The sequence below is a fragment of the Haematobia irritans genome, chromosome 5 (genome assembly GCF_050003625.1).
Source record: "Haematobia irritans isolate KBUSLIRL chromosome 5, ASM5000362v1, whole genome shotgun sequence".
Taxonomy (NCBI): Eukaryota; Metazoa; Arthropoda; class Insecta; order Diptera; family Muscidae; genus Haematobia; species Haematobia irritans.
This window is the reverse complement of record NC_134401.1, coordinates 160,980,628-161,124,806: the sequence shown is the minus strand read 5'-3', so window position 1 is coordinate 161,124,806 and position 144,179 is coordinate 160,980,628. Positions and strand designations below refer to the sequence as shown.

At 32.2% G+C, this 144,179-nt stretch overlaps 1 protein-coding gene across 6 annotated transcripts; it reads right to left on the bottom strand.

The window, feature by feature from the left end:
* Positions 1–23,476: 23,476 nt before the first annotated feature.
* LOC142237937 (uncharacterized) lies at positions 23,477–142,180 on the bottom strand. Of its 6 annotated transcripts, none has more exons than XM_075309410.1 (16): positions 142,097–142,180; positions 114,637–115,954; positions 102,726–103,072; positions 97,635–98,216; positions 90,992–91,129; positions 83,794–83,931; positions 83,501–83,629; positions 83,206–83,380; positions 79,027–79,142; positions 78,457–78,565; positions 68,892–68,983; positions 61,741–61,961; positions 61,554–61,653; positions 61,247–61,389; positions 35,389–35,625; positions 23,477–30,688 (listed from the first exon to the last, which is right to left on the bottom strand). In XM_075309410.1, the coding sequence occupies exons 2-16, from the start codon at positions 115,710–115,712 to the stop codon at positions 30,605–30,607; spliced, it is 3,687 nt and encodes a 1,228-aa protein (XP_075165525.1). In that variant the 5' UTR covers positions 115,713–115,954; positions 142,097–142,180; the 3' UTR covers positions 23,477–30,604. The 6 variants fall into 6 exon arrangements, with proteins under 6 accessions (XP_075165525.1, XP_075165524.1, XP_075165529.1 ...); XM_075309409.1 differs by having other exon boundaries at positions 142,059–142,170; XM_075309414.1 differs by having other exon boundaries at positions 142,083–142,168.
* Between the last annotated feature and the right edge of the window lie 1,999 nt (positions 142,181–144,179).

The window sequence follows — 144,179 nt, the reverse complement described above, 5'->3', positions numbered from 1 at the left end:
AAAAACTTCGAGATATATTCAACAACATAAATGATCCATAGCTTCAATAGTAGTATAGTTTACTGTAATTCCTGTATATTAGGGTAGCTCTATAGATATGTAGTTTTAATCACACACCAAAAAGTTTATTGCATCCCCTCACAGTAACGCATTAATGAGACTTTCAATGTTTCTCTTTGTGATTTCGCACGGAGTGTACACACAAAAAATATTTTTTTTTGTGTTCGATTACGAAATTAATTGATCTAATTAATTTTTAATTGAAATGTCCTCACTCACAGAAATGATAGTATCAATTAAAAAATTAATTGAAATTCTATTAAAAATTAATTGATACTATTAATTTTTGTGATTAATTTTTGTTGCAATTAAAAAATTCGTTGAATCAATTAAATTTTGAATTAAGTATTTTTTTTGAAACTCAGTTAAGACATTAATTAAAAAAAATTAGGTCGGAAACCTTTGTTGTTAGTACCTTTCTCATTTAATATCATAATTTATTATGGTTTTAAATTCTGTAATAAATAAATAAATAATAAAAAATGTTCGTAATTTTTTTTCTGTGTAGCACGCTTTCTTTATCAATAAGCAACACTCAATTCCAGACAGTATTCCAGCAAAAAAACGAGCATCCATAAAGTTCGTTTCCCTAATTTGCGATGCAAACTTGGAAGTTGTGCAAACTTGGATCATCTCCAATGAGTTTTACATGGACTTGTCATAGGACGGAATCCTTTGCATTGCTTTAGAAGTTATCCCTTGGATGCTCATTTGAATGAAGCAACTTTAAAAACGAAGAAAAAACTTCCACCAATTGCACTTTTTATTTGTATACCCTGCGCCACACTGTGGAACAGGGTATTATAAGTTAGTGCATATGTTTGAAACACCCAGAAGTAGACGAGATAGACATATGGTGTCTTTGGCAATATTGTTCAGGGTCGACCCCTGAGTCGATCTAGCCATGTCCGTCCGTCTGTCTGTGAACACATTTTAACACTGAAAAAAAACATGCCCGTTTCCAAAGATTTTGTCTTTACTTTAAAAAATTTGGTATTGATTCCGAGCCAAAGAAGCGGGTTGGGTTTTGTGTACTTGCTTCTAGGAAGCAAATTTTAATATTTCGCTTTTTCAGCTTTTTCTTCATAAGCTATCAAAGTCCTTTAAAACGAGTTAACAACAACTTTATTTTCCAAATTAAGACTCGACTTCCGGTAGAAATTATGCTATTTTGCAAGTAAAAAACTTCTTTAAAATAAAGCATTGAAAAACATGTCCTATATTTGAACAATTTTTTGCTTTGTAGTCAAGATGCAAAAAGACAACAAATTTAAAGACAATTTCATTAAATTTAAAGAATTTTTCTGAATTATTAAAGTCAAGATGGTCTTAGTCCAAACATTTTTTCTTTCATGTTATGATACCCATTTTTAAGTGAAATCGCTTAATTATAAGGACAATACGATTTCATTGAAAAGTTTGTCGACTTTTGGACAAGGAAAAAAACTTTATATTAGAGAAATGCGTCTTCTATGCTAAGAAAAATTTGCCTTCGTATTTTAAAGACATAAAATCTTTGACCTCACGACAATTTTTTTTTTCAGTGTATAATCAAATTCTAGGTCGCAATTTAAGTCCAATTTGGCACAAGCATGTATTTTGGGTCAGAGTAGAGCCCTATCGAAATCGGTTTTAGATATAGCTCCCATATATATCTTTCACCCAATCAGATTCAAATATAGCTCCCATATACACAGAAAAAAAATTTCGTAGTTAAACTAATGCTAAATTTAACTTATTTTTATTGGAAAAAAACGTATTTGCTGGTAGTTGAATTTTATTATTTTATCGAAATTTTCCACAGCTTAATGAAATCTTACTTTTTTTAAGTATGTCTCAAAAATTTTATGAACTAAACGTGAGTATAAAGTTCAATGGCCGTACACATAACTTCAATATGAACTAAAGCAAAATAAAGTTTCGTACGATTCCCAAAAATAGTAGAATGAACTACTGCATGGTTAAAATGGTCATGATTTGGTGCCAATGATTTTCTTCTTTACTTTTAGTTAATTGTTTCTTCTATGAGATGATATAATTTCGTGAACTGCAGTTAAAAGGTACAACAGGGCATTAAAATTTCCTGGTTTTAACAACGCCTTGTGGAAATCTCAAAATGTGGAGTAAAATTTAGTTCAATTTTCGTGCGAAGTAGTTCATTCTTTCTATAAAACAGTTCACTTTTTTTTCGGTGTATATCTTTCGTCCGATATGCACTTATAAGGTCCCAGAAGCCAGAGTTTTGCCCTAATTTGCTTTAAATTTTGCACAGGGAGTAGAATTAATATTGTAGCTATGCATGCCAAATTTGGTTGAAATCGGTTCAGATTTAGATATAACTCCCATATATATCTTTCGCCCGATATGCACTTATATGGTCCCAGAAGCCAGAGTTTTGCCATAATTTACTTTAAATTTTGCACAGGAAGTAGAATTAATATTGTAGCTATGTGTGCCAAATTTGGTTGAAATCGGTTCAGATTTATATATAGTTCCCATATATCTTTCCTCCGATTTTCAGTCATATGACATCAGAGGTCAAAGTTGTAATCCGATATAGGTGAAATTTTGCACAGGGAATAGAAATACCAAATTTGGTTGAAATCGGTTCATATGTAGATATAGCTCCCATATATGTTTTTCTCCGCTTCTAAGTCGAAAACGTGTAAAAATAACTTTAATTTTCCTATACTTGTAATACATAGCTATTGACCGATAAATCATAAATACACTTTTGCAAAGTTGCCTAAAAATTGCTTAAGATTTAAATGTTTTCCATATTTTTTTACTAACATTGTGTTCCACCCCAGGGGATTAGACTGAAATTTAAAGTCTACAGTTTTTTTTGAAGTCTAACAAATTTTGTCCAAGTCGAGTCAGATTTAAATGCATGTATATGGGGAACAGCAATCTTTATATATATTTAGCATCCAACACATTTGACGGATTTGATATAGCGAAAATGTGGATCTACAAAGTGGTGCAGGGTATAATATAGTCTGCACCGCCCGACTTTAGATTTTCCTTAATTGTTTATTTTTATTTTTATTCCATTATTAACTAATTTTTCAATTTGAAAATTTGTATGTGATATGATCGTAATATGAATCCAAGGCATAACATTGTAAGTACTCCTTTAGATGTTCTTTTTATAATGAATAAAAAATTAAAAATCGCACCTGCAGTTCATTTCTTTATAAAATATTTTTCTAAACAATATATATTGTTTTATTAAACATTATTTCTATTTTGATATTTGCGGCACATATTTTTGTATAAATAAATTTCTTCCATTTAAACTCAAAAGATTGATTTTTTGTAACTTGCAAAGAACTTCCATGGGAGCGATACACAAAACAGTTTCAATTCCCCGCGGAGGTAAGATTTTCAATTGTATGTTCATTGTTTTTATACCCACCACGATAGAATAGAATGTCAGTCTGGCTGTTTGTCTGTCTGTTGTTATCACGCTACAGCCTTCAATAATGAAGCAGTCGTGCTGAAATTTTACACAAGCTCGTCTTTTGTCTGCAGGCAGGTCAAGTTCGAAGATGGACTAAATCGGTCTAGGTTTTGATATAGTCCCCATATAAACCGACCTCCCGATTTGGCGTCTTGGGCTTATCCAATTTGCTTTAAATTTGAAATCTAGATGTATTTTATGATCATAAGGAGGTAGGCCAAAATGGTGAGTATCGGCCCATGTTTTGGTATAGCCCACATATAGACCCGATTTTACTTCTGGGCTTCTACAATCCGCAATTTTTATTCAATTTACTTGAAATTGGAAATCTAAATATATTTTCGAACCATAAAGAGCTGTGCCAAAAATGGGGAGCACCGGTATATGGTTTGGTATGATCCCCATATGAAACGACCTCCCGATTAGAAGTCTTGGGCTTATAGAAACTGTAGATTTTATCCAATTTGGCTGAAATTGGAAATCTAGAGGTATTTTCGGACAATAAAGAGGTATGCCTAAAATAGTGAGTATCGGCCCATGTTTTGGTATAGCCCACATATAGACCGATCTCCCGATTTTACTTCTGGGCATCTAGAATCCGCAATTTTTATTCAATTTACCTGAAATTGGAAATCTAGAGGTATTTTCGGGCCATAAAGAGGTGTGCCGAAAACGGTGAGTATCGGTCCATATTTTAGTAGAGCCCCCATAAAAACGATTTCATGATTTAACTCCTTGGGTTTCTAGAAACAGTAGTTTTTATCTGATTCGCCTGAAATTGTAAATATTCTGGTATTTTAGGCTCACAAAAACGTGTATCGGATTAAGTTTTGATCGGCCCAGGCGCACTGATCATGAAAAATGCTTGAAACTCAATGTAAAATTTCCTGATTTTACTTCTCGTTAAAGATTTCACTAAAACTCAAACAAAAATGGTTCTTATAAATCCAGAATCTGATATAATCTTCATAGGTAAAATCTTTACATTTATCTTCGGGAAGTGTACTGGTTGCAGTGCTCTTCTTGATCTGTCCTCAAACCCCTCTGAAATGTCAAAGGAACCCCTAATATTTAATTCATGGTGGTGGCTATTTAAGATTCGGCCCGGTCGAACAGCTGTATATGCTTGTTTTTTTTTTTTGCTTTTTATTGATTTTCTATTCTTTTTTGCGATATTTAAATGTTCAAAATTTAAATTTTCACAAAAGGCCAATGGAGTATTTTCTAAGAAGTTTTTAAAAGAATTGGAAGAAATTTGTTTAGGATCATGGGATACGCTTAAAAATAAATGTTTTTGGTATCAACTTCCATTTTTTCCTGGCTATAAAATCTACCAAAATTCTTTAAATCATTTACAGTTCATATATGTTCTCATTTCTATTCGATTCACCTTAATGTTGGCAATATTTTTACATAATGAAGGATAACTGATGTATCTCGTAATATATGTAAGTACAAAAGAACTCATCTTTTGTTTTTCTTAGTCCTTTTTACTTCTATGGAATTTGATGTTATTGAATTCTCCATTGAAATTCATTGCTATTCTTCTACTCTGAACATGTAATCGAAAAAGGATGAGCTTTCTCAAACAGTTTTTCATCTCTTCTTTTTTTGTCTTATTTAAGTTTCTCAGTGTTTACAAAGCGTGTTCTTTTGTTCTAAATTGAATACACCTTACGAAGAGTGTGTGCGGATGGGTAGGGAATGTTTCCTGATTTACATTTGTATATGGGATAGAAAAAGTTTGAAGTATCAGAGATATTTGTGACACAGACATCTATAATTGAGAGGCTGCTACACTAGTAGTTAAGGTAAGACCTCTGGAATACATTCTTAAGGAAATTTAAATATCTCTTAATAGCATCTTAAGTTAGCCAAATTGTGAAAAAGCCAAAAACTTATCCTTTTTGAATCGTATAAAAATGCTTAATATCACCCTTATAAATATGGACATTAATTTTTAAAAATTATATAAAAAATATGCATATTTATTAATGAGAATTTTCACAGATGTGGAATATATTTTAATATATTGTCAGAGTCCGTAATTGTGCCTATAACAAATTATCTCAAAAATTCGTAATAGCATTCATTCTACGCCTTAATTAGTTTTGATAATCAAGCAGCAGAGCACTGCGGCTCAATTATCTCATAATAAATTAAAATAAAATATAATTTACATGACATTGAATATTCAGTAAAGCTCATGGCAAAAAAGAATGGTTTTGGATTTTTTTTGTTTTTGTTTTTTTAAAGCTCGTTCTCAACAAAAAGCAAAACGACTTATCAAATATAGTGCCGCAAAGGAAAAGAATGAGGATGTGGAAAACCGAATCCACTAAATTTTGAAAAATATTTTAATCTCTCCATAACACCCTAAACAATTAGCAATGGTACATAGAAACCAGTATATACGGCCTTAGGATCGGCTGGGCCGAATCTTAAATACCCATCACCATACAAAATAAAATAGGTTCGTTTGAAAACTCTTTGTCGTAGCGGCCCAGCAAAAAAAAAATGGAAGTTCTTCTCAAGGCACTTCCCAAAATGCCCTCCTAAAGATGTTCTTTATTTTAACTGCACAGGAAGTTCATTTGAGTCAATTTTTTATAACTCGCTTTTTTCATATTTTTAATGGGAAATTTATTTTTTTTTTTGTTTTTTTTTTTTGTTTCTACTATGTTAAAAACAGATTAAGAATTAATAAAATGGTACAAATTTTTAAAATTTTACCGGAAAAATGATAAATCTTTTCTTGAAAAATTGCGAATTTTTGAAAATATTTGATGACACATGTTCCAGAAAAGCATTATAATGCATTAAAAAATCATAAAAAAAATTTTTCAAAAATATTTATTTATTAATTCACATCCAAAACACTAAATTCGCTTCACGCCTTAAGAAGTGATGCAAATTCAGTGCAGCGGCTATTGAAATGATGGACATGACAAGCCCATGCTAAATTCATCGCTTTTGCGTCAATTTGGCACCACTTCCGGATCCAAAAAGAAAATTTTCACTACTCTTTTGGTGACGCTTTTTTGCTGGAAAGGTTATATTAAAATATATATAGAACTTCAGGTGAATTTTTCCAACAGATCGACCTATACTAAAACATGGACCGATTCACAATATATTCACCACACTTATTTATAGACTTAAAATATCCCTAGATTTTGAATTTCATATAAATCGGATAAAAAATTGCAATGTCTAGACGTTGAAGACTTTAATTCGGGAATATATTACACGGGGAAGATAGGTTAGGTTAGGTATAGTGGCAGGGGATATTTCAGACTCACTTAGACTATGCAGTCCATTGAGATACCACAGTGGTGTACTTCTCTCTTATCAGTGAGTGCAGCCCGATTCTATGTTAAGCCCCCCATATAGACCGATCTCCTGATTTTATTTCTTGGACTTATAGAATCCGTAGTTTTTATCGAATTTGCCTGAAATTGGAAATCTAAAGGTATTTTAGAACCACAAAGAGGTGTGCGAAAAATGATGAGTACCGGTCCATGTTTTGGTATAGCTCCCATATAGACCGATCTCCCGATTTGAGGTCTTGGGCTTATAGAAGCCGTAGTTTTTATCCAATATGCCTGCAATTGGAAATCTAGAGGTATTTTAGGACTACAAAGAGGTGTGATAAAAATGGTGAGTATCGGTCCATGTTTTGGTATAGCCCCCATATAGACCGATCCCACGATTTAATTTCTTGGGCTCCTAGAATCCGTAGATTTTATCAAATTTTCCTGAAATTGGAAATCTAAAAGTATTTTAGGACCACAAAGAGGTGTGTCAAAAATGGTGAGTATCGGTCCATGTTTTCGTATAGCCACTATATAGAGCGATCTCCCGATTTTGATTCTTGGGCTTCTAGAATCCGTAGTTGTTATCCTATTTGCCTGAAATTGGAAACCTAGAGGTGTTGTAGGATCCTAAAGAGGTGTGCCAAAAATAGTGAGTATCGGTCCTTGTTTTGGTGTAGTCCCCATAAAGACTGATCTCCTGATCTTACTTCTTGGACTTATAGAAACCGTAGTTTTTTATCGAATTTGCCTGAAATTGGAAATCTAAAGGTATTTTGGAACCACAAAGAGGTGTGCAAAAAATGGTGAGTATCGGTCCATGTTTTGGTATAGCCCTCATATAAACCGATCTCCCGATTTAATTTCTTGGGCTTCTAGAATCCGTAGTTTTTATCGAATTTGCCTGAAATTGGAAATCTAAAGGTATTTTAGAACCATAACGAGGTGTGACAAAAATGGTGAGTATCGGTCCATTTCTTAGTATAGCCCCCATATAGACCGATCTCCCGATTTTACTTCTTGGGCTTCTAGAATCCGTAGTTGTTACCAATTTACCAGAAATTGGAAATCTAAAGGTATTTTAGGACCATAAAGAGGTGTGATAAAAATGGATCATAACGAGGTGTGCCAAAAATAGCGAGCATCGGTCCATGTATTGGTATGGTCCTCATATAGACCGATCCCCTGATTTTACTTCTTGGACTTATAGAATCCGTAGTTTTTATCGAATTTGCCTGAAATTGGAAATCTAAAGGTATTTTAGAATCACAAAGAGGTGCGCCAAAAATGATGAGTACTGGTCCATGTTTTGGTATAGCTCCCATATAGACCGATCTCCCGATTTGAAGTCTTGGGCTTATGGAAACCGTATTTTTTTTTATCAAATATGCCTGAAATTGGAAAAGAAAGAAGTGTGATAAAAATGGTGAGTATCGGTCCATGTTATCGTATAGCCCCTATATAGACCGATCTCCCGATTTTATTTCTTGGGCTTATGGAAACCGTAGTTTTTATCCAATTTGCCTGAAATTGGAAATCTAGAGGTATTTTAGGACCATAAAAATATGCTTAAAATGATGAGTATAGGTCCATGTTTTGATATAGCCCCCATATAGGCCGATCTCCAGATTTTACTTCTTGAGCTTATAGAAACTGTGATTTTCATCCAATTTGGGTGAAATTGGAAATCTAGAGGTATTGTAGGGCCACAAATACGTGTGCCGAAAATGACGTGTAGTTAATATAGTCCCCATATCGACCCACCCGATTTTACCTTTTGAGCTTGTAGAAACCTTAGTTGTTGTTCAGTTCGCCTGAAATTTAAAATCTGGAGGTTTTCAGGACTACAAATAGGTGTGCAAAAAACGATTTTATTATTTGGGATTCTAGAAACCGTAGTTTTTTTTTTGCAATTTGCTTGAAATTGTAAATCTAGGAGTATTTTAGGACTATAAAGATGTGTGCCGAAAACGGTGAGTCCACCGTTCCATATTTTAGTATAGCTCCCATAAGACCGATCTTCCGATTTAACCCCTTGGGTTTCTAGAAGCCGTAGTTTTTATCCGATTTGCCTGAAATTATAAATATACTAGTATCTTAGACTCACAAAATCGTGTATCGGATTTAGTTCTTTTCGGTACATTTGGTAAGACCGATTTCACTTTACTATAGAAGGCACACTGATCATGAAAATTTCTACTACTCGTAATCATTTAAATAAAGGGGGTGAAAATCTACAGATCTTATATTGAAAATCAAGGCGTTATTTCATCATTTTCTTGCACACTTACAAGAGATGTAAATGGTCCTTATAAATCCAGAATCTGATATAGTCTTCATCTTTCAAAATCTTTACATTTATCTTCGGAATGTGTACTGATTAAACTGCTTTGCTTGGGAGAATATATGTCATCAAATCCCCCTGACATGTTCAAAGGAAACTATAATATTTGATTCATGGTGGTGGGTATTTAAAATTCGGCCCAGCCAAACTTACTGATGTATATACTTGTTTTTAATAAAAATAATTTAAATTTAACATCATAATAAATTAAATTGAACAGTTCTACACATCATAGATAATAATGTATTTAAAATAAAAACAATAATACGAAATTAATTTAAACTAAAAATAATTTAATTTAAATTCCTACCTTCTTTTGCCTTCGAATAATACAACTCCCATTTAAATAACATATATTTACCAAGTTTTTTTTTTGTATTTAAATGTTTTATATTGAATCTGCATATAAAACTAACATTTAATTACACACAAAACAAAATAATAACATTTTAATACTACAATAAAACAGCACTCTTTGGATATGTCATAATGGTCAAATACTATATAACAAATTTGCCCGTTTGAATTTTGATTTTGGTTTATGTGGATTTGTCATAATGGTCAAATACTATATAACAAATTTGCCCGTTTCAATTTTGATGTTGGTTTATGTGGTTTTCTGGCGCTCATGGGTTTTTGATGTCATTACGGTAAAAATGATCAAACCAAATTACCATCGCATTGAATCCTACCCATCTATTATGTTTAAAATGATTTTAAATATTTTATAATGCATATATAATAATGCCTATAATTATGTACACTAATTAAATATCGTATAAAATAAAAGCAAACTAGTAGAGCAAGGATAAGGATTACAAGGGAATTTTGAGATTATAGATAAACCGCAAACGGATATAAGGTCAGCGAAAATAAATACAATGTCATCGAAAACAAACTATGGAAAATAAAGGAAACCAATGTTTGTGTTTATAGGTGTTTGTGTGAGAGAGTTTAATTTTTTCTCTCTCTCTCCCTATCGCTCTCTCTATTGATATTGCAAAGAGATTACAACAATCCCTATTGCATGACTATGAGCTTGTAGCAAATTTCTATAATATTTATACTAATTAATATTGTAACATATAATAATTGCTTTTGTTTTCTAAATTTATAATACAAAACTGATGTTTTTATACCCACCACCATAGAATGGTGACGGGGGTTTAATAAGTTTGTCATTCCGTTTGTAATCGAAATATCGATTTCCGACTATATAAAGACGATATAACCATCTCCGTCTGTCTGTTGTAATCACGCTACAGCCTTCAATAATGTCGCTATCGTCCCGAAATTTGGCACAGATTCGACTTTTGTTTGCAGGCAGGTCAAGTTCGATGATGGGCTATATCGGTCCAAGTTTTGACATAGTCCCCATATAAACCGACCTCCCGATTAGGGTCTTGGGCTTATAAAAACTGTAGTTTCTATCCAATTTGCCTGAAATTGGAAATCTAGAGGTATTTTAGAACCATAAAAAAGTGTACCGAAAATGGTGCCTATCGGCCCATTGTAGGAAAATAAAGAGATGTGCCGAAAATGGTGAGTATCGGTCCATGTTTTGATATAGCCCCCATATAGACCGATCTCCCGATTTTATTTTTTGTGCTTCTAGAATCCGTACTTTTAATCCAATTTACCTGAAATTTGAAATTTGAAATCTAGAGGTATTTTAGAACCCTAAAGACGTGTGCCGAAAATGGTGAGTATCGGTCCATGTTTTGATATAGCCCCCATATAGACCGATCTCCCGATTTTAGTTCTTGGGCTTCTAGAATCCGTAGTTTTAATCCAATTTACCTGAAATTTAAAATATAGAGGTACTTTAGGACCCTAAAGTCGTGTGCTGAAAATGGTGAGTATTGGTCCATGTTTTGATATAGCCCCCATATAGACCGATATCACGATTTTACTTCATGGGTTTCGAGAACCCGTAGTTTTAATCCAATATACCTGAAATTTGAAATCTAGAGATACTTTAGGACCCTAAAGACGTGTGCCGAAAATGGTGAGTATTGGTCCATGTTTTGATATAGCCCCCATATAGACCGATATCCCGATTTTACTTCATGGGTTTCGAGAATCCGTAGTTTTAATCCAATATACCTGAAATTTAAAATCTAGAGATACTCTAGGACCCTAAAGACGTGTGCCGAAAATGTTGAATATCGGTCCATGTTTTGATATAGCCCCCATATAGACCGATCTCCCGATTTTACTTCTTGGGCTCCTAGAATCCGTAGTTTTAATCCAATATACCTGAAATTTGAAATCTAGAGGTACTCTAGGACCCTAAAGACGTGTGCCGAAAATGTTGAATATCGGTCCATGTTTTGATATAGCCCCAATATAGACCGATATCCCGATTTTACTTCTTGGGCTTGTAGAATCCGTAGTTTTAATCCAATATACCTGAAATTTGAAATCTAGAGGTACTCTAGGACCCTAAAGACGTGTGCCGAAAATGTTGAATATCGGTCCATGTTTTGATATAGCCCCCATATAGACCGATCTCCCGATTTTACTTCTTGGGCTCCTAGAATCCGTAGTTTTAATCCAATATACCTGAAATTTGAAATCTAGAGGTACTCTAGGACCCTAAAGACGTGTGCCGAAAATGTTGAATATCGGTCCATGTTTTGATATAGCCCCAATATAGACCGATCTCCCGATTTTACTTCTTGGGCTTGTAGAATCCGTAGTTTTAATCCAATATACCTGAAATTTGAAATCTAGGGGTACTCTAGGACCCTAAAAACGTGTGCCGAAAATGGTGAGTATCGGTCTATGTTTTGATATAGCCCCCATATAGACCGATCTCCCGATTTTACTTCTTGGGCTTCTAGAATCCGTAGTTTTTATCCAATTTGCCTGAAATTGGAAATGTAGAGGTATTCTAGGGAAATAAAGAGATGTGCCAAAAATGGTGATTATCGGTCCATGTTTTGATATAGTCCCCATATAGAACGATCTTCCGATTTTACTTCTTGGGCTTCTAGAATCCGTAGTTTTTATCCAATTTGCCTGAAATTGGAAATGTAGAGTTATTCTAGGAAAATAAAGAAATGCGCCGAAAATTGTGATTATCGGACCATATTTCGATATAGCACCCATATAGACCGATCTCCAGATTTACTTAGTTTTTATCCAATTTGCCTGAAATTGGAAATCTAGAGGTATTCTAGGAAAATAAAGAGGTGTGCCGAATATATTGAGTATCGGTACAGTTTTTGATATAGCCCCCTTATAAACCGGCCCTCCGATTTGGGGTCTAGATTCTAGAACTACAATTAAATGTGCTGAATACTTTGTGTATCCTTCCATGTTTTGGTATAGGTATATAGGATAGGATATATATGTATATATCCTACGGTTTCTAGAAATTGTAGTTTTTATCCGATTTGCCACAAATTGAAAATATACTGGCATTTTAGACCCAAGACAAAGTGAATATGATTCAGTTTTGTCGGTCCATTTCGTAAGGCCTCCATATAGACTTATTGAGGGTATAGAAGACGCACTGATCATGAAAATTGCTAGAAACTAAATGCAAAATTTCCAGAGTTTTCTTCTCGTAATCATTTAAATAATTGGGATGAAAATCTACAGATTTTAAATATCAAATCAAGGAGTTATTTCATCATTTTCTTGCACACTTACAAGAGATCGTTATGATTCCTCGAAAATTCAAACAAAAAATGGTTCTTATAAATTCAGAATCTGATCAAGTCTTCATAGGTAAAATCTTTACATTTATTTGTGGGAAGCATACTGGTTGAACTGATCTGCTTGGGAAAATATCTGTCATCAAATCCCCCTGACATTTTCAAAGGAATCTATTATATTTAATTCATGGTGGTGGGTATTTAAGATTCGGCCAGGCCGAACTTACTACTGTATATATGTTACTTGTTGTTTGTTGTTTTGTTCCTAGGTATAATGCAATAAATATTACACTTTCATTGTAATGAATTTTATTCGAAAAAATTGTTTTTAACTAAATTAGTTTTGTTATCAAAAATAATATGCCACAAATATTTTCATTTCGAATTTTGATGTTGTTTCATGCGGCTTTGGCGCGTCCCGTGAGTTTGGCATCATTACGGTAATAACGATAAAACCAAATTACCATCAAAAAGCAGCGCATAGAATCCTAGCCATTTATTACGCTTAAAATGATTTTAGATATTTTATATTGTATATAATAATGTGTATAATTATATACACTAATTAAATATAGAATAAAATGAAAAATGCCAAAGCCGGGATGGAGATTACAAAGGATTTGCGATGCTATAGACAATGGAAACCGTAATAAGGTTCTCGGATATAACTGTGGGGAAGAAAATGTTTATTGGTACAAGTGTGATATGTTTATTGGTATAAGTGTGAGAGATTTTCATTTTTGCCCCTTTCCCTTCTCTCACTCTCACTCTCAATCTATAGCTAGCAGTATTGCCAGTTTGGTGCTTTTAGGACCAAATTTAGTGCTTTTCGATTTCTAAAAAGCATCAAATTGCCTTTTTGGTGCCTTTTCAAAAAAAAAACACCAACTTGGTGCTTTTGGTGCTTTTTTATTTTGAACAGTATTAAGTTTAATTGATACAAAAATTTTGATTAGACTTTCAAGAGCCGAAGAAACTCAAATTTATTGCCAAATATAGAATTTGATTGTTATGAAGTTGGTATTGATTATTTTTTAATTAATATTGTTATTTAGGAAAGTCGAGCGATGAGTGTCGAATTTTTGAATTTGGTAAAGATGTCATTAAAAACGTTTGTATTAAATTCACAATATTTCACAATATTAATATTTTGAAAGTTGAAAAACATCACTGATCAAAATGAATTGGACGAAAACATTAAAACTGATCAAAGTGTATACTTGAATAGCGGTTCATAATGGTGAGTACTAAGTTCGAGTTTTGCCGCTAAAGTGAAAACTATATCAGTAAAAAAGGCATAAAATTATGCATATTTGCTGCAAATTTTATTATAACTTGATGAGGAATGGCAAAAAGCAAAAAGAAGGTGGTATGTTAGAATTTATAATATATTTTTGGTGCTTTTTGGCCTTGGGGAGTTGGCAACACTGATAGCTAGTATTGTAATATCTCTGCTGTATGATTTTGAGCCTGTAACAAATTTCTACAATATGTACACAGATTAATATTGTATAAACATTATTTTTGTTTTTTAATTGTATAGGATTTTTATAATAATAAAATTCTGGTCTTGTTGCTTTTTTCTTAAGGCCAATGTGTCTAATTTATTATATTACATTTTCATTGTAATGAATTTGATTCAAAGAAAAATTTTAAGCCGATTAATTTTTGTTATACAAATTTCTAGGCAGGGATCCGGAGCGGAGCGGAGCGTGGAGCGGAGCGTGGAGCGGAGCGTGGAGCGGAGCGGAGCAAGCCCTTTTTTGCCGGAGCGGGAGCGGAGCGGGAGCTGCATTTCTAAAATCCGGAGCGGAGCGGTTTCCAAATGAAAAACCGCTCCGCTCCGAATAAAATATTACTTGAATGAAATGTGTAACTTTGAAATTACACTGTGTAGGTAATTTCAAATTTAGCTAGTACTTAGCGTAGTGTGAGTAAACGTTTAAAATGTACGATATGTATTTTTGTACGTACGTACATTGGGGAAAACACAACGTGTTTTTTAGTAATTGTTTTCAAAAACGGCAAATGTCAAAATATATATCTAGTATGTGTTGTAAAAGTAACAACAGTACTTTCGATCAATTTCATCCCGTATTACTACAAAGATGTTTGTAATGAACGTCAAATAAATGCAATTAAACGATCTTATTTTTATTTAATTTTTTAGTTTTCTACACTGAAAAAAATATTGTCGTGAAGTCAAAGATTCCATGTCCTTAGAATAAGAATGCAAATTTTGCTTAACATGGAAGACGCATTTCTCAAAATAAAGTTTTTTTTCTTGTCCAAAAGGCAATAAACTTTTGAATGAAGTTGTAATGTCCTTATAATTAAGTGATTTTACTTAAAAATGTGTATCATAACATGAAAGATACAATTTTTGAGGTAAGGTCAACGTGACTTTAATAATTAAGAAAAATTCTTTAAAATTAATAAAATTGTCTTTAAATTTGTTTCCTTTTTGCATCTTGCCTACAAAGCAAAAAATCGTTAAAAAATAAGACATGTTTTTAACACTTTATTTTAAAGACGCTTTTTACTTGAAACATAGCATAATTTCTACTGGAAGTCGAGTCTTAATATGGAAAAAAATAACTCGTTAACTCGTTTTTATAGGATTTTGATAACAACTGACGAAAAAAATGTAAAAAAAAATTAAAAATTAACATTTGCTTCCTAGAAGCAAGTACATAACCCCCAAATTTAAAAGAGAATTACGTCTTTAAAGTATCCTTACTTGTATTCTCCGCTTCTTTGGCTCGGAATTAATACCCAAACTGTTAAAGTAAAGACAAAATCTTTGGAACCGGGCATGCTTTTTTTCATTCACATTTGCTTTACTATTGTACTATATCCTAGCATTCTCTTATTTCTGATATTAGTTCTCGAAAATTTAATTAAAATTATGGATAGTTTCAATTTTGGTTGAAAAATGTGTGCATATACAATAAAGGGGAAAAAAGCGAAATTAGGAAACAATAGATCTGAGTAAGAATATTCGTAGGTATACCACGGACTGATGTCGATGGAGGTTGTTGCAAACATAAACATACACACACATTACAAATATAACAAAACCTCTTCTCTACGTCTGTTGCAAAACAAAAAAAAAACTTTCGGAGAGTAGTTACTTATACTCTGTGTATAGACTTTCAATTCCAATCAGCGTTGCCGTTTTGGTCCGATCGGACCAAAATTGGTCCAAAAGATTTCTAATTTTTAAATTTAGTCCGATGGTCAGACCAAACAGAATTTGGTCCATTTTGGTCCATTTTCATAAATTTGGTTTCTATCACATATTAAATAGTAGATGGTGCACCGCAAAGAATATTGTCGGGAGGCCAAATATTTCACATGCTTAAAATACGAATACGAATTTTGCTTAGAATAGAAGACGTATTTCTCTGAAAAAAAGTTTTTCCTTGTCTAAAAGTCTCTAAACTTTTCAATGAAGTCTGTTTGTCCTTATAGCTAAGTGATTCGACATAAAAATGTGTATCCTAACATGAATGCAAATTTCGTTTTAATGAAGTCAAAATGGATTTAATATTTCTGAAAAAATCTTCAAAATTAATAAAATATTTCAACACATTGTTTTAAAGTCATTGTACCCTAAACCACATAGTGGTTAGGGTATAATAAGTTTGATCTGTCAAAAAATGTGCCTACAAGAAATATTGATTTTAGACCCCATAAAATATATACCGATCGACTCAGAATCACCTCCTGAGTCGATCTAGCGCTTGGCGTCCGTCCGTCCATCCGTCCGTCTGTCCATGTATTTGTTGTTCACAGGATTTCGGTCGCAATTATTAACCGATTTTGATGAAATTTGGTACAGGGAGTTTTTTTGGGCACAAGGACGAACGTTATTGAATTTGGAAGAAATCGGATCAAATTTAGATATAGCTCCCATATATATGTATTGCCCGATTTCGACAAATGGGGTCACGTTGCACTTTTTTTACTAACCGATCGTCGTCAAATTTAGCACAAAATAATCTTCTGTATCACCCTTTATGTCTGAAAATTTCATCGAAATCGGTTCAGATTTAGATATAGGTCCCATATATATGTATCGCCCGATTTTGTCAAATTAGGTCATAAAACCCTTATTTATCAACCGATCTTACTCAAAGTTGGCGAAATGTAATCTTCTATAGCACTAACTATATGTGCAAAAAATCATCGAAATCGGTTCAGATTTAGCTATAGCTTCCATATATGTACCGCCCGATTTTTCTAAATAAAATAAAACTCAATTGAACAAATAATACAATGTTTGTACTATAATTTTCTCGAAGAGGAGCGGAGCGGAGCGTGGAGCGGAGCGGAGCGATTTTTTTTTTCTCGGAGCGGAGCGGTTTTTTTTCTCCGGAGCGGGAGCGGAGCGGAGCGAAAAAAAATGGACCGCTCCGGATCCCTGTTTCTAGGTATGATTTTTAAATGGATATGTGTATCAAAGTAATTATTTTTACCACACTGAAAAAAGTGAACTGTTTTATTGAATTACCTCATGCGAATATTAAACCAATTTTTATTTAATTTTTTTTTTGATAATGCATTGTTTACCCTTTCACTACCGATGTCCACTTAGAAGGACATTCGAAAAAGACAACAAATTCTATTTTCCCACATAGTTTCGATATATTTCTCGATCTTATTTTAAATAGAGGATTTAATTTAAATAAACTATAAATATTTTCCATATTGGTGAACACTAAAAAACATTTTTATAATGTTCTTTAACAATAAACGAAAACTACGAAAATTTGAGACAATTTTTCTACTGACTCTAGTAAATGGACATTCATACAAAAACTATAGCTAACACTACTTCGGGTTCTTTTTTGTATTTTTTCTCACACATTGAAAGATATTAAAGGCCAAATAGCGCCTATTTTCGTAAGGCCGTTTGGTCACAATTCAAGAATCAAGTTTTCAGAACAAGCTCATATAGCTCTTGAAGTAATTGAGGTAGTTTCTCAAAATTACAAGTTTTGTTCTACTTGCTGTTAGTACAAGTAGACACAGAAGAAAAATTAAAGTTTTTAACATTAGGTTTATTTAGAAAGGGTTAAAATAACGAGAGTTTACAGAGATTTTTGATTTTCTAACTTCCAATTACAAAAGTGGAACTAAAAGTATAGAAAAAATCATGACCATTTTAACCATACAATAGTTCATTCTTTCTATTTTTGGAAATCGTACGAAAATGGTATCCTGCTTTAGTTCACATTGAACTTATATGTGTACGATAAATGAACCTTATAATCTAAACCTAAATTTTATTCCATTTTTATACCCTCCACCATAGGATGGGGAGTATATTAACTTTGTCCTTCCGTTTGTAACACATCGAAATATTGCTCTAAGACCCCATAAAGTATATATATTCTGGGTCGTGGTAGAATTCTGAGTCGATCTAAGCATGTCCGTCCCTCCGTCCGTTTGTTGAAATCATGCTAACTTCCGAACGAAACGAGCTACCGACTTGAAGCTTGACACAAATAGTTGTTATTGATGTAGGTCGGTATTGGTATTGCAACAGGGCCATATCGGTTCACTGTTACGTATAGCCCCCATATAAATGGGCCCCAGATTTGGCTTGCGGAGCCTCTAAGAGGATCATATTTCATCCGATCTGGCTGAAATTTGGTACAAGGTGTTGGTATATGGTCTCGAACAACCACGCAAAAATTGGTTCACATCGGTTCATAATTATAAAGGGTGATTTGTTAAGAGCTTGATAACTTTTTTAAAAAAAAAAACGCATAAAATTTGCAAAATCTCATCGGTTCTTTATTTGAAACGTTAGATTGGTCCATGACATTTACTTTTTGAAGATAATTTCATTTAAATGTTGACCGCGGCTGCGTCTTAGGTGGTCCATTCGGAAAGTCCAATTTTGGGCAACTTTTTCGAGCATTTCGGCCGGAATAGCCCGAATTTCTTCGGAAATGTTGTCTTCCAAAGCTGGAATAGTTGCTGGCTTATTTCTGTAGACTTTAGACTTGACGTAGCCCCACAAAAAATAGTCTAAAGGCGTCAAATCGCATGATCTTGGTGGCCAACTTACCGGTCCATTTCTTGAGATGAATTGTTCTCCGAAGTTTTCCCTCAAAATGGCCATAGAATCGCGAGCTGTGTGGCATGTAGCGCCATCTTGTTGAAACCACATGTCAACCAAGTTCAGTTCTTCCATTTTTGGCAACAAAAAGTTTGTTAGCATCGAACGATAGCGATCGCCATTCACCGTAACGTTGCGTCCAACAGCATCTTTGAAAAAATACGGTCCAATGATTCCACCAGCGTACAAACCACACCAAACAGTGCATTTTTCGGGATGCATGGGCAGTTCTTGAACGGCTTCTGGTTGCTCTTCACTCCAAATGCGGCAATTTTGCTTATTTACGTAGCCATTCAACCAGAAATGAGCCTCATCGCTGAACAAAATTTGTCGATAAAAAAGCGGATTTTCTGCCACTGATTTTGGTAATAAAATTCAATGATTTGCAAGCGTTGCTCGTTAGTAAGTCTATTCATGATGAAATGTCAAAGCATACTGAGCATCTTTCTCTTTGACACCATGTCTGAAATCCCACGTGATCTGTCAAATACTAATGCATGAAAATCCTAACCTCAAAAGAATCACCCTTTATATAGCCCCAAATAAAAACCAATCCCCAGATTTGAATTGCGGAGCCTCTAAGAGAAGCTTATTTCATCCGATCTGGCTGAAGTTTGTTACATTGTGTTGGTATATAGTATTTAACAACCATGCAAAAATTGGTCCATATCGGTTCATAATTATACATAAGCCCTATATAAACCGATCACCAGATTTGGCTTGCGGAGCCTCCAATAGAAGCAAATTTCACCAGATCCGCTTGAAATTTGGTACGTGGTGTTAGTATATGGTCTCTAACAACCATGCCGGAATTGGTCCATATCGGTCCATAATTATATATACCTTTATAAAGGGTGGTTAAATTGTAAGGGCCGATGTTGAATGTGAACCACACCTAAACGCCAAGTTTTTTTCCGAATTTTATTTGACGTTTCTCTATTTCAGACTTACTCAATTTGAACCATGGAGAGATACACAATCCAACAACGTGTTAAGTTATCCAGACTTATTATGATGTGGATGATCAATTTTCGAAGAAAATCATCTTCAGTGATGAGGTACATTTTCACCTCAGTGGATTCGTCAATAAACAGAATTGCCGCATTTGGCCGAATGACAATCCAAGAGTGATTGTCGAAAAACCAATGCACCCATAAAGAGTGACTGTTTGGTGCGGTTTATGGGCTGGCGGCATCATTGGGCCGTATTTTTTCCAAAATGAGGCCGGTCCGGCAGTTATTGTGAATGGTGTTCGCTATCGTGAGATGATAACGAACTTTTTATGGCCCGAATTGGAAGATATGGATGTGGACGATATGTGGTTTCAGCAGAACGGTGCCACTTGCCACACAGCTAACGAAACAATGGCTCTTTTGCGCAACAAATTCAATGGCCGTGTTATCTCACGTAATGGCGATGTCAATTAGCCGCCAAGATCATGTGATTTGACACTGTTGGGCTTTTTTCTTTGGGGTTATTTGAAAGAAAAGGCGTACCTTGATAAGCCAGCAACAATTCAACAGCTAAAGGATGAGATAGTTCGGTACATTAACGACATAGAACCTCCATTATGCCTCAGCGTCATCGAAAATTTGGACCATCGGGTGGAGGTGTGCCACCGAGGTCGCGGCGCCCATTTGGCCAATATTTTGTTCCATACATAATTGAGTAATACTAATATATCGTAATAAAATAACATTACAATAATTTCCTAAATAGTTTGTGTTTTATTCAAAATCAACATCGGCTCTTAAAATTTTAACCACCCTTTATATACCGATCCCCATATTTGACCTCCGTAGCCTCTAGAAGGAGCAAAATCCATCCGATCCGGTTGAAACTTAGTACGTGGTGTTGATATATGGTCTCGAAGAATCATGCAAAAATTGGTCCATATCGGTTCATAATTATATATAGCCCCCATATAAACCGATTCCCATATTTGGCTTGCGGAGCCTCTAGGAGGAGCAAAATTCATCCGACCCGGTTGAAATTTGTTACATTTCGCTAGTGTGTGTCCGATAACAACCATGCCAAAATTGGTCCGTATCGATCTATAGTTATATATAGCCCCCAGGTAAACCGATCCCCAATCACTGAAAAATCACGATTGCCACTCGAGCCAAAAATAATCTACCAAAATTTGATTGCCATATAAAATGTTGTCAAAATTTTATATTTCTATAGAAAATTTTGTCAAAATTTTATATTTCTATAGAAAATTTTGTCAACATTTTATGTCTTTACGAAATTATGTCAAAATATAATTTCTATAGAAAATTTTGTCAGAATTTTATTTCGTTTTGTTTGTTATTGTTGGCTTCTCTTGAATCGTTATTGTTGTTTTTGATCTCAGCTTAAAGCCATGCATTGACTAAACTACAAGTGTAGCTTAACCAAAAGAGGAAAAGTATGCTTGTCAAATTTATTTGGGCAAAGCGCTACACGGATGAAAAAGACTGTTTTTCATATGTTTGGCTATAACCATTATATGTTTGGAACACAAATTTTTAAACACAATATTTTTGAGTGCAAGCATATAATGTTCATAAACTAGCATAACATGTTTGGGACATATATGTTAATATGTTAGAACATATTATGTTTGGGACATAAAATGTTTGTAAATATAATATGCTTGGATGCAAACATATATTAATTTAGAAATAGCCTATAAACATATATGTGTTTAGTAGCTTGGAGCGCTATTTAACAGGGAGCGATATTGAATTAAGTTGGTGGTTGTTGCTTGTTATTACAAAATTAACATTTTATTTTTCCTTGGGCAATTGATCAGCTACTTCTTTGATCCTTACAAACTGTGTGGTCCGTTGTTCGAATCCCCGTCCGGCAAAAGGTAAAATTAAAATAAAAAAAATCATACAATTGAATAATTTCTTCTACAATGTTTGTATTACAGAAAAAGGTGCTAAGAACTAAAAAATCTCGTGGAAGTGAGAAAGATGTGGGGGAATATACAATTGGGCAGAAACAAAATTTTGAGCATTCAGGTCGAAAACCTATGTTGTTAGCACCTATATTACCTGTTTATTTTCATAATTCGTTATGATTGTAAATATATAAATAAATAAATAAAATTTTGAGCACAATATTGTTTGGGAGAATTTTTTTTAAGCATATTATATTTTTGGGTGCAAAATGCTTCCAAACATATTATATGTTCACATAAAAACATATTGTTTTTTGCAAGACAACATTATTGAATTTGGATGCAAAAATACAAAATGTTTGGAACTTAGACTACCCAAACATATATTGTTTAGACCAATATGCTTTCAAACATATTATATATTGGAAGAGATCAAACATATAAATGTTTGGGCAATACCCAAAAATGTATATGCTTGAAGCAAAATATGTTTGGGAGTATATGTTACAGAAGCGATTTTTTATGAGCGTGTATAGACTGAAAGATGGTTGGATGTACAGCTGTTTCGGAATTAACACATTCCTCATCAGCCAAGAACTGAATATATAAGTATTAAATCGACCTTTCTTTTTTCTACTATATATCCCGAATGGACTAAATTACAATTTAGAAGATGATGTTAAGAAGTTTTAAGATGACTTGCCATCGGCCGCAACCCAAGTAATTTTATTGTGGATGGCCGTTTTTAGTAGAAGCTTCTACGCAATCCATGGTGGAGGGTACACAAGATTCGGCCTGGCCGAACTTACGGCCGTCTATACTTGTTTTGATTAAAAAAAGGAGAATTCGCTGAGATTTGTGTATATCTAAATACTTGTTGTAAAATTGCACCCTCTCATAGAAGAAAATAAAAACTAAAAGTACAAAAAAAAAAAATACATTTGGAATTAATTTAACTAAAGTTTTTTTTTTTTTTGGTGCAGCAAATTTTTAAATATCTTTTTTTGGCACAATTTCTGTCCAGGGTGGCATTTGTTTCCTAAAAAATAATAATGAATTTATATTAATGGATATGCTAACCTTCTATTGCCTTCCGAAAAATAATACAATTTCCATTTGAATATGATATTTTTCGTTTTGTAGGAATAATTTTTTTTCTTAATAGTTTTTTTTTGCACAATTTTCATCCAGGCTGATATTTTTTCATAAAATAAAATAAATCTAAATGATAATGAATTTAATTTAATTTAAATGCTTACCTTGTTGTACCTTTAACTACAAATAAATAATTTTTTGCAATAAAAATAAGTTCAATGTGGAATAAATTTAACTACCGAATGTTTTTACGGTGCAGCACATTTTTAAATATTTCTTTTTTTTTTTGTACAATTTCCGTCCAGGGTGATATGTATACCATAAAACAAAATAATAATGAATTTCTATGCTTTCTGAAAAAAATAATACAATTCCCATTTAAGTATCATATTTTTACACAATTCTTTTTGCACCAAACTTTTAAATATATATTTTTTTTGTTCACACAATAATAATGAATTTATTTAAATTTAAATGCTTACCTTATTTGGCCTTTGGAAAAATAATACAACTCCCATTTAAATATTATTATATTTTTACACATTTCTTTTTGCATATATATTTGCATTTATATGTATTATATTAAATTTCCGTATAAAACTGACATTTAATTACACATAAAACAAAATAATAACAATTTAATACAATAAAACAGCACTCTTTTGATTTGTCATATTGGTAAAATTTTATACAACAAATATGACCATTTCGAATTTTGATTTTGGTTTATGTGGCTTTTTGTTTGCTCCATGGATTTTTATATCATTACGATGATAATGATCAAACCAAACCAAGCCATCGAAAAACAACACATATAATTGTAGACATTTATTAGGCTTAATATGAGTTTAGATATTTTATAATGCATGTATATTATAATGCCTATAATTATGTACACTAATTAAATGTCGACTAAAAAATATACAAAAAATAAAGTTTCTATAACTTTATGGTGATTACAGGGGATTTTTGGGGCTATAGATAAACCGGAAACGGAAATAAGGTTCAATGCCATCGAATACAACTGTGGGGAATAAAGGAAACCAATGATTATGTTTATTGGTATGTGTGTGTGTGAGAGAGATTTGTGCTTTTGTGTCTCTATCTCTATAATTATTGTTGTAATCTCTCTATTGTATGATTATGAGCCTGTAGCAAATTTCTTTTTTAAATTTACACTAATTAATATTGTATAAAAATGTGTGTGAGTGTGTGTGTGTGTTTTTTTTTTAATTTATTGTATAAATAGGTTTTATTATTGTTGCTTTTTTTCCTACGTCTATTATTAAATTTAAATTTTCACTGTAATGAATTTTATTCAAAGAATAATTTTAAACCGATTTATTTTTGTTGTAAAAAATTTCCATTTGTGTATTTGATTTTGTATGCCTTTAGTTGTATTCTATCAATGTGACTATATGAATGTATATGTGTGTGTTTCAAGGTAATCTTTTTTGTAACATTACCAGCAAATTTTTAAAATATTTTTTTTTTCGTTTCAAATATTTTCTTGTTATCCGTCCAGTTTGATATTTGTTTCTTTTATTTATTTTACACGTGTTTTTGTTCTGTTTGATTTCGCAAAAAAAAATGTTAAAACTTTTTGCTCTTTTTTTGTTTGTTTATTTATCTGTATAAAAGTGTCATGTCATTCAACATGAGTTGTGACTAGAGCTTGTCTCAATGTTTTGTATGGAGAGGTGTGTATGTGTGAGATTATTTGAAAATCTTTTTTCTTTTTTTTTTTTGGAGGGGTTATTATAAAGTTGTATTTCAATCTGAGTGTATATTAGGGTGCCAGGAAAACATTATCTCATATTTGTAAATTATTCATAGACAATATAAGCATTGTTAATAAAATTTTATTTGAAAATAAATATAATACAATGCAACACAAAAATTCCAAACAAAAAAATGACTTATCCCAGCCGAAAGTACTCGATGAAAGGAGAAAATTAATATATGGATTTTGCTAGATTGCTTGTTTTTCATATGTTTGGGTGTAAAAATTATATGTTTGGAACTCAAATTTTTTAACACAATATTTTTGAGTGCAAGCATTTAATGTTCATAAACTAGCATAACATATTTGGGACATATATGTTAATATGTTAGAACATATTATGTTTGGGACATAAAATATTTGTAAATATAATATTCTTAGATGCAAACATATATTAATTTGGAAATAGCCTATAAACATATATGTGTTTAGAAAGAGAAACCTAGAGAGTATTCTGCAAGTAAAATAATGGAAGTAACAAATTGGCACCTTAAAAATATATCCACACAAAGAAAATTTCATTAAAATTTTTTACTACCAGTGTATGCCCTAAGGTGAAACATAATATGTTTGAACAATACAAACAATATTTTGCTTGGAGCAATCCTGGAAATATATATGCTCGAAGCAAATTGTATGTTGGGGTATATGTTACAGAAGCGATTTTTTTTGGGGGTGTCCCCGTCGCATTAGACTTGCTGACGTGAGAACGGCAAACGGTGTTGTAAGACGACCGTTGGTAAAATTGGTCATACTGACCGAATAGTTTTCGACAGTTCGTATAACAGGTTGGCTGATAAGTCCCCGGTCTGACACATAGATGGCGTCGCTAGTATTAAATGCATATTATTTTTATATAGTACCAACCTTCAAATGATTCGTGTCAAAATTTGACGTCTGTAAGTCAATTAGTTTGTGAGATAGAGCGTCTTTTGTGAAGCAACTTTTGTCATTGTGAAAAAAAAGGAATTTCGTGTTTTCATAAAATACTGTTTTCTGAAGGGAAAAATACGGTGGAAGCAAAAACTTGGCTTGATAATGAGTTTCCGGACTCTGCCCCAGGGAAATCAACAATAATTGATTGGTATACAAAATTCAAGCTTGGTGAAATGAGCACGGAGGACGGTGAACGCAGTGGACGCCCGAAAGAGGTGGTTACCGACGAAAACATAAAACAAGTATATACAGCAGTAAATTCGGCCGGGCCGAATTTTAAATACCCACCACCATGAATCAAATTTGATAGTTTACTTTGAAAACTCTTCGTCGTAGTGGGTACCATTTGCTACTCACATATTTGTGATCTTAAAATACCTCCAGAATTTCAAACAAATCGGCTAGAAAACATAGTCTCTACACGCCTAAGAAGTAAAAATCGAGAGATCAGTCTATATGGGGGTTATACCAAAAAATGGATCGATATACCTCAATTTCGGCACACTTATTTGTGGTCTAAAAATACCTCTAGATATCGAATTTCAGGCAAATCGGGTAATAAATACAGTTTATAGAAGCTCAAGAAATTCAGGCAAAGCGGATGGTAAATAAAGCTTCTAGAAGCCCAAGAAGCAAAATCGGGAGATCGGTCTATATGGGGGCTATACCACAAATTGACCGATGGGCACCATTTTCGGCACACCTTTTTATGGTCCCAAAAGAACTCTAGATTTTCAATTTCAGGAAAATCGGATAGAAAATATAGTTTCTAGAAGCCCAAGAAGCAAAATCGGGAGATCAGACCGATGAGCACCATTTTCGGCACACCTTTTTATGGTCCTCAAATATCTCTAGATTTCCAATTTCAGGCAAATTGGATAAAAACTACGGTTTTTATAGGCCCAAGACTCCAAATCGGGAGGTTGGTTTATATGGGGGCTATACCAAAACATGGACCGATACGGACCATTTTCGACACACCTCCTTATGGTCCTAAAATACCTCTAGATTTTCAATTTCAGACAAATCGGATAGAAAATACTGTTTCTAGACGCCTAAGAAGCAAAATCGGGAGATCGGTCTATATGGGGGCTATACTAAAACATGGACCGATACTGACCATTTTCGACACACCTCTTTATGGTCCCAAAATACCTCTGGATTTCCAATTTCAGTCAAATCTGATAAAAACTACGGATTTTATAGGCCCAAGACCCCAAATCGGGAGGTCGGTTTATATGGGGACTATATCTAAACTTGGACCGATATAGCCCATCTTCGAACTTGACCTGCCTGCAAACAAAAAACTAATCTGTGCCAAATTTGGGGACGATAGCGCCATTATTGAAGGCTGTAGCGTGATTACAACAGACAGACAGACAGACAGACAGACAGACAGACGGACAGACGGACATGCTTATATCGTCTTAGAATTTCTCCCTGATCAAGAATATATATACTTTATATAGTCGGAAATCGATATTTCGATGTGTTACAAACGGAATGACAAACTTATTATACCCCCGTCACCATTTTATGGTGGTGGGTATAAAAATCCACAAAATGATTTTGAATGACCGTAAAATGAAGTTGATCGAGATAGCAGAGGCCTTAAAGATATCAAAGGAACGTGTTGGTCATATCATTCATCAATATTTGGATATGCGGAAGCTCTGTGCAAAATGGGTGCCGCGCGAGCTCACATTTGACCAAAAACAACAACGTGTTGATGATTCTGAGCGGTGTTTGCAGCTGTTAACTCGTAATACACCCGAGTTTTTCCGTCGATATGTGGCAATGGATGAAACATGGCTCCATCACTACACTCCTGAGTCCAATCGACAGTCGTCTGAGTGGACAGCGACCGGTGAAACGTTTCCGAAGCGTGGAAAGACTCAAAAGTCCGCTAGCAAAGTAATGGCCTCTGTTTTTTTGTGGATGCGCATGGAATAATTTTTATCGATTATCTTGAGAAGGGAAAAACCATCAACAGTGACTATTATATGGCATTATTGGAGCGTTAGAAGGTCGAAATCGCGGCAAAACGGTCCCATATGAAGAAGAAAAAAGTGTTGTTCCACCAAGACAACGCACCGTGCCACAAGTCATTGAGAACGATGGCAAAAATTCATAAATTGGGCTTCGAATTGCTTCCCCACCCACAATATTCTCCAGATCTGGCCCCCAGCGACTTTCTCTTGCTCTCAGACCTCAAAAGGAAGCTCGCAGGGAAAAAATTTGGTTGCAATGAAGAGGTGATCACCGAAACTGAGGCCTATTTTGAAGCAAAACCGAAGGAGTACTACCAAAATGGTATCAACAAATTGGAAGGTCATTATAATCGTTGTATCGTTCTTGTAGGGAACGATGTTGAATAATAAAAACGAATTTTGACACAAAAATGTGTTTTTCTTTGTTAGACCGCGGACTTATCAGCCAACCTTAGTAAGCGTCATCTTTCTTTTCGCAGTACAATGGAAAATATGAGGGAAATTGTTAAGACTCTACCTGATTATGAGGATGACGTCCCGATGAGGAGAGAGAGAGTATTGAAGTTGATGTTGCACCGGTTCTTCGAGAGCCGTTACCAGCCATCGAGCAGGTCCCTGACGTCGGGATGACCCCGGTCGTCGCCACTTTACAAGAGGTAGTACCGACACCAACAGTTGTCCCTCCGTTGGGGGCTGATACGGCTCCAGCTGAAGTATCCGCAACTAAGGCAGCAGAATCGACGTCCTCCCTTACGGGGACTGCCAAAAGGAATTTTGACTCGATAAAAAGGGTTCACTCGAACATTTGTGTGCTGTGTAGGCGGAAACATAATCCACGATCGTGCCGCAGATTCTTGAATATGCGGTTGAAGCAAAGGCTGCGCACCGTAGTACTTCATCGGGTGTGCTCCAACTGTCCGGGCAAGTCTCATACGCGACTCGATAAAAAGGGTTCACTCGAACAATTGTGTGCTGTATAGGCGGAAACATAATCTACGGTCGTGCCGCAGATTCTTGAATATGCGGTTGGAGCAAAGGTTACGCACCGGGTGTGCTCCAACTGTCTGGGCAAGTCTCATATGCGAGCGACCTGCAAAGGTCGCGAAACGTGCCGCGAATGTGGAGATAGTCACCATACGCTGCTGCACTCATTCGACCAACAATAACGTCCTTCCGCTCCATCGTCCACATTGTCTAAGTTCGTCGGTTAATTCGTCCGCGTATTGTATCACGAATACAGCTCCATACCTTGTCCGTTGATGGTTCTGCAACCGACCGACACGCTTAGGTTAGGTTAGGTTAGATGGCAGACCGATGTATCAGGCTCACTTAGACTATTCAGTCCATTGTGATACCACATTGGTGAACTTCTCTCTTATCACTGAGTGCTGCCCGATTCCATGTTAAGCTCAATGACAAGGGACCTCCTTTTTATAGCCGAGTCCGAACGGCGTTCCACATTGCAGTGAAACCACTAAGAGAAGCTTTGAAACCCTCAGAAATGTCACCAGCATTACTGAGGTGGGATAATCCACCGCTGAAAAACTTTTTTGTGTTCTGTCGAAGCAGGAATCGAACCCACGACCTTGTGTATGCAAGGCGGGCATGGTAACCATTGCACCACGGTGGCTCCCTGTCCCGACGCGCTTGGTCCCACTATTGTCCTCTTGCTTGTCTTGTCCGATCGTCGAATTTCCGTCCGAGCTGTCCTCGACCCATGTGCGGGGTACAGTATGATATGCAGTAGTCTTGCCCAAAGCTTACGACTTGCTTCGGCAATGACAGCGCAGAATACCTTTTGTCCGCTGGTTGTTGTCTCCCGGCACAATGCAGAAAATAAATTGATTTTTTTCTGCCCAGGTAACGGATCTAACCCGTGTTGTCACCCCATCGGCGTCGGCTCCAGACTCCATACGGGAGCATTTTGAAAGTCTCCAGCTGGCCAATACAATGTTTTACCGTCATTAGGCCCGACGTATTAGGCAATGGTTGTTAAGCCTCAAATTTTTTTGAGTTCGGGATTCCGACTTAATATATTCAGTATTTTTGTTAACCGAGTCAACAACTTTGCTGAAGACTTCAAAACAAAAATTCACAGCAGTTTTCGGCCAATCGAAAACTATAAAGGCTCACAAAAAAACGAACGACAGCCATTCTAGCAAAATCCAGAAATTAATATTCTCCCCTCATAGAGTACCTTCGGATGGGGTAAGTATTTTTTTTTTTTTTTTTTTTTTGAGACAAAAAGTTGAATATTGCATCCATGTTCCGATATTTGAAATCTCAAATCGCCAAATTTTCTTTAGGCGATATTATCTTAATCCTAAAATCTATGGCCTCAACATTTGGCAATATAGTGCTTATAGCTTAAAAATGGAGTTAAGTCTAAGGGTATGGTCACACTGGGCAAATATTAAAAAAGAATTCGTCACCACAGTCAAACCAGCAACAATTTTTACCTCATATTGAATATATTGCATCACAATAGGAGTATTTTCCAAAAACGACACTCATATATTTCAAAAGTGCTCCAGGAAAAAAATTTGACACTCTTTTTGGGCAAATATTTGCCTACCCTAAACCATACCCTAAGTGTATGTCAATGTTTTCGTTATAAGAAAAATAAATACTGCCAATTTGCTATTCCGAATATCGGAACATGGTAAAAAATATTTATTATAAGCAGGATTAATAGGGAGTGTTTTACTCATTATAGGCAACTTTCTTTTATTTCCCATATTTTATACATATATTTCATTCCACCCTAATATACATTCATCTGAGAGTATATTTACACTGTGGTATATTTTAACTAAAGTTTGATATATAGCCATTATTCACATTCGTCCAATTGTGTTTTTTTTATTGTTGTTGTTACTGTTGCCTCAACTTTTTCTTGTTGTGCCATGGAGTTTGTAAGCGAGGATAATTTATGAAGGATCATTTCGTATAATTTCTTCATTGTATCGTATGGGATATGTTAGAGAGTTTCCTTTGTCCCATGAGTAAAGTTCCTATAATTTAAAGAAAAAAAAAGATATTAAGGAAAAAAATTTTAGTTAAGTTAAATGTTGGAGAAAAAATGAACGCATTACTTTAATAACAATAAAAAATTAATTTGTAATTTTAGAACTACATACTTCATTTTCTTGCTGTTCTTGACATGGATTTTTATGAGATTTTAAAAACTATTTAGTGTATATTGAAGCCTCTGAAACTTTCTCCCAAGATGGCTGCGATGATTTTATAAACAAGCGTAAATATTTTTGGGAAAATTTGTTTTTTTTTTTTTTTTTTTTTTAACGGAAACCTAAACTCTTATTTACTGGCATATAACTTTCCGTTTTTTACAAACTAACTTAAGCTCTGATATGACGATCGTTGCTTCCTTTCTAATGCCTTTCGGTACTAGGAATTTGGATATCGCCGTGGACATGGTTTGGGCATATTTCGCATCAGAGATGGGGAGACTTGACTGATAATTTTAATAAAAATTCACTTCGCAGAAAGACGTGAATTTGAAATAAAATTATCTATTTGCGTATATTTTTTACTGCTCAGTTACAGCTGATGATTCGAAAGACAGTGATTTGATTTGTTTCTCATAGTGATGAGATTGAATGAAATGGTACAAAATCTGACAGAGAAATGTACATTTAAAAAAGTATGAAAATCCAAAATCAAAAATATTTTTGAAGGCGATTAAATTTCAAATCGTTTTCTTTTATAAGAAATGTAAAAAAGAATTAAAACATATGCCTTGAGCAATTGAAATTCCGGGATTTTTTGTAAATATTGTGAAAGATACGGGACACTTCCGGGACAATCCAGGTGAATCCCGGCCTTCTGGCAAGCCTAATGTAGTGGTAGCCCGTTATGTCAGACTCACGTTAACTATTCAGTTCACTGTGATACCACAGTATTGAACTTTTCTCTTGATTCCTTTCAATGTTTAGCTCAATGATAAGGGACCTCCTTTTTTGGCCGACTCCACTTAGAGAAGCTTCGAAACACTCAGAAATATCAGCAGCATTACTGAGAGGGAATACCACCGCTGAAAAACTCTTTGGTGTTCGGTCGAAACTGGGATTGAACCCATGGCCCTGTGTATGCACGGACAGAGCCACCACGGTTACGTTACGTGGCAGTCCAATGTATCAACCTAACTTAGACTATTCAGTCCATTGTGATACCACAGTGGTGAACTTCTCCCCTTATCACTGAGTGCTGCCCGATTCCATATTTAAGCTCAATGATAAGGGTCCGCCTTTTTATAGCCGAGTCCGAATGGCATTCCACATTGCAGTGAAACCACGTAGAGAAGCTTTGAAACACTCAGCAATGTCCACCCCAGCATTACTGAGGTGGGATAATCCATCGGGGGAAAACTTTTTTGGTGTTCGGTCGAAGCAGGAATCGAACCCACAAGGCGGTGTTGAAACACCCATACAGTCGATGAGTCAAATCCAACAAAAGTTAATTGCTCACAAAGCACTTCCAAAGAAATGATCGTCGGTTTTTGGTTTTGGAAAAACTAGACATTTCGCAAATGATAGTCTGTAAATTTTAAGTGGTACACAACCATTTCTTTTGCAAGTTGTCTTCCAAGAAATTAGGAAAATCAAGGCAATTTTTCCAACTTTCGACTCTTTACAAATATGGAAGAGGGTACATTTCGACATTGTTGCTATTTTAGTAGATTTTCAAAAATAAAGAAGTCGAGTAATAACATAGACTCGATTACAAACAGCACACTTCGATTTTTGTATTCCTAAACATGATCGATCCTAAGTATGAAGAGCACTATATCCTACGCTATTAGATAGGGCTTCCAAATCGCACTGTATACAACATAGGTCATGTTGTGGAACAGGATTCATGACAATACGATGAACAGCTATAATATTTATCCTGCTCCTGGACTCCGAGCACAGAACATACCACCGTCTGGACTTGACATTTCTTTGAAGACCATCAGAGGCCATTTTACCTCAGCCCATGTTCTGTATTGACTAAAGAACGTAGCATTGTGTGGATTTAATTTATCTTGGCAGAAGAGAATCCATACCGCTTCGAGCATATTTCTACCGCGATTTTAAATAATAAATACTACATTTCATTTGGTGTAGATCGGATAAAATTTGTGGCTTTTGGATGTTCTAACACAATTAAATATGTTCTGGAATATAGAATAGAAATTCCTAGATCCCAAATTTTAGGCATAATACTGTAAAAATATACAATAACAAGTCAGTAAAGTAGAAAGTCGGGCGGGGCCGACTATATCATACCCTAAACCACCATTACAGAATTAGTAATCATAGGTCTGGGAGATAAACCGCAGTTGCATATTTAAGAAAATTAAGGGGTACATGTCTATGGGTGCTTTGTGTCAATCTGACTATAGCTCATAGTCAATGTTGCCAGGGAATATGTTCGGTTTACCCTACAAGGACAAAAAAAGTTCCCTACTTTCCCATACATTCCCATACAATTTTCCCTGCTATATTTTTCGTTAAATTTAAAAAATTTTACAAAACAAAAATGGTTCTAAGTACTTTATTATCTTAAAACATGAATATGGAACGTATATAACTTAGAATATAAATTTGTATTACCACCACGGTTGCCACACTTGGTAGAATTCTACCCAAATTAGTAACCTTTTTTGTTAAATCTCTATAAAAATAAAATTTTGGATAAAGTTTCTATAAACAAATTTTTTTGAGAAATTTTTCTATAGAAATAAAATTTTGACAATAAGTTCTATAGAAATAAAATTTTGAGAAAAAATTCCACAGAAATAACATTTTGAGAAAATTTTTTATAGAAATAATATTTTGAAAAAAATTTCTATAGAAATACAATTTTGACAAAATGTTCTATAGAAATAAAATGTTGACAACATTTTCTACAGGAATAAAGTTTACCACACATTATTAAAGATCAAGCCTTGCCGGCTTCTAATTTCCTCCTCTAGAGCCACCAAAATGTAAAAATTATTATAAATTGTGTTGAGTGAAAATGTCCTACATTGTGGCCCTATGTCCCTACAAGACGCTAAATATTAGAAAACCCCTACATATAGGGAATTTCCCCTACTTCTAGCAACACTGGCTGTGTTGATATTGCACCTACGGAGTTAGTATGCCACTAATATTGAGCCCATTATTAAAAAAAAAAAGAGAAAATCGTTAAATTAGTGTGGGTAATAAATACAAATTTGTAAAAATCGAGCAATATTCTTATGTAAGAGCTACAAGTACGTATAAGTACGATCGGCTAGTACATCAAAATTTGAAATTTGAGTAACATTGGTTAATAAATAAGAGTACTATGGCCAAATTTGGGAAAATCGAGCGATGCATATAAATGGAAGCTATATCTAAATATGAACCAATTTGCATAATATTTTGCGGGTTTGATTAATACCACAAAAGGTTACCTTGTGCAAGATTTCAGTAAGATCAGTTAAGAAATGAGGCCTGTATGGTCCCAAATTTGGGAAAATCGGGCTATACATATATATGGGAGCTATATCTAAATCTGAACCGATTTCGATGATTTTTTGCACATATAGTTAGTGCTATAGAAGACTACATTTAGCCAAATTTGGGTAAGATCGGTTAATAAATAAGGGTTTTATGGCCAAATTTAGAAAAATCGGGCGGTACATATATATGGGAGCTATAGCTAAATCTTAACCGATTTCGATTATTTTTTGCACATATAGTAAGTACTCTAGAAGATTATATTTAACCAACTTTGAGTAAGATCGGTTGATAAATAAAGGTTTTGTGGCCAAATTTGGGAAAATCGGGCGATATATATATATGAGAGCTATATCTAAATCTGAACCGATTTGGATGAAATTTGGCAGACTTGAAGGGCGATGGAAAAGATTACCTTTTGCCAAATTTGGTGACGATCCGTTTGAAAAAACGCGCAACGTGACCTCATTATGGGAGCTATATCTAAATTTGATCCGATTTCTTCCAAATTCAATAGCGTTCGTCCTTGTGCCAAAAAAAAACTCCCTGTACCAAATTTCATCAAAATCGGTAAATAATTGCGACCGGAATCCTGTGAATAACAAATACATGGACAGACGGACGGACGGACGGACACCAAGCGCTACATCGACTCAGGAGGTGATTCTGAGTCGATCGGTATATATTTTATGGGGTCTAAAATCAATATTTCTGGTAGGCACATTTTTTGGCCGATCAAACTTATTATACCCTGACCACTATGTGGTTTAGGGTATAAAAAGGACTTCACGAAATCAAATCATTCACTTTGTTTTGGTGAAAGTTTTTTTTTTTTGGTATTTATCTCTTAATTTCCCCAACAGCTAAGTTGAAAATATTCAGCGATATTTTTCATAGAACAATTTCTCTTCTCTCTCCGCTCACTCACTTTAGCAAATTGCCATTGCACTTTTACCAAATAAATCTTTCGCATTGACTTATCTGTCAGCGTAAACATTTGCTAACGCTATGCATTGAAAAGTAGAGCAAACTTTGAACCGATTGTGGCTTGAATATAGCAACAGCAAGTTTGAAATAAATCCCAACAAACCAAGAATCCAACGAAGAATATCGAGTCAGCTAAATCACACAGCATCTTAACATACTTTGAACAATAGCAAGGGGTGGGGGACGACTTACTTAGCCATAGTAGTAGACAAACAACTTTTGTTCATTGTACTTACCACAGTGTAGGGATTATAGCCCACAGTCTCAGTATTGCCAAATGGATTTGTGAAGGGCAAATTTACATTCAACAGCTTATTCTGGTATAGGTTAATGGCATAGCGTATCTGAGAATTCTTGGCCGTGCACGAGTCAATGGCATACAAATGGCCGCAAACGATGAACATTTCACCAAACTTACGATGATCCAGAGTGATGTTGAAGTTGTATTTAATTTCAAGAGTTACAGCATCCAACTGCAATAAATTCAATTGTACATCCCATTAGTTCTCAGGTTGGCATTTTGGCATAAGGAATTAAAAGTTGTATTTCAATGTACGGGGTAGGGTAGGAGGCGGAAATGAAATGTTACGGTGATGCAATAACGACAAACTTTTCGAAAGGATTAAAAGCTTACAAAAATTAGTTTTGAAAATATTTTTTTGTGGCTTTTTGAAAATAACCCCTTACTTGTACCAACCAAGGCAAGGAAATCATTTAATTTAATTTTTATTTAGATTTTTTTTGTATATTAATTTAAGTTGATATTCTACTAAAGACTGTCATCCACAATCAAATTCCTGCGGTGTTGGTTTTTTTATTAGTTTAATTTTTAATATTGTCTTCGAATGTTAGTCTATATGTTAAATAAAAAAAAAAAAAATAAAGTGAATAAAGTATAAATTCGGGTGGGACGACTATATTATACCATAAAACATCCCTACTGAATTAGTAAACATAAGAATTTGTGGGGTTACATTAAAATAGGTTTGAGAGATAAAGCGTATTTCCATATTTAATATTAAGGGACACATGTTTATGGGAGCTTCATCTCAATCTGAACAGAAATGCCTGATATTAGGACGTAACTCGATTTTACTCCTACAGTGTTAGTATGCCACAAATATTGAGTTCATTATAAAAAAAGGAAATAGCTCAATTAGTGCGGGAAACGTAGCCAAATTTGTGAAAATCGGACGATATAATTATGTAACAAGTATATACGGCCGTAAGTTCGGCCAGGCCGAATCTTATGTACCCTCCACTATGGATTGCGCAGAAACTTCTACGAAAGACTGTCGAAATACTTGGGTTGTGGTATCTTAAAACTTCTTAACATCGTTTTCTAAATTGTGAGTTAGTCCATACGTGGTATATATTAGACAAAAAAGGTATGTATAGTTAAGTCTACAAATAATTACGAATCGATATAGACTTTTTGCACGGTACGTAGAGAGCCAGAATTGAAATATGGGGGTCGCCGGGGTCGCTTATATGGGGGCTATATACAATTATGAACTTGATATGGACCAATTTTTGTGTGATTGGGGATCGATTTATCTGAGGGCTATATATAACAATAGACCGATATGGACCTAGTTAAACATAGTTGTTAACGGCCAAATACTAGCACAATGTACCAAATTTCATCTGACTCGGATGAAATTTGCTCCTCCAAGAGGCTCCAAAACGAAATCTCGGGATCGGTTTATATGGGGGCTATATATGATTATGTACTGATATGGACCACTTTTGGCATGGTTGTTAAATATCATATACGATCACCACGTACCAAATTTCAAGCAGATCGGATGAATTTTGCTTCTCCAAAAGGCACCGGAGGTCAAATCTGGGGATCGGTTTATATGGGAGCTATATATAATTATGGGCTGATAGCAACCAATTCCTGCATGGTTGTTGGATACCATATACTAACATCACGTACCAAATTTCAACCGAATGGCAAGAATTTTGCTCCTCCAAGGGGCTCTGGAGGTCAAATCTGGGGATCGGTTTATATGAGGCCATTATATATATAATTATGGACCGAATTCGACCAATTTTTGCGTGGGAGTTTGAGACCATATATTAACACAACGTACCAAATTTCAACTGAATCAGATGAGTTTTGGTCTTCCAAGAGGCTCCGGAGGTCAAATCTGGTGATCGGTTTATATGGGGGCTATATATAATTATGGACCGATATTGACCAATTTTTGCATGGTTGTTAGAGACCATATACTAACATCATGTAAAAAATTTCAGCCGGATCGGATGAAATTTGCTTCTCTTAGAGGCCTCGCGAACCAAATCCGGGGATCGGTTTATATGGGGGCTATATATAATTATGGACCGATATGGACCAATTTTTGCATGGTTGTTAGAGACCATATACAAACACCATGTACCAATTTTCAGCTGGATCCCATGAAATTTGCTTCTCTTAGAGGCCTCGCAAGCCAAATTGGGGGGTCCGTTTATATGGGGGTTATACGTAAAAGTGGACCGATATGACCCATTTGCAATACCATCCGACCTACATCAATAACAACTACTTGTGCCAAGTTTCAAGTCGATAGCTTGTTTCGTTCGGAAGTAAGCGTGATTTCAACAGACGGACGGACGGACGGACATGCTCAGATCGACTAAGAATTTCACCACGACCCAGAATATATATATTTTATGGGGTCTTAGAGCAATATTTCGATGTGTTACAAACGGAATGACAAAGTTATTATACCCCCCATCCTATGGTGGAGGGTATAAAAACTATATGTAATGACTGAGATAGGCTAGTACCTCTAATTTGAGTAGCATGGGTTATTGCAAATTTGTGAAAATCGGAAGATACATATATTTGGGGAGCTATGTCTAAAACTGAACCGATTTGGATAATATTATGCATGTTTAAGTGATACTATAGAAGATAAATTTATGACATTTTGAGAACGATCAGTTAATAAATAATATAAATGTTTTAATGCGTTAACTATGCATTAATTTGGGAAATTTTGAATGATATTTTGCAGGTTTGGTTGATACCACAGAAGGTTATGTTGTGCTAAATTTGAGTAAAAAGAGTGAATAAATGAGGACATTATGGTCCAAAAAAAGGTTATTAGGGTCAAATTATTGAAAATAGGTGGATACATATATATGGGAGATATATCTAAATCTGAATCGATGTTGACAAAATTTTATATAGAAATAAAGTTTTGACAAAATTTATTATAGACATGAAATTTTAAATCCATAAAAATTAAATTTTTAACAAAATTTTCTATAGAAATACAATTTTGACAAAATTTTCTACACAAATAAAATTTTGACAAAATTTTTAATAGAAATAAAATTTTTACATATATTCTATAGAAATAAAATTTTGACAACATTTTCTACAGAAATGAAATTTTGACAACATTTTCTATGGAAGAAATTTTAAAATTTCTCATAAAAATGAAATGTTGACAAAATTTTCAACAGAAATTAAATTTTAAGAAAATTTCCTATAAAAATGAAATTTTAAGAAAATTTCCTATAAAAATGAAACTTTAAGAAAATTTCCTATAAAAATGAAATTTCGACAAAATTTTCTATAGAAATTAAATTTTGACAAAATTTTATATAGAAATGAAATTTTGACAAAATTTCCTATAGAAATAAAATTTTGACAAAATTTCCTATGGAAATAAAATTTTAAGAAAATTTCCTATAGAAATAAAATTTTGACAAAATTTCCTACGGAAATGAAATTTTAAGAAAATTTCCTGTAGAAATGAAATTTTGGCAAAATTTTAATAAAATTTTGACAAAAATTTTAATAGAAATAAAATTTTGACAAAATTTTTATAAAGAAATAAAATTTAGACAAAATTTTCTATAGAAGTAAAGTTTTAACAAAATTTTCTACAGAAATTAAATTTTAAGAAATGAAAATTTCCTAGAAATGAAAATTTCCTAGAAATGAAAATTTCCTATAGAAACGAAATTTTGACAAAATTTCCTATGTAAGTAAATTTTCGAAAAATTTCCTATAGAAATTAAATTTTCACAAAATTACCTATAGAAATGGAGTTATGAAAAAATTCCATAGAGAAATTAAATTTGAGAAAATTTCCTAGAGAAATGAAATTTGGAGAAAATTTCAATAAATTTTGACAAACTTTCCTATAGAAGTGAAATTTTGAGAAAATTTTTTATAGAAATGAAATTTTAAGAAAATTTCCTACAGAAATTAAATGTTAAGAAAATTTCCTATAGAAATTTCCATAGAAATGAAATTTTGACAAAATTTCCTATAGAAATGAAATTTTGACAAAATTTCCCATAGAAATAAAATTTTGACAAAATTTCCCATAGAAATAAAATTTTGACAAATTTTCTATAGAAATGAAATTTTGACAAAATTTACTACAGGAATTAAATTTTAAGAAAATTTCCTATGGAAATGAAATTTTAAGAAAATTTCCTATGGAAATGAAATTTTAAGAAAATTTCCCATAAAAATTAAATTTTGACAAAATTTTCTATAGAAATAACATTTTGACAAAATTTTTAGCAGAAATAAAATGCTGACAAAATTTTCTGTAGAAATAAAATTTTGATAAAGTATTCTATAGAAGTAAAATTTTGACAAAATTTTCTACAGAAATGAAATTCTAAGAAAATTTCCTATAGAAATAAAAATTTTCTATAAAGATAATATTTTGACAAAACTTTCTATAGAAATAAAATTTTTACACATATTCTATAGAAATAAAATTTTGAGAAATTTTCCTACAGAAATGAAATTTTGAGAAAATTTCCTAGGGAAATACAATTTTGACAAAATTTCCTATGGAAATGAAATTTTAAGAAAATTTCCTATGGAAATGAAATTTTAAGAAAATTTCCTTTAGAAATGAAATTTTGGGAAAATTTTCTATAGAACTAAAATTTTGACAAAATTTTCTAAAGCAATAAAATTTAGACAAAATCTTCTATAGAAGTAAAATTTTACAAAATTTTCTACAGAAGTGAAATTTTAAGAAAATTTTCTATAGAAATTCAAATTTCCTATAGAAACGAAATTTTGACAAAATTGACTATGTAAATAAATTTTCACAAAATTTTCTATAGAAATGGAGTTATGAGAAAATTACATAGAGAAATTAAATTTTGAGAATATTTCCTAGAGAAGTTAAATTTTAAGAAAGTTCCCTATAGATATGAAATTTTGACAAAATTTTCTATGGAAATTAAATTTTGACAGTCTTTAATATAGAAGTGAAATTGTGAGAAAATTTCCCATAAAAATTAAATTTTAAAAAAATTTCCCATAAAAATTAAATTGTGATAAAATTTTCTATAGAAATAAAATTTTGACAAAATTTTCTATAGAAATAAAATTTTTAATAGAAATAAAATTTTGACAAAATTTTCTGAAGAAATAAAATTTTGATATAATATTCTATAGAAGTAAAATTTTGAGAAAATTTTCTACAGAAATGACATTAAAAATAAAATTTTTAAAAATTTTTTAAAAAAATAATATTTTGACAAAACTCTCTACAGAAATAAAATTTTGACAAAATTTTCTTTAGAAATTAAATTTTGAGAAATGTTCCTAGAGAAATAAAATTTTGAGAAAATTTCCTGTAGAATTGAAATTTTGACAAACTTTAATATAGAAGTGAAATTTTGAGAAAATTTCCCATAAAAATGAAATTTTGACAAAATTTTCTATAGAAATAAAATGTTGACAAAATTTTCTATAGAAATAAAATGTTGACAAAATATTTTATTGAAATAAAATTTTGACAAAATATTCTATGGAAATAAAATTTTGACAAAATTTTCTACAGAAATAAAATTTTGACAAAATTTTCTATAGAAATAAAATTTTGACAAAATTTTCCGTAGAAATAAGATTTTTATAAAGTATTCTATAGAAGTAAAATTTTGAAAAAATTTTCTACAGAAATGAAATTTTAGGAAAATTTCCTATAGAAATGAAATTTTGACAAACTTTAATATAGAAGTGAAATTTTGAGAAAATTTCCCATAAAAATGAAATTTTGAGAAAATTTCCCATAAAAATGAAATTTTAAGAAAATTTCCCATAAAAATGAAATTTTGACAAAATTTTCTATAGAAATAAAATTTTGACAAAATTTTCTATAGAAATAAAATTTTGACAAAATTTTCTATAGAAGTAAAATTTTAACAAAATTTTCTACAGAAGTGAAATTTTAAGAAAATTTTCTATAGAAATGAAAATTTCTTATAAAAACGAAATTTTAACAAAATTTCCTATGTAAATAAATTTTCACAAAATTTCCTATAGAAATGGAGTTATGAGAAAATTTCCTATAGATATGAAATTTTGACAAAATTTCCTATGGAAATTAAATTTTGACAAACTTTAATATAGAAGCGAAATTTTGAGAAAATTTCCCATAAAAAGGAAATTTTGATAAAATTTCCCATAAAAATGAAATTTTGATAACATTTTCTATAGAAATAAAATTTTGACAAAATTTTCTATAGAAATAAAATTTTGACAAAATTTTTAATAAAAATAAAATTTTGACAAAATTTTCTGTAGAAATAAAATTTTGACAAAATTTTCTACAGAAATGAAATTTAGAAATAAAATTTTTAAAAATTTTCTATAAAAATAATATTTTGACAAAACTTTCTACAGAAATAAAATTTTGACAAAATTTTCTACAGAAATGAAATTTTGAGAATTGTTCCTAGAGAAATAAAATTTTGAGAAAATTTCCTGTAGAATTGAAATTTTGACAAACTTTAATATAGGAGTGAAATTTTGAGAAAATTTCTTATAGAAATGAAATTTTAAGAAAATTTCCTAAAGAAATTAAATTTTAAGAAAATTTCCTATAGAAATGAAATTTTGACAAAATTTCCTATAGAAATGAAATTTTGACAAAATTTCCCATAGAAATGAAATTTTAAGAAAATTTCCTATGGAAATGAAATTTTAGAAAAAATTTCCCATCAAAATGAAATTTTGACAAAACTTTCTACAGAAATAAAATTTTGCCAAATTTTCTATAGAAATGAAATTTTGAGAAATGTTCCTAGAGAAATAAAATTTTGAGAAAATTTCCTGTAGAATTGAAATTTTGACAAACTTTAATATAGAAGTGAAATTTTGAGAAGATTTCCTATAGAAATTAAATTTTAAGAAAATTTCCTATGGAAATGAAATTTTGACAAAATTTCCTATAGAAATGGAATTTTTACAAAATTTCCCATAGAAATGAAATTTTAAGAAAATTTCCCATAAAAATGAAATTTTGACAAAATTTTCTATAGAAATAAAATTTTGACAAAATTTTTAATAGAAATAAAATTTTGACAAAATTTTTAATATAAATAAAATTTTGACAAAATTTTCTGTAGAAATTAAATTGTGATATAGTATTCTATAGAAGTAAAATTTTGACAAAATTTTCTACAGACATGAAATTTTAAGAAAATTTCTTATAGAAATAAAATTTTTAAAAATTTTCTATAAAAATAATATTTTGACAAAACTTTCCCTAAAAAAAAATAATTGACAAAATTTTCTATAGAAATGAAATTTTGAGAAAATTCCTAGAGATATGAAATTTTAAGAAAATTTCCTGTGGAATTGAAATATTTAGAGAATTTCCTTTAGAAAAAAATTGAGTAATTTTCATAAAGAAATTAAATTTTAACAAACTTTTCTATGGAAGTGAAATTTTGAGAAAATTTCTTATAGAAATGACATACGTTGGTTTTTGTTTGATAGGTTTGTGGTAAAATTTGTTCCGAATTTTGGTAGAATATTTTTGGCTCGAGTGGCAACCGTGAATGTGACCCTATTTGTCTAAATCTGGTGATACATAATGTGGGAGCTATTTCTAAACCGAATTGTCATTGTACCAAAACAACACCGTGTACCAAATTTCATCAAAATAACTTAATAAATGCGACCGGAATCCTGCGAACAACAAATAAATGGATGGACGGACACAAAGGGCTAGATCGACTCAGGAGGTGATTCTGAGTCGATCGGTATATCTTTTATGGGGTCTAAAATCAATATTTCTGGCAGGCACATTTGTTGGCAGATCAAACTTATTACACCCTGACTATGTGGTTTAGGGTATAAAAAAAGGTTTGCTAATGTAAGCCTCATTAGCTATTGATCTTGATAAAGGGGTATAAATAAAACCGATATGGACCAATTATCGCATAATAATTAGATCAAATTTCATTGTAACACCACGCATTAAATTTCAACCAGATCGGATGAAATTTGCTCCTAAAACGAGGCTCAAAAAATAAAACCTGAGGATGGTTTTTATGGGGGCTATACCTAATATATTGTCCATTTGAAATATCATCCGACCGACATCAATATCAACTAGTTTTATCAAGATCCAAGTCTATAGCTTGTTTCCTTCGGAAGTAAGAGAGATTCCAACAGACAGAAGGACGGACAGAGATCAACTTAATTTCACGAAGACCCATAATATATGTATACTTTATGGGGTCTGAGACCCATATTTCCAAATTTCATATCCAAATGGAATGACAAAGTTAATATACCACCTTCATATGGTGGAGGGTATAGAAATATAAATATCTCAAGCTCATATAGACATATAAATTTTAATGAACGTATCAAAACCCTTAAAGGAAAGATAAAATCTTTCGCACTAAGAAATATTTATTCCAGTGTATCTACTGTGAGTTAAGACGTCTAATCTTTGATCCTTGCAAATTGCAAATTCCCTCATTCCTCTATTTAGTCCTGATTGTGGATTATTTTACAAACAACGTGATCAGCTTTAAATAATGCTGACTTTCAATTTAATCCTCTCCAATGTGGCATTAAAGTAACGACACACGATCCAATAAACAGGGCATTTGTATTGGGGATGGGTGTGTAGGTTTGTGAGTGAGTGTGTGTGATATACATTTATTTGTATGTTGCTGTTTTATAATGACATTTGTTTGTCTCTATACAATGTTGCATAAGTGCACAAATATGCCATTTCATGGTAATGCAATTTGCTTAATTTTACACAACATAATGCACCAGCAGGTGTATTAGGGTGCTACGCGAATTAAGAATATACGATTGTGATATTTCTAAAATCACAATCAAGTCGGCTTTTTAGGTTCAAATGAAGGAGAGAAGTTCACCACTATGGTATCACAATGGACTGAATAGTCTAAGTGAGCCCGATTACTGCCACCTAACCTAATCTAACCTAACCTACACTCAAAAAAAGTTTACTTGGATCCAAAGATTTTGACCTTCCCTAAAGGATTCTTGTATTTATTCTGAGACAAAGATGCGGCTTATTTAAAATAAAGACATTTTTAGCTACCTATATTATTTTAAATCTACACGCAAAAAAATAATTCTGTCCTCCCAAACGAAATTTTAGACAAAGTTCGTTTCTCATTTGCTTTTCGCTGTAAGGAAGTGTATTTGGAAGAAAAGTATATACTTTTTGTGATAAACGTTTATTCTTTTCCAGGATATAAAAACAATTACAATTAAAAATCATAAAGACAAACTCAAAAAAAAAAAAACATTGTTTTCTTGCTAATTGCATTTTCCCTCACATCTTTCTCACATCTATGAGGTTTTTTAGTTCTTAACACCTTTTCCTGTAATACCAACAATGTAGAAGAAATTATACGATTTTATACATTTTTAATTTTTTTTTTACCTTTCGCCTGGACGGAGAATCGAACCGCGGACCATGCACTTTGTAAGCCAACACACTAACCACTGAGCTATGTACCTGTTATGGTCATCAATAGATAATTATCCATATAAGTTATATTTTTGTATAGCATAGCTTGCGGCGCCCACGAACCGAATAAACAAAGTTTATTTAACAGAAACAAACATTTAGTTTGGCACCGTGGAGCAGTGGTTGCAACGTCCGACTTGCATGCCAAGGGCCGTGGGTTCGATCCCTGCTTCGACCAAAGTTTTTTTTTTGCATATATTCCAGATATGTTCGGAAGATTTCGAAAAAATGTTCAATATTACATTGTATTATATTAAATTTTGAACTGTAAAATGTGTCTTATTAAAGACCAAAATTCAGAAAAAACAGTGTTGGATATAAACGAAATGGACTGTGTTGTTGTTTCAAAAATAACTTTTTTTATTGAAAAAATAAAAATTTTGTAACAAACGAATTTTTTTGGTGATAAAAGTTTAAATTTTTCGAAGCAATTCAAAAAACTCTAACAAAACAAAAACGTTTTCGGTACACGTTTTCCAAACGTTTTTTTTTTCTTTGCGTGTAGGATCAATAAAAATAAAATGAAGATAAACATTTTATTTATCGAATATTCATTCTCTTTTCGCGGCATATTCATAAAGCTATTCACGTACAAACAAGTGACACTTTAAAAATCCAAATTATAACGGATACATCAACGTACAAAATGTTATGAAAAATCTTAATTCCTAAAGAAACTTTAAACCCAAGGATGCTAAATCCTCAAAATAAGTCTTAGCCTATATTTGAAGCTCTTTTATCTTAAATTTAAAGATTTAATATTTCAGTTAATTTAAGGACGATTTATTTAAACAAAAAATGTGTTTTTTTACTTTAAGGAAAATTGGCCTTAGTTCAAAGATATACGACTTTAACGGAGGGACGAACATTTCCAAAATTTGTGTCCTAAATTTAATAAAAAAAAAACAAGTATATACGGCCAGGCCGAAGCTTATGTACCCTCCACCATGAATTGCGTAGAAACTTCTACTGAAGACTGTCATCCACAATCGAATTACTTGGGTTGCGGTAACTTTTGCCGATGACAAAGTATCTTAAAACTTCCTAAACTTAAAATGGCCGATTAAATACGTATATAATTAAGTTTGACAACATTTTTTATAGAAATAAACTTTTACCAAAATAAAATTTTGACAACATTTTCTATAGAAGTAAAATTTGGACAAAATTTTCTATAGAAATACGATTTTAACAAAATTTTCTATAGAAATAACATTTTGACAAAATTTTCTATAGAAATAGAATTTTGACAACATTCTCTATAGAATTAAAATTTTGACAACATTTTCTATAGGAATAAAATTTTGCTAGATTATTTTTGCTCGAGTGACAAGCATGATTATGAACCGATATGGACCAATTTTTGTGTGATTGGGCATCGGCTATATATAACTATAGACCGATATGGACCAATTTTGGCGTGGTTGTTAGAGACTATATACTAACACCACGTTGCACATTTGAACCAGATCGGATGAATTTTGCTCCTCAAAGAAGCTTCGGAGGCAAATCTGGGAATCGGTTTATATGGGGGCTAGGGAGCCACAGTGGTGCAATGGTTAGCATGCCCGCCTTGCATACACATGGCCGTGGGTTCGATTCCTGCTACGACCGAACACCAAAAGGCTTTTCAGCGGTGGATTATCCCACCTCTGTAATGTTGGTGACATTTCTGAGGGTTTCAAAGCTTCTCTAAGTGGTTTCACTGGAATGTGGAACGCCGTTCGGACTCGGCTATAAAAAGGAGGTCCCTTGTCATTGAGCTTAACATGGAATCGGGCAGCACTCAGTGATAAGAGAGAAGTTCACCACTGTGGTATCACAATGGACTGAATAGTCTAAGTGAGCCTGTTACATCGGGCTGCCACATAACCTAACCTAACCTAACACCACGTTGCAAATTTCAACCGGATCGGATGAATTTTGCTCCTCTTAGAGAATCCGCAAACCAAATCTGGGAATCGGATTATATGGGGGCTATATATAATTATGGACCAATTTTTGCATGGTTGTTAGATACCATATACTAACACCACGTACCAAATTTCAACCGGATCGGATGAATTTTGCTCCTCTAAGAGGCTCTGGAGTTCAAATCTGGGGATCGGTTTATATGGGGGCTATATATAATTATGGACCGATATGGACCAATTTTTGCATGGTTGTTAGAGACCATATACTCATACCATGTACCAAATTTCAGCCGTATCGGAAGACATTTGCCTCTCTTTGAGGCTCCGCAAGCCAAATTTGGGGATCAGTTTATATATGGGCTATATATAATTATGGACCGATGCGGACCAATTTTTGCATGGTTGTTAGAGACAATATACTAGTACCATGTACCAAATTTCAGCCGGATCGGATGAAATTTGCTTCTCTTAGAGCAATCGCAAGCCAAATTTGGGGATCCGTTTGTATGGGGGCTATACGTAAAAGTGGACCGATATGAACCAATTTTTGCATGATTGTTAGAGACCATATACTAACACCATGTACCAAATTTCAGCCGGATAGGATGAAATTTGCTTCTCTTAGAGCAATCGCAAGCCAAATTTGGGGGTCCGTTTGTATGGGGGCTATACGTAAAAGTGGACCGATATGAACCAATTTTTGCATGATTGTTAGAGACCATATACTAACACCATGTACCAAATTTCAGCCGGATAGGATGAAATTTGCTTCTTTTAGATCAATCGCAAGCCAAATTTGGGGGTCCGTTTATATGGGGGCTATACGTAAAAGTGGACCGATATGGACCAATTTTTGCACGGTTATTAGAGACCATATACTAACACCATGTACCAAATTTCATCCGGATCGGATAAAATTTTCTTCTCTTTTAGGCTCCGCAAGCCAAATCTGGGGATCGGTTTATATGGGGGCTATATATAATTATGGATCGATGTGGACCAATTTTTGCATACTTATTAGAGACCATAGACTAACACCATGTCCCAAATTTCAGCTGGATCGGGTGAAATTTGCTTCTCTTAGAGGCTCCGGAAGCCAAATCGGTGGATCGGTTTATGGGGGCTATATATAATTATAGACCGATATGGACCAATTTTTGCATGGTTGTTAGCGACCATATACCAACACCATGTACCAAATTTCAGCCGGATCGGATGAAATTTGCTTCTCTTTTAGGCTCCGCAAGCCAAATCTGAGGGTCCGTTTATATGGGGGCTATACGTAAAAGTGGACCGATATGACCCATTTGCAATACCATCCGACCTACATCAATAACAACTACTTGTGCCAAGTTTCAAGTCGATAGCTTGTTTCGTTCGGAAGTTAGCGTGATTTCAACAGACGGACGGACATGCTCAGATCGACTCAGAATTTCACCACGACCAACAATATATATACTTTATGTGGTCTTAGAGCAATATTTCGATGTGTTACAAACGGAATGACAAAGTTAATATACCCCCCCATGGAGGGTATAAAAATGTGTTTCTTTACTTTAAGGAAAATTGGCCTTAGTTCAAAGATATACGAATTTAACCAAGGGACACAAATTTCCAAAATCTGTGTCCTAAATTTAATAAAAAAAATTTAAAGCATTTAAATAAAATAAAAAAAAAAATTACGCATCCTAAAATTTAGGTTGCGTAATCGTTAATATTACGTAAATATTTTTTTCAGTGTAGGTCCAAATGATTGTGTGACTCATATGATTGTGATTTGGTTTGAATTGGCATTTTTTTAACCATCCGATGGGTGATTCATGGGCACCTTCCACATGGACTTTCATTCATGCCTAAACCTGCCTTTTATATGATTTCAAATAGGATGGTTTCTCACTTCCTCTACTAATTATAATAGGTAAGCATTAATTATTATCATGTCATTAATTATTATAAATAATATTTTATATTTTGTATTTTGTAAGAATTTTCCCATAAAATCTTTATACTTATGGGTAAAAAATGGGTACCTTATTTGAATTCCTCATTTAGGTTTCGATTTACGCACTCAATATTGATCTCAACTGAACTTTCCAACTATATAGCCCGCCCCCAATACTCCCTAATATATTTTCATATCCTTTTGCATTATATGACTTTCGGATTTAGAGAATAGGAATAATAACGTCTATGTCGTGGAAAATAATCGTAGCAACAACACAAAAGACTACAGGCGAACAGAAGGACTAACAACATTGACAACATGAAAATCAAATGTCATTCAGTTCCTTGGTCATAGTCTTTATCTCTGTGTTGCATCATAAAATGTCTCCTATGGTTGTTAATCTGTATGTGTGTGTGTGTAGGAGAAGACTCAATCTAGAGTGGATTTTCGTTAAAGTCAGCAATCTAAACAATTTTAAATACGTATACAAATGTCGTAGTTGTGCGCTCATCCAAATCTGATTAGAATGTGAATGCAATGGTGAATGAATGTCCTGAATACACGGACACTCCATTCAAATGTGCAACATAGACATTTGCCATAGCATAAACATTCAAATATGCCTGCCTAGAAATGAATATGAGAGTGTTGGTTTATATATGCATGCGTTTGTGTGTGTGTGTGTGATGGTTGCAACTTATGTGAGACAATATATACATGTGTCTGTCTATTGAGAGATTAATGTATGTAGTTTTTGCTACGATGGTTACTACAAAAGTTTTTGGCATCAAAACAATCAAATTTCCACAGAAAATTTATAACCAATTTTGTTTACCCTTCACCATAGGATGGGAGGTATATTGACTTTGTCATTCCGTGTGTAACACATCGAAGTATATACATTCTGGGTCGTGGTGAAATTCTGAGTTGATCTAAGAATGTCCGTCCGTCTGTTGGGTGGTATATTAACTTTGTCATTCCGTTGTAACACATCGAAACATCGAAGTATATATACTCTGGGTCGTGGTGAAATTCTGAGTTGATCTAAGAATGTCCGTCCGTCCGTCTGTTGAAATCACGCTAACTTCCGAACGAAACAAGCTATCGACTTGAAACTTGGCACAAGTAGTTGTTATTGATGTAGGTCTGATGATTGATGGAGTATTGAAATTGGGCCATATCGGACCACTTTTACGTATAGCTCCCATATAAACCGACGCTCAGATTTGGCTTGCGCAGCCTCTTGGAGGAGCAAAATTCATCCGATCCGGCTGAAAATTAGTACATGGTGTTGGTATATGGTCTCTCACAACCGTGCAAAAATTGATCCAAATCGGTCCATAATTATATATAGCCCCCATATAAACCGATCCCCAGATTTGGCTTGCGGAGCCTCTAAGAGAAGTAAATTTTATCCAATCCCGCTGAAATTTGGTATGTTACATGCTGGTATGTTACATGGTATATGGTCTTTAGCAACCATGCAAAAATTGGTCCACATCGGTCCATAATTATATATAGCCCCCATATAAACCGATCCCTCGATTTGGCTTGCGGAGCCTCTAAGAGAAGCAAATTTTATCCGATCCCGCTGAAATGTGGTATGTTACATGGTGCTAGTATATGGTCTTTAACAAACATGTAAAAATTGGTTCACATCGGTCCATAATTATATATAGCCCCCATATAAACCGATCCCCAGATTTGACCTCCGGAGCCCCTTGGAAGAGCAAAATTCACCCGATCCGGTTGAAATTTGGTACGTGGTGTTAGTATATGGTCTCTAACAACCATGCAAAAATTGGTCCACACCGGTCTTAATTATATATAACCCCCATTTAAACCGATTCCCAGATTTGACCTCCGGAGCTATTGGAGGAGCAAAATTTATCCGACCCGGTTGAAATTTGGTACGTGGTGAACTTTGGTATATTGCGCTAATATATGGCCGCTAACAACCATGCCAAAATTAGTCCATATCGGTCTATAGTTATAAATAGCCGATCCCCAAAAATAATCTACCAAAATTTTATTTCTATAGAAAATTTTGTCAAAAATTTTTTACTATAGAAAATTTTGTCAAAATTTTATTATTAAAGAAAATTTTGTCAAAATTATTACTATACCCAACAAAACTAATGATTACTGGTGGTACCTTCAACTTTTGTGGAAGTGGAAAATCTTACTCAGACTTCACATCATTGTTGTTATTGTTCCCATCAATCCCTGTAGATGCTTTCTTCGCCGTTTTGTGGATTGTTGAAACTTCGTTTGGCTTAATTTAAAATTGCTGCATTGTTGTAATTGGAATTCGGTTGTTGCTTTTCTTTTGGGTACAAAAACTAATAATTTAGCTCATATTTAAGTGGGAAGAATTCCCCAGTCCTTTTTATAGAAAATTTTGTCAAATCTTTATTACTATAGAAAATTTTGTCAAAATTTCATTTCTATAGAAATTTTTGTCAAAATTTTATTTTAATATAAATTTTTGTCAAATTTTGTTTTCTATAGAAATTTTTGTCAAATTTTGTTTTCCATAGAAAATTTTGTCAAACTGAATTATTTAGGTATTTAATCGGCCTTTTTTTTTTTGTTTAATATATACCCCGTATGGACTAACTTACAATTGAGAAGACGGTGTTAAGAAGTTTTAAGATACCTTGCCATCGGCAAGTGTTACCGCAACCCAAGTAATTCGATTGTGGATGACAGTCTTTAGTAGAAGTTTCTATGCAATCCATGGTGTAGGGTACATAAGATTCGAACTTACGGCCGTATATACTTTTTTTATAACTTTCGAAGTGGATTAACTCAATAATAGGGCATCGATTAACATAATTCACTTTTTGTCAATAAAGCTCCGTCAAGGACCAGTGATTATCGATTATGTGGTGAATTCAACCGACGTTGTACGCTAAAAAAAAGTTTACTTGGATCCAACGATTTTGACATTCCTTTAAGGATTCTTGTATTGATTTCGAGCCAAAGGATGCTGGTTCTTTAAAATAAGAAAAGTTTTTGCGATCTATCTGGCTTTAAATATTGGATCTATAAAATTAAAATTAGGATATAGATCTCATTTATCGTATTCTCATTCTATTCTTCCGGTATAGTAATAAAGCTATTCACGTACAACCAAATGCCACTTTAAAAATCCAAATTATGACGGATACTTCGAAGTAAAAAATATTTTCTTAATTCCAAAAAAAAAAAAAACTTCAAACCAAATACGGTAAATCTTCAAAATAAGTCTTAGCCTATATTTGAAGCGTTTTTATCTTAAATCTAAAGATTCAATATTTCAGTTCATTTAAGGACGATTTCTTTAAATCAAAAATGTGTTTATTTAATTTAATAAAAATTTTCATTAGTTCAAAGACATGCGACTTTAACGGAGGGACGCAAATTTACAAAATGTTTGTTTTAATTTAATGAAATAAATCTTTTAAGCAAAGCATTCTCAAATTTATGTTGCGCAATCTTTAACATCACGTAAATATTTTTTCAGTGTAGTTTACTTCCAGACGAATTTCGTGAAGGTCGTTCAAAATCAGTTGTTGTTGTTCCGGAAACCATCATCGTGAGATTGAGACAACCAACAATAGTGGGGAATATTGCATGAACATTTGATCCTCGAAAAAAATTTCTTCACGTTGAATTCCACACAATATGTCAATCGGCCAAAAAAAGGCTCGTGTCGAAAGAAATGCTCCAAAAATTCGATCGCTATGCTTCGACATCGTGACAGGTGATGAATGAAATATGAGCCCGAAAAAACAGCAGAAAAATATTTAGGTTTTCTAAATGAGCCAAATCCAATAAAAGTTCGTCGCCCATGAAGCATTTCCAAGAAAATGATCGTCCGTTGACGATTCTGTCAATCCTTTGTGGTACACAACCATTTGGTCTTCCAAGAAATCTTGAAAACCAACCTACGAAAACGGACCCCTCTTCACTACGATAATGCGAAATCGATACACCATCAGCTCAAACCATTGCAGTTTTCAACACCTGAAACATTGAATTGATGGGTCATATACCGTCTAGCCCTAACTTGGGAACGAATGATTCCGTTTTATTCCCTTACGAAAAAAAAAAAAAAACAAGTAAGGAAAGTCTAAAGTCGGGCGGGGCCGACTATATTATACCCTGCACCACTTTGTAGATCTAAATTTTCGATACCATATCACATCCGTCAAATGTGTTGGGGGCTATATATAAAGGTTTGTCCCAAATACAACTCGATCGATATCACTCGATCTGGACAGAATTTGATAGACTTCTACAACTCTATAGACTCAAAATTTAAGTCGGCTAATGCACTAGGGGGGAACACAATATTAGTGAAAAAATATGTGAAACATTTAAATCTGAAGAAATTTTAAGGAAACTTCGCAAAAGTTTATTTATGATTTATCGCTCGATATATATGTATTAGAAGTTTAGAAAAATTTGAGTCATTTTTAAAACTTTTGGACTAAGCAGTGGCGATTTTACAAGGAAAATTTTGGTATTTTGACCATTTTTGTCGAAATCAGAAAAATATATATATGGGAGATATATCTAAATCTGAACCGATTTCAACCAAATTTGGCACGCATAGCTACAATGCTAATTCTACTCCCTGTGCAAAATTTCAAATAAATCGGAGCAAAAAATTGGCCTCTGTGGTCATAAAGGGTGATACGGTCAAAATTTGGTCGATATAAACTTGCATATTTCTTTCAATTTTGCATTTAAAAAACCTTAACACCCCTCATTTTGAAAGTGTGTGTGTGTAGAATGTTGCTCCTATTTTGATTTTGGAATTCACTCTTCAGTTGTCAAAATGCCGTCCAAGCTAGAAGAGCAGCGTATCAAAATTTTGCTCGCGCATCGCGAAAATCCGAGCTGACAAAATCGCTAAAAGTTGCCAAATCAACCGTTACAAATGTAATTAAAGTGTTTGGGGAACGTTTGTCGACAGCCAGGAAGTCTGGATCGGGGGGAAATCGAAAACCGGATGCCGCTGAGACGACAAAGAGAGTTGCCGGTAGTTTCAAGCGAAACCCTAACCTCTCTCTCCGAGATGCCGTAAATAAGCTGGGTGTATCGTCTACAACCGTGCATCGAGCCAAAAAACGAGCTGGACTATCGACTTACAAGAAGGTAGTGGCTCCAAATCGCGATGATAAACAAAATACGACGGCCAAAACGACGATGCTGACGAAGTTTGACTGCGTGGTAATGGACGACGAAACCTACGTCAAAGCCGACTACAAGCAGCTTCCGGGACAGGAGTTTTATACGGCAAAAGGAAGGGGAAAGGTAGCAGATATTTTCAAGCACATAAAACTGTCAAAGTTCGCAAAGAAATATCTGGTTTGGCAAGCCATCTGTACCTGTGGCTTGAAAAGCAGCATTTTCATAGCTTCCGGGACTGTCAACCAAGAAATTTACGTGAAAGAGTGTTTGAATAAACGTCTGCTGCCTTTCCTGAAGAAACACGGTTGTTCCGTACTGTTTTGGCCGGATTTTGCATCTTGCCATTACGGTAAAAAGGCCATGGAGTGGTAGACCGCCAACAACGCGCAGGTGGTTCCCAAGGACAAGAATCCTCCCAACACGCCAGAGCTCCGCCCAATTGAGAAATACTGGGCTATTGTCAAGCGGAACCTAAAGAAGACCAAAAAAACTGCTAAGGACGAGCAGCAGTTCAAGGCAAACTGGCTTTCTGCGGCGAAGAAGGTGGACAAGGTGGCTGTACAAAATCTGATGGCAGGTGTCAAGCGTGAGGCCCGGCAATTCGGATTTGGAAAAGCGAAAGCCTAACAGAATATTTTTCCTGAATTTTATACTAATTGAACTTGAAAAAGAAATTTAATTTGATTTTTTAAATAAACGATCTCACCGATTTACACGCGTTTTCCCTTGACCAAATTTTGACCGTATCACCCTTTATGAGTGTAAATCGGTCGAAAGCTATATATGGGAGATATATCTAAATCTGAACCGATTTCAACCAAATTTGGCACGTATAGCTACAATGCTAATTCTACTCCCTGTGCAAAATTTCAACTAAATCGGAGCAAAAAATTGGCCTCCGTGGTCATATGAGTGTAAATCGGGCGAAAGCTATATATGGGAGATATATCTAAATCTGAACCGATTTCAACCAAATTTGGCACGTATAGCTACAATGCTAATTCTACTCCCTGTGCAAAATTTCAACTAAATCGGAGCAAAAAATTGGCCTCTTTGGGCAAATGAGTGTAAATCGGGCGAAAACTATATATGGGAGCTATATCTAAATCTGAACCGATTTGGCTGATATTTTGCAAGTTTTTCGAGACTCATAAAATATTCGGATGTACGGAATTTGAGGAAGATCGGTTGATATACACGCCAATTATGACCAGATCGGTGAAAAATATATATGGCAGCTATATCTAAATCTGAAACGATTTTTTCCAAAATCAATAGGGATCGTCTTTGAGCCGAAACAGGACCCTATACCAAATTTTAGGAGAATCAGACTAAAACTGCGAGCTGTACTTTGCAAACAAAAATACACGAACATACAGACAGACAGACAGACAGACAGACATCGCTAAATCGACTCAGAATTTAATTCTAAGCCGATCCGTATACTAAAAAGTTGGTCTATGATTACTCCTTCTTGGCGTTACATACAAATGCACAAACTTATTATACCCTGTACCACAGTAGTGGTGAAGGGTATAATGAGATGTAAACATTTTTCGACTACGGAAGAAGCGGTCGATGCATTCAAAATGCATAGTTTGGAGATCTATCAGAGAGGCAATGTTTTTTTTTAATGTTCAGTGTAAATCAATGCTTACCCAGTTCCCACACATTGCTGACTTTATCATTAACCGTTTAACTAAGTCCTCATCAGATCCCCATTACAGATTCCTACAAATACCTCATTACCTTGACTTCATATTTGGTAATCTTTGGAAATGTAAATCAGAATCTTCCACCAGTTAATTGAAAGATGAACTCGGTACTTTAATTTTTCTCAGAAAAATAGACTTAAAATGTCTATAGTTACCTCTCGTATAGCCACATGTTGAATATGTAATCCAAGCAAGGAGCAATGTACTTAAAATAATCCCACATACATTCACACAAATCTATGTCAAATGGGTTTAGCTGTTATTTTATTTTTTGCAAATTGCAATTTATTAGACATCCCTCGCTCTATTGGGTGCGATTTAAGTAACAAACAATGCAAATAGGATACCTTTAACCATATGCATATGCAACTACACAGAAAATATTGTCTTGTCCTCAAAGTTCAAAGTCGGTAGACTTTTCAATGAAGGCGTTTGTTTTTCTTAGAGTTAGGATGTTGGACTTTAAAATGTGTATTTTTATGCAAACGAAAATCCAATTGAACTCAGTTATTTATACACTGAAAAAAATATTTACGTGGTATTAAAGATAAAGCAAACTAAATTTTAAAGCACCCAATTTATACAACTTTAAGAACAAATTTAAAATAAAAAAAAAACAAGTAAGGAAAGTCTAAAGTCGGGTGGGGCCGACTATTTTATACCCTTCACCACTTTGTAATTCCACATTTTCGATACCATATCAAATCCGTCCAATGTGTTGGATACTATATGAATCCATACACATATATTCTGTATATCTGAGCAGATCTGTACAGAGTTCTGCAATACTTATAGATTTTACATTTAAGTCGGCTAATGCGCTGAGGTGGAACACAATGTTAGCAAAAAACAAGTAAGTAAAGTCTAAAGTCGGGCGGGGCCTACTATATTATACCCTTCACGCCTACGTAGGCCAAAATTTGTGCTACCATCTCAACTACTTCGCATTTGCTGGAAGCTATATAAAGGAGACAATTTTTTTACTTCTACAAAATCTCTAGAAATAAAATGTAAATCGGCTAACGCTATCCAGTTAATTGGAGAAAACTTCCATTGAAAATGGGTCTAAAATGTGTAACAGTCTACCATATTTCCCCAACTCTGGTGTACGTATATATGGGAGCTATATATAGTCTGAACCGATTTTGACTAAATTTGACATGTATAGTTAGAATAATAATTCTGCTATCTATGCGAAATTTCACGTAAATGGCAGTATAACTTTGGGCCCCCTTGTCATATGAGTGCAAATCGGACGGAAGATATATATGGGAGCCATATCTAAATCTGAACCGATTTTAACCAAATTTGGCACAATTACCAATACTACTAAACGTACTCCTTGTGCGAAATTTGAAGCAAATCACGGCAAAACCCTGGATTTTGAGGCCATATAAGTTCAAATCGGACGAAAGATATATAAGGGAGCTATATCTAAATCTGAATCGATTTTGACCATATTTGGCACATACAATAGTATCGTTAAAAGTACCGCTTGTGCAAAATTTGAAGTAAGTCAGGGCAAAACTCGGGCTTTTGAGACCATATAACTCCAAATCGGGCGAAAGATATATATGTGAGCTATATCTAAATCTGAACCGATTTTAACAAAATTTGACACACTTAACGATACTATTAAACGTACCTCTTGTGCAAAATTTGAAGCAAATCACGGCAAAACTCTGGCTTTTGTGGCCATATAAGTTCAAATCGGACGAAAGATATATATGGGAGCTATATCTAAATTTGAACCGATTTCAATCAAATTTACCAAGCATTGGTAGAATGTCAATTCTACCCTCTGTCCAAAATTTCACGAAGATCGTTAGTAAACTTTGGCCTCTGTGGTCATATGAGTCTAAATCGGACGAAAGATATATATGGGAGCTATATCTAAATCTGAACCGATTCGGCTGATATTTTGCAAGATTTTCGAGATTCATAAAATATTTGGATGTACGGTATTTCAAGAAAATCGGTTGATAAACACGCTAACTATGACCACATCGGGGATATATATATAAGGCAGCTATATCTAAATCTGAACCGATTTTTTCCAAAACCAATAGCGATTGTCTCTGTCCCAAGAAACGGCCCTCTGCCAAATTTTAGGACGATCGGACTTAAATTGCGAGCTGTACTTTGTGCACAAAATTACATATACAAACGGACAGACAGACAGACAGACAGACAGACAGACGGACATCGCTAAATCGACTCAGAATTTAATTCTAAGCCGATCGGTATACTAAAAGATGGGTCTATGACCACTATTTCTTGGCGTTACTTACAAATGCACAAACTTATTATACCCTGTACCACAGTAGTGGTGAAGGGTATAATAATGAAATTTTAATTAAAACAAAATTTTTGCTTCAAAAATTGTTTTCTTTAAATTTAGAACACAAATTTTGGAAATTTGCGTCCTTCCGTTAAAATGGTATGTTTTTAAACTAAGGCAAAATTTCCTTACAATAAAGAAGAACATTTTTGATTTAAAGAAATCGTCCTTAAAATAACTGAAATATTGAATCTTTATTTTAGATAATAACGCTTCAAATATAGACTAAAGCTTATTTTGAGGAGTTTGTATCTTTGGTTTAGTTTTGTTTTTTTTTTTATTTAGGAAATTATTTTTTTTTTTAATTTAAGTACCTGTTGTTATTTAGATTTTAAACTGCAATTTTATTGTAGGTGAAGAGCATTATTAATTTTTAAAAAAAGCAAACAGATATTGAAAATTCTATAAATGAGATCTATATCCTAATTATACCCACCACTACAGAATTGTGATGGGGGTTTAATAAATTTGTCATTCCGTTTGTAACACATCGAAATATCGATTTTCGACTATAGAAAGTATATATATATATATATATATATATATATATATATATATATATATATATATATATATATATATATATATATATATATATATTCTTGATCAGGGAGAAATTCTAAGACCACATAACGGTGTCCGTCTGTCTGTCTGGATGTCTGTTGTAATCACGCTACAACCTTCAATAATAAAGCTATCTTGCTTAATTTTTACACAAACTCGTTTTTTGTCTCCAAGCAGGTCAAGTTCAAAGATGGGCTATATCGGTCCATGATTTGGTATAGCCCCCGTATAAACCAACCTCCCGATTTGGGGTCTTGGGCTTCTAGAAACCGTATTTTCAATCCGATTTTCCTGAAATTAGAAATCTATAGATATTTTAGGACCAAAAATGATGTGTATCGGTCCATATTTAGGTATAGCCCCCATATAAACCGACCCCCCGATTTGGGGACATGGGCTTATAGAAACGGTAGTTTTTATCCAATTTGCCTGAAATTGGAAACCTAGAACCATAAATAAGTGTGCCGAAAATGATGCCTATCGGTCCATGTTTTGGTATAGCCCCCATATAGACACATTGTACTTCTTGGGCTTGTAGAAACCGTATTTTCAACCCGATTTTCCTGAAATTAGAAATCTATAGATATTTTAGGACCAACAAGTATATACGGCCGTAAGTTAGGCCATGCCGAATCTTATGTACCCTCCACCATGGCATGCGTAGAAACTTCTACGAAAGACTGTCATCCACAATCGAATTAATTGGGTTGTGGTATCTTAAATCGTTTTCTAAATTGTGAGTTAGTCCATACGTGGTAAAAATTAGACAAAAAAGGTATGTATAGGTAAGTCTACAAATAATTACGAATCGATATGTACTTTTGCACGGTACGTAGAAAGCCAGAATTGAAATATGTGGGTCGCTTATATGTGGGCTATATACAATTATGAACTTGATATGGACCAATTTTTGTGTGATTGCACATCTATTTATCTGAGGGCTATATATAATTATAGACCGATATGGATAGCTAGGTATGGTTGTTAACGGCCATATACTAGCACAATGTACCAGATTTCAACTGACTCGGAGGAAATTTACTCCTCCAAGAGGCTCCAAAACCAAATCTCGGGATCGGTTTATATGGGGATATATATGATTTTGGCATGGTTGTTAAATATCATATACTACCACCACGTACCAAATTTCAACCAGATCGGATGAATTTTGCTTCTCCAAAAGGCACAGGAGGTCAAATCTGGGGATCGGTTTATATGGGGGCTATATATAATTATGGACTGATATGAACCAATTCATGCATGGTTGTTGGATACCATATACTAACATCGCGTACCAAATTTCAACCGAATCCAATGAATTTTGCTCTTCCAAGGGGCTCCGGAGGTCAAATCTGGGGATTGGTTTATATGGGGGCTATACATAATTATGGACCTATTGCGACCAATGTTTGCATGGGTGTTTGAGGCCATATATTAACACCACGTACCAAATATCAACTGAATCAGATGAATTTTGGTCTTCCAAGAGGCTCCGGAGGTCAAATCGGTTTATATGGAGCTATATATAATTATACACCGATGTGGACCACTTTTTGAATGATCATTAGAAACCATATACTAACACCATGTACCAAATTTCAGCCGGATAGGATGAAATTTGCTTCTCTTAGAGGCTCCGCAAGCCAAATCTGGGGATCGGTTTATATGGGGGCTATATATAATTATGGACCGATATGGACCAATTTTTGCGTGGTTGTTAAAGACCATATACTAACACAATATACCAAATTTCAGCCGGATCGGATGAAAGTTGCTTCTCTTAGAGGCTCCGCAAGCCAAATCGGGGGATCGGTTTATATGGGGGCTATATATAATTATGGACCGATGTGGACCAATTTATGCATGGTTGTTAAAGACCATATACTAACGCAATGTACCAAATTTCAGCCGGATCGGATGAAATTTGCTTCTCTTAGACGCTCCGAAAGCCAAATCGGGGGATCGGTTTATATGGGGGCTTTATATAAATTTCAGCCGGATCGGATGAAATTTGCTTCTCTTAGAGGGTCTGCAAGCCAAATTTGGGGACCCGTTTATATGGGGGCTATACGTAAAAGTGGACCGATATGGTCCATTTCCAATACCATCCGACCTACATCAATAACGACTACTTGTGCCAAGTTTCAAGTTTCAAGTCGATAGCTTTTTTCGTTCGGACGTTAGCGTGATTTCAACAGACGGACGGACGGACGGATGGACATGCTCAGATCGACTCAGAATTTCACCACGACCCAGAATATATATACTTTATGGGATCTTAGAGCAATATTTCGATGTGTTACAAACGGAATGACAAAGTTAATATACCCCCCATCCTATGGTGGAGGGTATAAAAAACATCATTCGAAGCCGTCTATCTTTTTTTTAGTGTAGACAGAGACGAATCTTGGCACTTATACTTTGTTTGTGTCTCTTTATTTATTTGCTACACTTTAAGTGGGTATTACGAGGTAACGATTCGTGTAAGCAATAATTTCAATGTATATGAAGGCATGTGTATGTATATGTGTGTATGTGGGTGCATTGTTAGTCCTTCTAAATGGGGAATTTAAATACTAAATACATGTGAGGCTTTATGTGTGTATTCTCATTCATATGCATTTACCTTTGCCACCAGGGTATTACTGGAATCTTTGCCACTGTAAATTACCCACAAACCAACCTCATCCACATTAAAATCCATGTAGTTGTAGCCCGTGGAGTACAATTTATGACCAGGTTCATAGCCAGCACCAGGTAATGTTACCGCTAAAAATGGAAGAGAGAGAGAGAGGCAGAGAGGTAAAGCAAAGGATTAACTGGGATCCCTTGGTTTATTGCCAAAAGAATAATAAACTAAAAATCCAAACAAATAAATCTCAAATTGTGAAACTACAAAAATTGCCTTTCCATTATTATTATTGTGTACTCACTTCGAAAATCGCCTTTAGAGCCCAGATTAATTTTGGCCACCTTACTCGAATTCAGCATGTGATAATAGAAGGAACCATTATAGACGACATTAGCATTTCCCTGGAAAGCAAAAGATTTCAAAGATAAATTTCATTGATTTTGGGTGCAGTTGGACTTCATTTTGGCTAAGCATTGTTCGAAACTTACCAAAAATCCATTGGGCACATCATGGGATCTTGATGCCACCGATGTCAAACGGTAAGTCCTTTTTGACGTATACTCAAAAAGTTTATAATTGTCCTTTTCGTTGGTCACAAATGTCTTTTCACGGTCGATTTCATTTGCTGCTGGATCCTTTAGCCATGATCCATGTGATTCGTTGACACTTTTGTGGAAAACTGGTTTGCCCACAGCATACAGCAGGCAACCTAATTAGAGATGTGAATGAGGGAAAAATAGGACATATATGAGTGATTTTGTAAGATAATTTCACAAAAAATGATTCAGGAAAAAATTCACTAAAATAACGAAACAATTTCTTAAGCGCCCATTTTCATAAAGCTCCGTTAATCCCAGGTTAGTAAATTAACTTTTAGACCGTACCATGGTTATGTATTTAATTCTGTCTGCATAGTCATCTGTCAGTTAAGTGCGAAAAACTCATTTAAAACTAAACCACAACAAAACACATACTTGTGCCATATTTGAAGTCGATTGGACTAAAACTGCGACCTAGACTTTGATTACAAAAATGTGTTCACGGACAGACGGACATGGCTATATCGACTCAGGAGCCCACCCTGAGCATTTTTGCCAAAGTCACCATGTGTCTATCTCGTCTCCTTCTGGGTGTTGCAAACATATGCACTAACTTATAATACCCTGTTCCACAGTGTGGCGCAGGGTATAATGAGAGCCATTGTGGTGCTTCCATTTAAGTGCTGGGTTCTGTATTCAATCCCAGTTTCTCAGTAATGCTGGTATCATTTCTGAGTATTTCAACCTTCTCTAGGTAGTTTCATCGCCCGGATATGGCTATAAAAAGGAGGTTAATTGTCAGTGATCTGAACATAGAATCGGCCAGCTCTCATTGATAAGTTCGCCACTCGTGGTATCACAATGGCCTGAATAATCTAAGTGAGCCTGAAATATCGGACTACCGCTATACCTAACCTAAATGTGAATACATCTTTTGTTATCGTACCATTGCTAGTTACTGAAATACTGGCAGTAAAGATGTGAGTGAGGGAAAAATTGCATCCAAAATGTGGACATAAAAAGTGGTAACAACACCAGAAATTGTCCGCAAAGTTAAGCCCAGACTTTTGTGCTTTTTTTTTTTGGAATCACCATGGTGCAATGGTTAGCATGCCCGCCATGCATACACAGGGTCCCAACACCAAAAGGTTTTTCAGCGGTGGATTATCTCCCATCAGTAATACTAGTGGCATTTCTGAGTACTCCAAAGCTTGTCACCGCAATTTGGAACACCTTTCGGGCTCCCCTAACATATAAAAAGGAGGTCCCACAGTTATAGAATACTTGCTCGAGAGCTGAACATATTGTTAGAGCATGTGCAACACATATTGAAGACAGCGCTTGGACTAAAGCCATTGAAGTTCCAAAGGAGCTTACCGATGCCCATAAGAGGTTAGATAAGAAAGAGCCAAGGATGTGCTTCGCTTGCATGAAAATCGCCAGTTACCGAAATTGGCTTTCTCCGTTGAAAAATCATTTCAAATTAAGCAGCGTCTTTTATTGGGCACAAGAACTCAATCCACCTAAATGGTAATGGTGTAGACCGCTCATCTCGTATTTGTCGACCATGGGGTCAAAATAAATTTGGATTATCTTCGGGAAAGACAGTGTTGAAGCCCTGGACAGATAAAGATTTTGTCTCTGGGAAATCTGGAACATTCCAACAGGATTCAGTACCATCCCACTCAACCAAGAATGCCTTAACAAGTTGGTTCCTTTCTTCATTTCTACCGCATAATGACCACCCAAATCCCTAGATCTCAATCCGTTGGACTTTTCTGCCTGGAAAAGTTCAGAAGGTAAGGCCGGAGCCACCGTGGTGCAATGGTTAGCATGCCCGCCTTGCATACACAAGGTCGTGGGTTCGATTCCTGCTTCAACCGAACACCAAAAAGTTTTTCAGTGGCGGATTATTCCACCCCAGTAATGCTGGTGACATTTCTGAGGGTTTCAAAGCTTCTCTAAGTGGTTTCACTGCAATGTGGAACGCCGTTCGGACTCGGCTATAGAAAGGAGGTCCCTTGTCATTGAGCTTAACATGGAATCGGATACCATTCCGTTAGATTTCTGCGCCTTGCGCGTCTTGAAGTTGGCAATAAAAAAATCCGAAGTATTTGTCTTCTCAAGGCGGTGCCGAGAAAGGACCGTCGGGTCAAAATAAATGCCGATTATTATCGAGCAAATGCCCTCAAAGCAATATAGAAGTCCTGTAAAAACATTTCGGCCGCAGACCATGAACATTCCAGCTGGACTCAGGACTAAAAAGGAGGTTTCTCGATTCTTAGTTCAATCACAAGGGACCTCCTTTTTAAAGCCGAATTCGAATGGCGTTCCATATTGCGGTGAAATCACTTAGACGAGCTTTGAAACACTCAGAGAAAGCCTGAAGTGCAATATGGGGGGCTTTTAATATAGCGGCTATATATAACTATGAACCGATATTGACCAATTTTTGCATGATTAGTACTAAATTTTAGAAATATCATAGTTATTTAAGAACCGAATCGAAAGAAATTTGATCCTCCAAGAGGCTGCGAAATCCAAATTTGGGGATCGATTTATATGGTTCGATATGGATCAATTTTTCCATGGTTGTTAGTGGTCATATACTAACATAACGTACAAAATTTCAACCGAATCGGATGGAATTTGCTCCTCCAATAGGTTCCCGAGGTCAAATCTGGGGATCAGTTTATATGGGGGGCTATATATAATTAGGGACCGGTATGGACCAATTTTTGCATGGTTGTTAGAGGCCATCTACTAACACATCATACCAAATTTCAAACGGATCAGATGAAATTTTTTCTCTAGAAGGCTTCGAAAGACAAGTCTAGGGTTTGGTTTATATAGGGGCTATATGTAAAAGTGGTTCGATATGGTCCATTTGTAATACCATTTGACCTACATCAAGTTTCAAGTCGATAGCTTGATTCGTTCGGGAGTTATCGCGATTTAAAAAGGCGGACGTACGGACATCGCTAGATCGACTCAGAATTTCGCCACAACCCAGAATATTTATACTTTATGCGGTCTTAGACCAATATTTCGATGTGTGACAAACGGAATGACAAACCCAGCAAAAAAATTTGGAAGTTTTTCTTAAGGCACAACTTTAAAAGCACTTCCAAAAATGTTCTCCCCAAGATGTTCTTTATTTTAAGTGCACAGGAAGTTAATTTGAGTTAATTTTTTATAACTCGCTTTTTTCATATTTTTAATGGGAAATTTAAAAGTTTATTGTTGCAAACATATCAAAAATTAATAAAATAATGCAAATTATTTAAATTTTGCCGAAAAAAGATGCTAAATCCTTTCTAGAAAAATTGCGAATTTTTGAAAATATTTGATATCAAACGTTCCAGACAACCGTTATTATGCATTAAAAATCACAAAAAATTTAAAAAATTATTTATTCGTCAAAATATCACAAAATTTCTTTATTCACATCCAAATCACTGGATTCGCGTCACTCCTTAGGTAGTGATGCCAATTCAGTGCAACGGCTGTTGAAATGGTAGACATCCTTCCTATGACAAGCCCATGTTAAAATCATCGCTTCTGTGCCAATTTTGAACCACTTCCGGATCCAAGAAGAACATTTTCACTACTTTTTTGGCGACGCTTTTTTTGCTGGGAAGTTTATATAACCCTCATCTTATGGTAGAGGGTATAATAAATATCCCAGCAAAAAAAGCATCGTCAAAAAAAGTTGAGAAAATATTATTTTTGCATCTGGAAGTGGTGCAAAATTGAAGAAAAAAGCGATGAACTTAACATGGCGTTGTCATAGGACGAATGTCTACCCCTTCAATAGCTATCACTTTAAATCTGCATCACTTCTTTTGGTGTGGTCCAAATTCAGTGGTTTGTATATGGATTAAAAAATTTTGTGATATATTGCCAAATAAATAATTTTTATAATTATGATTAAATGCATTCTAACCAGAGAATGAAGCTAATCGGCGGCTGACACTAATTTTTTGCCACAGGCGGCGGCGGCGGCTTGACGGCTAAGCCGTTATAAATTTGTCTATACGACGGCAGACAATTATCCATTACAAATTCAAGTTACTACTCGGTAATGAGGTTAGTTGTACAACCAATCTTACAATCACATTTACATTTCATTCAAATTTTCTGAGCTAAATTTTTGCAAAATTATTATAGCAACTTGATACCGACTTATTTTGAATGGAAAGTTAAACATTTTGACAAAAAATACAACAATTATTAATAAATTTTTCTGATTTAAAACAAATATTTTTGATTAATTTGGTGGCTAATTTTGAGTCGACTGACAAAAAACGGCGACCAAATCGTTGGCGTGACTCGCCTGATTCTAACGCTTGTCTGAAATGTTTGACCTCAAATATTTTTAAAAAATTCGCAATTTTTCTAAAATAGATTTATCATTTTTTCCGACAAAATGTAAATAATTTCTACCATTTTATTAATTCTTACTCTATTTGAAACAAAAACAAGTATATACGGCCGTAAGTTCGGCCAGGCCGAAGCTTATGTACCCTCCATCACGGATTGCGTAGAAACTTCTTCTAAACACTGCCATCCACAATCGAATTACTTAAGTTGCGGTAACGCTTGCCGATGGCAAGGTATCTTAAAACGTCCTAACACCATCTTCTAAATTGTATGTAAGTCCATACGTGGTATATATTAAATCAAAAAAGATCGATCCAATACGTATATAATTCAGTTAGACAAAGTAGACATAAAATTTTGACAAAATTTTCTACAGAAATAAAATTTTAACAAAATTTTCTATAGAAATAAAATTTTCACAAAAGTTTCTATAGAAATAAAAATTTTGACAAAATATTCTATAGAAAGAAAATTTTGACAAAAATTTCTACAGAAATAAAATTTTAACAAAATTTTCTATAGAAATAAACTTTTGACAAAATTTTCTATAGAAATAAAATCTTGGTAGATTATTTGTGGCTCGAGTGGCAACCATGATTATGAACCGAATAAAATTTGAACAAAATTTTCTATAGAAATAAAATTTTGAAAATGATGAAAATTTTATTATGAACCGAATAAAATTTTAACAAAATTTTCTCTAAAAATAAAATTTTGACAACATTTTCTATAGAAATAAAATTTTGACAAAATTTTCTATAGAAATAAAATTTTGGTAGATTATTTTTGGCTCTAGTGGCAACCATGATTATGAACCGATATGGACCAATTTTTGTGTGATTGGACCAATTTTGGTATGGTTGTTAGCGACCATATACTAACACCACGTTCCTAATTTGAACCGGATCGGATGAATTTTGCTCCTCCAAGAGGCTCCGGAGGTCAAATCTGGAGAACGTTTTATATGGGGGCTATATGTAATTATGGACCGATATGGACCAATTCTGGCACGGTTGTTAAAGATCATATACTAACACCATGTTCCAAATTACAACCTGCTTGGATGAAATTTGCTTCTCTTGGAGACTTCGCAAGCCAAATCTGGGGATCGGTTTATATGGGGGCTATATATAATTATGAACCGATGTGGACCAATTTTTGCATGGTTGTTAGAGACCATATACCAACATCATGTGCCAAATTTCAGCCGGATCGGATGAAATTTCCTTCTCTTTGAGGCTCCGCAAGGCAAATCTGGGGATCGGTTTATATGGGGGCTATATATAATTATGTACCAAATTTCAGCCGGATTGGATGAAATATGCTTATCTTAGAGGCTCCACAAGCCAAATCTGTGGATCGGTTTATATGGGGGCTATATATAATTATGGACCGATGTGGACCAATTTTTGCATGGTTTTTAGAGACCATATACTAACACCATGTACCTAATTCCAGCCGGATCGGATGAAAATTGTTTCTCGTAGAGGCTCTGCAAGCCAAATCGGGGGATCGGTTTATATGGGGGCTATATATAATTATGGACCGATGTGGACCAATTTTTGCATGGTTGTTAGATACCGTATACTAACACCACGTACCAAATTTCAGCCGGATCGGATGAAATTTGCTTCTCTTAGAGGGTCTGCAAGCCAAATTTGGGGACCCGTTTATATGGGGGCTATACGTAAAAGTGGACCGATATGGCCCATTTCCAATACCATCCGACCTACATCAATAACGACTACTTGTGCCAAGTTTCAAGTCGATAGCTTGTTTCCTTCGGAAGTTAGCGTGATTTCAACAGACGGACGGACGGACGGACGGACATGCTTAGATCGACTCAGAATTTCACCACGACCCAGAATATACTTTATGGGGTCTTAGAGCAATATTTCGATGTGTTACAAACGGAATGACAAAGTTAATATACCCCCATCCTATGATGGAGGGTATAAAAAATTTCCCAAGGACTTCCTGTGTAGAGAAAACAAAAAACATCTTTGGTAGGACATATTTGGAAGTATGTAGTATATATTGGAAGTTATGCCTTTAGAAGAACTTCCATTATTTTTTGCTGGGTAATTAATATTTCTGGACTAACTCATATGACCAGTGCAAAATATTGTCATTAAACACTCACAAACACATGCAGATTCACAGAAACACAAATACTGCAGTTTATTGGAATCTGTAAACCTAATTAGAGCTACGCTAAGGCACGAATATATATGTGGTTGGATTTCAGTGTACATATGTGTTAGTGTACTCACAATTGTATACGATATTGGAGTAGAATGTGAATATGGTGGATTCATAAGCCCTAACCATGTGTATGTCCGTCATCAGTTTCATCTGTATCAAAGTTTTAGCAGGACTTTTGTCGATAGGCTTAGAATTCAATTAAAAGTTTTCTGTGTTTTATGACATCATAAACCAGTTAAGCACATACACCCACATCCGTACACACACAGAGATCAACCGAAATGAAATCCAATACACAATCGCAATCGTACACAAACACTCTTGCATTTGCCTGGATTACATTTACAATTATCTCCATGGCTCCTTATTAAACTTTTCATTTCATAGATGATGTGAATAGAAGCGAGATTTTGATTTCAGAGTAAGAGTTGCAGTGGTCTGGTAATTGTCTACCAGCCTCGACTCGTTCGATTTATTGGTAAATGGACTTTTGTGGCCAAATGAATACTTACTCCTTTTACGTTTTGGTAAGCCAGGATAACTATCGTTTCCAACTGGTTGAATTTCGAAATTGGAATTAATCGAATCCTTACATTGATATAAACTGCAAAGAAATGGAATAGAAAGAAAACACAAAGCAAACAATATTAGTAAACAATTCATGATTGTGCGTATTCTCCATACAGGAAGCAGAGAAGGAGGGAGGCAGAATGAAAAGGAAAGAAAGAAACTGCCAAATAAAGCCTGTTTGGGAAATGATAAAAGGATATGACGAGGCTAAGATTTCATTCACAGTCATTGCTGCTTTATCATTGATTACCAAAGTTTTTCTTTATGTTGGCGGAAGTACAAGAAATACAAACAACAACAACTACTACCACAACAATGAGGATAATACATTTCTGGCCGCAATAATAATCAAATTACATGGCATGGCAAAATGAGAACGCAAAGAAAAGTAGTGTCAGAAGTATTAATTGAATTAATGTGTTTTTTCCTTCATTGACAATTGGACAGTGGATACAAAAAGAAATTACATTAAATTTAAACAAAAATAAGATTGTACCAATATTGAATTCATTATACCCTCCATAGTAGGGAGGTATACTAACTATCCAGCAAAAAGAGAGTCTCCAAAAAAGTAGTGCAAATGTTCTTATTGGATCCGGAAGTGGTGCAAAACTCACGCAATGGTGAACATCCGTCTTGTCACATGGATGTCCACCATTTCAAAAGCTGTTGCACCGAATTTGCATCACTTATTAAGGGTGTGATCCGAATACAGTGTTTTGGATGTAAACTAAAAAATTTTGATATTTTATCAAATAATTAATTTTTACATTTTTTATGATTTTTAATTAATCCTAGCGCTTGTCTGAAACTTTTGACCTCAAATATTTTCAAAAAATTCCTAGAATGGATTTATCATTTTTTTTCGACACATTGACAATTTGAGGATCGGAACTCTACCAACCATACGTTTAGATCAAAACATGGCTATACCAAAATGTGAATCGATTCCACCATAACAGGTTGGCTGATAAGTCCTCGGTCTGACTCATAGATGGCGTCGGTAGTATTAAATGCATATTATTTTTATATAGTACCAACCTTCAAATGATTCGTGCCAAAATTTGACGTCTGTAAGTCAATAAGTTTATGGGATAGAGCGTCTTTTGTGAAGCAACTTTTGTTATTGTGAAAAAAATGGATAAAAAAGAAATTTCGTGTTTTGATAAAATACTGTTTCCGAAGGGAAAAAATACGGTGGAAGCAAAAACTTGGCTTGATAATGAGTTTCCAGACTCTGCCCCCAAGGGAAATCAACAATAATTGATGGATATGCAAAATTCAAACGTGGTGAAATGAGCACGGAGGACGGTTATTCACTAAACCTAGATTTTGAATTTCAGGCAAATCGGATAAAAATTATGGTGTCCTGACGCTCAAGAGCTCAAATCGGCAGATCGGTCTATATGGGAGAGATACCAGACATGGATCGATACACACCATATTCGGCATACTTATATGTGAGCCTAAAATACCTCTAGATTTCCAATTTCAGACTAGTCGGATAAAAATTGCTGTGTGCAGAAGCCCACAGAAGTCAAATCGGGAGATCGGGCTATATCAAAACTAGATTTTGTACTGTTTGGTATATTCGTAGAATTCTTGATGTTTTGGTAGATTTTTACAAAATATTCCATTCCAACTAAGTGCAACGCCATAATTTTTTTTTATAAAATTAAAATTTTAACCAAAATTTCTATAGGATAACATTTTGACAAAATTTTCTATACGATACAGTTTTGATTTTCTTTACAAATAAAATTTCGGCAAAATTTTCGATAAAAATAAAATTTTGACAAAATTTTCTATGAAAATAAAATTTTGACAAAATTTTCTAAAAAAAATAAAATTTTGAAAATTTGTCAATAGAAATAAAACTTTGACAATATTTCCTATAGAAATAAAATTTTTACAAAATTTTCTATAGAGATAAAAATTTTCTATAGAAATAAAATTTTGCCAAAATTTTGTATAGAAATAAAATTTTGACAAAATTTTGTATAGAAATAAAATTTTGACAAAATTTTGTATAGAAATAAAATTTTGGCAAAATTTTGTGTAGAAATAACATTTGGCAAAATTTTCTAGAACAATAAAATTGCGATAAAATATTTTATATAAATAAAATTAAAAATAAAATTTTCTATAGAAATAAAATTTTGACAAAATTTGCTATAGCAATAATATTGTGATAAAACTTTCCATATAAATAAAATTTTGACAAAATGTACTATAGAAATAAAATTTTTACAAAATTTTCTATAGAAATAAAAGTTTTAGAAACTTTTCTATAGAAATAAAATTTTGATAAAAAATTATATACAAATAAAATATTTGACAAAATTTGCTATAGAAATAAAATTTTGACAAAACTTTCTATAGGAATAAAATTTTGACCAAATTTTGACAAATTTTCTATAGAAATAAAATGTTGACCAAATTTTCTATAGAAATAAAATTTTGACAAAATTTCCTATAGCTATAAAATTGTGACAAAATTTCCTACAGCAATAAAATTTTGAAAACATTTGCTATCGAAATAAAATTTTGACAAAGTTTTCTTTAGAAATAAAGTTTGAGAAACTTTTCTATGGAAATAAAATTTTGGCAAAATTTTCGATAGAAGTAAAAAAATTTGAGAAAATTTTCTATAGAAATAAAATTTTGATAAAATTTTCTTTAGAAATAAAATTTTGACAAAATTTTGTATAGAAATAAAATTTTGACAAGATTTTGTATAGAAATAAAATTTTGACAAAATTTTCTATGGAAATAAAATGTTGACAAAATTTTCTGTAGAAATAAAACTTTGACAAATTTTTCTATAGAAATAGAATTTTGACAAAATTTTCTATATAAATAAAATTTTGACAAAATTTTCTATGGAAATAAAATTTGGACATAATTTTCTATAAAAAAAATTGTTGGCAAAATTTTCTATAGAAATAAAATGTGGACAACATTTTCTATATAAATAAAAGTTTGAGAAAATTTTCTATAGAAATAAAATTTTGACAAAATTTTGTTTAGAAATAAAGTTTTGACATAATTTTCTATAGAAATAAAATTTTGACAAAATTTCATATAGCAATAAAATTGTGATAAAACTTTTTTTATAAATAAAATTTTGACAAAATTTCCTATAGCAATAATATTATGATAAAATTTTATATAGAAATAAAATTTTGACTAAATGTACTATAGAAATCATATTTTTTTTTTCAAAATTTTCTATAGAAATAAAATTTTGACAAAATTTTTTATAGAAATAAAATTTTGACAAAATTTTCTATGGAAATAAAATTTTGAAAAAACTTTCTATGGAAATAAAATTTTGTGAAATTTTTCTATAGAAATAAAAATTTGAGAAAATTTTCTGTAGAAATAAAATTTTGACAAAATTTTCTATAGAAATAAAAGTTTGAGAGAATTTTCTATAAAAATAAAATTTTTACAAAATTTTCTATAAAAATAAAATCTTGACAAAAATTTTTATAGAAATAAAATTTGGAGAAAATTTTCTATAAAATAAAATTTTGCAAAAAAATTCTATAGAAATAAAATTTTGACAAAATTTTCTATTGAAATAAAATTTTGCCAAATTTTCTATAGATATAAAATTCTGACAAAATTTTCTATTGAAATAAAATTTTGACAAATTTTCTATAGAAATAAAATTTTGACAAAATTTTCTATAGAAATAAAATTTTGACAAAATGTTTATATAGAAATAAAATTTTGATAAATCTTCTATGGAAATAAAATCTTGACAAAATTTTCTATAGAAATATAAGTTTGAGAAACTTTTCTATAGAAATATAATTTTGACAAAATTTTCTGTAGAAATAAAAGTTTAAGAAAATTTTCTATAAAAATAAAATTTTTAAAAAGTTTCTTTAGAAATAAAATTTTGTGAAAATTTTCTATAGAAATAAAATTTTGACAAAATTTTCTATAGAAATAAAAATATGTTAATGTGCAAAATTATTTGTTTTTGTTCTCTAATCTTGAAATATAAAATGTGACTCTAGTAAAATAAAATAAATCTTCAAGATTTTGTTAAGAAAACTATTTTTTCAGTTTAGATATAGTTTAGTTATTGTCCCACAGTGCTATGTCAACAATTATTAGACTCAAAAAGCGTAACAGTATGAGAAAGAGCAAACATAATGCTCTTCATGTTCCATTATTGCTAGTGGTGGTAAGGAAGAGCTTATATTTCAGAGTAAATTTCTTGTGGGAAATAAAATTTTACAATGATAAAGCGTTAAATGAAAGATGACAGGGCTTATATACTGTTATGTTATACAACAAATACCATTTTCTTAATCTTCGAATTTAAATTTAAGCTTCTTTCTGGCATTAGCCTTGAAAGTTATTAAAATTGCAAGTGGGCTTATAGAAGAGAAAACGAAGAAGAAGAAGAAGAAATATTGCTATTTTAAATTGTTGGTAATTAAGGCAATATCCCTATCAGCGAATTTTCTCTTTGGTTAATATTTTCCACAAGATATATTTTACAAAGCATTTTTCTTAGAAAGAAAATTTCATTAAAACTTTAGGGATTGCCACGCCAATGCCTCCAACTCGCTCTATCATAATTGGAAAATATAAATTATAAATATTCTATGCTTTGGATTAATTAGACAAAGCCATATTGAAATGCTTAAAAGTTTCAAGGGTTCGGGTTAATTGCCGTATAAGGTACAATTAATTAGGAATGAAACCCATTAAACTTTTAACGTATGAACAATAAATAATTTCTTGTAGAAACCTTAATAAATATCAATTTCATATACCATTTCCCATAGGATGGGAATGAAAAAAAAGTCCACAAGTTCAGTGAGTTTAAGAGGTATTGGTCGTAAAACATGGCATATAAAATAATACAAGTTGTAATCGAAATATATTTCTATGGTAACTTAATTGTTATTTATAACAATAGTTTACAAACAAGGAACATTTGTTAAATATAAATTATCTTATGTATCTTCTACTAAGGACTGCCGTCCACAAACGAATTACTCGGTTCGGTTTATATGGTGGCTATACTTAACTATCGACCGATATGAACTAATGTTTGCACGATAAGTAGATAGCATTTGCTGACATCAAGTACCTATCCGGATGAAATTTGCTCCTCATTAAAATGTCAAATCTGGGCAACGATTTATCTGGAGGACTATATGTAATTATAGACGTATGTACCAATTTCTGTGTGGTGGATAGAGGCTATACATCAACAACGCGTACCAAAGTTTAGGCGGTTCCTTTGAAATTTAGTCCTGCTAGAGGCTCCGGAGGTAAAATTTAGTAATCGGTTTATATAGGGTCTATATATAATTATGGACCGATCTGCATGGTTATTAGAAGATCGAATAATTTCTGTTCCTTCATGAGGCTTCAAAAAAAGTCTGGATTATATAAGGCATATATTAACATTAAGGATATCAACAAGATCGGATGAAATTTACTCACCCAAGGGGCTCAAGATGCCACATATGGAGATCGGAACTATATATAATTACGAATTATAATTATGAACTAATATGAACCAAGGCCAAATTTCAACAGCAATTGTTCATCCAAGAGGCTCAGGAAGTCAAATTTGGGGTTCGGTTTATATGAGGGCATATGTTAACATAAAGAACCGAATTTCAACCGGAACAAATGAAATTGCTCCTTCATGAAGGATCGGCCTATATTTTATTCCTATGAAAAATTTTGTACAAATTTTATTTCTATAGAAAATTTTGTCAAAATTTTATTTCTATAGAAAATTTTGTCAAAACTTTATTTCTATCGAAAATTTTGTTAAAATTTTATTTCTATAGAAAATTTTGTCAACATTTTATTTCCATAGAAAATTTTGTCACAATTTTGTCAAAATTTTATTTCTATAGAAAATGTTGTCAAAACTTTATTTCTATAGAAAATTTTGTCAAAATTGTATTTCTATTGAAAATTTTGTCAAAATTTTATTTCTATAGAAAATTTTGTCAAAATTTTATTTCTATAGAAAATTTTGTCAAGATTTTATTTCTATAGAAAATTTTGTCAAAATTTTATTTCTATAGAAATTTTTGTCCAAGTTATATGTCTATAGAAAATTTTGTCAAAATTATATTTCTGTAGAAAATTTTGTCAAAATTTTATTACTATAGAAAATTTTGTCAAAATTTTATTTCTATAGACAATTTTGTAAACATGTTATTTCTATGGAAAATTTTGTCAGAAAATTTTTTTTTAGAAAATTTGTCAAATTTTATTTCTACTGAAAATTTTGTCAAAATTTTATTTCTATAGAAAATTTTGTCAAAATTTTATTTCTATAGAAAATTTTGACAAAATTTTATTTTTATAGAAAATTTTGTCAAAATTTTATATCTATAGAAAATTTTATCAAAATTTTATATCTGTAGAAATTTTTTATCAAAATTTTATATCTATAGAAAATTTTATCAAAATTTTATTTCTATAGAAAATTTTGTCATATTTTATTTCTACAGAAAATTTTGTCAAAATTATATTTCTATAGAAAAGTTTCTCCAACTTATATTTCTATAAAAAATTTTGTCAAGATTTTATTTCCATGGAAGATTTATCAAAATTTTATTTCTATATAAACATTTTGTCAAAACTTTATTTCTATGGAAAATTTTTAATAATTTTATTTCTATAGAAAATTTTGTCAAAATTATATTTCTATAGAAAATTTTGTCAAAATTTTATGTCAATAGAAAATTTTGTCAACATTTTATTTCTATAGGAAATTTTGCCAAATTTTATTTCTGTAAAAACTTTTTCCACATTTTGTTTCTATAGAAAATTTTTGCCAAATTTTATTTCTATAAAAAATTTTGTCAAAATTTTGTTTCTGTAGAAAATGTTGTCAAAATTTTATTTCTATAGAAAATTTTGTCAAAATTTTATTTCTATAGAAAATTTTGCAAATTTAATTTCTATAGAAAATTTTGTCAAAATTGTATTTCTATAGAAAATTTTGTAAAAATTTTATTTCAATTATTTATTTCAATTCAACATCAATTAAATTTTTAATTGAATCAATTAAAAAATTAATCGAAAATTGCTAATAAAATCAATTAATTTTTTAATCAAGCATTTTTTTAATTTCAAATTAAAACTGTGATTGATACTATCATTTTCGTGATTGAAGACATTTCAATTAAAAAACTAATTGGATCAATTAATTTCGTGATTGAATCAGAACAACATTTTTTTGTGTGTAGAAAATTTTGTCAAAATTGTATTTCTATAGAAAATTTTGTCAAAACTTTATTTCTACAGAAAATTTTGTCAAAATTTAATTTCTATAGAAAATATTGTCAAAAATTTATTTCTATAGAAAATTTTGTTAAAATTGTATTTCTATAGAAAATTTTGTCAACATTTTATTTCTTTAGAAAATTTTGTCAACATTTTATTTCTATAGAAAATTTTGTCAACATTTCATTTCTATAGAAAATTTTGTCAAAATTTTATTTCTATATAAAATTTTGTCAAAATTTTTATCAAAATGTTATTTTTATAGACAATTTTGTCAAAATTTTATTTCTATAGAAAATTTTGTAAAAATTTTAGATCTATAGAGAATTTTATTAAAATTTTATATCTATAGAAAATTTTATCAAAATTTTATATCTATAGAAAATTTTATCAAAATTTTATATCTATAGAAAATTTTATTTCTATAGAAAGTTTTGTAAAAATTTTATTTCTATAGAAAATTTTGTCAAAATTTTATTTCTATAGAACATTTTGTCAAAATTTTATATCTATAGAAAATTTTATCAACATTTTATATCTGTAGAAAATTTTATCAACATTTTATATCTATAGAAATTTTTATCAAAATTTTATTTCTATAGAAAATTTTGTCAAAATTTTATATCTATAGAAAATTTTATCAAAATTTTATATCTATAAAAAATTGTATCAATATTTTATTTCTAAAGAAAATTTTGTCAAAATTTTATTTCTATAGAAAATTTTGTTAAAATTTTATTTCTATAGAAAATTTTGTCAAAATTTTATTTCTATAGAAAATTTTGTCAAAATTTTATTTCTATAGAAAATTTTGTCAAAATTTTATGTCTATAGATAATTTTGTCAAAATTTTATTTCTATAGAAAATTTTGTTAAAATTTTATTTCTATAGAAAATTTTACCAAAAATTTATTTCTATAGAAAATTTTTTCAATATGTCAAAATCTATAAGGGGCTATATCTCAAAGTGGTCCGATATACCATTCGAACTACATCAATAACAACTACTTCTCCCATATTTCAAGTCGATAGCTTGTTTCATTCGAAAGTTTGCGTAATTTCATCAGACGGACGGACGTATTTTGCGAGATCGACTCAGAATTTCGCCGCGACTCAGAATAAATATACTTTACGGGGTCTGAAACCAATTATCTGGTTTTACAAACACAATGAAAAGGTTAGTATACAACAACATATGTTATGACCAAAACCGTGCTTACTGCTCAAAATTAGGATCTTTTTATTGGGTAGTCGAAAAAGATTTTTTTTTAATTTTTAAACAAATTTCAACTCATTCGTGTTATTCATAAATGTTTTTCTGATTCAATCACGAAATTAATTGATCACATTAATTTGTTAATTGAGATTGCTTTAATTACAGAAATTGATACACTCATTACAGAATTGATTAGAAATAAAAAATGCTTTTGACTAAAAAAAATTAATTGATTTCTTCGACACTATCAATTAGTTGATTTAATAATAAATATTTTGATCGCAAAATTCAATTAATTTTTCAACTGATGCAATTTATTATTGATTGACCTTCACTTTCTATTCCAATTAATTTTTTGTTTGATTCATTAAAAATAATTGCAGTTTTATGAGAGTGTATTTGAAGCTTTTCGCTTCAAATACACTCTCATAGAATTTAGATTTTTCTTTGGATTTGAGACAAATTTAATGAACCAATGCATGACATGATTTACCTATAAAAAGTTATTATTTTTCGAATAAATTTTTAATAATTATTTGTTTTCAGAATTATAACGTAAATTGGGATAATTAGCATTGTTTGGTTGTATGGCCTAGGTTAGGTTAGGTGGCAGCCCGATGTATCAGGCTCACTTAGACTATTCAGTCCATTGTGATACCACATTGGTGAACTTCTCTCTTATCACCGAGTGCTGACAAGGGACCTCCTTTTTAGAGTCGAGTCCGAACGGTGTTCACATTGAGTGAAACCACTTAGAGAAGTTTTGAAACCCTCAGGAATGTCACCAGCATTACTGAGGTGGGATAATCCACCGCTGAAAAACTTTTTGGTGTTCGGTCGAAGCAGGAATCGAACCCACGACCTTGTGTATGCAAGGCGGGCATGCTAACCATTGCACCACGGTGGATCCCTAAAACATTGATCCACATCTCTAATTTTCGTATAGCCTCGGGGAAATTTTCATTTGGCCTCATTTTACCATTTTTCTGTTTGTCTTCACTTACCTTTGCTCAGGACATTGTTCACAAACAGGACATTCTTGCTCAGGGGGTCTTTGGCCATAGGTCTTCATTTCTTTACCCACATAAGGAGTTTCACTATTAGGATCTTGGGCTAAAATTAAGAGAAAAAAATAAAAACCAACAAAAAAGTTATAAGATTATATGCATATCTTAAAAGCTTTATCATGTTGTGTACGTAAATATGTCATATAACTCTGGTCTTAATATTAACTCTTTTTTTTTTGGTTCTTATCACCATCAGTTCGATAGCCATAGTAAGCCTAAGTCATTCACTAAAGTCATCATGCTAGTCATTCGTTCATTCATTCATTCATTCATTAAGCTCATGTCATTGATTTGAGTAATTTCGTCTTCTCTATGCAATCACTTTCAAATCAATCATCGTTAAAAGAGGCACACTTACTCATTCTGACACCAACACACACACAGAACATACATACAAATAAACTCAATCCCTCCCACTCTCTCACCCACCATCTTATACAATATCTTCTCATATATATGGGAGTATTTGCTATGCTTAGCTTTACTATGTGTGCACGTTAGACTTACGTGCTATTTCAAAATTAACCATTGTTGTATTGAGAGCATTTCGGGCCACACAATGGTAATAGCCAAAATCATCTTTACGCAAAGAAGTAATTGTTAGACGCATTGTAGTCCGATAACTGCAAGGAAACAAAAAGAGACATGCAAAAAAGAAAATTGATCCATGGTTAAATGCTTTAAACGAAGAAATGTTCGAGTCGAGCATCTATAATCGATTGACAACCACGGTTGCCACAATTGGTAGAACTAAAATTTTGCCAAATTTTCTATAGAAATAAAATTTTGACAAAATTTTCTATAGCAATAAAATTTTAACAAAACTTTCTATAGAAATAAAATTTTGACAAAATTTTCTATAGACATATAACTTGGACAAAAATTTCTTTGGAAATAAAATTTTGACAACATTTTCTATAGAAATAAAATTTTGACAAAACTTTCTACAGAAATAAAATTTTCACAAAATATTCTATAGCAATAAAATCTTGAAATATCCTACAGATATAGCATGTTGATAAAATTTTCTATTGAAACAAAATTTGGATAAAATTGTCTATAGAAAAAAAATTGGATACAATTTCCTATAGAAATGAAATTTTGGCAAAGTTTAATATAGAAATGAAATTTTGACAAAACTTTCTATAGAAATAAAATTTTGGCCAAATTTTCTTTAGAAATAAAATTTTGACCAAATTTTCTATAGAAATAAAATTTTGACCAAATTGTGTATAGAAATTAAATTTTGAGAAAATTTTCTATAGAAATAAAATTTTGACAAAATATTCTGTAGAAATAAAATTTGGACTAAATTTTCTATAGAAATAAAATTTTGACAAAATTTTCTACACAAATAAAATATTAAAAATATTTTCTATAGAAATAAAATTTTGCCAAAATTTCCTATAGACATATAACTTGGACAAAAAGTTTTATAGAAATAAAATTTTGACAACATTTTCTATAGAAACAAAATTTTGAAAAAACTTTCTGTAGAAATAAAATTTTGACAAAATATCCTAAAGAAATAAAATTTTGACAAAATTGTCTATAGAAATAAAATTTGGATAAAATTTTGACAAAGTTTAATATAGAAATAAAATTTTGACAAAATTTTCTATAGAAATAAAATTTTCACAAACTTTTTTTACAAAATTTTCTATAGGCATGAAATTTTGATATATAACTTGGACTAAAATTTCTATAGAAATAAAATTTTGACAACATTTTCTATAGAAATAAAAGTTGGACAGACTTTTCGATAGAAATAAAATTTGGACAAAATTTTCTATAGAAATTAAATTCGTTTTGTTTGTTATTGTTGGTTTCTCTTCAATCATTATCGTTGTTTTTGATTTCAGCTTAAAAGTTTCATATAGAAATGAAATTTTGACAAAATTTTCTATAGAAATGAAATTTTGAGAAAATTTTCTATAGAAATAAAATTTTGACCAAATTTTCTATAGCAAAAAAAATTTGAGAAAATTTTCTATAGAAATAAAATTTTGACAAAATTTTGTATAGAATAAAATTGAGAAATGAAATTTTGACAAAATTTTCTATAGAAATGAAATTTTGAGAAAATTTTCAATAGAAATGAAACTTTGAGAAAATTTTCTATAGAAATAAAATTTTGACCAAATTTTCTATAGAAAAAAAATTTGAGAAAATTTTCTATAGAAATAAAATTTTGACAAAATTTTCTATAAATTTTTTTTGACAAAATTTTCTATAAATTTTTGTTGACAAAATTTTCTATAGAAATAAAATTTTGACAAAATTTTGTATAGAATAAAATTGAGAAATGAAATTTTGACAAAATTTTCTATAGAAATGAAATTTTGAGAAAATTTTCTATAGAAATGAAACTTTGAGAAAATTTTCTATAGAAATAAAATTTTGACCAAATTTTCTATAGAAAAAAAATTTGAGAAAATTTTCTATAGAAATAAAATTTTGACAAAATTTTCTATAAATTTTTTTTGACAAAATTTTCTATAAATTTTTGTTGACAAAATTTTCTATAGAAATAAAATTTTGACAAAATTTTCTATAGAAATAAAATTTTGACAAAATTTTGTATAGAATAAAATTGAGAAATGAAATTTTGACAAAATTTTCTATAGAAATGAAATTTTGAGAAATTTTTCTATAGAAATGAAACTTTGAGAAAATTTTCTATAGAAATAAAATTTTGACCAAATTTTCTATAGAAAAAAAATTTGAGAAAATTTTCTATAAATTTTTTTTGACAAAAATTATAATTATAATTTTTTTTTTTTTTTGACAAAATTTTCTATAATTTTGTTTAAACAAAATTTTCTATAGAAATAGAATTTTGACAAAATTTTTTATAAAATAAAATTTTGACAAAATTTTGTATAGAAATAAAATGTTGACAAAATTTTTGTATAGAAATAAAATTTTGACAAAATTTTCTATAGAAATAAAATTTTGATAAAATTTTCTATAGAAATAAAATTGTGACAAAATTTTCTATAGAAATAAAATTTTGGCAAAATTTTCTATAGACAAAACTTTCTATAGAAGTAACATTTTGACAAAATATTCTATAGAAATAAAATTTTGAAATATCCTACAGATATGACATGTTGACAAAATTTTCTATAGAAATAAAATTTGGATAAAATTGTCTATAGGAATAAAATGATTACAAAATCTTCTTAGAAATAAAATTTTGAGAAAATTTTCTACAGAAATAAAATTTTGACAAACTTTTTTGACAAAATTTTCTATAGAAATGAAATTTTGATATATAACTTGGACAAAAATTTCTATAGAAATAAAATTTGGACAAACTTTTCGATAGAAATAAAATTTAGACAAAATTTTTTATAGAAATTAAATTCGTTTTGTTTGTTATTGTTGGTTTCTCTTCAATTATTATCGTTGTTTTTGATTGCAGCTTAAAAGTTTCATATAGAAATGAAATTTTGACAAAAATTTTCTATAGAAATAAAATTTTAACAAAACTTTCTATAGAAATAAAGTTTTGTCAAAATTTTCTATAGAAAAAAAATTTTGACAAAATTTTCTTTAGAAATAAAATTTTGACAAAATTTTCTATAGAAATAAAATTTTGACAAAATCTTCTATAGAAATAAAATTTTGACAAAATTTTCTATAGAAATAAAATTTTGACAAAATTTTCTATAGAAATAAAATTTTGACAAAATTTTCTATAGAAATAAAATTTTGACAAAACTTTCTATAGAAGTAAAATTTTGAAAAAATATTCTATAGAAATAAAATTTTGAAATATCCTACAGATATGACATGTTGAGAAAATTTTCTATAGAAATAAAATTTGGATAAAATTGTCTATAGGAATAAAATTTTTACAAAATCTTCTTAGAAATAAAATTTTGAGAAAATTTTCTGCAGAAATAAAATTTTGACAAACTTTTTTGACAAAATTTTCTATAGGCATGAAATTTTGATATATAACTTGGACAAAAATTTCTATAGAAATTAAATTTTGACAATATTTTTTATAGAATTAAATTTTGAGAAAATTTTCCATAGAAATAAAATTTGGACAAACTTTTTATAGAAATTAAATTCGTTTTGTTTGTTATTGTTGGTTTCTCTTCAATCATTATCGTTGTTTTTGATTGCAGCTTAAAAATTTCATATAGAAATGAAATTTTGACAAAATTTTCTTAGAAATAAAATTTTCACAAAATTTTCTATGATTTCTTTTTTTTTTTTTTGACAAAATTTTAAAAAAATTTTTTTTTGACAAAATGTTCTATAGAAATAAAGTTTTAACAAAAGTTTCTATAGAAATAAAGTTTTGTCAAAATTTTCTATAGAAATAAAATTTTGACAAAATTTGTTATAAATAGAAAATTTTGACAAAATTTGTTATAGAAACAAAATTTTGTTTCTATAACAAAAATGTTGACAACATTTTTCTATAGAAATAAAATTTTGACAAAATTTTCTATAGAAATTAAATTTTGAATAAAATTTTTTATAGAAAATAAAATTTGACAAAATTTTCTATAGAAATAAAATTTTGACAAAATTTCTTATAGAAATAATATTTTGCAATATTTTCTGTTTGGTAGTTTTTTGATAAAATTTTCTTCAAATTTTGATAGATTATTTTTGGCTCCAGTGGCAACCGTGCTGACATTATCATTCAAATTTCCAATTTACCCATCTGGATTGGTTTCAATGCGATATTTGTCTCCACGATCCAAGATACTTCCGTCATAGGCTCGTTCCCAATAGAGAATGGCTTCGGGGAAAGCTTCCACAATGCATTCCAAAGTAGCTGTACGACCATATTCTGCATAAATCATTTGTCTGTATACCGATATCATGGGAGGAACTGCAAGGCAAAAAAAAAGAATGAACTATCAATAAAACCCCACAAAAACCATTGATGGAGAGAATTACACATCTCGTCCACCTCCAAGAACATGACATTTTGTGGCTAATGGAAACTTACATTGGACTTCTATTAAAAATGTTGCATTGGCCACTGGGGCCAAACCATTGTCGGCATAGCATGTATAGGCAGCCATTTGATGGCGAGTGATATTGGTGAACTTCAGATAAGGGCCGCTTATGGATGACACTATAACCCCACGAACACACACACACACATAGAGATGCCAACCATGCAAAATATGCAAACCACGCGGAAACATAAAAGAAAACGGAAATACAAAAAGGAAACAACATTGATGATTATATAACCTTTGGCATACATTCACTGCATGGTTTCGAGGATATCCTTACTCTCAACGCCATGAACATTAATCGTTCGACCGTCATCTCGTCGCCATTCAACATGGGGCATGGGATTACCGCTAGCGGCACAGCTTACATTTAATGTTTTCCCTTCTTCAACGGCTATAGAACGCGGCACATTTATGTCTGCAACAAAAAAAGTGAAACGGAGTGAGAACGCCAACAATTTTCATTGAATATAAAGAAATGCATGTTAAAACAGATATTCGTTATGACATTTATAAATGGCATAATACCAACATAAATGAAAATTGGGATTTTTGAATAACGTAGCTTTTTTTTTTAATTATTTTAAAATGGAATTATTCAAAAGGCTTCATTTACAGGATGCAATGCAATTGTAACCAAATAATGTAAGAATGTGTAATAACTGTCGTCCATATAGTTGTTGAATTAAGAGTTGATTAACTCATATTCAGATCAAGAAACTCTGATACTAATACGGAATGCTGTTATTGTTGTAGCCCCTGGGAATCGATAGGGAAAATAAAAGACAAAACATGATTATGATTATCCAGTTCGAGGAAGCGAGCTACTTCTACTAGACGCGTCAAGAGTGAAGTAGGTGTCAGATCTGTTGGCTTTGCATGATACGCGAATATATGCCTTGTAATGTGAGGCGATTGTCCACAATTCGGGCAAACATCTTGGATTTCCGGATTCAGAAGGGACAGGTAACTATTTAAGTACCAGATCTTAGCTGGGATATGACCGACCTAGTCTATCTAGCCAGTCGTATCTATAGCCTTCTGAACCGCTGTCGTTTGTGCCAACATCATTTATGTCCTTATTCCCTCATCGCTGCCATCACCGATCAACCGAATGGTCTTGACTCGTTCGGTTTATCCCTCTACACTTTATCAGGTACTCGTGGGACAACAAGGCGACCTCCTCATTGTTGTCCCACCGATAACATTTTGGACTCATGGTGCAGATGATGTTGTGAACCACCGCCGTGTGTGCCGCACTCAATGCCGATTTTATTCCCTCATAACTGTCGTCGCCGATCAAGAGGTTAATTGACTGAATATCTTTCCTGAAATCGAACCGAATGGGTTTGAATCGTTCGGTTGGTACCTTCCCGGATGTGGAACGTGCAGATGATGTTCTGAACCACCGTGCAGATGATGTTCTAAACCACCGCCGTGTGTGCCGCACTCAATGCCGATTTTATTCCCTCATAACCGATCAAGAGGTTAATTGACTTAATATCTTTCCTAAAATCGAACCGAATGGGCTTGAATCGTTCGGTTGGTACCTTCCCGGATGAGGAACGTGCAGATGATGTTCTGAACCACCGAGCAGATGATGTTCTACACCACGGCCGTGTGTGCCGCACTCAATGCCGATTTTATTCCCTCATAACCGATCAAGAGGTTAATTGACTGAATATCTTTCCTGAAATCGAACCGAATGGGCTCGAATCATCGGTTGGTTCCTTCCCGGATGTGGCATAGTTTGGGTGTTTATTCAATGTTCTGAACCACTGCCGTGTGTGCTCCACTCAATGCTGATTTTATTCCCTCATCACTATCCTAGTCGATCAAGTGGTTAATTGACTGCATATTTTTTCTGAAGTCGAACTGAAAGAGCTTGGCTCCTTCGTTTGGCACTCTCCTGTATGTGGCATGATTTGGATGGTTAACCTCCCTGTGCTTTATCAGGTTCTGGTGGGTGAAGAGATCACAGTTTTGCCTCACCGATATCATTTTGGACTCATGTTACAGATGCTGTTCAGGTTTGTGGAGTGAAAATCCGCAACGCAGTATTTTGTACAGTTTGAAGATTTCGCCATTGGGTATCGCTCATACTCCCAGTATAAGTCCAAACAAAGCAGCAAAATCGATAAGGGGACGACATATAGACAACCAATGCCTTCATGATCATGTTTCTGCTCCCAACGTTTTTAGCAACAATACAAGTCTGCCCAAAAGGTGTGTTCCTTGATTACAGATGGGATACATGTTGGTTACACTGGTATCAATCACTGATAGCTAGGAACTGAGACCGCTCGCTGCATTCGTCTGATTTTTGGGAGCCACCATGGTGCAATGGTTAGCATGCCCGCCTTGCATACACAAGGTCGTGGGTTCGATTCCTGCTTGGACCGAAAACCAAAAAGTTTTTTCAGCTGTGGATTATCCCACCTCAGTATTACTGGTAACATTTCTGAGGGTTTCAAAACTTCTCTAAGTGATTTCACTGCAATGTGGAACGCCGTTCGGACTCGACTATAAAAAGGAGGTCCCTTGTCATTGAGCTTAACATAAAATCGGGCAGCACTCAGTGATAAGAGAGAAGTTCACCAATGTGGTATCACAATGGACTGAATAGTCTAAGTGAGCCTGATACATCGGACTGCCACCTAACCTAACCTAGTTGGGCCAAAACTATTCTAGTCTGCCGTGGGAGGTCTCTTTCCTCCTGTGCTAAGGGCGGTAGTCGGACTACGAGAACAGGATTAACTTTGTAGTTTCTTTCCGCTTTAGCTACAATATTCTCATGAATCCAGTTCAGACCTGCCTGGTATGCTATCTGGTCTAGAGACTCTCTTTTGTAGCGCTGGATCTCGCGCTCTAAATAGATAAACCTTACGTTGCTGGGTGGTGGTTGTATATCCATAAGATGCTGGTTTGGATTATTACTGCGACGCGACAAAAACCCAGGAAATATTGCTTTAACAAACATAAAATTCCCAGCAAAAAAAGCGTCGCCAAAAAAGTAATGAAAATGTCCTTTTTGGATCCAGAAGTGGTGCAAAATTGACGCAGAAGCGATGAATTTAACATGGGCTTATCATAGGACGGAAGTCCTCCATTTCAACAGCCGGTGCACTGAATTTGCATCACTTCTTTAGGTGTGATCCGAATTCAATGTTTTGGGTGTAAATTAAAAAATTCTGTCATATTTTGTCAAATAAATAATTTTTATAAATTTTTATGATTTTTAATGGATTATAACGCTTGTCTCACACGTTTGGCCTCAAATATTTTCAAAAATTCACAATTTTTTCAGATTGGAATTAGAATTTTTTGCGACAACATTTAAACAATTTGTACCATTTTATGAATTCTTAAACTGGTTTTAACCAATTTGAAACAAAAAAAGTTAAAATTACCCATTAAAAATATGAAAAAAGCATGTTATAAGAAATTGAATGAAAACAACTTCCTGTGTAGTTAAAATAAAGAACATCATTGGAAGTACATCTTCTGGAAGTGCTTTTAAACTGGTGCCTTTGGAAGAACTTCCAAATTTTTTTGCTGGGTATGTCTGTCGCAGTTCTAGGGACCTCGTTCTGGATGTCACACCTTTTCGGATAATTAACCGTCATGTTAGAGATCACATCATCTTTCCTACCGGGGGATGCCTTGACGCCTCCAAGTTACCATCGGTAACTTCAGCTGAGTTAACTTGTGGAATGTGATGGGAACTTCGAATGATAAAAATGATTCTCTAACAGTATCGGAATCCTCAATATATTCCCACTTGAAACCCTTGCATATCTTTTTGCTTCAGTGGCCGTCACAAAGATTTTAGAAATCACATCATCCGGAGGTTCGCCTTGGAGACTTCGACGGTATTAATACCATCGGTAACTCCCTCGATTGATGTGAATGACTATCCTGGTTGCTCAGTCTCGACATCCACAACAAATTCTCTTGCACACCTTTTCGGATAAGCCACCGTCACGTCACCAAAGTTGTAAGAGATCGTTTCCCACCTTTCTTTCAATCTCGAGATCAACAAATTCTCTTGCACATCTTTTCAGCTCAGTTACCGTCACGTAACCTAAAGTATCAGCGATCTCATCATCTTTCCCTCCGCCTTGGTGGCCTTGATGTTATTAATACTATCGGTAACTTCAGCTGAGGTAAATTGAGGTGCGTTATGGGCTTGGGAATCTCGATAACTAGGAATGACTCCCCTTGTTGCTTTTTCAGTCTTGGGATAGTCAAACAATTCTGTTGCACATCTTTTCGGATCGTCACAAAGATTTTAGAAATCACATCATCCGGAGGTTCGCTTTGGAGACTTCGACGGTATTAATACCATCGGTAACTCCCTCGATTGATGCGAATGACTATCCTTGTTGCTCAGTCTCGACATCCACAACAATTTCTCTTGCACATCTTTTCGGATAAGCCACCGTCACGTCACCAAAGGTGTTAGAGATCGTTTCCTACTTTTCTTTCAATCTCGAGATCAACAAATTCTCTTGCACATCTTTTCAGCTCAGTTACCGTGGCGTCACCTAAAGTATCAGCGATCTCATCATCTTTCCCTCCGCCTTGGAGGCCTTGACGCTATTAATACCATCGGTAACCTCAGCTGAGGTAAATTGTGGCGCGTTATGGGCTTGGGAATCTCGACAGCTAGGAATGACTCACCTTGTTGCTTTTTCAGCCTTGGAATAGTCAACAAATTCTCTTGCACATCTTTTCGGATCGTCACAAAGATTTTAGAAATCACATCATCCGGAGGTTCGCTTTGGAGACTTCGACGGTATTAATACCATCGGTAACTCCCTCGATTGATGCGAATGACTATCCTTGGTGCTCAGTCTCGACATCTACAACAATTTCTCTTGCACATCTTTTCGGATAAGCCACCGTCACGTCACCAATGGCGTAAGAGATCGTTTCCTACCTTTCTTTCAATCTCGAGATCAACAAATTCTCTTGCACATCTTTTCAGTTCAGTTACCGCCACGTCACCTAAAGTATCAGCGATCTCATCATCTTTCCCTCCGCCTTGGAGGCCTTGACGCTATTATACCATCGGTAACCTCAGCTGAGGTAAATTGTGGCGCGTTATGGGCTTGGGAATCTCGACAGCTAGGAATGACTCACCTTGTTGCTTTTTATACCCTCCACCATAGGATGGGGGGTATATTAACTTTGTCATTCCGTTTGTAACACATCGAAATATTGATCTAAGACCACATAAAGTATATATATTCTCGGTCGTGGTGAAATTCTGAGTCGATCTGAGCATGTCCGTCCGTCTGTTGAAATCACGCTAACTTCCGAACGAAACAAGCTATCGATTTGAAACTTGGCACAAGTAGTTGTTATTGATGTAGGTCGGATGGTATTGCAAATGGGCCATATCGGTCCACTTTTACGTATAGCCCCCATATAAACGGACTCCCAAATTTGGCTTGCGAGGCCTCTAAGAGAAGCACATTTCATCCGATCCGGCTGAAATTTGGTACATGGTGTTAGTATATGGTCTCTAACAACCATGCAAAAATTGGTCCACATCGGTCCATAATTATATATAGCCCCCATATAAACCGATCCCCCGATTTGGCTTGCAGAGCCTCTAAGAGAAATAAATTTCATCCGATGCGGCTGAAATTTGGTACATGGTGTAAGTATATGGTTTCTAACAATCATGCAAAAATTGGTCCATATCGGTCCATAATTATGTATAGCCCCATATAAACCGATCACCAGATTTAACCTCCGGAGCCACTTGGAAGGCCAAAATTCATCTGATTCAGTTGAAATTTGGTACGTGATATTAATATATGACCTCAAACACCCATGCAAAAATTGGTCGATATTGGTCCATAATTATATATAGGCCCCATATAAACCGATCCCCAGATTTGACCCCCGGAGCACCTTGGAAGAGCAAACTTCTTCCCATTCGGTATCCAACAACCATGCAGGAATTGGTTCCTATCAGTCCATAATTATATATAGCTCCCATATAAACCGATCGCCAGATTTGACCTCCGGTGCCTTTTGGAGAAGCAAAATTCCTCCGATCTGGTTGAAATTTGGTACGTGGTGGTAGTATATGCTATTTAACAACCATGCCAAAGGTGGTCCATATCAGTCCATAATCATTTATAGCCCCCATATAAATCGATCCCGATATTTGGTTTTGGAGCCTCTTGGAGGAGCAAATTTCATCCGAGTGAGTTGAAATTTGTGGATGACAGTTTTTCGTAGAAGTTTCTACGCAATCCATGGTGGAGGGTACATAAGATTCGGCCTGGCCGAACTTACGGCCGTATATACTTGTTCAGCCTTGGGATAGTCAAAAAATTCTGTTGCACATCTTTTCGGATCAATCACCGTCATGATGGTAGAGACCTTAGACTTTACGGCTGTTGACGCTATTGGTACATTCAGTACAGGGAAATTGGGGCGTGTCATGAGCTTGAGCATCTCGAATGCTAGCAATAACTATTCTTGTTACTCTACCAGGGATCCTTGATCAATTCTCAGGTGAAACCCTTTCAGATTTTTTCGCAACACATCGTCAAAGTTATTAGAGATCCCATCAGCATCATCGACTTTATTACTAATCTCTGGACCCAGTTCACGGATTGTGGGATCAGCAGAACCTCAACATGCCTCACCGCGACAATTCAACCGGCCGACCTAAACCAAACGGCATAGAAGAGTACCAGAATTTCCTCGGCACAATACAAACATGTGAGGTTAGCAGTAGCTCAATAATGACGATTCACGTTTGTCTGAAGCGGTCTCCATTGGCGTACGTTATATTGCAAAACATTCGGCATTCATATGTTAGAAATAGGATAGTCGGTTAATCAAGAGTATGGACTCATAGTTCAGTCGCGGGCATCCTCGCTCGCGATGGAAACTCCTTTCGCAAGCGGAGTATACGAATTTGGCTGTTATCTAGGAGAGAATGCATGAGTTCGTGGAGAGTCTCTTATACCAAACCCTTTGCCCGTACACAAGCCACTCTATGCATAGGCCATAAACTGGGCCACAGCTCCCAACCTGCGGAATGTATTCATCGATATAAAGATTTGTTACTTGGGTTGCTGCATCCTTGATTCGCCTTTGATTTTCGTTCGGAGGTGGCTGCAAAAAAATTTCAAAAACTATAACGATCCGCAACTGGTGTAACAGCATCCTGCCAATTAGTTAGTATGACTATACTCCCGCAGTAATGTCAAAAATGCACCCACTCAACGAACTTGGTTTCAAAAGCAACAATACCATGATCCTGGTTTCTGCCCTTTTTCGGCTCAAATCAGAAAGAGGACCCACGGAGTGTATCACCTCCCGCCACAGAAAACATCCCACAATATAACATATAACACTAATGTGGCCAACGCTAGCAAATGAGCTGAAGCCATTGGGTCAATTTGCTACCCCTAATTCCTAAATAGTAATCAATGAAAATTTCTTACCTGCAATCGATGGTGGTATTAATAAATCACTCAAGAAGGTACCATTCTTCAATTGAACCTTATAAGCATTCACTCCTGGTATACCAGGTGTTCCATTTGTGCCTGGCTTCCCAGGTCTACCACGGGGTCCAGCTATGCCTGTGTAAAAGAACAAAGAAATAAAAACAAATTGTGAGAAATTATTACAAAGTTTGTCCTTTTCATTTTTGTTTTGTTTGCTAATCAGCTTTGTCTTTAGATTTTTTCCTTACTGCTTTTGTTTTGCAAACAGTTTTCATTTCAGTCCCAGAGCTGGCAAAGAGCCACCAAATCATGTCCATTAAAAAAGCATAACTGCTACAAAAATTCATTTATAATGGTAACCACAATGGCCTTTGCCATTAATCATGCCACTATTAATCATGAACCCATCAGCTTTCATCTACAACTACTAGAGCGAGGACTACGAGGACCTAAAGAAACCAGGAAGGTAGGGGTATGGTGATAAGGACCTGCCGAGGATACCAGTAAAATGAGAAACATCGAAAAGAAACAACCATCTTAATTGTAATTCAAGTGAAAAAATTGGAATTTTTTTTACGATGCTCTATGTCAAAGACCCCAGAGACCCTGGTTTGTTATCCTTTGTCATGGTTCAGAGCAAAGTGTAACAACACATCCTGGGAGATTGCCTTGTGTTGTTTCGTTTGTGTTTGTTTTTTTCTTAGCTGCTAATGCTACGAAAATCTGCAACAATTTCCATTTCCTTCTTGCTTTTGGAAAATATTTACTTCACAAACATTATTCACGAGTTTTATTTCTGGAGTTCTATGCTGAGGGGTTTAGGGATATTTTTTCAAGGTTTTACCAAGTAGTTTATTTTTTTGTTGATTGCCGTAAATGCAAATAATCGAGAGTTTAGTCCTTAAACCAATTGATACCATGTTTTTGTATGCCAATCCTGCTAGAGTTTGAGTACCAACAAGCCACAACAATAGCCCATAGAAGGACTTCCATAAGGGTATGCTGTGGTATGACAGTCAAACATTTATTGGTCAAAGAGTCTTTCGAAATATACAACAACTCCCCCGATCACCATCATACCAAAAACAGCTAAAGAAAACACATAAAAATACTTTGTTTCGAATATTCCTACTGTTGTATTTTTAAATTGACTGGTATTTCTTGTGGAAACAATTTTCTATTGCTGGAGTGCAAATATGTTAGCAAAATGGACTACCACCATTGCCTGAAAGAGATACTAGGAACATAAAGACAGTGGTTAAAAATAAACCAAAAAGTTCACAGAATATAAAATTTAGTAGGTTTTAAGCAAAATTATTCAGAATTGGAAATGGATTTGTATTTTGTATAAGGGATAAAATTAACAAAGCCGCTGGTTGTCTAGATTAACAGCTATATATGGCCGTAAAATCGAATTGAAAATACCCACCTCTATGGATTAAATATAATAGCTTCCTGTTTTCCCCCTAGTAGCGGATTATCTGATAATAATATAATTTTAGGCGAATTTGATGAAACATATTCCCTTGAGAAGACATATTCAAATGGTAGCTTCCCAAAGTTAAATATGTATATGGTTTCTCCAAAATGACAAGGGACCTAGTCCGAATAGCATTCCACATTGCAGTGAAACCAATTAAAAAAGTTTTTAAACATTCGAAAATGTCACCACCATCACTGAGAGGGAATAACCAATCAAAATTTTTTGATATTTTGCCGGAAATGCGGCTTAACCCATGTCTCTTTGTATGCATGGCGGGCATACAAACCATGGTGGCTGATATTATTGAATTTACGGTTGCCACTTGAGCCAAAAAAAAATCTACCAAACTTTGGAGAACATTTTACCAAAAAACTACCAAACAAAAAAAAATTGCAAAATATTATTTCTATAGGAGATTTTATTGAAATTTCATTCCTATAGGAATTTTTTTTCAAAATTTCATTTCTAAAGGAGTTTTTGTGAAAATTTCATTTCTATAGGAAATTTTGTTAAAATTTTATTTCTATAGAAAATTTTGTCAAAATTTTATTTATATAGAAAATTTTGTCAAAATTTTATTTCTATAGAAAATTTTGTCAAAATTTTATTGCTATAAAAATTTTGTCAAAATTTTAATTCTATAGAAAATTTTGTCCAAATTTAATTTCTATAGAAAACTTTGAACAAATTTTATTTCTAAATAAAATTTTGCCAAAATTTTATTTTTATACAAAATTTTGTCTAAATTTTTATGTATAGAAAATTTCATTTCTAATATAGAAAATTTTGTCAACATTTTATTTCTATAGAAAAAGTTGTCAACATTTTATTTCGTCCACATTTTATTTCTATAGAAAATTTTGTCTAAATTGTATGTCTATAGAAATATGAAATTTTCTATAGATATAAAATTTAGATAAAATTATAGGAAAGTTTGTCAAAAATTCATTTCTATAGAAAATTTTGTCAAAATTTCATTTCTATCGAAAATTTTGTCAAAATTTCATTTCTATAGAAAATTTTTTCAAAATTTTATTTCTACAGAAAATTTTGTCTAAAAATTTATCTATAGAAAATTTCATTTCATTTTTATGTATAGAAAATTTCATTTCTAATATAGAAAATTTTGTCAACATTTTATTTCTATAGAAAAAGTTGTCAACATTTTATTTCGTCCACATTTTATTTCTATAGAAAATTTTGTCTAAATTGTATGTCTATAGAAATATGAAGTTTTCTATAGATATAAAATTTAGATAAAATTATAGGAAATTTTGTCAAAAATTCATTTCTATAGAAAATTTTGTCAAAATTTCATTTCTATCGAAAATTTTGTCAAAATTTCATTTCTATAGAAAATTTTTTCAAAATTTTATTTCTACAGAAAATTTTGTCTAAAAATTTATCTATAGAAAATTTCATTTCTAAAGGAAATTTTGTCAAAAATTTCTTTCTATAGAAAATTTCCTCCACATTTTATTTCTATAGAAAATTTTGTCTAAATTGTATGTCTACAGAAATATGAAATTTTCTATAGATATAAAATTTAGATTAAATTATAGGAAATTTTGTCAAAATTTCATTTCTATACAAAGTTTTGTCAAAATGTTATTTCTATATAAATTTTGTTACAATTGTATTTCAATATAAAATTTTTCAAAATTTTATTTCTATAAAAAGTTTTCTATGGCAAATTTTGCCACAATTTTATTTCTGTAGAAAATTTTATCAACATTTTATTTCGATATAAATTTTGTCAGAATTGTATAGAAAATTTCCTATAGAAAATGATGTCAAAATTTCATTTCTAAAGGAAATTTGATCAAAAATTCATTTCTAAAGGAAATTTTTCAAAATTTTATTTCAATAGAAAATTTTGTCACAATTTTATTTCTATAGAAAAATTTGTCAAAATTTATATTGGTCAACAATTTTTTTTTTCAAAATTTTATTTCTATAGAAAATTTTGTCAAAATTTAATTTCTATAGAAAATGTTGTCGAAATTTTTTTTCCGTAGAAAATTTTGTCAACACTTTATTTCTATAGGAAATTTTGTTAAAATTTTATTTCAATAGAAAATTGTGTCAAATTTTATTTATATAGAAAATTTTGTCCAAATTTTATTTCTATAGAAAATTTTGTCTAAATTGTATATCTATAGAAATATGACATTTTCTATAGACATAAAATTTATATAAAATTATAGGAAAATTTGTCAAAATGTCATTTCTATAGAAAATGTTGTCCAAATTTTATTTCTATAGATAAATTTTGTCAAAATTGTATTTCTATAGAAAATTTTCTATAGGAAATTTTGCCAAAATTTTATTTCTGTAGAAAATTTTGTCTAAATTGTCTGTCTATAGAAATATGAAATTTTCTATAGACATAAAATTTAGATAAAATTATAGGAAATTTTGTCCAAATTTTATTTCTATAGATTTTTGTCAAAATTTTATTAATATAGAAAATTTTGCCAAAAAAGTATTTCTATAGAATAATTTGTCAAAATTTTTTTTCGATAAAAAATTTTGTCCAAATTTTATTTCTATAGAAAATTTAGTCCAATTTTATTTTCTATAGAAAATTTTGTCAAAATTTTATTTCTATAAAAAATGTTCTATGAGAAATTTTGCCAAAATTTTATTTCTGTAGAAAATTTTGTAACAATTTTATTTCGATATAAATTTTGTAAAAATTGTATTTCAATAGAAAATTTTCTACAGGAAATTTTGCCAAAATTTTATTTCTATTGAAAATTTTGTTAACATTTTATTTCTACTGAAAATTTTGTTAAAATTTTGTTTCTATAGCACATTTTGTCAAAATTTTATTTATATGGAAAATTTTGTCCAAATTTTATTTCTATAGAAAATTTTGTCTAAATTGTATGTCTATAGAAATATGAAATTTTCTATAGACATAAAAATTAGATAAAATTATAAGAAATTTTGTGAAAATCTCATTTCTATAGAAAATTTTTTTAAAATTTTATTTCTAAATAAAATTTTTCCAAAATTTTATTTTTATAGAAAATTTTGTCTAAATTTTTATGTATAGAAAATTTAATTTCTATAGGAAATTTAAAAATTTCATTTCTATAGAAAATTTTGTCAACATTTGATTTCTATAGAAAATGTTGTCAAAATTTCATTTCTAAAGGAAATTTTATCAAAATTTCATTTCTAAAGGAAATTTGTTAAAATTTTATTTCTATGGAAAATTTTGTCACAATTTTATTTCTATAGAAAAATTTGTCAAAATTTATATTGGTCACGAAATTTTTTTTACAATTTTATTTCTATAGAAAATTTTGTCAAAATTTTATTCATATGGAAAATTTTGTCAAAATTTTATTTCTATAGGAAATTTTGTTAAAATTTTATTTCTATAGAAAATATTTTTATAGAATATGTTTATATAGAAAATTTTGTCCAAATTTTATTTATATAGAAAAATTTTGTCCAAATTTTATTTCTATAGAAAATGTTGTCTACATTGTATGTCTATAGAAATATGAAATTTTCTATAGACATAAAATTTAGATAAGATTATAGGAAATTTTGTCCAAATTTTATTTCTATAGAAAATGTTGTCAAAAATTTATTTCTATAGGAAATTTGTCAAAATTTTATTTCTATAGAAAATTTTGTCAACATTTTATTTCTATATAAAATTTTGTTAAAATTTTATTTCTATAGAAAATTTTGTCAAAATTTTATTTCTATAGAAATTTTTGTCGAAATTTTATTTCTATACAAAATTTAGTCCAAATTTCTTTCTGTAGAAAATGTTGTCAAAAATTTATTTCTATTGCAAATTTTGTCAAAATTTTATTTCTGTAGAAAATTTTGTCAAAATTTTATTTATATAGAAAATGTGTGAAGCGCCTCTTAGTTAGAAAGGAATATTTTGCAAAATCTACCAAAACATCAAGAATTCTACCAACTGTGGACAAAAAAACGGTATCAACATCAGAAATTATCCTGAAAGTATAAGCCAGATTTGTTTGCTCGTGAGTTGAATATAACTCCATAATGGATGCGACACTCAAGCTCAACCGAAGATTATGGTGTGGACCAAACTGAATGCCGAATATTATCGGGAAAATGTCCTCAAACAGTATTGAAAGACTGGACAGACAATTATTTCGATCGCAAACCATGGACATTCCGACAGAATTTAGCACCATCGCAGTTAACCAAGAATATGTTAAAAAACGAGATATTTAACTTCATTTCTAACACACAATCTTAATCTTTTGGATCTTGAAAATAATGTTGGCACTAAAATATCTTAAAGTCAGTAATGAAGCTCTGCGCAGACAAATATTTCGGCCGCAGACCCTGGACATTCCGAGAGGACTCAGCTGCATCACACTCAGCATGCACCAACCAAGAAAGAAGGTCCCTTGCTTCATTTCTACCGCACACTTGGCCACCAAAATGTCCGGATCTAAGTCAGTTTAACGTTTGCGCTTTAAGGAGAGTAAGGTTGGCACTAAAAACTCAAGAGCCACTATCATAGCTGCGACCGAAGTTCTGGTGGATTTGGCTTGATTTGGAAATGTATGTAATTTTTAAAGAGCCTCTTGTTAAAAATAGGTGACACGTAACTTCCCAAAAACTGAGATGATTAACCATCAGCATTAAAATTCAATCTGAGCTCAAAGCCTTGACTCTATACATTGGCTCAGAAAAATTGCAGCATCTTGTTGTGGCTCGGAGACCACTTCACACCCCTCTGTATATGAGCCACCTTAGCAATTTTCTAAGATCCCTATCCACTGTCCCCTCAATGTTAGAATGTTACAGACCATAAATCTCGCTAGGGGAAAATGTCACTCAATTTCTAAGTAATGTCGAGGTTGAGGTCATTAGTTAAGGGGTTTCAAAAACAGAAACAAAACAAAAAATGAGTCTGTGTAGAGGGCCACAAAACAAAAGGAATATAAACAATGCAACATAAGATGCTGGGAAAGACAAAGAATTATCAAACACAACGAAAGAAATTGAATGCGAGAAAGTTTGTAGACAATTTTTAGTTTCTATCAAAAAGTGTTCGTTTTCATAGATTACTGGAAGAGCAAGACAGATCTTAGACATCTCCTCGAACTTTTCCTTACTTAATAAAAGTAAAAAAACCTTCTTACTTACCTTTAAGGCCTCTTTCGCCTGGTGGCCCTTGTGAACCCTTGGGTCCTGGCAAGCCATCACGACCATCTTTGCCATTGGTTCCATCTTTACCATCACGACCAGGTTCTCCATTTTTGCCAGGTATACCATCGGCTCCAGCACGGCCAGGAACACCATCTAGACCAGGTTCACCGGGAACACCATCACGGCCATCTAAACCAGGTCTTCCAGGAATACCAATATCTCCCTTAGGGCCCCGGGGACCCACAGCTCCCACTGCACCAGCCGTTCCCGGTTGTCCAGGTAAACCAACATCACCTCGATTCCCCTTAGGGCCTGGTATACCCGGTAATCCAGGAGGTCCCGTAGGACCCTTCGGTCCCTGGGGACCCTCAGGCCCCGGAGGACTAGGTGGACAATACTGTTGGGTTCCCTGACAAAAACCGGTAATCATCTTCTCCGGTACACGGCAATAAGTATTCAAATAAACCCATTCATCTCCACCCGGTGCAGCACCTTTCAAGCCAGTCCTTTTGCGAATTTCCTTATCTTGTTCCTCCAATACTTTACGATGGTTGGGAGCAAAAAATTCTATGAAAGGATCTGCAATGAAAAAGAATTAATAACCTATTAGGACATTATAAGTGACAGACGAAGAAGAAGAAGTCCTTGCAGCAATGCAGGTCTCCTAGAATATTAATGGACAACAAAATGAATGAATTGCTTATTGATTGAATTCACAATGGGAACGAGGAATTTGCCACATCAGCAAATTTGAGATTTGCTTTTCCGCTACTCCGGAATAATCATTGATGGCTTTTGTTTGTGGCATAAGCAACTTCTGAGATTTCTGTTGCATTTATAGTCCTCTGAGGAGGGGGGGAGTGATTTAATACTTGAGCTAGTACTTGAGAGTGCAGTTTACTGCTTTAGCATCCTGCCCATCCTTCTCGCCCCAATTTCAAGTATTATTCTCTTAATGATATTGCTTTGGTTCGGTTTCTTGGCTTTGTCTTGTGTTGCCACCATTGTCATTAGAATTTCAAATTATCCTTCATTCATATTTTCTTAAGCGGCAATCTTTTATTTATACTCCCATTTCTCTGGACACACACACACACAGAGTGATTGAAAGAGGACCAGCAAAGTAGGTTTTCGAAATTGGGGGCCTTAAGTTGGAGTTAACACTCTGGCTGGATGATGGCTACGGTACTCTGCCATGGAAGATCACGTTTCGAGGTTTATAGTAGCGATGGTCGGACCAGGAATTATAAATTCCCATAAATTCTGATGATATCTGTCTGGTACGATGGGTGATCCAAAAGATCTCCCTGACTTTTCTGGGATGCCCATCCAAAAGAGAGTGATTGCTTGTTCGCCCATGACTGAGCACTCTGCATCCCAAGTTCTGTCACGACTTGAGAACCTTGCTCCTCTCTCGAAGCTTTTCAGAAATAGCGATTCTATGGCTACCTCAATGACCTGAGTTACCTTCGTTTCATAGAGAGGATCTGGGAAATGTCGCCATGATTGTTGAGAGAAGACAAACAATCAATGAAAAATTTGTTTGGTGTTCATCCGAAAGTGGGAGCACATGACACTTTGAAGGCACAACGGATTGCTGACCATTGGCCCATCGTGAATGCATTGGAATTGGTATGCCTTAGTTATAGGGGAACCCCCACAGTTCAATGTTTAGATGATTAATGCCTCAAGCGAAATCCATCTGGCGATTGCTGAAGACTTTGTCTCTCTTTAGTAGGGTAATCACCTTAGCCTCTTTTAAGATATCAGCTATGATGGCTGAATCCTACGATGGACTGAGGGTCTTTGAATGGTTTGGAGACCACAGACGCAACAAAATCCTCTCCTTGTCGCCCTATCGAAATGGCGGTGGTCTAGGAATGTGTTCCCCTTGTGTTCGTCTACCACCTTGACACTCTAATGCAAGGTCCCCTGATTCTAGAATCTGCAGTATTGGAACGACGAACCCCTTACTTTCCGAGTGACGATGCATCTAGTGGATTGTTTCTAGCATCTTTTCGGCAGCCCGAACATGGGAGGGGCGCCACAGCTCAATTGTGCGACGAAGCTTTGAAATTTCAATTGGGTCTTTTTTATAAAAAACCAGCGCCTTGGATCTTCCAGCGCTGGAGATAACATCGGTACCTCCGGAAAAAATTTGGTGAGTCGATGGCTCAGGATGCCAAACAATTTGTCGTTTAAAAGATCTATTTCATTGCATCGGTCAACGTTACATCTAGCATATATAAATAGAGGGCTCAATCAGCCAAATTCATGTCAAAAGATACGGTCAATCCTGACAGACAAGGACATCTAAAATACGTCCCTAGGAGCAGGAGCCACAAGCGTTGGATTCTAATTTATCTGTACGGGCGCCAGCCCTATGTGGAATTTGAGAAGTCAAGAGCCCGTAGAGTGAAATAGGGAGTTCCCCAAGGTGCTGTTATATTTCCGGTGCTGTTCAACCTACCTCCATCTGCGCAAGGATGACACGCAAAATCGTGAAGCGTTCCACATTTTTTCAGGGAGCCACCGTGGTGCAATGGTTAGCATGCCCGCCTTGCATATACAAGTTCGTGGGTTCGATTCCTGCTACGACCGAACACCAAAAAGTTTTTCAGCGGTGGATTATCCCACCTCAGTAATGCTGGTGACATTTCTGAGGGTTTCAAAACTTCTCTAAATGGTTTCACTGCAAGGTGGAACGCCGTTCGGACTCGGCTATAAAAAGGAGGTCCCTTGTCATTGAGCTTAACATGGAATCGGGCAGCACTCAGTGATAAGAGAGAAGTTCACCACTGTGGTATCACAATGGACTGAATAGTCTAAGTGAGCCTGATACATCGGGCTGCCACATAACCTAACCTAACCTACCGCCATCTTTTGGATAGACAACCACCACCCAGGAATTTACATTGACCTGCATTATCTAGAGCGCAAGATCCAGCGCTACAGCCTACAGATAAGTCTGCCTCTAGATCAGCCAGCATATCAGGGAAGTCTGAATAGGATTCATGCGGATACTGTAGCTGAAGCGGTGAGAAGTTACACGGTTAATCTTGTTCTCGGAGAATGACCACCAGCCACAACACCAGAAGAAAGAGGCCTCCCACGCAGATTAGGTTAGTTTTGGTCCAACTAAGATCAGACAAGTGTATCCGCCTGACACCTATCAGCAATTGATTTGGTATTGATTAAAGCCAACCACCCTCTCCAAATTGCCCCAAGAGCAGCGATTGATTTGGTATTTGTTAAAGCCATCCACCCTCTCCAAATTGCCCCAAGAGCAAAAGTCATACAGTTTGAGATCCGGAGATTTTGGTGGCCATTGTGCGGCGTAAACCAGGAGAGGAACCTCCTTTTTAAGCCATTCTTGGTAGATGCGTTCTAAGTGCGATGACGCTGAGTCCTGTTGGAAAATCCATGGCCCAGCTCGTTATTTCAGGTCCTTTTAGACTATTCAGTCCAGTGATGATTTTCTCTCTTACGATCTGCCCGATTCCATGTTTAGCTCAATGACAACGGAACCCCTTTTTACAGTCGAGTACGAACAGAGTTCCATTTTCTGGTCAAACTACTAAGAAAAGCTTTCGAAACACTCACAAATGTCACCAACTTAACGGAGAGGGGACAATCCATCGCTGAAAAAATGTAGTGTAGAGGTTCTCAATGGTTCGCGCCGAAATGTTTGGCTGCCCTGGGCTCTAATACTGTCTTTAGGAACTTATCTCTATACTATTCGGCATTAATTTTGACCCCATGGTCGATGAATTCGGGCGGGAAGCGACCATTTACGGCGTTACGGCGACTCAGACAATTATCATCGGCGGAGCTTGACTTCTGTTGTTCAATTGAAGATGAAAATTTTCAGCTGCTCTCTTTGACAAGTAAACCTGATCATTTCGTATGTTCAAAAGCTGGAGTCTTTCTAGACAAGGCGGATATGCTACCCTTTCGCTACGGTGGCTTCCAATGGTCTGCGGATGATATGATTGTCTGTCGTAAACTCTATTATTGTCTCTAGGACATTTTCTTGATAATACTCGGCATATATTTTGATCCCACGATCATATTCGTCGACCTAGCGAAGAGCGATCATTGGCCGTCGCCCAAACCATAACTATCGGCGGCGCTTGAGTTATAGTGGCCAATCGAATATGTTAATTTTCTGCTGATCTCTTTGACAAGTTAACCCGAACATTTTATTTGATCACAAACTGCTCAATTTGGTAACTGACCATTTTAGAACAAGCAAAGCAATTCTTTTGCTCTATTCACGCTATCTTTATTTTGTACATCGTTTTGCTCTTGCACTTTTTGGAACTTCAATGGCTTAAGTTTAAGCTCATTTTTCAATATGTGTTGCATTTGTATTCGTGATATGTTCAGCTCAAAAGCAAGATTTGGATTTCGATCAAAACGGATCTTTATTGTTCGGATCATTTCTGGTATGGTTATGGAAGTTTTTTCGTCCACATTTTGGGCACAAAGCAATACTGCAGTTTCCCAGTAATCAGCCATGATACGAGAAACAAAAGATTTTTTTACGTTTAAATGCTGGAGGGATTGCTGTGTACTGAATAGTCTAAGGGCGCCTGAAATAAACCGGGCTGCCACTTTTACATAATTCTGGAGGCCTTTAACGATAGCCACTTGTGGTTTTCTAGCCACATATAAATCACTCATCCTATCACGCATAAATTCAATCACGAATAATTGTGTGTCTATGTAGAACGGAATGCTTTTGTAAAGTTGTAAACAATAAAGTGAACTGTCACTGGAATAAATCTGTCAGCCGTCAGATGAGCGGTCATAGCCAAGCCAATGATAATTGCAATACATATCTATAGTTGAACTTTAATAGAAGAATATAGAAAATTCCTCAGACGATTATTTAGAGTATGAAAGTCACAAAGTGTAGAAGGCCTCTTGCCATTCACTATGACCGCCCTATTTTCCCTCTTTCCACTTTTTCTCCCACTATCTTACACATCCCGTTGGACAAGTCTCATTCATTCATGCACTTCGCCATTACGAAATATCTATGTTAGGTATGATCTAAGTTAGTCCTTAATACCGAATACTTACCATGCATTGATGTTGCAGGCGATGAAGAGATATCCCGCCGCATTCGTTTATTATAGTGCACCAGTTCTTCCATTGTCATAGGTTCCTTAACAGTAGTGCCACTATATTTTCTATCCATAGGTATTGGTGGGTGAACTCCGCCGTTGTTATCCTCGAAAACTAAAGGAGAACCAACACTACCACCACCAGTAGCTTTTCCTGCTACCATGGATGCTGACGTTGCCGACATACTGGTAGTCCTTATTGTGGAGCCATCGATGTCCTCGTTATGGTTGTTTGCAAAAGTTCCTTTGGTATTGGACATCTTCATCGTCATCGTCGCCGTAGTTGTGGGAATTGTTGAGAAACTATGACGGTAGCGCAAGAAATAAAAAACGAAAAAAGAAGCAGGAGAAAAATGAAATAAAATTGAAATATACATTTACTTTCATTCCAAAGTCATCGTTTTTCTTTTATGTCTTTGTTGGGCTCGTAGAAACAGAAAAAAAAAAACGCACAACAAGAAAGAAACTTTAATCAAAAGTAATGTTATGAACATTTAAATTATGCACAAAGTATGAAAACTTATTTATGGAGAAAATGTTCATATTTATTCATTCGCATTCGTACCTAAATATAGATGCACTGACATAGCAAGTTACACGGAATCGGTTTTGCGACGAGGGTACCTAAAGGATTTTATAGCAAAAAAATTGACAAAATTTTGTCAAAATTTTATTTCTATAGAAATTTTGTTAAAATTTTATTTCTATAGAAAATTTTGTCAAAATTTGATTTCTCTAGAAAATTTTGTCAAAATTTTACTTATATAGAAAATTTTGTCAAAATTTTACTTATATAGAAAATTTTGTCAAATTTTTATTTCTATAGAAAATTTTATCAAATTTTTACTTCTGTTAAGAATTTTTTTCACTATTTTTTCATTCACAATTTTTTTTACCATTTTATTTCTATAAAAAATTTTGTCAACATTTTATTTCTATAAAAAATTTCTATAAAAAATTTTGTCAAAATTTTATTTCTATAGAAAATTTTGTCAAAATTTTATTTCTATAGAAAATTATGGCAAAATTTTATTTCAATCGAAAAATTTTGTCACAATTTTATTTCCATAAAAATTTTTGTCAAAATCTTATTTCCATAGAAAGTTTTGTCAACATTTTATTTCTATAGAAAATGTTGTCAAAATTGTATCTCTATAGAAAACTTTGTCAAAATGTTATTTCTATAGAAAATTTTGTCAAAATTCCATTTCTGTAGAAATTTTTGTCAATGTTTTATTTCTATAGGAAATTTTGTCAAAATTTTATTTCTATAGAAAATTTTGTCAAAATTTTATTTCTATAGAAGATTTTGTCAAAATTGTATTTCTATAGAAAATTTTGTCAAAATTTCATTTCTAAAAAAAGTTTGTCAAAATTTCTATTTCTATAGAAAATTTTGTCAAAATTTCATTTCTATAGAAAAGTTTGTCAAAATTTTATTTCTATAGAAAAGTTTGTCAAAATTTTATTTCTATCGAAAATTTTGTCAACATTTTATTTCTATAGAAAATTTTGTTAACATTTTATTTCTATAGAAAATTTTGTCAAAATTTCATTTCTATAGAAAAGTTTGTCCAAATTTTGTTTCTATAGAAAATTTTGTCAAAATTTTATTTCTATAGAAGATTTGGTCAAAATTTTATTTCAATAGTAAATTTTGTCAACATTTTATTTCTATAGAAAATTCTGTCAAACTTTTATTTCTATAGAAAATTTTGTCAAAATTTTATTTCTATAGAAAATTTTGTCAAAATTTTATTTCTATAGAAAATTTTGTCAACATTTTATTTCTATAGAAAATTTTGTCAACATTTTATTTCTATAGAAAATTTTGTCAAAATTTTATTTCTATAGGAAATTTTGTCAAAATTTTATTTCTATAGAAAATTTTGTCAAAATTTTATTTCTACAGAAAATTTTGTCCAAATTTTATTTCTATAGGAAATTTTGTCAAAATTTTATTTCTATAGGAAATTTTGTCAAAATTTCATTTCTAAAAAAAGTTGTCAAAATTTTATTTCTATAGAAAATTTTGTCAAAATTTCATGTCTATAGAAAAGTTTGTCAAAATTTTATTTCTATAGAAAAGTTTGTCAAAATTTTATTTCTATCGAAAATTTTGTCCAAATTTTATTTCTATAGAAAATTTTGTCAAAATTTTAATACCGTAGAAAATTTTGTCAAAATTGTATTTCAAAAAAAAAATTGGCAAAATTTTATTTCTATAGACAATTTTGTCCAAATTTATTTTTATAGTAAAAATTTGTTAAAATTTGTAAAAAAATTTTTTCAATATTGTATTTCTATAGAAAATTTTGTCAAAATTTTATTTCTATAGAAAATTTTGTCAAAATTTTATATCTACAGAAAATTTTATCAAACTTTATTTCTATAGAAAATTTTGTTAACATTTTATTCCTATTGAAAATTTTGTCAAAATTTAATTTCTATACAAAACTTTATTTCTATAGAAAATTTTGTCAAAATTTAATTTCTATACAAAACTTTATTTCTATAGAAAATTTTGTCAAAATATAGACAATTTTGTCCAAATTTATTTTTATAGTAAAAATTTGTTAAAATTTGTTAAAAAATTTTTTCAATATTGTATTTCTATAGAAAATTTTGTCAAAATTTTATTTCTATAGAAAATTTTGTCAAAATTTTTTTTTCTATAGAAAATTTTGTCAAAATTTTATCTCTATAGAAAATTTTGTCAAAATTTTATATCTACAGAAAATTTTATCAAACTTTATTTCTATAGAAAATTTTGTTAACATTTTATTCCTATTGAAAATTTTGTCAAAATTTAATTTCTATACAAAACTTTATTTCTATAGAAAATTTTGTCAAAATTTTATTTCTATAGAAAATGTTGTCAAAATTTTATTTTTATAGAAAATTTTGTCAAATTTTATTTCTATAGACAATTTTGTCCAAATTTATTTTTATAGTAAAAATTTGTTAAAAAATTTTTTCAAGATTGTATTTCTATAGAAAATTTTGTCAAAATTTTATTTCTATAGAAAATTTTGTCAAAATTTTATTTCTATAGAAAATTTTGTCAAAATTTTATCTCTATAGAAAATTTTGTCAACATTTTATATCTATAGAAAATTTTATCAAAATTTATTTCTATAGACAATTTTCTTAACATTTTATTCCTATAGAAAATTTTGTCAAAATTTTATTTCTATACAAAACTTTATTTCTATAGAAAATTTTGTCAAAATTTTATTTCTATAGAAAATGTTGTCAAAATTATATTTTTATAGAAAATTTTGTCAAATTTTATTTCTATAAAAAATTTTGTCAAAATTTTATTTCTATAGAAATTTTTGTCCAAATTTTATTTCCATAGAAAATTTTGTCAAAATTCCATTTCTGTAGAAATGTTTGTCAATGTTTTATTTCTATAGGAAATTTTGTCAAAATTTTATTTCTATAGAAAATTTTGTCAAAATTTTATTTCTATAGAAAATTTTGTCAACATTTTATTTCTATAGAAAATTTTGTCAAAATTTTATTTCTTAACATTTTATTCCTATAGAAAATTCTGTCAAAATTTTATTTCTATACAAAACTTTATTTCCATAGAAAATTTTGTCAAAATTTTATTTCTATAGAAAATGTTGTCAAAATTTTATTTTTATAGAAAATTTTGTCAAATTTTATTTCTATAGAAAATTTTGTCAAAATTTTATTTCTATAGAAATTTTTGTGCAAATTTTATTTCCATAGAAAATTTTGTCAAAATTCCATTTCTGTAGAAATTTTTGTCAAAATTTTATTTCTATAGAAAATTTTGTCAACATTTTATTTCTATAGAAAATTTTGTCAAAATTTTATTTCTATAGAAAAGTTTGTCAAAATTGTATTTCTATAGAAAATTTTGTCAAAATTTCATTTCTAAAAAAAGTTTGTCAAAATTTTATTTCTATAGAAAATTTTGTCAAAATTTCATTTCTATAGAAAAGTTTGTCAAAATTTTATTTCTATAGAAAAGTTTGTCAAAATTTTATTTCTATCGAAAATTTTGTCCAAATTTTATTTCTATAGAAAATTTTGTCAAAATTGTATTTCTATAGAAGATTTGGTCAAAATTTAATTTCAATAGTAAATTTTGTCAACATTTTATTTCTATAGAAAATTCTGTCAAACTTTTATTTCTATAGAAAATTTTGTCAAAATTTTAATTCTATAGAAGATTTTGTCAAAATTTTATTTCTATAGAATATTTTGTCAACATTTTATTTCTGTAGATTTGTTTGTCAAAATTTTATTTCTATAGAAAATTTCGTCGAGATTTTTTTTCTATAGAAAATTTTATCAAATTTTTATTTCTATAGAAAATTTGATCAACATTTTATTTCTATAGAACATTTTGTCAAAATTTTATTCTCATAAAAAAAATTGTCTAAATGTTATTTCTATTTAAAAATTTTTTTAAAATTTTATTTCTATAAAAAATGTCAAAATTTTATTTCCATAGAAAGTTTTGTCAAAATTTTATTTCTATAGAAAAATTTGTCAACATTGTATCTCTATAGAAAACTGTGTCAAAATTTTATTTCTATAGAAAATTTTGTCAAGATTTTTTTTTATATAAAACAATTTTGTCAAAATTTTATTTCTATAGAAAATGTTGTCAAAATTTTATTTCTATAGCAAATGTTGTCAAATTTTATTTCTATAGAAATTTTTTTCAAAATTTTATTTCTATAGAAAATTTTGTCAAAATTTTACTACCGTAGAAAATTTTGTCAAAATTGTATTTCAAAAAAAAATTTTCGCAAAATTTTATTTCTATAGACAATTTTGTCCAAATTTTATTTCTATAGTAAAAATTTGTCCAAATTTTAATGCCATAGAAAATTTTGTCAAGATTGTATTTCTATAGAAAATTTTGTCAAAATTTTATTTCTATAGAAAATTTTGTCAAAATTTTATTTCTATAGAAAATTTTGTCAAAATTTTATCTCTATAGAAAATTTTGTCAAAATTTTATATCTATAGAAAATTTTATCAAACTTTATTTCTATAGAAAATTTTGTTAAAATTTTATTCCTATAGAAAATTTTGTCAAAATTTTATTTCTATACAAAACTTTATTTCTATAGAAAATTTTGTCAAAATTTTATTTCTGTAATGTTGTCAAAATTTTATTTTTATAGAAAATTTTGTCAAATTTTATTTCTATAGAAAATTTTGTCAAAATTTTATTTCTATAGAAATTTTTGTCCAAATTTTATTTTCATAGAAAATTTTGTCAAAATTCTATTTCTGTAGAAATTTTTGTCAATGTTTTATTTCTATAGGAAATTTTGTCAAAATTTTATTTCTATAGAATATTTTGTCAAAATTTTATTTCTATAGAAAATTTTGTCAAAATTTTATTTCTATAGAAAATTTTGTCAACATTTTATTTCTATAGAAAATTTTGTCAAAATTTTATTTCTATAGAAAATTCTGTCAAGATTGTATTTCTATTGTAAATTTTGATAAAATTTTATTTCTATAAAAATTTTTGTCAAAATTTTATTTCCATCGAAAATTTTATCAAAATGTCATTTCTATAGAAAATTTCGTCGTGATTTTATGTCTATAAAAATGTTGTCGAAATTTTTTTTACTTTCTATAAAAATAAAATATTTGCTATAAAAATAAAATTTTGACAAAATTTTCTATAGAAATACAATTTTGACAAAACATTAAAAAATAATTTCCCACCATTTTATCGATGAATTTTCTCTTTTCACATCCCTCGTACAATGGAAACTTTAAACTATAACTTGCATGAATGTCTGCTTACTTTGCATTCAAGTTTTACTTTATGATTTCTTTTTATTATCCTTCCATAAAATCACTTTTCTTTCTTTCCGCCTTTTTGCACGAACACAAGGAAAGGACACACACACACACAAACTAAAAAGAAAAGTGCAATATATTGTAAAAAAATATTGCAGTTGTTGCAAAAGTCTTTTGTGAAGGAAGTAGAAGATGAAAACTCCATGTACCACCACCATCATTGCCCGTATTGACCTATACCACAGGTTGTAGGTTTGGTAAATTGCTTGGATGTTGGGTCGAACGAGTCATTCGACATGCATGAACCTTAGCAATTGGCCAATTAACCTGATAAAAGCAAACTCATTTTCCAGGTTGAGATGAGGGCAACACAAAACCACAACTAACCAATGTGGCCATGATGTTGGCTATTGCTCATGACCAAGGCCCTCAACGCCTATCGTAAGGACAAGGGTGACATTGAAGAATTTGCTCTTTTTTTCTTCTCAGTGTTGGTTTTTTTCTGTTGCTTTATTTTGACAAATTATGGGTATTAGAAGGAAAACACACCAGGGGCTGTGCTAAATTGATGTATGATAAATTGCCTAGGTGATGTTGACAAATTTCCAAATGTCTTCGGGTTTTTTTTTAGTATTTTTAGGTGGGGAAGGGTAATAGCCAACTCGATTCAATTCAATTGGTTTGGAATAGTCCAATTCACTCAAATTGGAAGCTTTTAATCATTCACATCACAGCAAATGGACCAAAAAGTCTTACAAAAACATTGAGAGAGCTTGTTGTTGGAGAAGAAAAGAAAAAAAATCCAAGATTGTTAAGAGGAATAGTTTGTACAATAATCACAGGTGCTTTATTTTATTTAATGGGTCTATTGGTATCAAAGAATACCTTGCTGCAAATTTTAGGAAAATTATTTTAAATTATAGGATTTCAGAAATTGGGGAGTTACATACCACGTGGAAGCTATATTTTCTTCCAATTCCTTATTGGTACCAATGTGAAAATTTCGAAAGTGGTCACGAATTAAAATCCTTTTCGCTCTGAGACGGATATTTAAGGAGATTTGGCCAAAATAAGTTTTTCATATAAAAATTTGAATCTGTTGAGGATTTTCATCGTGGACACGAAATAAAGTCCTTTTCGCTCTAGGACCTTTAAATATGCGTCTTAGAGCGAAATATATGGCCAAAATAAGTTTTTCATACAAAAATTTTAATTTTTTGAGGGTTTTCATCGAAATTTTGATTTTTTGAGGGTGGTCATGAATTAATGTCTTTTTCGCTATAGGACGCATACTTAGGGATATATGACCAAAATAAGTTTCTCATATAAAAAATTGAATTTTTTGAGAATTTTCATCGAAATTTTGATTTTTTGAGGGTGGTCACGATTTAAAGTCCTTTTCGCTCTGGGACGCATATTTAGGCCAAAATAAGTTTTTCAAACCAAACTTGAAGATAATCGGTAGTGATATGAAATGTTTTTATACCCTGCACTATACTGTGCAAGAGGGTCAGAACACCCAGAAGGAGACGAGATAGACCATCTGTCTGTCTGTCCGTCCATCTGCCCGCCCGTCCATCTGACCACCCGTCCATCTGCCCGCCCGTCTACCTGCCCGCCCGTCCATCTGTCTGTGAACACATTTCTATGATACAATTCTAGGTCGCAGTTTTAGTCCAATTGTCTTCAAATTTGGTACAAGTATGTATCAGAATATCAGGTCAGAATATAACCCTAATAATTTTGAAAGAAATCGGTTCAGATTTAGATATAACTCTCATATATATCTTACGCCCGATATGCACTTATATGGCCCCATAAGCCAGAGTTTTACCCTCACTTGAATTAAATTTCGCACAAGGAGTACAATTGTTGGTGTCGTAAAGTGTCCCAAATTTGATTGAAATCAGATCAGATACCTTTCGTCCGATTTACACTTATATGACCACAGAAGCCATAGCCTTACTCCGATTTAGGTGAGAGATATTACCATTCGAAATATGCATTCCAAATTTGCTAGTAATCAGTTCAGATTTAGATATATTGGTTAGGTTAAGTTAAAGCGGCAGTCCGATTTGATTCAGGCCCGCTTCGACTATTCAGTCCTTTGTGATACCACATCAACTAAAAGTACCTATTACGCGTAGGCATTTCTAGCTTTTATCGTTGAACCCACCCGAATTTTTTCTGGTCTTCTGGTCAGGCCAACCTGACTGTTCCAAAAACAAACTTCTTTATTTCGCCTTTTTCCAAGTCCTCCAATAATCTGAAGCTATATGCTCCTAAATTTCGCTTACGTCTTACACAAAATGCAGGACACTCAGGATAGCGATATCTGACGTCTTGCGAACACTAGCATATCTAGTATGCAGTTTAAGTTTAAATGGGCCCATATTGGCTTGGTGTCGTTACAACCCTTGGAATTCTCCCATCGGACATTTGTCATCATAACAGCCTGCTCACGCAGTAAGAGCTTGCAGGTAACCAGAGACATACCAACAGATTCTAGTTCCCCTGGTATATGTGAGGTAGTTCCTAGCCTTACTAACTCATCCGCTTCGCAGTTTCCCAGTGGCCAGGCACCCATATTAGGTGAATATTGTACTGCCATCACGTTGAGAGATTTACATCAGTTAGTGGCCGTATTGGAGTTAAGTAACACAGAGTCTAAGGATTTTTTGCAGGTTGACTGTCTGAGTATATATTAATGCCAATATTTGTTGGAATATTACTTACCAGCCAATTCGCCACCCCTTTACGTTATTCAAAGTTCCAGGTCTTTAGAATATACTCCGAAACCCACTTGTCCACCAATTTGAAGCCATGGGTGTAGAAATCTATCTAACGTTTATTCCCCGACCACGCCTCACTGTTGGGAATTAGAGTTGCAAACTTTTTTTTCGAAAAGCGGTTTCGCCAGAGTGCAATTCACTACACTTGGTACAGCTGGTATTATCCTGAAGACCGAATTGTGACTGTGGCTCTTTTTCGACCACAGCAATAGCTCGCGCAAGCGAACAGCAGGTGATTGTCTAAAGGTAGTAGATGCAACATGACATTAAGGGAATCTTTTCCTTTCTTGCTGAATGCTCATGACCACTACAAGCACGTCATTCACTGAACTTTATCTAAACTTGTCGGCGTCAGATTTAAATAAAGGGTGATTTTTTATCTATTATCTTTTTGGAAACACTGAAAGTTCATCGTGCGCGTATTGTGCTCAGCTACGAAGCAAATTTTTGGTACGGTTTATTGACTGGCGGCCAATAAATTGGACCGCATTTCTTCAAAGATGATGCGAATCGTAAAATAACTGTGAATGGTGAGCACTACCATGAAATGATATCCAATTGTTTTGTCGCAAAATAAGAGATCTTGACTTTGAGGACATGTGGTTAATATTGCCACACAGCACGCCTAACAATTGAGTTACTGAGAGGCGAGTTCGTTGAACAGTTTGTTTTACGTTTGGGCTATGGTAACGCTTATATCTATACAGAAAATCGCACTCCAATTGACACATTGGAACACAATAATGTGATGTTGGAAAGAATATATCAAAATTGGATTAAGCGCATGAGTTATTTGAGGGCCAGTCGCGATCAACATTTGCATGAAATAATCTTCAAACATTAATTTTTATGGACCATAACGGGTCCTACCTAAATGAAGTAGTACCCAAAACAATTATATGGAAAACAACAACACCAAAATATTTTATTTGTTGGTCCGTTTCCATTATGAAAATAAACCCCAATATTTCAAATGAAATGAAACCCCAATTTCCCTTTTTTGGGTTGTGCTTTATTTTCATGTGTATGCTATTTTTGTATTCTGGGATTTGATTGTATCAGATTTGTCTTATGAATGGTCGGCCTTCGTCCAAATTAGCCTAAGCGAATCGCAAGAGATTCATCATTTGAGATATTTAATTTTTTTTACCTAAAACGTTATAATTTGTCCATCAGTTAAGATTTTATTTTCACAAGGTATTGTAACGAGCCAATTGCTCGTAAATATTCTTCTTATGTTGAACTTAATTTTTGTCCACTTTTTTTCCTTCGTACCACTATACCCACTTGGTTGCTGTGCGCCACAGTACCCATGGTAACTGTGGTCATTTTCTTGCGTGTGGTACAAGTGGTATCAAAGGGAAACCTACTTTCATCACCCAACGTTTTTGAGATTACACGTTGGTAATTCTCATTTGGTTGGTGTCTCGGCCGATTTAAGAGTGTCGGTTTGTCGGGACATTGGCATGAATCAACCGAGGCTTGACGAACAGTAAAGCGAGTGGCAAGGACCGCTGCCGAACTTCCGATAGCAACAACCGATTCATCCTAACGCGATTCGCTCGCATCCGATTGTAGTTAACGCGATTCGTTCGCATCCAAACCCTGTAGTAGACTAGAACTCCCCACTACCTTCTTCTATCCCTTCCCTTCCTCCCTCAGGCTATACTAGCACCCTCCGTAACGCGGTTCGTCCGCTTACGCGATTCGTTTGCTTACGCAGTTCGGCTGCTTACACGGTTCGTCCGCTTACGCGGTTCGTCGGCTTACGCGGTTCTTCCGCTTACGCAGTTCGTCCGATTACGTGATTCGTTCGCTTACGCAGTTCGGCTGCTTACGCGATTCGTTCGCATCAAACAAGTGCTAGTATAGCCGAATCCTTTTCCCTGTCCCTCTTTTCGTTACAGAAACCGACGCGAGCACCATCGGCCGACACCATCGTCATCCTCGTTTACGAGCATCATCGGCCCGATACGATCGTAATCCCCGCACACGAACACCATCGGCCCGACACAGTCGTCATCTCCGCACACGAACACTGGCCCGATACCATCGTCATCACCGCACACGAACACCTTCGGCCCGACACCATCGTCATCCCCGTACACGAAAACCGTCGGCCCGACACCATCGTCATCGCCGTACACGAACACCGTCGGCCGATACCACCGTTATCACCGCACACGAACACCGTCGGCCCGACACCATCGTCATCCCCGTACACGAACACCGTCGGCCTGACCCTATCGTCAACTCCGTACTATCCACCGTCGTCACCAGTTAGCAACTCCCCTTCGTATCACCGTCACCGTTCATGATCGTATCCAATCAATTTATCGACACCGTTTCATCATCATCACCAAAGCAACATCGCCCATTCGTCAACCAGCACTGTCTTCGTCATCGTCCGACACAGCTCAGCCCACATTTCATAGTCGAAGCCCCACCAGTCGTCGCCGCACCTTCAGCCCACTCATTGCCCTTACCCACAATTGTATTGTATATAAGTAATGCTATGGTCACACTGGGCAAATATTTGACAGAAATCGAAAAAAAATTCGTCACCAGAACCAAACCAGCAAACATTTTGAGCTCATATTGGATATATAAAATCATGGTAGGGTTATTTTACAAAAACCGTATCCAGATATTTCGAAAATGGACCTGGAAAAATGTTTGACACTCATTTTGCTCAAATATTTGCCCAGTGTGACCGAGTCAGCTCAGCCCACATTTCATAGTCGAAGCCACACCAGTCGTCGCCGCCCATTCAGCCCACTCATTGCCCGTACCCAAAATTGTATTGTATATGAATAAGAATTGTTAATAAAAACCCGCAAAGGAATACAAGTAGTGTGTTCTTATTTAAGGTTTGTGGATCCTTAAAAGGTAATCCTGGACGGCCACTGGCCTACCTCAGCCCACGAAGAAAACCACGTTACAGTATTTTAAATCAAAAGAGCAACTACGCCATAATTGTATTTTGGGGTCGATTTTCATCCTTCAGTTACTTTAGGGACAACTCATCAAAATGTCGAAAAGTTGTTACAATAAAAATCGATATCATTCAAAATCGAAATGATCGCTGAAAATGTTTCGTAAAGTCTTGGCGACATTTCCCAGGCTAAATATATAAAACAAACTATACTTCCCACAAAAATCCAATTCCATAATCGTCTTTTGTGACCCACTGTTTACATTACATTACCATTACATGGTATCTGTAGCTAAACTACAAAATTCTTTTTCGCTAGATTATGCACTTACCTTTGATCGTTGAGATTCCCCAATGAACTAGGTTGCACCTTCAAACCATGGCCATAGAGATTTTGCTGATGCTGATGCTGCTGCTGCTGCTGTTGCTGATTGTATCTCTGCCATTCCCCAAAGTCTTTTGTTTGCTTTTGTAATATGCTTTCCACCAAGGAATAGAGCATATGTTCGGAGGCAAGTAATTCTTGGCGAAAATGTTCACGAAACAACAAAGGCGGCGTTGGGGATGAGGACGATGATGTCGATGAAAAATCTTGAGGGAATTTTTCATCAAAAGGTTCAGTGCCTTCGGCTATGGCACGTCGTCTTTGGTATGATGGTCCTTCTTCATCATGGTATGCACTTGGTTTTATTGTTGCCGAATGTAAACTAGAGTTTTGGCAATTGCTATGGCAGGCAGGCCGAAGGGGAGAGTTTTCCGAGAAGGCATTGCAGGAGGTTACATGTGAGTAAAATAACACAGATAAGGTGGCCAAAGCTAATGTCAATATACCCAAACATATGTACACTGAACTCAGCGATGTTATGCTATTCCTTGACACTGAAGATTTTTCACAGGACGAACATTGCGGCAGCTGCTGATGATGGTGGTGGTGCTGGTGGCGGTGTTGGTCCTTTTGATGATGCTGAACGCTTTGTAAATTGCATTGGCAATTTTTGCATTTACATGTTGGCACAATATCTGCAGGTTCATTTATCCTTGGCAATGTTGGGCTTTCTGTTGAATATTCAGGACCATTTTCTGTTGCTGCTGCTGCTGTTGTTGTTGTTGATTCGGATGTTGGCGCTCTGGTTTTGCCATTACCAACTTCGAACAACAACAGAGGTGCCTTTATTGTATGCAATGTCTGTCCTAGCCTTTGTTCTTCACCTTCTTCTTTGGCATTCAAATGCATATCAGATATGCCTTTGGGCTCTATTCGACTGTTGTCTCTTCTTTCTCCTGTTTGCCTTGTGCCTCCTCCGTCATCACCATCGTCGTCATCATGGTTTTGTGTACATTGGCTTGTATCCTCAGGTTTTTTACGCTTCTTTCCACTATATCTCATTTGATTTATACCCACAAACATATTTCTCCCAAGTTTATACTTTGCAGTTTGTTTTTTACTTTAACACTAGCTCTCTATTTCCGGTTAAACACAGGTATGGCTTTTATGTTTTTGTGTGTGTATGAGTGAGTGAGAGAGTATGAGAGTATGCGGCAAGAGTTTTTATTATCTTGTGATTGTAATCAACACATTAGTATTGGAAGTTTTTCTTATTCTTACTCTTTTTGCTCTTTGCTAATGAAGCAATCATGTGTTTGCAGTAACTGTAGTTTTTTTTTATATGAAATGGGAGAAAGAGAAAAAAATAAGAGAGGAAATTCAATTAATTAAATGACTTAATAGCCTGTGAAAGCAAAAGCTGAATTATTTATTAAAGAAATAAAATTAAACTTAAAGTATGAACTTAAAAATATTTAAAGCAAATGATTTATTAAAATTGATGGGGATTAAATAAAAACAAGTATATACGGTCGTAAGTTCGGCCAGGCCGAATCTTATGTACCCCCCACCATGGATTGCATAGAAACTTGTACTAAATACTGTCATCCACAATCGAATTACTTGGGTTGCGGTAACACTTGCCGATGCAAAGTATCTTAGAACTTCTTAACACCGTCTTCTCAATTGTAAGTTAGTCCATAGGTATATTTAATCAGTTTGACAAAATTTTCTATAGAAATAAAATTTTGAGAAAATTTTCTATAGAAATAAAATTTTGAGAAAATTTTCTATTGAAATAAAATTTTGACAAAATTTTCTATTGAAATAAAATTTTGACAAAATTTTCTATAGAAATAAAATTTTTACAAAATTTTCTATAGAAATAAAATTTTTACAAAATTTTCTATAGCAACAACATTTTGACAAAATTTTCAATAGAAATAAAATTTTGACAAAATTTTCTATAGAAATAACATTTTGACAAAATTTTCTATTGAAATAAAATTTTGACAAAATTTTCTATAGAAATAAAATTTTTACAAAATTTTCTATAGCAATACAATTTTGACACAATTTTCAATAGAAATAAAATTTTTGACAAAATTTTCTATAGAAATAAAATTTTTGACAAAATTTTCTATAGAAATAAAATCTTGTATAATAATAAAATTTTGACAAAATTTTCTATAGTAATAAAATCTTGACAAAATTTTCTATAGAAATAAAATTTTGACAAAATTTTCTAAAGAAATGAAATTTTTACAAAATTTTCAGTAGAAATCTTGACAAAATTTTCTATAGAAATAAACTCTTGACAAAATTTGGATAGTAATAAAATTTTGACAAAATTTTTTATAGAAATAAAATTTTGACAAAATGTTCTATAGGAATGAAATCTTGACAAAATTTTGTATAGTAATAAAATTTTGACAAAATTTTCTATAGTAATAAAATTTTGAAAAAATTTTCTATAGAAATAAAATTTTAACAAAAATCTTGACAACATTTTTTATAGTAATAAAATTTTGACAAGGTTTTCTATAGTAAAAAATTTTTGTCAAAATTTTCCATAATAATAAAATTTTGGCAATATTTTCTATAGAAATAAAATTTTGGTAGATTATTTTTGGAATCGGCTATATATAATTTTAGACCGATATGGACCAATTTTGGCATGGATGTTAGCGGACATATACTAGCGCAATGTACCAAATTTTACCACGTACCAAATTTCAACCGGATGGGGCGAATTTTGCTCTTCCAAGGGGCCCCGGAGATCAAATATGGGGATCGGTTTATATGGAGGCCACATATAATTATGGACCGATATGGACCAATTCCTGCATGTTTATTAGAGACCATACACTAACACCACGTACTAAATTTCAGCCGGATCGGAAGAATTTTGCTCATCCATGAGGCTCCAGAGGTCAAATCTGGGGATCGGTTTATATGGGGGCTATATATAATTATGGACCGAGGTGGACCAATTTCTGCATGTTTGTTAGAGACCATATACTAACACCATGTACCAAATTTCAACCAAATCGGATGAATTTTGCTCCTCCAAGAGGTTCCGCAAGCCAAATCTGAGCGTCGGTTTATATGGGGGCTATACGTAAAAGTGGTCCGATATGGCCCATTTGCAACACCATCCGACCTACATCAATAACAACTACTTGTGTCAAGTTTCAAGTCGATAGCTTGTTTCTTTCGGAAGGTAGCGTGATTTCAACAGACGGACGGACGGTCGGACGGACGGACATGCTCAGATCGACTCAGAATTTCACCATGACCCAGAATAAATATACTTTATGGGGTCTTAGAGCAATATTTCGATGTGTTACAAACGGAATGACAAAGTTAATATACCCCCATCCTATGGTGGAGGGTATAAAAAATTTGACAAAATTTTCTATAGAAATAAAATCTTGACAAAATTTTCTAAAGAAATAAAATCTTAACAAAATATTCTATAGTAATAAAATTTTGACAACATTTTCTATAGAAATAAAATTTTGACAAAATTTTCTAGAGAAATAAAATTTTGACAAAATTTTCTATAAAAATAAAATGTTGACAAAATTTTCTAACGAAATAAAATCTTGACAAAATGTGGATTGTAATAAAATTTTGACAATATTTTTTATAGTAATAAAATTTTGACAAAATTTTCTATAGAAATAAAATCTTGAACAAATTTTGTATAACAATTTTGACAAAATTTTCCATAATAATAAAAAATAATATAATTATAGATTATAATATAATTATAGACCGATATGGACCAATTTTTGGCATGGTTGTTAGCAGCCATATGCTAGCGCAATGTACCAAATTTCACCACGTACCAAATTTCACCCGGATCGGATGTATTTTACTCCTCCAAGAGCTCCGGAGGTCAAATCTGTATAAATATATACTTAGAGCAATATTTCGATGTATTACAAACGGAATGACAAAGTTAATATACCCCCCATCCTATGGTGGAGGGTATAAAAATAATTTGACAAAATTTTCTATAGAAATAAAATCTTGACAAAATTTTCTAAAGAAATAAAATCTTGACAAAATTTTCTATAGTAATAAAATTTTGACAAAATTTTCTATAGAAATAAACTTTTGACAAAATTTTCTGTAGAAATAAAATTTTGACAAAATTTTCCATAAAATAAAATTTTGACAAAATTTTCTATAGAAATAAAATCTTGACAAAATTTTCTAAAGAAATAACATCTTGACAAAATGTGGATTGTAATAAAATTTTGACAAAATTTTCTATAGAAATAAAATCTTGAAAAAATTTTGTATAGAAATAAAATCTTGAAAAAATTTTGTATAGTAATAAAATTTTGACAAAATTTTCCATAATAATAAAATATAATATAATTATAGATTATAATATAATTATAGACCGATATGTACCAATTTTTGGCATGGTTGTTAGCGGCCATATACTAGCGCAATGTACCAAATTTCACCACGTACCAAATTTCAACCGGATCGGATGAATTTTGCTCCTCCAAGAGCTCCGGAAGTAAAATGGGGGTTATATATAATTAAGACCGGTTTGGACCAATTTTTGTGTTTTTGTTAGAGACCATATACTAACACCATGTACCAAATTTCAGCCGGATCGGATGAAATTTGTTTCTCTTAGAGGCTCCGAAAAGCCAAATCTGGGGATCAGTTTATATGGAGGCTATATATAATTATGGATCGATGTGGACCAATTTCATGGTTGTTAGAGACCATATACTAGCACCACGTTCCAAATTTCAACCGGATCGGGCGAATTTTGCTCTTCCAAGGGGCCCCGGAGATCAAATATGGGGATCGGTTTATATGGAGGCTACATATAATTATGGACCGATATGGACCAATTCAAGCATGTTTGTTAGAGACCATATACTAACACCACGTATCAAATTTCAACCGAATCGGATGAATTTTGCTCATCCATGAGGCTCCGGAGGTAAAATCTGGGGATCGGTCTATATGGGGGCTATGGGGACCGATATGGACCAATTCCTGCATGTTTGTTAGAGACCATATACTAACACCACGTACCAAATTTCAACCAAATCGGATGAATTTTGCTCCTCCAAGAGGTTCCGCAATCCAAATCTAAGCGTCGGTTTATATGGGGGCTGTACGTAAAAGTGGTCCGATATGGCCCATTTGCAATACCATCCGACCTACATCAATAACAACTACTTGTGTAAAGTTTCAAGTCGATAGATTATTTCTTTCGGAAGTTAGTTTGATTTCAACAGACGGAGGGACAGACATGCTTAGATCGACTCAGAATTTCACCACGACCCAGAATATATATACTTTATGGGGTCTTAGAGCAATATTTCGATGTGTTACGATGTGTTTATACCCAGCCTATGGTGGTGGGTATAAAAATATAAAATAAATTACATTGGCATAAAATCATTGGATTGAAACATTCGTGATTGCTGCATAAGAGAGTCATACGGTCTAATGAAAGAGAACCCTCCAGGAAAATGTAGATATGGCAAAAATGAGTAAATATTTTTCGGCATATTCCAGGAAACTTGATAGATTACTTTGATAATGACATTATAATTGTTTTCTTTGATATCTAAAACGTTTGTGAATATATTTTGGTCCATTGTTTCTGTAGAATAGATCTCTATGCTCCGATACAATGACCACATGCTGACCAATCACCCTTGTATAATTTGCCAAAATGAATATTAGTTGTGCTTTTGACAGTCATGTGGTGTAATTCAGTATAATTGAATTTCACCAGTATATTGCTCAATTGTTGGTTGTGACACACGAATTGTGCGCTTCTATTATTTTTATTGGCATTTTCAAAAATTCCCATAGCAAAAGAGGTGATTCGGCTGACATTTAACCGCTGCAAAATATTTATATTCGGTGGTTATGCGGTTTTCGTCGCAAAACTCTTAATTAATGACCATCTCATTTAAAATCGTGCACATTGACGTTCATGGTGAGACATCACAGCAGTTGCCCAAATTTGGTCATTAGTTATGAATAAACGACAAAATAAAATTTTGTGAATACAGTGAAAACATCCAGACACAACGGATGGACAAAAACGGTCGCCTAAATACTATCCGCGACAGATTCATTTTTATGTGATAATATAGCAAACATCTCACATCTCCCCTTTTCAGAGTGTCCAACTTTGAGAGGTTTCACTGTACATATGTATGTGAGTTTACTACAAAAATATGAAAATGCGAGTGTGTGTAAATTTTCAACTTTTATTGACATTTTGTAAAAGCCAATGACCAGATGATAATAATGCATATTAGAAAAGAAACGATTGTAAGTGCAATCTGATATTAAATACTTCCAAACTTGACAATACTAATTCGGTTAACTTCAAAAGATTGAAGTAGTAATCACTTATGAGAGTGATCGATTAAAGGTATACAAATATGTTGAAACATAGTGAACAAGAATTTTTTACCCCCCATTTTCATTAAGCTATGTTAGTGTTCCGTTAACTAACCAACTTTTAAACCGTATTATAGACGAAGCTGCCATCTTGCCATTATATTCCACAGGCCAGTTAGGAACTTAACTGACCAAAATGGTTCAGTTAAAGTTAACCTGAAAGAAGATATTTGCAATTTTCTTTCCGTTAACTGCCAGTTAAAGCCTAACAGAGCTACATGAAAATGGTCATTAGTCTGACAAGTGAAATCCAGTGTGTGTTGCAGTAAATCCGCATATAGATGACATTCACCAAAAAATTATGACCTATTATGCGACATGCAATTTACACAATACTAGGGACACATTTCTTTAAAATAGAAAAAATTGATTTAAAAGAAAGTTCATAATATTTGCTTAATTTTTTTTCTTTTTTTTATACCCTTCACCACTAGTGTGGTACAGGGTATAATAAGTTTGTGCATTTGTATGTAACGCCAAGAAGGAGTAATCATAGACCAACCTTTTAGTATACGGATCGGCTTAGAATTAAATTCTGAGTCGATTTAGCGATGTCCGTCTGTCTGTCTGTCTGTCTGTCTGTCTGTCTGTCTGTCTGTCCGTCTGTCTGTCCGTCTGTCTGTCTGTTGATGTATTTTTGTGTGCAAAGTACAGCTCGCAGTTTTAGTCCGATTGTCCTAAAATTTGGTACAGGGTCCTGTTTCGGCTCAAAGACGATCCCTATTGATTTTGAAAAAAAATCGGTTCAGATTTAGATATAGCTGCCATATATATTTTTCACCGATCTGGTCATAATTGGCGTGTATATCAACTGATCTTCCTCAAATTCCGTACATCCGAATATTTTATGAGTCTCGAAAAACCTGCAAAATATGAGCAAAATCGGTTCAGATTTAGATATAGCTCCCATATATAGCTTTCGCCCGATTTACACTCATTTGCCCATAGAGGCCAATTTTTTGCTCCGATTTAGTTGAAATTTTGCATAGGGAGTAAAATTAGCGTTGTAACTATGCGTGCCAAATTTGCTTGAAATCGGTTCAGATTTGGATATATCTCCCATATAAAGCTTTCGCCCGATTTACACACATTTGCCCACAGAGGCCAATTTTTTGCTCCGATTTAGTTGAAATTTTGCATAGGGAGTAAAATTAGCGTTGTAACTATGCGTGCCAAATTTGCTTGAAATCGGTTCAGATTTAGATATAGCTCCCATATATATGTTTTTCGGATTTCGACAAAAATGGTCAAAATACCAACATTTTCCTTGTAAAATCGCCACTGCTTAGTCGAAAAGTTGTAAAAATGACTTTAATTTTCCTAAACTTCTAATACATATATATCGAGCGATAAATCATAAATAAACTTTTTCGAAGTTTCCTTAAAATTGCTTCAGATTTAAACGTTTCCCATATTTTTTTACTAACATTGTGTTCCACCCTAGTGCATTAGCCGACTTAAATTTTGAGTCTATAGATTTTGTAGAAGTCTATCAAATTCTTCCAGATCGAGTGATATTTAAATGTATGTATTTGGGACAAACCTTTATATATAGCCCCCAACACATTTGACGGATGTGATATGGTATCGAAAATTTAGATCTACAATGTGGTGCAGGGTATAATATAGTCGGCCCCGCCCGACTTTATACTTTCCTTACTGGTTTTAAATAGAAAACGAGTAGTTGAGATGTTCATTCTTCCGTTCAAGTCGTAAGGAAAAGTTTCTTTAAAATATATTTTTTTTTAATTAGCTGAAATATTGAATCATAAGATAAACAAGTACATACGGACGTAAGTTCGGTCAGGTCGAATCTTATATACCCTCCACCATGGATTTCGTAGAAAGCTCTACTAAATACAGTCATCCACAATAAATTGACATGAAATACCAAATTTCATCCGGATCAGAGGACTATATTATGAACCGGTGGTTGTTATTAACACTACGTACCAAATATTGACTTTATAGAAAATCTAACCAACATTTCATTTTTATAGACAAATTTGTCAAAACTTCATTTATATAGAAAATTTTGACAAAATTTTATTCATAGAGAAAATTTTACCAAAATTTTACTCATAGAGAAAATCTTTCCAAAATTTTATTAAAATTTTGTTAAAATTTTTTTTCATACAGACAATTTTGCCAAAATTTTACTCATAGAGAAAAATTTTCCGAAATTGTATTAAAATTGTGTCAAAATTTTAGTTCTTTAGAAAAATTTTCAAAATTTTATTTAAAAAAAAAATAAAATATTCATATAAAATATTTTGTCAAAATTTTATTTCTTTAGAAAATTTTGTCAAGATTTTATTTCATATTTGTTGTTTTGATCTCAGCTTTAAAATCATTGCGTTGACTAAACTACAAAATAAACCCAGCCAAGTGCACTCAAATCGATGATTTGACAGTGGCAAAAGAAAAGACTGATGTTTGTACAAAGATTTATTTAGGCAAAGGCCAGCTATCATAAACCTTTTTTCGGAAGGTTGGGTTTAGTGAACTACCCGAATTTATTCTGATAATTGGTTGATAGTTTTGCTGCAAGTAGAGGATGCTGATGAGGAATGTGGTAATTCCGAAACGTGCGTCCATCCAACCATCTTGCAGTCTATAGGGTTTTGCCCAAATAAATTTGACAAACATTATTTTCCTCTGTTGGTTAAGCTACTCTTTTAGTTTCGTCAATGCAATATTTTTAAAAATGAGATCAAAACAAAACAAATACGATTGAAGTACAAACCAACAATAGAAAACAAAAATGTTATTTCTTTAGAAATAAAAAATGTTTCCTCGTATAAAAAATTTTGTCAAAATTTTATTTCTATGGAAATTTATTTAGAAAATTTAGAAATTTTGTCAAAATTTTATTTCTATAGAAAATTTTGTCAAATTTTTTTTTTTTCTATAGAAATTTTTTCAAAATTTTATTGTTTTAGAAAATTTTGTCAAAATTTCTATAAAAATTGTTGTTAATATTTTATTTCTAGAGAAGTTGTTTCAAAATGTTATTTTTAGAGAAAAATTTTCACAATTTTTATGTATTACTTCAGAAAATTTTTTTCAAAATTTAATTTTTATAGAAAATTTTGTCAAAATTTTATTTTAAAAGATGTTTCTTCTTAGAAAAAATTGTGTCAAAATTTTATTTCTATGGAAATTTATTTAGAAAATTTAGGAATTTTGTCAAAATTTTATTTCTATAAAAAATTTTGTCAAAATTGTATTTCTATAGAAAATTTGTCAATTTTTTTTTATAGAAACTTTTGTCAAAATTTTATTTCTATAGAAGATTTTTTCAAAATTTTAATTTTTAGAGAAAATTTTGCCAAAATTTTATTGTTTTAGAAATTTTTATCAAAATTTCCATAAAAATTATTGTGAATATTTTATTTCTAGAGAACATGTTTCAAAATGTTATTTTTAGAAAAAATTTTGTCAAAATTTTATTTCATTAGAAAATATTGTCAAAATGTTATTTTTTTAGAAAATTATGTCAAAATTTTATTTAAAAAAATGTTTCTTCGTATAAAAAATTTTGTCAAAATTTTATTTCTATACAAAATTTTGTCAATTTTTTTTTCTATAGAAACTTTTGTCACAATTTTATTTCTATAGAAGAGTCTGCCAAAATTTTATGTTTAGAGAAAATTTTGCCAAAATTTTATTGTTTTAGAAAATTTTGTCAAAATTTCTATAAAAATTATTCTGAACATTTTATTTCTAGAGAAAATGTTTGAAATTTTAATTTCTAGAAAAAGTTTTTCACAATTTTTATTCGTATTACTTTAAAAAATTTTGTTAAAATTTTATTTCTTTATTTTGTCTAAATTTTTTTCCTATAGTAAATGTTGTCAAAAGTTTTTTTCAAGAGCAAAATGTTTCAAAATTTTATTTCTTTATTTTGTCTAAATTTTTTCCTATAGTAAATGTTGTCAAAAGTTTATTTCAAGAGCAAAATGTTTCAAAATTTTATTTCTTTAGAAAATTTTGTCAAAATTTTATTTCTATAGAAAATTTTTGGCAAAATTTTATTTTTAGAGAAAATTTTGCCAAATTTCATTGTTTTAGAAAATTTTGTCAAAATTTCTATAAAAATTATTATGAATATTTAATTTCTAGAGAAAATGTTTCAAAATTTTATTTCTAGAGAAAAATTTTCCCAATTTTTATTGGAATTACTTTAGAAAATGTTGTCACAAGTTTATTTCTTTCGAATAAACAATTTTGTCAAAATTTTATTTCTTTGGAAATTTATTTGGAAAATTTAGAAATTTTGTCAAAATTTATTTCTATAGAAAATTTTGTCTATTTTTTTTCTACAGAAACTTTTGTCAATTTTTTTTTCTATAGAATACTTTGCCAACATTTTATTTTAGAGAAATTTGTGCCAAAATTTTATTGTTTTATAATTAATTTCTATAATATTTTGTGAATATTTTATTTCTAGAGAAAATGTTTAAAAATGTTAGTTTTAGAGAATTTTTTTCACAATTGTTATTCGTATTACTTTAAAAAATTTCGTCAAAATTTTATTTGTTTAGAAAATTTTGTCAAAAGTTTATTTCAAGAGAAAATGTTTCAAATTTTTATATCTTTAGAAATTTTTTTCAAAATTTTTTTTCTATAAAAAATTTTGTCAAAATTTTATTTCTATAGAAAATTTTGCCAAAATTTTATTTCTAGAGAAAATTTTTCACAATTTCTGTAGAAAATTTTGTCAATTTTTTTTCTATGGAAACTTTTGTCAAAATTTTATTTCTATAGAAAATTTTGCCAACATTTTATTTTTAGAGAACATTTTTGCCAAAATTTTATTGTTTTAGAAATTTTTTTTAAAATTTCTATAAAAATTATTGCGAATATTTTATTTCAAGTTTCAAAATTTTATTTCAAGGAAAATTTTATTCGTATTTCTTTTGTCAAAATTGTATTTCTATTGAACATTTTGTCAAATTTTTTTTTTTGTTTTAGAAAATTTTGCAAAAAATTTTAATGTTTTAGAAAATTTTGTCACAATTTCTATAGAAATTATTGTGAATATTTTATATCTAGAAAAAATGTTTCAAAATTTTATTTCTAGAGAAAATTCTTCACAATTTTTATTCGAATTAATTTAGAAAATTTTGTCAAAATTTTATTGCTATAGAAAATTTTGTCAAAATTGTATTTCTATGGATAATTTGGTCAACATTTTATTTTTAGAGAAAAATTTTCAAAATTTTATTTCTATAAAAAGTTTTGTCAACATTTTATTTTTAGAGAAAATTTTTCAAAATTTTATTTCTATATACAATTTGTGAAGTACCAAACAAATTTGAAATTTGCCCCTCAAGGAAGCTATGGAAATCAAATAGGGGATTTCCCTTTTATATATAATTATGGACCAATATGGACCAATTTTTGCATGATTGTTAGGAGCCATATAAAAACACCACATACCAAATTTCAACCGTATCGGATGAAATTTGATTGTCTGGGAGGCTCAAGAAATAAAATCGGTTCATATGAGAGCTTTGCCTAAAAGTGGTCCGTTATGGCCCATTTGCAATACAAGCCAACCAACATCAATTACAACTTCTTGAGCTTGTTTCGTTCCGAAGTTAGCGTGATTTAAACAGAAGGAAGGACGGACGGACATCACTAGATTGACTCAGAATTTCACCACAACCTAGAATATGTATATGTTATGGGGCCTGAAACCAATATTTTGATGTGTTACAAATAGAATGACAAGGTTAATAGATGCCCCATTCTATGGTGGAGAGTATAAAAAGAATTAAAGTCAGGTGATCGCTAGGGCTAAGAAAATTTAAATTTCCAATTTAATTTGCGATTACGATATAGAATAAGCGATGAGAATATACAGTTAAGTATCGAGATCTTGATCCTGATTATAATTCCTACGAGACATCAGAAACCGACGTACACACATTGAAACCAATTTATTGATTTTCATTAAGGTTCAAAACTCACAGTCAGTGTGTTGCCAATATTTGGGGTTTTCTCCAAATTGGGGATATTTTCTCGTGGATGGGGGCGAAAGTTTTTAGTTGGTTGGTGGTGATGGGGATTTAGTAGGGAATTTTCATAAATTTGTGAATTTTTGAGAAGATTCTTTTCGAAATCGTTGCAGTATAATAAATCAGGTTTACAAGAAATTTCTACATTATTAAAAATGAAAACTTTGCTCCTCTTAATTTCACGGCAAACAATAGAGTGCAAAGGGAGTACATGCTAGAAACGGATACAGGATTTTATCATGGGAGCCCTAAGCGGTAATTTATAATTTTGCTCAACTTTGCTAAGACATTTTCTATAACTGTGAAGACATTTCATGAGGAATCGGGCCTAAATGTTGTGCCCTCATCAGTGTTCATCACTGATATGGACAATATATTGCATAAATATAGAAATGATGAAGATGGATCACCTTCATATTGATATACGAGCAAATTTTATTATTTGAATATTTAAAAGTACATTTTGGTTCATAAAATACATTGTGATCGAATTCCGAATAACATTTCCTGGTTTTGTGTCTTGATCTTGTTGTAGCCCGTGTGTCTTGATCTTGTTGTAGCCCGCAAGCTATTATAATAACAATTTCATTATCTTTCCAATGTTTAAATCATTAATTATTTTCTATTTTTTAAATTTGTTAATAAAAAATTGTCAAAAATTTATTGCGGGTTTTAGTAAGGAATTTTAATTTAAATGGAGAATTTTTTAAAGCGTCCCACTTTGGGGACAGTAGCACTGGTCACAGTACACATTGATTTCCCTGATCATTTTACCATTCAAAAGAACTTATCATTCTGTTTCTCTATAATGCACGGACCTAAAAATATTTTCCATTTTCATTTTGCCTAAAATATTTCTCAAAGAAGTATAAAATGATATTTTCTATTGCCATCTCTCCATTTCGTTTGCTGATGATATTCTACTTGTGAACTAATGATTTCACTTTTTTTTTTTTTTTTTGTTTAAATTTATGATGTGTCACATTAAATTGTGAGTTTTTTTTTCGGACATTTTTAATATCAGATATTTATTTTATCGTTCTTATCACAAATTCTATACTTTTTTGTGAATTCTACAATGATAAATGCCAGCGAAGTGGGAAAATGACATTCAATAAATCTTTTGTTGTCCGATATAAATGGGCTACAACAACCCCCACTGAGTATCTAAATCAAAGGCCAAATCAGCCATCAATATTATTTTTGAACTCAATGATTTGCATATTTCCTACAAAAACGATAGCAAGCGTCACAAAAAAAAACGAGACTGGTCAAATAAAATTTTGTGTATATTAAAAAAAAACACACACACCAACAAAATTATTATTAATTTATTGAAATGAATTTTTCCAATCGATAAAAACTGGATGTTAAAAAATATCATAACCACAGAAAAAAGAACAGCTGTGTATGTGTGTGTGAATGTGTATTAAAAGGAAATTTAGCAACTGATTTTTTTCCTTCCGAAAAGTTTATTTAATACCAAAAAATAAACTCAGTCCGTTATACTGGAAACCACATCATATATATTTTTTATTTTTCTTTCCCGAAAATTTGTTTATATCAATCGTTTCAATGTTCAGGTTCATTGCTCTATTTATAAATTACTTAAATATGTTATACAATCTTTTTATGGTCCACATTTTCATGGAATTTTTTTCGATACAATGGGAGAAATAATATTTTAATTAAAAAGTTTTTGAAACATTTTAATTGGCTTTTTGGCCATATTCTGTTCATGGGATTTTGTATAACTAAATCGCATTTTTGTAATTTCACTAACAATCGAACCAGGGACCATTCAGTTTGTATGTCAACAACACTATCAACGGGACCATCTATCTCTTATTTCTTCAACACCCAATTATCGTTATTTTCATCATCAACAAGTGACGCATACGTGCATGTATATTTATAGACCTATTTATTTATTTAGTTTTTTATTTATGGAAATATAACATTCCTTGCAGACTACTAAAAACTAAAAATATATTAAATCTCGAATATTAACAAATTTGGAAAATTTATCAAATCAATATCCTCATTGGAGATGTTGTTAAATTCAATTTGAAATACACACACAAGCTTACTCAAAGAAACTTCGTTTAAGGAAGCCAACCAATTTGGATTAAACATAAAAGATTCAAATATAAGCTAAGACTTAATTTGACGATTTTGCTACTTTGGTTTAAAGCTCTTTTTTAACTAAGAAAACATCCACATTTTTGCATTTGGATATTTCGGAAAGAATGAAAATTCCTACACACAGAGAAGGAATATGTTCACCCCAAACAAGAGCAAAATGTTATTTTTGGACGGTGAACCTGGAACATTTTTATCGCAAGACATATATATGCACTGAAAAAAATATTGTCGTGAGGTCAAAGATTTCATGTCTTTAAAATACGAATGCAAATTTTGCTTAGCATAGAACTTTTCAATAACTTTTCAGTATTGTCCTTATAATTGAGTGATTTCACTTAAAAATGGGTATCATAACATGAAAGAAAAAATGTTTGGGCTAAGGTCAAGTTGACTTTAATAATTCAGAAATATTCTTTAAATTTAATGAAATTGTCTCTAAATTTGTTGTCTTTTTGCATCTTGACTACAAAGCAAAAAATCGTTCAAAAATAGGATATGTTTTTCAACACCATATTTTAAAGACGTTTTTTACTTGAAACATAGCATAATTTTTACTGGAAGTCGAGTCTTAATTTGGAAAATTATGTTGTTGTTAACTCGTTTTTAAAGGACTTTGATATAATATGAAGAAAAGAAGTTGAAAAAGCGAAAAATTAAAATTTGCTTCCTAGAAGCAAGTACACAAATCACAAATTTAAAAGAGAATTGTGTCTTAAAAGTATCCTTACTTTTGTTCTCCGCTTCTTTGGCTCGGAATCAATACCAAAATTTTTGAAGTAAAGACAAAATCTTTGGAACCGGGTATGCTTTTTCTTCAGTGTGGTTGCCGAAATAAGCTACATAATTTTCGACATAATAATATGGTTGCGACAACCTTGTTCCATGTTCAGCGTCCAAAAATAATATTTTCGCTCTTGTTTGGGGTCATCGTATTTCTTTTCTTGGTGTATGTTTATATCTAAAAAACTTTCTAAGAAACTTTTTACTTAAAAAAACGCATCTTTGGATAGAAATCAATACCAAAAGTCTTAAAAGAAGGTTAAAATCTTTGGGTCCAAGTAAACTTTTTTTGAGTATAAGTCTTTTATTATACACAACATTGGGAATCAATGGCTACATTTTGAACAATTTGACAAAATTTTCTATAGAAATAACATTTTGACTAAATTTTCTATAGAAATAAAATTATCACAATATTTTCATTGGAAATAAATTTTGAAAAAAAAATTTTTTTTTTTTAATAATATTGTGAAAAAAAATCTGTAAATATTAAATTTGCTATAGAAATCAAATCTTGAGAGATTTTTGACAAAATTTTCCATAGAAATGAAATTTTGAAAAAAAAAATAAAAAAATTTTCTATATAAACAAAATTTTGACAAAATTTTCAATAGAAACGTAATTTCCACAAAATTTTCTATAGGAATAAATTTTGACAAAAAATTCTACAAATAGTTAAAATTTTGACAAATTATTCTATAGAAATAAAATTTTGACAAATTATTCTATAGAAATAAAATTTTGATAAAATTTTCTATAGAAATAAAATTTCACTTAGAAATAAATTTTGACAACATTTTTCTATAGAAATTTAATTTTGAAAAAATCTGTAAATATTAAATTTGCTATAGAAATAAAGTTTCGAGAAACTTTTTAATAGAAACAAAATTTTGACAAAATTTTCCATTGAAATTACATTTTGACAAAATTTTCCTTTGAAATTGCATTTTGACAAAATTTTCTATAGAAATAAAATTTTGACAAAATATTCTATAGAAATAAAATTTTGACAAAATTTTCTATACAAATAAAATTTTGACAAAATTTTCTATAGAAATAAAACTTTGACAAAATTTTCTATAGAAACAAAATCTTGACAAAATTTTCCATAGAAATTAAATTTTGACAAAATTTTCTTTAGAAATAAAATTTTGACAAAATTTTTGATTTTTTTTTTACAAACAAAATTTTGACAAAATTATCAATAGAAATAAAATGTTGACAAAATTTTCTATAGAAATAGAATTTTGACAAAATTTCCTATAGATATAAAATCTTGACAACATATTCTACAGAAATAAAATTTTGACAAAATTTTCTATAACCATGCAATTTTCACAAAATTTTCTATAGAAATTATTTGGAAAAAATCTTCTATAACAACAAAATTTTGAAAAAATTTTCAATACAAATAAAATAATGACAAAATTTTCTAAAGAAATAAAATGTTGACACAATTTTCTATAGAAATAAAATTTTGACAAAATTTTCTATAGGAATAAAATTTTGACAAAATTTTCTATAGAAATCAATTTCCACAAAATTTTCTATAGAAATTAATTTTGACAAAATATTCTATTTATACTTAAAACTTTGACAAAATTTTCTATAGAAATAAAATTTTTACAAAATTTTCAATATAATATAGAAATTTTTGACAAAATTTTCTATATAAGTAATATTTTCAAAAAATTTTCTATATAAAAAATATTTTGACAAAATTTTCTATAGAAAATAGCATTTTAACAAAATTTTCTACAGAAAATGAAATTTTCTTTAGAAATAAAATTTTGACAAAATTTTCTAAAGAAATTAAACTTTAACAAAATTTTCAATAGAAATGATATTTTGAAAAAATTTTCTATAGAAATAAATTTTGACAAAATTTTTCATATATATAATTAAAATTTTCACAAATTTCTCTATAGAAATAACGTTTTGACAAAATTTTCTATAGAAGTAACATTTTGAAAAAAATTTTATAGAAATAAAATTTTGACAAAATATTCTATAGAAATAAAATTTTGACAAAATTTTTTTTTGAAATAAAATTTTGACAAAATTTTCCACAGAAAAAAATTTTGGCAAAATTTTCTATAGAAATAAAATCTTAACAAAATTTTCTATAGAAATAAAATTTTGACAAAATTTTTCTATAGAAATAAAATTTTGACAAAATTTTCTATAGAAATGAAATTTTGACATCATTTTCTATAGAAATTAAATTTTGACAACATTTTCTATAGAAATTCAACTTTAACAAAATTTTCAATAGAAATAAAATTTTGACAAAATTTTCCAAAATTAAATTTTGACAAAATGTTCTATATATTTTTAAATTTTTGACAAAATTCTCTATAGAAATAACATTTTGACTAAATTTTGTATAGAAGTAACAAGTTGACAAAATTTTCCATTGAAATAAAATTTAACAAAATTTTCTATATATAATTAAAATTTTGACAAATTTCTCTATAGAAATAACGTTTTCACAAAATTTTCTATAGAAATAAGATTTTGACAAAATTGTCTATAGAAATGAAATGTTGACAGCATTTTCTATAGAAATGAAATTTTGACAACATTTTCTATAGAAATTCAACTTTAACGAAATTTTCAAAGAAATAAAATTTTGACAAAAATTTCCAAAATTAAATTTTGACAAAATGTTCTATATATATTTAAAATTTTGACAAATTTCTCTATAGAAATAACGTTTTGACAAAATTTTCTATAGAAATAAAATTTTGACAAAATTGTCTATAGAAATGATATTTTGACAAAATTTTCTATAGAAATGAAAGTTTGACAACATTTGCTATAGAAATGAAATTTTGACAACATTTTCTATAGAAATTAAACTTTAACAAAATTTTCAATAGAAATGATATTTTGAAAAAATTTTCTATAGAAATAAATTTTGACAAAATATTCTATAGAAATAAAATTTTGACAAAATGTTCTATAGAAATAAAATTTTGACAAAATTTTCTACAGAAATAAAATTTTGGCAAAATTTTCTACAGAAATAAAATTTTGGCAAAATTTTCTATAGCAATAAAAATTTGACAAAATTTTTCTATAGAAATAAAATTTTGACAGCATTTTCTATAGAAATGAAATGTTGACAACATTTTCTATAGAAATTCAACTTTAACGAAATTTTCAAAGAAATAAAATTTTGACAAAAATTTCCAAAATTAAATTTTGACAAAATGTTCTATATATATTTAAATTTTTGACAAAATTCTCTATAGAAATAACATTTTGACTAAATTTTATATAGAAGTAACAAGTTGACAAAATTTTCCATAGAAATAACGTTCTGACAAAATTTTCGATAGAAGTAACATTTTGAAAAAATCTTCTATAGAAATAAAATTTTGACAAAATATTCTATAGAAATAAAATTTTGACAAAGTTTTCTATAGAAATAAAATTTTGACAAAATTTTCTATAGAAATAAAATTTTGGCAAAATTTTCTATAGAAATGAAATTTTGACAACATTTGCTATAGAAATGAAATTTTGACAACATTTTCTATAGAAATTAAACTTTAACAAAATTTTCAATAGAAATAAAATTTTGACAAAATTTTCCAAAATTAAAGTTTGACAAAATGTTCTATATATAATTAAAATTTTGACATAATTGTTTATAGAAATAACATTTTGACTAAATTTTATATAGAAGTAACATTTTGACAAAATTTTCCATAGAAATAAAATTTTGACAAAATTTTCTGTAGAAATGAAACTTTAAAAAAGTTTTATACAGAAATAAAAGTTTGACAAAATTTTCTATAGAAATAAAATTTTGAAAAAATTCCTATAGAAATAAAATTTTGACAAAATGTTTTGTAATACTAAAAGTTTGACAACATTTTGATTATTTTGATTTCTAGATAAAAATTCTTCAAAATTATTGAAATTGTCTTTACATGTGTTGACTTTAAATAGAAGATGTTTTCAACATTTTTTTAAAGGAGTTTTTTTACTTAAAGCATAGCATAGTTTCAACTTAAATGTTCGGAAATTTAAGTTGTTTTTAACACGTTTTAAAAGGTTTTGATAGCATGTTAATAAAAAAAAGCGGAAAAAACATATCAATCAAAATTTGTTTATCAGAATCAGGTGATAGCTACCGATATATCGAAAATATTTTCAGGCTAGAAGCCATCTGCAGGGAAATTTCTTTTAAGCTATCGATGATTGTATTATTTTGATTCTGTCCGGTCGTACATACATAGTTCTTAAATTCTCTTATTTATAAATATATGATTAATATTAAAAGTTTCATATAAAATTGAAACAAGTAGATTAAAAAATACCCAAGTCATACATGCAATGTCGCCCACTGTGTTCTCATTTTCTAACAGTCCATAAATGATAACAAACAAAAACCACTGTAGTTATACCGAATAAATTTATAGCCCACAAGTGTCAGAGATTGGTAAGTTGTTTTTCCCTGTCCAGCATTGAATATTCTCTTTTCGCGTGTGTTTTATTTTTTTGATGTAGTGTCATTTGTTGTTGCTTTGTATTTCAATGCAAATAATGGAGATACAAGTGAATCTCAGCGAGAGGAATTCTGTTGTTGTTGATCCTGTGGCGTTGATAGTAGCAGCACTATTTTCAATATTTATTTGATTAATTTTCTTGCTACTATGAATGCGGCAGTATGGTTAGTGTTCAAATATAATTTGTGAGAATACCCAATCTCAAACACCCACCCACCCATACATATATACAAGCTTATATAGAGATGTTTTTCAATAGGATCTCTTGCAATGCTCATAACTTGTACTGAGAATTTATTCAAATGAGTGGTCTGTTAAGACCGTGTGTATGTAAGTGTGTTTTTGGCAGTAAGGGCTATGTGTCTGTGTGATTTATGTGACTGCTTCATTATGGGAAATTGAATATAAACAATATCTGTGTATCTACTGAAGTGAATATCGAGATATTTTGGGAGAAACTTTTATTCACTCTAATGACAATAAATTTTCTATTCAATGTTTATTTGTGATTAAGCACAATATTGGTAGGTTTTGGTATGGAATCAAGTTTGATTGATTTTGCTATCCTACTGAGTTGATTTTATGTGGTGATAATTGGAAAAAAAAAATTATTTCAACAACTAAAGGAAATTTGTTTATATTATTTACCAATTTTCTAGCTACAAAACAAATCTATATTAATTATACTTATTTCCCATCAATGAAAACTATTGGGAGTGATTCAAATGCAAAGAGATTGAGTTTAAGCCGAGAGTCTTATTTTCCACAAGGGAACAGCTTTTTCGAAGGCAAAGAGAAAACTTGTTTTTTTTTGCTTTGCATCTTTACTAGTGAGGAAAAGTGGATCCAGGATAATATCAAGCAAAACAGGTAAATACGGCCAAAAGTTGAGCCAGGCCGACTCTCACCATGGATTGCGCACAAAGTTCCACTAAAGGCTTTCATCGAATTACTTGGGTTGTGGTAACAATTGCCGATGACAAGGAATCTTAAGCCTTCTTAAAATTATCTTCTAACTTAGTCCATATGGAGTCTTTGTTAGATAAAAACAACACAGATTAAATATAATATATAAGCCAATTTAATTCTTGATGGGTTTTTGGAGTCTATAATTATGAATCGATATGAAACAATTTTTGCATGATAATTAGATGGTCGAATTCAATGCTACCGGATGAAATTCGGTAACGTTGCGGTTCAAAAAGTAAAATCTTGGAGGTCGGTTTATATTGTGTCTATATCAAATTATGAATCTATATGGATCAATTTTTGCATGGTTTGTAGAGACCATATACTGACATGACATACCAAATTTCAGACGGATCGAATGAAATTTGCTCTTCCAAGAGGCTCCAGAAGTTAAATTGTATGAGGGCTATATATAATTATGGATCGATAATGAACGATTGTTAGAGGGCATATACTGACAGCACGTATCACACTTCAACTGGATCGGATGAAATTAACATCTCCAAGAGGTACCGCAAGTCAAATATGAGGATAGGTTTATATGGGATCTATATATAATTATGAACCGATATGAACCAAGTTTTGCACGATTGTTAGAGGGACGATATCTTGTGTTTTTCGAAGGTTAGCGTGATTTTAACAGATGAACGGACAGCCGAACGGGCATCGCTCAGAATTTTAGCAGGACCCAGAATATATATATACTTTATGGGGTCTGCTACAAATATTTCGATGTGTTACCAGCGGAATGACTAAGCATATGCACCGAAAAAAATCATGCCCGGTTACAAAGATTTTGTCTTTACTTTAAAAATTTTGGTATTGATTCCGAGCCAAAGAAGCGGAGAATTCAAGTAAGGATACTTTTAAGACACAATTCTCTTTTAAATTTGGGTTTTGCGTACTTGCTTCTAGGAAGAAAATTTTAATTTTTCGCTTTTTTAGCTTTTTTTTCATATGCTATCAAAGTCCTTTAAAAGCGAGTTAACAACAACTTTATTTTCCAAATTAAGACTAGACTTCGAGTAGAAACTATGCTATGTTTCAAGTAAAAAACGTCTTTAAAATAAAGTGTTGAAAAACATGTCATATATTTGAACGATTTTTTGCTTTGTAGTCAAGATGGTAAAAGGCAACAAATTTAATGACAATTTCATTAAATTTAAAGAATTTTTCTGAATTAAGTCAAATTAACCTTAGCCCAAACATTTTTTCTTTCATGTTATGTTACCCATTTTATATATGAAATCACTTAATTATAAGGACAATACGACTTCATTGAAAAGTTTGTCGACTTTTGGACAAGGAAAAAAACTTTATATTAGAGAAATGTATCTTCTATGCTAAGCAAAATTTGCATTCGTATTTTAAAGACATGAAATCTTTGACCTCACGACGATATTTTTTTCAGTGTAGTTACCCCGGTCATGCCTCAACATCGACGACAAAGCCGAATATCCATGGGAAGAAGTTTATGCTGTGTATTTCGTGGGATCAGCTGGGGTATTGTGTACTTTGTATCGAACTCAATTGATGCATTTGGGCCGAGCATTGCGTCATCAATGGCCACAATATTTGGAAAGACACGTCAACACGCTCTGATTACCTATCTGTTTTGATAGATTAATACTCAGCACTTTCCTTCGTATGATGAAGCCAGAAATTTGTCTATTCGAGGATTAAATGCGGTATCCGTATGTTGCCAGATAAAATACTTCGATTGGTCTATCAGGTCAATCAATTTTTTTCGGAATAATCTCAAAAAATTTGAAGAAATTCGGCATACGGCGCTACCCAATATATTTTTAAAAGCCAGCACTCTTTTCAAGTCTATCTCTTTTATACCCGTCACCATAGGATGGGGGGTATAGTATGTAGTCATGGTGTGGTATGTGGGCATGGTGTTAGTATGTGGTCTCTAATAACCATGCAAAAATTGGTCCACATCGGTCCATAATTATATATAGCCCCCCATATAAACTGATCCCCCGATTTAGCTTGCGATTGCTCTAAGAGAAGCAAATTTCATCCGATCCGGCTGAAAGTAGGTACATGGTGTTGGTATATGGTCTCTAACAAACTTGCAAAAATTGGTCCACATCGGCCCATAATTATATATAGCCCCCATATAAGCCGATCCCCAGATTTGTCCTCCGGAGCCTCATAGAGGAGCAAAATTCATCCGATCCGGTTGAAATTTAGTACGTGGTGTTAGTATATGGTCTCTAACAACCATGCAAGAATTGGTCCATATCGGTCCATAATTATATATAGCTCCCATATAAATCAATCCCCAGATTTGTCCGCCGGAGCTTCTTGGAGGAGCAAAATTCATCCGATCCGGTTGAAATTTGCAAAGTGGTGTTAATATAAGGCCGCTAATAACCATGCCAAAATTGGTCCATATCGGTCTATAGTCATATATAGCCGATGCCCAATCACACAAAAATTGGTCCATATCGGTTCATAATCATGGTTGCCACTCGAGCCAAAAATAATCTACCAAAATTTTATTTTTATAGAAAACATTGTCAAAATGTTATTTCTATAGAAAATGTTGTCAAAATTTTATTTATATAGAAAAATTTGTCAAAATTTTATTTCTATAGAAAAATTTGTCAAAATTTTATTTCTGTAGAAAATTTTTTCAAAATTTTATTTCTATAGAATTTTTTTTTTTCAAATTTTATTTCTATAGAAAATTTTTTCCAAATTTTACTTCTATAGAAAATGTTATTTGAAAATTTTATTTCTATAGAAACTTTAAACTTTAATCGGTCTTTTTTAGTTTAATATATACCATATATGGACTATGTGGTATATATTACGGTGTTAGGAAGTTTTAAGATACCTTGCCATCGGCAAGTGTTAACGCAACCCAAGTAATTCGATTGTGGATGACAGTCTTCAGCAGAAGTTTCTACGCAATCCATGGTGGGGGGTACATAAGCTTCGACCTGGCCGAACTTACGGCCGTATATACTTGTTTGTTTTTTTTTTTTATTTTCTTCATGGAATATCACAGGTCTTCGTAACACTAACATTAAAAAGTAAATCCTAATAATTCGCATTAGTATTCGGCCTCAAGTCAATATTTTTTTCAATGCGGTATTTCGATAACTGTCATCATTGATCCTTATCTTTATTGAAAAAAAAAAACAATCTTGAATTCACAGTTTCCAAAACTGAAAATATTGCTCCTATATCCCAAAGTTTCAAAAAAATTCTAGGGTAACTCATTCCAGGGCCATAGGTTAGGTTAGGTTAAGTGGCAGCCCGATGTATCAGGCTCACTTAGACTATTCAGTCCATTGTGATACCACATTGGTGAACTTCTCTCTTATCACTGAGTACTGCCCGATTCCATGTTAAGCTCAATGACAAGGGACCTCCTTGTTATAGCCGAGTCCGAACGGCGTACCACATTGCAGTGAAACCACTTAGAGAAGCTTTGAAACCCTCAGAAATGTCACCAGCATTACTGAGGTAGGATAATCCACCGCTGAAAAACTTTTTGGTGTTCGGTCGAAGCAGGAATCGAACCCACGACCTTGTGTTTGCAAGGCGGGCATGCTAACCATAGCACCACGGTGGCTCCCTCCAGGGCCATGGACTTGAATATTCCACGAAGCTCACTACATCACATGGGTGGCTAATTAACATCAGGAATATGATGCGGAATTCCATGGGAAAATCATCTTGAATGTATCTTACGGAAAATGGATCAACCACAGAACCGGTCACTTGGGTTTGTCATAGAGAGGGTAAATTTACACTTTAAGACACGATTTTGACTTATTCTAAAGGACACGTCCTGGGACAACTTAGTAGGTCCACCCCATAGACAGGTCGTCATGAAACAGCCTGGGATAAACATAGAGGAATCGGTCTTATTTTGAGCATCCGAATAGCACCAGAAAGGAAAAACTTTTAAATATTTGGAACTTTAGTATCAGATGTCAGTGAGATTATTTTTAAATTCACTGGATTAAATATTGTCAGGAGATCAAAGTTTTCATGTCTTTAAAATACGAATGTAAATGTTGCTTAGCATAGAAGACACATTTCTCTAATAAAAAGTTTTATTCCTTGTCCAAAAGTCGATAATCTTTTCAATGAAGTCATATTGTCCTTATAGTTAAGTGATTTCACTTGAAAATTGGTATCATAACATGAAGGAAAAAATATTCGGGCTAAAGTCAACTTGACTTTAGTAATTCAGAAAAATTCTTTAAATTTAATGAAATTGTCTTTAAATTTGTTGGCTTTTTGCATCTTTACTACAAGGCAAAAAATCGTTCAAATATAGGACATGTTTTTCAACACTTTATTTTAAAGACGTTTCTTACTTGAAACATAACATAATTTCTACTGGAAGTCGAGTCTTAATTTGGGAAATAAAGTTGTCGTTAACTCGTTTTTAAAGGACTTTGATAGCATATGAAGAAAAAAAGTTGAAAAAAATTAAAATTTGCTTCCTAGAAACCAAATTTAAAAGAGAATTGTGTCTTAAAAGTATCCTTGCTTGTACTCTCCGCTTCTTTGGCTCGGAATCAATACCAAAATTTTTAAAGTAACGACAAAATCTTTTGAACCGGGCATCCCTTTTTTCAGTGTGAATAAAATATTCATATTTTCAAAAAAAAAAACATAGCATTTTGCCAATAACGAATAATATGGAATCACATTTCCACTCTAACCTTCTTGCATAAAAAAGGGAAAGCACTTTAGGTAACTCAATATTAAAATTCCTAAAATCTCACAAATTTTTTTATGAAGGCATATACATATGTGTAATAAAATAAATAAAACTCCTCTAGAATATGTTACAAAATTTCCTGGTAGAAAAAAAAAAACATTTTAATGTTTGCTTTCAAATATGGAACATATTGGAATATCTCTTACAGTTAAACAATATCCAATGACTTTATTCCACACGAGTTCATCTGTATGTTAATAAAAATGGTAAATAATAGTCCAAAAAAATTAAATTGAATTTAAATCAAGATATGGTAGATATCAAGCATAATCAATAAAAAAAGAGCACCCAAAAAATAAGATACAAATTACACAAGACTCTAATTAAATACTTAACCGTTATACACTGTACATTTATATCTTGCCGTTCTATGTAGTTTATTTATTATTGGTATGTTAAAAAATTATATTTAATTGTTTTCGATGTTTACTTGTTGAGTTAGCGTTAAATGGTAATGAGGCATTTAAATAAATATTTACATATACATTTTTTGCTCTTGATTTAAGTTTACTATTAATAATTTGTATTTGTTTATTTAATTTTGTTTTTGGGCTCTTCAGATTTGCCCTACTGTGATGCTTTAGCTTATAGTGAAATTATTGAATAGCGGGAGTGAGTATTGTTGATGTCATCACTTTGCTTTACCCCCACTAAGCATTAAAGAATTTTCCTTCACCTAAATCAGCAGGGTCTGTTGGGGAGGGGGGAGGTAAAGAGATTTGATATTGTAATATTTCATATTAGTACGATAACTCCCACCCATTATTCTCCCACTCTCACTGATTATTTCCATATATTTCACTTTGTTTCATTTGTGAGAACAATATTTGATATTGAGAGTATATCAGAGTATTTGTGTGTATGTATGTTTTTGTTTAGATTGCCGGCACTTGTTCACTTGTTGTTGTTGATTATTTTGTTGGAATATTATTACGCGAGCTCATTTTTGTTGTTGTTTTTTAATTGTTTGCCCCTTGGCGCCTTTGCCATGTTTGATGTTTTATTTGATACAATTACTCTGTTTGTGATGCTTGTTGCTGCTGCTGTTGTTGTTGTTCTACTTCTTCTTCCTCTATTTGATGATGCTGTTGCATTTGTTTACATTCACGAGATAAAGGCATTGGCGACGACGTCAACGACGAAGTCGGCAACGAAGGCCCTACTGTTGACGATTTACAATTTAATAAAAACACTACCACTGAGAAATCAAAGAGTTGGGTGGCTGTAGCAGAGATAGCTGCAGTCAAACGTTCGACATTAATCCAATGGGGCACATTCATATACAAACACATAATGCAGGCCTACTTGGGTGATTGCTTGCGTGGGTGGGTGTATGGCAGATTTATTGAATTCAAAACACACAGATAAAGGGTTTTTATAAATAAAATTAATATGTTAAACAATTTAAAAGGAACACATTAATATTTTCCATATGGATTGTTTTCTTTTATACATGCTCTTGTAATTAACGAAAGAGAAGGCCTACACTTCAATAGAGCCCAATGAAATTTTATTACAATTTTTAATTTTTTTCATCATCACGCACAACGTGTTTTTTCACTTTGTTTCATTCATAAAAAAGGCTTATCATTTTTCTTGTAATTATTTTTTTCTTCTTTTTCCTTTCCATTGAGATTGGTGTTAGTGGGTTAGTAAATATTTTTTGTTTCTTTTTTTTTGGAGTTTCCTCTTAGTATTTTAGTTGTGTTTGTTTTCTTTTTTTGGGGCTTTCTTGTATAATTAGTAAGCTGAATAAATTTCGTACTGTGATATAAAAAAGGAGAATTACTGTAATTTTATTACGTTTCTATTGCGTGTGATTTAAGAATCTCTATTTAACGAAAAAAAGCGCTCTCAGTGAAGTGTAAACGAACCGCCCGATAGACAAATAAAAACTGACTGAAAAATTTCCCTTGTCTAGGGTATTTATAACATTTGAGGCAATAGTAGCAAATACGATGTTGAGCAATAGTATTGCCATCACATTTTATTAATAAGGGTGTTAAATGAAGAGAGAAAAATGCTTTAAATCTTAGGATCTATATGAAAATGTTATAGGAAAGTTCAAATTCAAAAATTTGTATACAAATATTTGTTTTATTTAGACAAATAGCATATTGCATTAAAATCAAATTATTTCTTCAGGATTTTTTTTTATACCCTCCATCATAGGATTTTTATATTAACTTTGTCATTCCGTTTGTAACACATCGAAATATTGCTCTAAGACCCCATAACATATATATATTCTGGGTCGTGGTGAAATTCGGAGTCGATCTAAGCATGTCAGTCCGTCCTTCGGTCGGTTGAACTCACGCTAACTTCTGAACGAAACAAGCTATCGACTTGAAACTTGACACAAATAGTTGTTATTGATGTAGGTCGGATGGTATTGCAAATGGGTCATATCGGTCCACTTTTACGTATAGCCCCCATATAAACGGACCCTCAGATTTGGCTTGCAAGGCATATTTCATCCGATCCGGCTGAAATTTGGTACATGGTGTTGGTATATGGTCTCTAACAACCATACAAAAATTGGTCCATATCGGTCCATAACTATATATAGCCCCCATATAAACCGATCCCCCGATTTGGTTTTCGGATCCTCTAAGAGAAGCACATTTGTACATGGTGTTAGTATATAGTCTTTAACAACCGTGCAAAAATTGGTCCACATCAGTCCATAATTATATATAGCCCCCATATAAACCGATCCCCAGATTTAGCTTGCAGACCCTCTAAGAGAAGCAAATTTCGTCCGATCCGGCTGAAATTTGGTACATGGTGTTAGTATATGGCTTCTAACCACTACGCAAAAATTGGTCCACATCGGTCAATAATTATATATAGCCCCCATATAAACCGATCCCCCGATTTGGTTTGCGTAGCCTCTAAGAGAAGCAAATATCATCCGATCCGGCTGAAATTTGGTACATGGTGTTAATATATGGCCTCAAACACCCATGCAAAAATTGGTCGAAATCGGTCCATAATTATATATAGCCCCCATATAAACCGATCCCCAGATTTGCACTCCGAAGCCCCTTGGAAGAGCAAAATTCACCCGATCCGGTTGAAATTTGGTACGTGGTGTTAGTATATAGTATCTAACAACCATGCAAAAATTTGTCCATACCGGTCTTAATTATATAACCCCCATTTAAACCGATCCCCAGATTTGACCTCCGGAGCTCTTAGAGGACCAAAATTCTTCGGATCTGGTTAAAATTTGTTACGTGGTGGAATTTTGTACATTGTGCTAGTATATGGCCGCTAACAACCATGCGAAAATTGGTCCATATCCGTCTATAGTTATATATAGCCGATCCCCAAAAGTAATCTAGCAAAATTTTATATCTATAGAAAATTTTGTCAACATTTTATTTCGATAGAAAATTTTGTTAAAATTTTATTACTATAGAAATTTTTGTCAAAATTTTATTTCTATATAAAATTTTGTCAAAATTTTATTTCTATAGAAAATTTTGTCAAAATTTTACTTCTATAGAAAATTTTGTCAAAATTTTATTTCTATAGAAAATTTTGTCAAAATTTTATTTCTATAGAAAATTTTGTCAAACTGAATTGTATAGTATTTAATCGACCTTTGTTTTGTTTAATATATACTCCGTATGGACTAACTTACAATTGAGTAGACGGTGTTAAGAAGTTTTAAGAAACCTTGCCATCGCCAAGTAATTCGATTGTGGATGACAGTCTTTAGTACAAGTTTCAATGCAATCCATGGTGGAGGGTACATAAGATTCGGCCTGGCCGAACTTACGGTCGTTTATACTTGTTTTTTTTTTTTTTGCGTAAAATTAACTTATAGTTTTTAAAAAATCATCCTTTATATACTTTATAGTCGCAAATTGATATTCCT

Bases quoted from the DNA above. Each gene is read 5' to 3' on its own strand.
- LOC142237937 (XM_075309410.1), bottom strand. From the start codon at position 115,712: ATGTTTGTGGGTATAAATCAAATGAGATATAGTGGAAAGAAGCGTAAA. The intron at 98,217-102,725 runs GTAAGTATTCGG...TTTTCATTGCAG, and splicing joins GCCTGCAACATCAATGCATG to ATCCTTTCATAGAATTTTTT. The intron at 78,566-79,026 runs GTAAGTCTAACG...TCTTAATTTTAG, and splicing joins GGTTAATTTTGAAATAGCAC to CCCAAGATCCTAATAGTGAA.